General features: G+C 48.9%; 1 protein-coding gene, 5 pseudogenes and 10 gene segments (V, D, J or C); 14 read left to right on the top strand and 2 right to left on the bottom strand.

The window, feature by feature from the left end:
• Positions 1-241: 241 nt before the first annotated feature.
• Positions 242-3,000, top strand: LOC113888762 (the record flags this gene model as incomplete). The annotated part of the segment is given in 2 exon segments: positions 242-322; positions 2,672-3,000. Coding segments are annotated over 2 exon segments (410 nt in total), but the record flags the coding sequence as incomplete, so codon positions are not given.
• Positions 3,001-10,765: 7,765 nt separating this feature from the next.
• Positions 10,766-12,299, top strand: LOC113888761. The segment is given in 3 exon segments: positions 10,766-10,798; positions 11,757-11,838; positions 11,926-12,299. Coding segments are annotated over 3 exon segments (489 nt in total).
• Positions 12,300-20,942: 8,643 nt separating this feature from the next.
• Positions 20,943-21,498, top strand: LOC113888760. The segment is given in 2 exon segments: positions 20,943-21,052; positions 21,140-21,498. Coding segments are annotated over 2 exon segments (408 nt in total).
• A 1,663-nt stretch (positions 21,499-23,161) lies between these two features.
• Positions 23,162-24,770, top strand: LOC113888759. The segment is given in 3 exon segments: positions 23,162-23,253; positions 23,360-23,454; positions 24,433-24,770. Coding segments are annotated over 3 exon segments (525 nt in total).
• A 2,047-nt stretch (positions 24,771-26,817) lies between these two features.
• On the bottom strand, positions 26,818-27,281 carry LOC113888771 (annotated as a pseudogene).
• A 736-nt stretch (positions 27,282-28,017) lies between these two features.
• Positions 28,018-51,327, top strand: LOC113888758. Its single transcript, XM_027535771.1, has 3 exons — positions 28,018-28,078; positions 46,554-46,913; positions 50,963-51,327. Exons 1-3 carry the CDS (start codon positions 28,030-28,032, stop codon positions 51,325-51,327), a joined length of 774 nt encoding a protein of 257 aa, XP_027391572.1. The 5' UTR covers positions 28,018-28,029.
• On the top strand, positions 31,898-32,442 carry LOC113888769. The segment is given in 2 exon segments: positions 31,898-32,007; positions 32,093-32,442. Coding segments are annotated over 2 exon segments (399 nt in total).
• On the top strand, positions 44,027-44,720 carry LOC113888767 (annotated as a pseudogene).
• Positions 51,328-55,005: 3,678 nt separating the features above from the next.
• LOC113888770 lies at positions 55,006-55,538 on the top strand. The segment is given in 2 exon segments: positions 55,006-55,054; positions 55,142-55,538. Coding segments are annotated over 2 exon segments (390 nt in total).
• Positions 55,539-57,235: 1,697 nt separating this feature from the next.
• LOC113888766 lies at positions 57,236-58,499 on the top strand. The segment is given in 2 exon segments: positions 57,236-57,442; positions 57,557-58,499. Coding segments are annotated over 2 exon segments (444 nt in total).
• A 26,576-nt stretch (positions 58,500-85,075) lies between these two features.
• LOC113888765 lies at positions 85,076-85,854 on the top strand. The segment is given in 2 exon segments: positions 85,076-85,140; positions 85,273-85,854. Coding segments are annotated over 2 exon segments (453 nt in total).
• Positions 85,855-95,437: 9,583 nt separating this feature from the next.
• LOC113888755 lies at positions 95,438-96,009 on the top strand. The segment is given in 2 exon segments: positions 95,438-95,567; positions 95,654-96,009. Coding segments are annotated over 2 exon segments (405 nt in total).
• Positions 96,010-98,031: 2,022 nt separating this feature from the next.
• Positions 98,032-98,503, bottom strand: LOC113888763 (annotated as a pseudogene).
• A 4,686-nt stretch (positions 98,504-103,189) lies between these two features.
• On the top strand, positions 103,190-103,673 carry LOC113888754 (annotated as a pseudogene).
• A 7,824-nt stretch (positions 103,674-111,497) lies between these two features.
• On the top strand, positions 111,498-112,265 carry LOC113888764. The segment is given in 1 exon segment: positions 111,498-112,265. A coding segment is annotated over 1 exon segment (534 nt).
• A 4,588-nt stretch (positions 112,266-116,853) lies between these two features.
• Positions 116,854-117,417, top strand: LOC113888772 (annotated as a pseudogene).
• Positions 117,418-121,024: the final 3,607 nt, after the last annotated feature.

Here is a 121,024-nt window from a genome sequence, read left to right as displayed (position 1 = left end):
CATAAAACGTACAAACTACTCTAAGGAAAGGTTACAGCACTTTGTAAGACTTACGGCTGTTCAGACCATTTCCAAGCAATCTGTCCAAGCCATCTCCCTGTTCTAATCAACTTTGATTTGAGCCTCTAGGGGAAGGGGCTGGCTGCCATATGACAGGTTGTCTCTGGGCCTGGCAGGGACAGTGACATCTCAGAAGGACTGACTCCCTGGAGAGCCGCTCTCCCTTCTCATCCACACTCAGACCAGAGGGCCTCCACCTACCCCGCCCCAACCATGAGCCCCTGCTTCCTGGGCTGTGTGGTCTTCTGTCTCCTGCAGGCAGGTGAGTCCTGGGCAGGGGCCCCTTCGGGATGCCAGCACTAACCTGTCCTCTGTGACTGCAGCATCAGTCCTCCTTCTCCACAGGGCGGTCCATGCTGGTGTCACTCAGGACCCCAGATTCCAGGTCGTGAGAAGAGGACAGAGCATGACACTGACATGTACTCAGGATCTGGGTCATAACTATATGTACTGGTACCGACAAGACCTGGGACACGGGCTGAGGCTGATCCATTATTCAGCTGGGCCTCCCACCACAGAGAAAGGAGACGTGCCCAACGGGTACAGAGTCTCCAGATCAAGCACAGAGAACTCCCTCTCACGCTGGAGTCTGCCAACCGCTCCCAGACATCTGTGTACTTGTGTGCTAGCAGTTACTCCACGGTGCTGCATGGCCACTCCTCTCTGTGCAAAAAGACAGGGGGTCCAAGTGAAAGCTCCTAGCACTGGGAGCCTCAGGGCTTGGTTAGCCATGTGCCTGCAGTGTGACCTAGGTGTGTGGACTAGGCTGACCCAAACTTCACTCAGGGACTCCGAGACATGTGTCCACCATCCATCTCTGTCTTTTCCCTGCATCCTCCCTGTGAACCAAGAAGATGCTTCTCCAGCTCTGACTGCTAGTCATCACCTGAGCCTGAGACCTCCAGGAGGGAAGGTTGCTGGTAAATTAGATAAAAACAGATCACCTTGTCTCACTTCAATGCTGTCTCTCTGGAAGTCTCTGCCGGATTGGCTCTCATGTGGTCTCCGCTCTTGCCCACCTTTTTTGGGTGGGCAGGACATTCCTCTCCTCACCTCCCTGGCCCCCTCTTCCACACCCATGCTGCTCCTCCCTCATCCGGGTCATATCCCTTCCCAAGACATACGGAAGCCTTTAAAGTGCCCTCTCCACATGGTCTGCTTTGAGCAAGTTGTCTGGAGTCATCAAAGAGAAATCAGCTTCAGTTAATTATCAGTTATCCAAATCTCATGTGAGTCCATCTGAAGGAGAGACTGGCTTTCTATGTACATCCTCCCGCCCCGACTACCTCAGCATCTCACCAACCTCGGCCAGCTTGGCACCACCTCCCTCATCAAAATCTTCTCAAAGTCAAAATATATCTTCCATTGCCCCATTATATCAAGATTTCATAAGTGCAGAAATATATGAGCTCGTATATATAAAACCTCTTTAAAAAATGTATCAACTAGAATTTGGAAATGCTTAATTTATACAAGACATCTGGAAATACATGTATCCGATTAATCAGAGGTAGGTATGGAATACAGATTTCCAGGCAGATTCACGTGAGATCTTCAGAGTGTTTATTTTATGGCGATTATTTCCATCTTGGCTAAGTACCATCATTGCAGTGGTGCAGCGATTCTTTCCTTCTTAGCAACAATGTCGGATCATTGAGTCTTCAACTTCCAGAGGTAAGAGTAGATTTGAAGATGACCCTAATTCAGCCAGGATGGAAGGCAGTAGAACACTAGAATGTGAGTATGTGTGTGTGTGTGTGTGTGTGTGTGTGTGTATGTGAGTGTGTATTAAGCTTGTGGGGTTTCTGTACCCTTTAGACAGAGAACGCAAATCCATGAGACTGTGAACCACTGGCAAGTAGGAGGCACTGTGGGCCCATGTAACCAGGTGAGCTGGAGGGGTTGAGGGTCACCCAGCAGAGGGAGCTTTAGGGAACCTTAACTACACGCCTGTGTCAGGGAACAGGCTTGAGTTCCCTGAGTGATCCTGAGACACATGGAGCCAGCACAGGCTCCTCGGTGCCAGGGAAGTGGGGATGTGCCTGGAGCTTCGGGATGTACTCAGGGGGGCCTGCATGGGAAGTGGAGGGTGAGGGGTTTGGGCGGCTGCTGAGGGCTTGGTGACGAGTATCAGGAAGGAGCAGAGAGGGGAGGACAAGCCATATTGCGGACACAAGGAGACATGGGGAGAGTGCACACTTCAAACCCACCTTTGCTGAGGGGCTGTGCAGCACAGGGAAGGGCACAGAGGAGCTGGCCCTGCATATTGGTAAGGGGTCCAGATTGGACAAGGGCAGCCTGCAGAGACACAGGGCAGTGACGTCATAGGCAAATGCTCCAATCAAGGAAGCAGGAGGGTCAGCACTTTACACCACACACCCAAGGAGCCCCGCCCCAGCCAGCAGCAGTCTTGGGTTCCTGATGCGGCCATGTGCTCCAGGCTCCTCTGCTTTGTGACTCTCTGCCTCCTGGGAGCAGGTGAGTCCCGGACACAGTGTGGTAGCTTCTGAGATGTCTTTGCCTCCCTGAGATAGAAGCCTGGCGATGAGGGCTGCAACAGGAGGCTTCCCTGTGCTCTGCTCTCAGCTTCCTTCTGTCTCCTTCCCAACAGGCCTGGTGGATTCTGGGGTCACCCAGACCCCCAAATACCTGATCAAATCAAGAAAGCAGCAAGTGATTCTGAGATGTTCCCCTGAATCTGGACACCGCTCTGTGTACTGGTACCAACATGTCCTGGGCCAGGGCCCCCAATTCCTCATTCAGTATTTCAACACGCAAGAGAATGAGAAAGGAAAGATATCAGATCGATTCTCAGGAAAACAGTTCAGTGACTTTAGCTCTGAGCTGAACTTGACTTCCTTGGAGCTGACGGACTCAGCCGTGTATCTCTGTGCCAGCAGCCAAGACACAGCCCTGCATGATCAGGTGCCTCTGGGATAAAAACTCTCCTGCCCCAGCTCAGGAAGTGGTGGTGAGCGTGTTCCTGCCAGTGTACCAAGCCCAGTCTCTGCTAGAGCAATAGATTTTCCCAGACATTCATTTCTTGATATGTTTTAATGCTCACTAAGATCATGCAAGATAAGTATTATTTTAACTGCTTATACATCTGAGGGGATGTGAACTGCCCAGATCTCATACTTCATAGCTGTTACAGCTAGGATTGCAGCTCCAATTTCTTCTCAACACTTGTGGTTCCTTTCCTAATGGAAAGGTCTCCATACAGAAAAAGTTACATATATGTATTGGGTTATGTGTAAGAAGATACATTTTGGGGCTCTATGATATGAATTGTTATTCAGTGAATGGCAGCCAAGCATCACAAGAAGGTATTCCCGTGAAAAGAATGTCTCAGATAAAAAAGAGCGTTTTTCCCTTATGCTTGTGTGTGCCCCATCTAGCCATTTCGCTCCTAAGTCTGCATCCCTTTTTGCCAATACGTCACCTTGTGCTGGGCAACCAACTTCTCTCCACCCAGAAAGCTGGGTCACGGGCCTGAGGGTGCTCTGCTTGCTCGCTGTCCTGACATGGGAAGCAGGGGCTCCTGTGAACATGAAGGAGCTGTACCTACGTTTGGCTGGTGGACTGTCTGTCAGTGAGAGGATAAGAACAGATCCAAACAATTCCACATATGTTGATGAACCTGTGATGTGGTTGGGAGCAGAAACCTAGAGAAACATGGTAGGTGGAGGGCCATTCTCAGGACTGTGATCAATTAAAGCAGAAATCGGCCTTGAAGTCCTACTGGGACACATATCATAAAGGAAAGCAGGAAGCTAGAGGGAATTTCCCAAGATGCAGAGCTATAGAAATATGTAGACAAATTAAAGTAATCTACACATTTATAAAGAATTTTTTCTGGAATAAAGTATAGATAAAATCGCAAACTGTTTATAGAAAGGTTACAACAACTTGTAAGGCTCAAGTCCATTGATCTGGACGGGTTTTCCTGTTGCGAACTCTTTACTCAGTTTCATTTCTGATTTGAGCCTCCGGGGGAAGGGGCGTGGCCCCCTGAGTGACAGATTGGCTCTGGGCCCTGGCAGGGATAGTGACATCTCAGAAGGACTCCCTGGAGAGCCCCTTTCCCCTCTCATCCACACACACTCCTGATGGCCCTCTGCCTGCCCCGCCCCCGCCATGAGCCCCTGCCTCCTGGGCTGTGTGGTCTTCTGTCTCCTGCAGGCAGGTGAGTCCTGGGGGGCAGGGTTCCCTTCGGGGTGCCAGCACTAAGCCTGTCCACTGCGAGTGCAGCATGGGTCCTCCTTCTCCACAAGGGTGGTCCATGCTGGTGTCTCTCAGGACCCCAGATTCCAGGTCGTGAGGAGAGGACAGAGCACGACACTGAGATGTACTCAGGATCTGAGCCACGATTATATGTAATGGTACCGACATACCTGGGCTAAGACTGATCCATTAATCAGATGACCCTCCTACCATGGAACAAGGAGACGTGCCCGAAGGCTACAGCATCTCCAGATCAAGCACAGAGAACTTCCTTCTCACGCTGAAGTCTGACAAAGCTCCCAGACATCTGTGTACTTCTGCGCCAGCAGTTACTCCACGGCGCTGCATGGCCACCTCCTCTCTGTGCAAAAAGACAGGGGGTCCAAGTGAAAGCTCCTAGCACCGGGAGCCTCAGGGCTTGGTTAGCCATGTGCCTGCAGTGTGACCCTAGGTGTGTGGACTAGGCTGACCCAAACCTCACTCAGGGACTCCGAGACACGTGTCCACCATCCATCTCTGTCTTTTCCCTGCATCCTCCCTGTGAACCAAGAAGATGCTTCTCCAGCTCTGACTGCTAGTCATCACCTGAGCCTGAGACCTCCAGGAGGGAAGGTTGCTGGTAAATTAGATAAAAACAGATCACCTTGTCTCACTTCAATGCTTCTCTCTGGAAGGTTCTCCCCGACTGGCTCTCATGTAGTCTCCGCTCTTGCCCACCTTTCTTGGGTGGGCAGGACATTCCTCTCCTCACCTCCCTGGCCCCCTCTACCACTCCCATGCTGCTCGTCCCTCATCCGGGTCATGTCCCTTCCCAAGTCACAGGGAAGCCTTTAAAGTGCCCTCTCCACATGGTCTGCTTTGAGCAGGTTGTCTGGAGTCATCAAAGAGAAATCAGCTTCAGTTAATTATCAATTATCCAAATCTCATGTGAGTCCATCTGAAGGAGAGACTGGCTTTCTATGTACATCCTCCCGCCCCCGACTTCCTCAGCATCTCACCTAACCTCGGCCAGCTTGGCACCACCTCCCTCATCAAAATCTTCTCAAAGTCAAAATATATCTTCCATTGCCCCAGTTATATCAAGATTTTATAAATAAGTGCAGAAATATATGAGTTCGTATATATAAAACCTCTTTACAAAATGTATCAACTAGAATTTGGAAATGCTTAATTTATACAAGACATCTGGAAATACATGTATCCGATTAATCAGAGGTAGGTATGGAATTCAGGTTTCCAGGAGATTCACGTGAGATCCTCAGAGTGTTCATTTTATGGTGATTATTTCCATCTTAGCTAAGTACCATCATTGCAGTGGTGCAGCGATTCTTTCCTTCTTAGTAACAATGTCGGACCATTGGTCTGCAACTTCCAGAGGCTAAGAGTAGATTTGAAGATGAACCCTAATTCAGCCAGGATGGGAAGGCAGTAGAACACAAGAATGTGTGTGTATGAGTGTGCGTGTGTGTGAGTGAGTGTGTGAGTGTGTATTAAGGCTGTGGGGTTTCTGTATCCTTGCTTTAGACAGAGGACGCAAATCCATGAGACCGTAAACCACTCTGGCATCTAGGAGGCACTGTGGGCCCATGTAACCAGGTGAGCTGGAGGGGTTGAGGGTCACCCAGCAGAGGGCAGCTTTAGGGAACCTTAACTACACGCCTGTGTCAGGGAACAGGCTTGAGTTCCCTGAGTCATCCTGAGACACATGGAACCAGCACAGACTCCTCAGTGTCAGGGAAGTGGGGACGTGCCTGGAGCTTCGGGATGTACTCAGGGGGGCCTGCATGGGAAGTGGAGGGTGAGGGGTTTGGGCGGCTGCTGAGGGCTTGGTGACGAGTATCAGGAAGGAGTAGAGAGGGGAGGACAAGCCATATTGTGGACATATGGAGACATGGAGAGAGTGCATACTTCAAACCCACCCTTTGCTGAGGGGCTGTGCAGCACAGGGAAGGGCACAGAGGAAACAGCCCTGGGTCCTGCCAAGGGGTCAGTGGACAAAGGCAGCCTGCAGAGATGCAGAGCAGTGAGGTCATAGGAAAATGCTCCAATCAGGGAAGCAGGAGGGTCAGTGCCTTACATCACTCACCCCAGGAGACCCTCCCCCAGCTAGTGGTAGTCCTGGGTTCCTGATGCTGCCATGGGCTCCAGGCTCCTCTGCTGTGTGACCCTCTGCCACCTGGGAGCAGGTGAGTCCTAGATACAGTGTGGGAGCTTCTGAGATGTCTTTGCCTCCCTGAGATAGAAGCCTGGTGACGAGGGCTGCAGCAGGAGGCTTCCCCTGTGCTCTGCCCTCAGCTTCCTAGTCTGCACCCTAACTGGCCTGGTGGATTCTGGAGTCACCCAGACCTCCAAGTTCCGGGTCAAATCAAGAAAACAGCAAGTGATACTGACATGTTCCCCTGAATCTGGACACCACTCTGTGTACTGGTACCAACAGGCCCTGGGCCAGGGCCCCCAATTACTCGTTAGTATTACAACAGGGAAATGATACAAAAAGGAAAGATATCAGATCGATTCTCAAGAAAACAGTTCAATGACTTTCGCTCTGAGCTGAACTTGACTTCCTTGGAGCTAACAGACTCAGCCGTGTATCTCTGTGCCAGCAGCCAAGACACAGCCCTGCATGATCAGGGGCCTCTGGGACAAAAACATTCCTGCCTCAGCTCAGGAAGCGGTGGTGAGCATGTCGACTGCCTGCCTTCCTGGCCCAGGCCAGGCAGAGTGGACAGTCTTCCCCAGATATTCATTTCTTGATATGTTTTAATGCTCCCAAAGATCATGCAAGGTAGGTATTATTTTAACTGTTTATATATCTGAGTGAACATGAATAGCCCAGATCTCATACTTCATATTGTTATAGCAAGGACTCTGACTCAAGTCTGTTTTCAACACTTGTGGTCTCTTTTCCCCAATGAAACTGTCTCCCTACAGAACAAATTAGATATGCATATGGGTTACATGAAACAAGATAGAATTTGGGGCTCTATGATATGAATTGTTATTCCTGAATGGCAGCCACGGATCACAAGGAGGTATTCCCATGGGTGGAATGTCTCAAATAAAAACAGCATTTTTCATTACCCTGGCGTCTGCACCTCCCTCCATGTTCCTCCTAAGTCTGCATTCCTTTGTGTCAATACACCATCCTGTGTTGGGGAACCAGCTTCTCTCCACCCAGAAAGGTGGGTCACAGGCCCGAGGGGGCTCTGCTTATCCCTCCCCTGAGATGGGAGGCCCTGGATCCTGTGAACACGAAGGACTGTACCTGCTTTGGCTGGTGGACTGTCTTGTCAGTGAATTGACAAGAAATAGAGCAAACAAGTCCTCAAATGTTGATGAGCTTGTGATGAGGTTGGGAACAGATCCCTGGATAAACATGGTGGGTGGAGGGACATTCTCAGGTCTGTGGTCAATTAAAGCAGAAATGGGCCTTGAAGTCCTCTTGGGACACATGAGTCGTAAGGGCAACAGGAAGCCAGAAGGATTCCGCAAGATTGAAAACTACAGAAATATGCACATATATAAACGTAATAAATATATTAATGAAAAATTATGTCTGGACTAGAACATAGAAAAAATTTAACCAGTTTTACGAAAAGGTTACATCAAATTGTAAGGCTTACGTCGGTTGAGCTAGATAGGTCTCCCTGTTATGAACTGTTCACGCAGGTTTGATAGCTTACGCTGAAAGGTGTCGGATTCATGATCTCGGAAGAAGACTTACCTTTGGGACCAGGGACCAGTCTTCACCACCCAAGAGCTTTAGTGTAGCTGAGTTTTATTAAAGTATAAAAAGGGACAAGGAAAGCTTCTCTCATAGACATCAGAAGGGGAGGGAGAGCACCCCCACTTGCTAGTCTAATCAAGGTCTTATATATTTTATCAGCCCCACTCACAACATACATCTTAAATTAACAAGATTAGAACTGACAATAGAAAGGTCTCACCAAACCCACTTCCACAATATACATCTTAAGATAGCAAGATTAGTCAGAAGGTTCTTGTTAAGGAGAAACAAGCAATGTCCTCGAGCAAGATACCTTGCTATATTGACCAAACAAAGCAATGTAGAAAAAATGTTTGTTCTTTTCTCCTTGAGAGGCCTGGACTCCTTTTGCCTTCTCGAGGACTCTGAACCCGTTTCTCTTCCTGGGGGACCCTGGACTTCTTATCAACTTGCCTAGGAATTGACTCTCTGAAGTTCATCTTTGATTTGAGTCTCTGATGGAAGGGGCCTGGTACCCAAGTGACAGGTTGGATCTGGGGTCGGGCAGAGACAGTGGCATCTCAGAAGGACTCCCTGGAGAGCCCCTCTTCCCTCTCATCCACACACACACCAGAGGGCCCTCCGCCTGCCCTGCCCCCGCCATGAGCCTTGGCCTCCTGGGCTGTGTGGTCTTTTGTTTCCTGCAGGCAGGTGAGTCCTGGGGGGCAGATTCCCTTCGGGGGTGCCAGCACTGAGCCTATCTGCTATGACTGCAGTATCAGTCCTCCTTCTCCACAAGGGCGGTCCATGCTGGTGTCTCTCAGACCCCAGATTCCAGGTCGTGAGGAGAGGACAGAGCGTGACCCTGAAATGTACTCAGGATCTGGGTCATGACCGCATGTACTGGTACCGACAAGACCTGGGGCACGGGCTGAGGCCGATCCATTACTCAGCTGGTGTGTCCACTAGCGAGCCAAGAGATGTGCCCGATGGCTACAGCGTCTCCAGATCAAGCACAGAGAACTTCCCTCTAATGCTGGAGTCTGCCAACCGCTCCCAGACATCTGTGTACTTCTGCGCTAGCAGTTACTCCACGGCACTGCAGGGTCACCTGCTCTCTGTGCAAAAGACAGGGGTCCATGTGCAGGCTCCTAGCACTGGGAGCCTCAGGGCTTTGTTAGCCAGGTGCCTGCAGTGTGACCCTGGGTATGCGGGGGAGACTGGCTCGAACCTCACTGCCCGGCCTTGGGGACCTTGTGGGACCATCCATCTCTGTCTTTCCTCTGCAGCCTCCATGTGAACCAGGAAGATGCTTCCCCAGCTGTGACTCCTAGTCATCACATGAGCCTGAGACCTAGGAGGGAAGGTTGTTGGATAAATTAGATACGTCTAGACACTTGTCTCACCTCAGGCAGCTCATTTCTGGCTTTCTGGAGGTTCTCCCACAGTCTGGTTCTCACCTGGTCTAGGCTGGCTCTTGTCCACCTTTCCCAGGCGGGCAGGACATTCCTCTCCACACCTCCCTGCATCAGCTCCCTGGCCCTCTCCACCACAGCTACACTGCACCTCCTTCGTCTGGGTCAGGTCCCTTCCCAAGTCACAGGGAGGCTTTTAAAGTGGCCACTCCATGTGGTCTGTTTTCAGCAAGATGTATGGAGTCATCAAAGAGAAACATCACCTATCATCCCAAAACTCACGTGAGCCCATCTGAAGGAGGACAGATTGCCTTTGTGTGTTCTCGACATGCACCCCCACCTCCCGACATCCTTAGCAGCTCACCTAATCTAGGCCAGGTTGGGACTACCTGGAACGCTCATCAAAAACTTCTCAAAGTCAAAAATATCCTGCATCACCCCCATTATATCATGATTTTATAAGTGCAGAAATAATTGAGTTCATATTTCTAAAACTTCTTTATGAAAAGTATTATCTAGAATTTGATCATTCTTAATTTAAATACAAAATCTGGAAATATATGCATCTGATTAATCAGAAGTAGTTATGGAATACATGCTTGTAGGCAGATTCACTTGAGATCCTCAGAGTATTTATTTTATGATCATATATTTCCATCTTAGCTAACGACCGTCATTGTCGTGGTGCCGCACTTATATCTTTCTTAGTAAAAAGTTCGGATCATACAGTCTTCTGCCTCCAGAGGCTGAGTGGATTTGAAGATCAACCCGTCAGCCAGGCGAGGAAGGCAGTAGAACAGGCGTGTGTGTATGTGTGTGTGTGTGTGTTCGGGGTGCCGGAATTCTTGTCCCCTTGCTTTAACAGATAGGACTTCCCTCGTGGCTCAGGTGGTGAAGCATCTGCCTCCAATGAGGGAGACCTGGGTTCGATCCCTGGGTCGGGAAGATCCTCTGGTGAAGGAAATGGCAACTCACTCCAGTACACTTGCCTGGAGAATCCCATGGACAGCGGAGCCAGGGAGGTTACAGTCCATGCGGTTGCAAAGAGTAGGACAAGACTGAGTGACTAAACTTTCTTTCTTTCTTTTAAACAAACGCTGCAAATCCATGAGACCCTTGACTTTGGCCACTTGGAGGCACTGTTCCATGATAAGCAGTGTGTGCTGGGAGGGTGTGAGTCACCCTGGGGAGGGCAGCTTAAGAGACCCTTGTCTATATCATGCCTGCATCTGGGAGCAGGTCTGAGTTCCCTGAGTGGTCTGGGGACACATGGAGCCAGCACAGACTCCTCACTGCCCAGGGAACTGGGAACATTCTTGAAACCTCAAGATGAACATAGGGGGTTGTATCCTGCCTCAGCATGGGAGTAGAGGTGAAGGCGTTGGGGTGGCTGGTGAGGGCCTGGTGGCTGGTGATGAGATTCAGGCAGGGTCAGGCAGAAGAGAACAAGGCATGTTGTGTGCGTATGGGACCAGGAGACGAGTCACCTCACACCCAGGCTTGCTGAGGGGCTGTCAGGGCAGGGAAGGGCACAGAGGAGCCAGCCCTGCGTATTGGTAAGGGGTCCAGTGGACAAGGGCAGCCTGATAGACACAGCAGTGACATCATAGGCAAATGCTCCAATCAGGGAAGCAGGAGGGTCAGCACTTTACACCACTCACCCCAGGAGCCCCGCCCCCAGCCAGCAGCACTGCCAATCCGTCATCCTGTGCTGGGCAACCAGCTTCTCTCCACCCAGAAAGGAGGGTCACAGGCCTGAGGCCTCTCCCGACATGGGAAGCGGGGGCTCCTGTGAACGTGAAGGAGCTGTACCTGCCTTTGGCAGGTGGACTGTCTGTCAGTGAGTTGATAAGAACAGATCCAAACAATTCCTCAAATGTTGATGAGCCTTCAATGGGGTTGGGAGCAGAAACTTAGAGAAACATGGTAGGTGGAGGGACAGTCTCAGGGCTGTGATCAATTAAAGCAGAAATGGGCCTTGAAGTCCTATTGGGACACATATCATAAAGGAGAGCAGGAAGCTAGAGGGAATTTCCAAAGATGCAGAGCTATAGAAATATGTAGATAAATTAAAGTAATATACACATTTATGAAGATTAACTTCGGAATAAAGTATAGATAAAATTGCACACTGTTTATAGAAAGGTTACAACAACTTGTGAGGCTGATGCCCATTAAGCCGGATGGGTCTCCATGTTGTGAACTCTTCACTCAGGTTCATTTCTGATTTGAGCCTCTGGTGGAAGGGGCATGGCCCCTGAGTGACAGATGGCTCTGGGGTCTGACAGGGACAGTGACATCTCAGAAGGACTCCATGGAAAGCCCCTCTCCCCTCTCTTCCACATACTCAGACCAGAGGGCCCTCCGCCTGCCCCTCCCCTGCCATAAGCCCCTGCCTCCTGTGCTGTGTGGTCTTCTGTCTCCTGCAGGCAGGTGAGTCCTGGGGGGCAGGGTCCCCTTCGGGGTGCCAGCACTAAGCCTGTCCACTGTGACTGCAACATCGATCTTCCTTCTCCACAGGGGCAGTCCATCCTGGTGTCACTCAGGACCCCAGATTCCAGGTCGTGAGGAGAGGACAGAGCGGGACACTGAAATGTACTCAGGATCTGGGTCATGACCGCATGTACTGGTACCGACAAGACCTGGGACACGGGCTGAGGCTGATCCATTACTCAGCTGGTGTGCACACTAGCGAGCCAGGAGACATGCCGGACGGGTACAACGTCTCTAGATCAAACACAGAGAACTTTCCTCTCACGCTGGTGTGTGCCAACCGCTCCCAGACATCTGTGTACTTCTGTGCCAGCAGTTACTCCACAGCGCTGCAGGGTCACCTGCTCTCTGTTGAAAAAGACAAGGGGCCCCCATGCAGGATCCTAGCACTGGTAACCTAATGCTCTGGGGACCACGTGCCAGCACTGTGACCCTGGATGTGTGACCTGGACAGGCCTGGATCTGACCCCAGGGACTCAGAGACTCATGTCCACCATCAGTCTCTGTCTTTCCTTTGCATCCTCCCTGGATGCAGTTCGGACTGCATCCAGTTCTGACTAGTTCTGACTCTTCCTCATCAGCTTAACACCTCCCGAAGGGAAGAATATTAGTAAATCAGGTATATCTAGACCCTCTTGTCTCTCCCAGCACCTGATTGCTGTCTCTCTGAAAGTTTCTCCTGCAGCCTAGCTCTCAAGTGCTCCCTGCTCTTGCCCACCAGAGGGGCGGGTCTTTCCTCCTTTACTGCCTTGGGCTCAGCTCCCCTGCCCTCTCTGTCCAGACACACTGCTCTGCCCTCATCTGGGTCAGTCCCTTCCCATGACACAGGGAACTTTGTAACCAAACGTAAGCGGTCGTGTTTCAGCAAGTTCTTGGGGTCATCAAAGACAAAACAACCTCAGTTAATTGGAAACCAGCCGAAGTCCCTTGGGAGTCCATTCCCAGGAGGAGAGATAGGCGGGCTGTGTGTGTTCTCCTTCCTGCCCCTCTTTCTTAGCATCTCAATTAACCTGGACCAGGTTTCCACCATTTACTTCAGAGAAATATTCTCAAAGTCAAAATATTTCCTCCACGGTATCTTATTGTATCAAGATTTACAAGTTCATAGGAAATAAATAGGTTAATACACATTTAAATAGGAAATCTGAAAATATATGCCTCTGATTAATCAGAAGTAGTTATGAAGACATGTTTGCAGGCAGATTCACTTGAGATCCTCTGAGCGTTTATTTTATGACATATATTTCCATTTTAGCTAACTACCATCATTGTAGTGGTGAAGCAACGATTTCCTTGTTAGGAAAACGGTCAGATCATACAGTCTTCTACCTCCAGAGGCTAAGAGTGGATGTGAAGATCAACCCTAATCAGCCAGGCTAGGAAGGCAGTAGAACAGATATGTGTGTGTGTATTCAGGGTGTGGGACATTTGAAACCTTGTTCAAACAGAGGCTGCAAATCCATGAGACCATGGACCTTCGGCCACTAGGAGGCACTGTGTTTCCATGGTAAGCAGGGTGCCCTGGGAGGGGTTGAGAGTCTCTCTGGAGAAGGAAGCTTAAGGGAACCTTGGCTACATGCCTGCACCTGGGAGCAGATTTGCGTTCCCTGAGTGGTCCTGGGACACATGGAGCCAGCACAGACTCCTCTCTGCTCAGGGAAGAGGGGTCGTCCCTGGAGCCGCAGGATGTGCCCAGGGGGCCATCTGTGGAGCAGCATGGGAAGGGGAGGGTGAGAAGTTGGGGTATCTGGTGAGGGCTGGGTGTCAGGCAGGGTCAGACAGAGCAGAACAAGAGTGTGTGGGCACATGGGACCAGGGGACAAAGCTCCCCTCACACCTATCCTTCCTGGCGGCTGTCAGGACAGGGAATGGCATAGAGGAGCCAGCCCTGGGTCCTGCCAAGGGGTCTAGTGGACAAGGGCAGCCTGCAGAGGCACAGAGCAGTGACGTCATAGGCAAATGCTCCAATCAGGGAACAGGAGGGTCAGCACTTTACACCACTCACCCCAGGAGCCCCGCCCCCAGCCAGCAGTAGTCCTGGGTTCCTGATGCTGCCATGGGCTCCAGGCTCCTCTGCTGTGTGACTCTCTGCCTCCTGGGAGCAGGTGAGTCCTGGACACAGTGTGGGAGTTTCTGAGATGTCTTTGCTTCTCTGAGATAGAAGCCTGGCGATGAGGGCTGCAGCAGGAGGCTTCCCTGTGCTCTGTCCTCAGCTTCCTTGTCTTCTCCCCAACAGGCCTGGTGGATTCTGAAGTCACCCAGACCCCCAAATACCTGATCAAATCAAGAAAACAGCAAGTGATACTGAGATGTTCCCCTGAGTCTGGACACGCATCTGTGTACTGGTACCAACAGGCCCTGGGACAAGGCCTCCAATTCCTCATTCAGTATTACAATAGGGCAGAGTATGATAAAGGAAACATATCAGATCGATTCTCAGGAAAACAGTTCAGTGACTCTAGCTCTGAGCTGAACTTGACTTCCTTGGAGCTGAAGGACTCAGCCGTGTATCTCTGTGCCAGCAGCCAAGACAGAGCCCTGCATGATCAGGTGCCTCTGGGACAAAAACACTCCTGCCCCAGCTCAGGACGTGGTGCCTGAGTGTCAGCTGCCAACCTGCCAAGCCCAGTCTCTGGTAGAGCGAGAGACTTTCCCAGACATTCACTTCTTGATATGTTTTAATGCTCACTAAAGTCATCAAGGTAAGTACCATTTTAACTGTTTGTACATCTAAAGGTCATGAGTTGCCCAGACCTCATACTTCATAAGTGTTACAGCGAGCATCCCAGCGCAAGCGTGTTCTCTACACCCGTGGTCCCTTTGCTCATGGAACTGTGTACACAGCAAGTTACATATACGCGTTGTGTTGTGTGGAACAAGATACAGTTCGGGGCTCTGTGATATGAACTGTTACTCAATGAATGGCAGCCACACTTCACAAGGAGGTATTCCCATGGGAGGAACGTCTCAGATAAAAACTGAGCATTTTTCATCACCCTGGCGTCTGCACCTCCCTCCACATCCCTCCTGCATCAGTATTCCTTTGTGCCAAAACGTCATCCTGTGCCGGGCACCCAGCTTATCTCCACCCAGAAAGGTGGGTCACCGGCCTGAGGGGGCTCTGCTTGCTCCCTCCCCGCTACACGGGAATCACCGGCTGCTGTGAACATGTAGGAGCTGTACCTGCGGTGGACAGACGGTGGACCGTCTGTCACTGAATTGATTAGAAGCAGACCAAAGAATTCCTCAAATGTTGATGAGCCTGCAATAAGGTTGGTAGCAGAAAGCTGGAGAAACACGGTAGGTGGAGGGACTGTCTCAGGACTGTGGGCAATGTTGGGGAAAGGGAGCCTTGAAGTGCTGCTGCTAAGTCGCTTCTTCGTGTCCAACTCTGTGCGACCCCATAGACGGCAGCCCACCAGGTTCCCCCATCCCTGGGATTTTCCAGGCAAGAACACTGGAGTGGGGTGCCATTGCCTTCTCCGCTTGAAGTGCTTTTGGGACACATATCATAAAGGGCAGTAGGACGCCAGAAGGATTTCCCCAGGATTCAACACTTCAGAAATATATAAATAAATACAAGTAATATACATGTTAATGAATACTAATGTCTGGACTAAAACATACAAAACATTTAATCAGTTTAACATCTACAGAAAAACCTTTAACATTTACAGAAAGGTTACAGCAACTTGTGAGATTACGTCTGTTGTTCTGGATGGGTCTCCGTGTTGTGAACTCTTCACTCAGGTTCATTCTGATTTGAGCCTCTGGGGGAAGGGGCGTGGCCCCCTGAGTGACAGCTTGGCTCTGGGGCCTGGCAGGGACAGTGACATCTCAGAAGGACTCCCTGGAGAGCCCCTCTCCCTCTCATCCACACTCAGACCAGAGGGCCCTCCACCTGCCCCACCCCCGCCATGAGCCCCTGCCTCCTGGGCTGTGTGGTCTTCTGTCTCCTGCAGGCAGGTGAGTCCTGGGGGGCAGGGTCCCCTTCAGGGTGCTAGCACTAAGCATGTTCGCTGTGACTGCAGCATGGGTCATCCTTCTCCACAGGGGCGGTCCATGCTGGTGTCTCTCAGGACCCCAGATTCCAGGTCGTGAGGAGAGGACTGAACACGACACTGACATGTACTCAGGATCTGAGCTTTAGCTATATGTACTGGTACCGACAAGACCCAGGACATGGGCTGAGGCTGATCCATTACTCAGTTATCCCTCCCTCCACGGAGAGAGGAGCCGTGCCCGAGGGCTACAGCGTCTCCAGACCAAGCACAGAGAACTTCCCTCTCACACTGGAGTCGGCCAACCGCTCCCAGACATCTGTGTACTTCTGCACCTGCGGTTATCCACAGCGCTGCATGGCCACCTCCTCTCTGTGCAAAAAGATAAGGGAAGCCCTGCAGCCTGGAAGGAGGAGAGCCCCTTGCAGGCGTCTCACACGGGGAGCCTTGGAACCCAGGGCCACATGCCTGCAGTGTGACACTGATTGTGCAGTCTCATACCACGCCCAGCTACATCGAGGTCAAATATAGTGGACGGCTGGTTTTTTTATTTCAAAGTTTTATAACTTTAAAAATAATTGGGTTTATATATATATAATCTCTGTATGTAAATCCATTACCTAGAATTGGTAATACTAAATTTATATAGAAAATCTAGAAATATGTGGATCTGATTAATCAGAGGGATCTACGGAATGCAGTGCTCCAGGCTGTATTCACCTGAGCTCATCAGAGTGTCTGTATTGAAGGTCTGTGTGATACTTAGCATACTACTGTGACACTGCTGCTAAGTCACTTCAGTCATGTCTAACTCTGTGCGACCCCATAGACGGCAGCCCACGAGGCTCCCCCGTCCCTGGGATTCTCCAGGCAAGAACACTGGAGTGGGTTGCCATTTAGTATGTGCAATTATTTTCTTCTTAATGGAAATGTTGGTTTCTACAGTCTTTTATCTCCAGAGGCTAAGAGGGAATTTGCAGATCAATCTTAAGTCAGCCAGCTTGGGAAGGCAGTAGAACAAGTGTGTGTGTGTGTGTGTGTGTGTGTGTGTGTGTGAGTGAGTGTGTTCAGGCTGTGGGGTATTTACATTCTTGCTTTGGCAGAAGGCACAGATCCATGAGACTGTGGACCATTGGCCACAGGGAGGCGCTGTGGGCCCACAGTAAGCAGGGGGTCCTGGGAGGGGTGGAGAGTCACCCTGGGGAGGGCAGCTTTAAGGAACCTTGGCTACATGCCTGAATGAGAAAGCAGGTTTCAGTTCCTTGAGGTCCTGAGGTTCCAGAACCCATGGAACCAGTACAGACTCCTCGCTGCCCAGGAAAGTGGGGATGTGCCTGGATCATCAGGATGTGCCCAGGAGAAGGTCTCCAGGAACTGCAAGGGAGGTGAGGGGTTGGGGTGGCTGGTGAGGGCTGGGTGATTGTCAGCTGATTGCCTGGTGATTGCCGGCCAGGTGAGTGCCCGGCTGCGTGTCAGGCAGGGGCTGGCAGGGGACAACAAGGTATGCTGTGGGCACTGGGGACATGGGGATGGGGCACCCTTCACACCCACCCCTTGCTCAGGGGCTGGGAAGGGCAGGGAAGGGCATAGAGGAGCCCACCAATGGGTCCTGAGAAGGGATCCAGTGGATTTGGAAACAGCCTGCAGAGACACAGAGCAGTGATGTCATAGCCAAATGCTCCAATCAGGGAGCAGGAGGGTCAGCACTTTACACCACTCACCCAGGAGTCCCGCCCCCAGTCAGCAGCTGTCTTGGGTTCCTGATGCTGCCATGGGCTCCAGGCTCCTCTGCTGTGTGACCTCTTCCTTCTGTGAGCAGGTGAGGCCTGAACACCGTGTGGGAGTTTCTGAGATGTCTTTACCTCCCTGAGATAGAAGCCTGGCGATGAGGGCTGCAGCAGGAGGCTTCCCTGTGCTCTTCCCTCAGCTTCCTTGTGTCCTCCCAACAGGCCTAGTGGATTCTGAATCACCCAGATCTCCAAATATCTGATCAAATCAAGAAAGCAGCAAGCGACGCTGAGATGTTCCCCTGTCTCTGGACACCTCTCTGTGTACTGGTACTAACAGGCCCTGGGCCAGGGCCCCCAGTTCCTTGTTCAGTATTTCAACAGAATGTGAGAGAAGAAGCAAACCTATCAGGGCGATTCTCAGGTCAACAGTTCAGTGACTCTAGCTCTGAACTAAGCTTGACTCCTTGGAGCTGAAAGACTCAGCCGTGCATCTCTGTGCCAGCAGCCAAGACACAGCCCTGCATGATCAGGTGCCTCTGGTACAGAAACACTCCTTCCCCAGCTCAGGAAGTTGGTGTGAGGTTATAGACTGCCAGCCAGCCAGGCCCAAGTCCTGGAAGAGTAGACAAGCTTTCCCAGACATTCATGTCTTGATATGTTTTAACGCTCCCAAAGATCATACAAGATAAGTATTATTTTAACTCTTTACACATCTGAGGGGGAGGGCTTGCCCAGGTCTCATACTTCATAAATATCAGAACAAGGAATCAGACTCATATCTGTCCTTGTCACTGTGGTCCTCGCCCCCATTGAATAATTCTCCCATAGAACAAATATATATCGTGTTATATATATATATATATATATATATATATTTCTTTTATGGGATATATATCATTTAAAGTACTTGACTCACATAGTTGTTAATAGTGATAAGTCTAAGATCTAGAAGCTGGGCTCATGTTATTAGAGACCTAAGAAGAGCTGATGTTTAAGTTCAAAGGCTGTTAGGCAGGAAGAAGTGATAGTCTAGTGAAGGCCATCAGCTGGATAATTCTCTCCTACCCAGGAGAGGTTTAGGGTTTTTGTTCTGTTCATTTCTTCATCTCTTTGCATGAGACCAACTACATTATGGAAGTTCATCTGCCTTACCAATAAAGATGTTCATCTAATCTGATTTTAAAATCTATTAATAACTTTTCACATATTTATCACTCACCAAGACATCCTCACAGGGACATTCAGAACAATGTTGAACTAAACATTTGTGGCCTAGTCAAGGTGACACATTAAATTATTCATCCCAACAACTTCCACGCTTGCCTAGGAATTTAGTAAGCATGAAGTCCCTGGCACATAACAGGACTCTGGATTTCCTGAGTCCCTTTGCTAATCTCTGACAGCCTCTTCCACCATTTCTTAGGTGCAAATATAGAGATGGACACATTTTGCCTCCAGCTGAGGCCTTTAGAAATCACAGGGGTGAAAATATTTCTGCCTTTTGATTTAGTGCAGGAAATTAGCCAGAGCATGTAACATACAACCCTCCTCAGGCATCTTAAAATCAACTTTACTGATGTATGGATTGTAGTTGACTCTTGAACAATGTGCTGTTTAGGAGCACTGAGAACCCCCAACCCTGCAGTTCGAAATCTGCATATAACTTCACATCTTAGGAATGAAGAATTATCTCTGGAATACAACACACTTAAAGTTGTAAACTGTTTATAGAAAGGATACAACAACTCATAAGGCTCAAGTCCATTGATCTGGATGGGTCTCTGTGTTGTGAACTCTTCACTCAGGTTCCTTTCTGATTTGAGCCTCTGGGGGAAGGGGCGTGGCCCCTGAGTGACAGGTTGGCTCTGGGGCCTGGCAGGGACAGTGACATCTCAGAAGGACTCTCTGGAGAACCCATCTCCCTTCTCATCCACACGCAGATCAGAGGGCCCTCCGCCTGCCCTGCCTCCACCATGAGCCCCTGCCACCTGGGCTGTGTGGTCTTTTGTCTCCTGCAGGCAGGTGAGTCCTGGGGGCAGGGTCCCCTTCGGGGTGCCAGCACTAAGCCTGTCCGCTGTGACTGCAGCATCGGTCCTCCTTCTCCACAGGGGCGGTCTATGCTGGTGTCACTCAGGACCCCAGTTTCCAGGTCGTGAGGAAGGGACTGAACGTGACACTGACATGTACTCAGGATCTGGGTCATGACTCTATGTACTGGTACCGACAAGACTTGGGACACGGGCTGAGGCTGATCCATTACTCAGATGGCCCTCCCACCACGGTGAAAGGAGATGTGCCCGAGGGCTACAGTGTCTCCAGACCAAGCAAAAAGGACTTCCCTCTCACGCTGAAGTCTGCCAACCACTCCCAGACATCTGTGTACTTCTGTGTCAGCAGTTACTCCACAGTGCTGCATGGCCACCTCCTTTCTGTGCAAAAAAGCAGATGAGGGCCCTGCAGCCTGGAACTCGGGGAGCCCCTTGCAGATTCCTAGCACCTGGAGACTCCGAGCCCACAGACACATACTGGCAGCATAGCTGGTTTTATGAAGTCCACCGACATTATGGAGAGTCATCTGCTTAAGAAATAAAATGTTAATCTAATCTATTATTAAAATATACCTATTCAGATGTTAACTTTTCCAAAAACACCCTCTTAGGAGCATCCAGAAAAATAAAGCTAAATACCCATGGCAGAGTCAAGTTGACAGTCAGTCGGGTCTGACTCTGTGCGACCCCTTGGACCCAGCACTCCAGCCTCCCTGTCCATCACCAACTCCCCCGGTTTACCCAAACTCATATCCATTGAGATGGTGATGCCATCCAAACATCTCATCCTCTGTCATCCCCTTCTCCTCCTGCCTTCAATCCAGCCCAGCATCAGGGTCTTTTCAAATGCGTCAGTTCTTCGCATCAGGTGGCCAAATGTTGGAGTTTGAGCTTCAGTATCAGCCTTTCCAATGAATATTCAGGAGTGATTTCCTTTAGGATGGACTGCATGGATCTCTTTACAGTCCAAGTGACTCTCAGGAGTCTTCTCAAACACCACAATTCAAAAGCATCAATTCTTTGTATAGTCCAACTCTCACATCCATACATGACTACTGGAGAAACCATAGCTTTGACTAGACGGACCTTTGTTGGTAAAGTAATGTCTCTGCGTTTTCATACACTGCCTAGGTCGGTCATATGTGAACTGTTCACTTAGGTTCATTTCTGATTTGAGCCTCTGGGGGAAGAGGCGTGGCCCCCTGAGTGACAGGTTGGCTCCGGGGCCTGGCAGGGACAGTGACATCTCAGAAAGACACCCTGGAGAGCCCCTCTCCATCTCGTCCACACTCAGCCCAGAGGGCCCTCTGCCTGCCCCACCCCGCCATGAGCCCCTGCCTCCTGGGCTGTGTGGTCTTCTGTCTCCTGCAGGCAGGTGAGTCCTGGGGGGCAGGGTCCCCTTCAGGGTGCCAGCACTAAGCCTGTCCCCTGTGACTGCAGCATCGGTCCTCCTTCTCCACAGGGACGGTCCATGCTGGTGTCACTCAGGACCCCAGATTCCAGGTCGTGAGGACAGGACAGAACGCGACACTGACATGTACTCAGGATCTGGGTCATGACTCTGTGTACTGGTACCGACAAGACCTGGGACACGGGCTGAGGCTGATCTATTACTCAGCTGGGCCTCCCACCATGGTGAAAGGAGACGTGCCTGACGGGTACAGTGTCTCCAGATCAAGCAAAAACCACTTTCCTCTCACTCTGGAGTCCGCCAACCACTCCCAAACATCCGTGTACTTCTGTGCCAGCAGTTACTCCACGGCGCTGCATGGCCACCTGCTCTCTGTGCAAAAAGACAGGGTCCCACACGCAGGCTCCTAGCACAGGGAGCCTCAGAGCCCTGGGGACCACGTGCCAGCTCTGTGACCCTGGATGTGTGACCTGGACAGGCCTGGATCTGACCCCAGGGACTCGCAGACACATGTCCACCATCAGTCTCTGTCTTTGCTTTGCATCCTCCCTGGATGCAGTTCAGAATGCAATCAATTCTGACTAGTTCTGACTCTTCCTCATCAGCTTAAGACCTGTAGAAGGGAAGAATATTAGTAAATCAGATATATCTAGACCCTCTTGTATCTCTGCCGCACCTGATTGCTGTCTGTCTGGAAGTTTCTCCCACAGCCTAGCTCTCAAGTGCTCCCTGCTCTTGCCCACCAGAGGGGCGGGTCTTTCCTCCTTTACTGCCTTGGCCTCAGCTCCCCTGCCCTCTCTGTCCAGACACACTGCTCTGCCCTCATCTGGGTCATGTCCCTTCCTGACACAGGGAGCTTTGTAACCACGTGTAAGCGGGCATGTTTGAGCAAGCTCTTGGGGTCACCAAACAGAAAACAACCTCAGTTAATTGGAAACCAGCCGAAGTCCCTTGGGAGTCCATTCCCAGGAGGAGAGACAGGCTGTGTGTGTGTGTTCTCCCTTCCTGCCCCTCTTTTTTAGCATCTCAATTACCCTGGACCAGGTTTCTACCATTTCCCTCAGAGATATCTTCTCAAAGTCAAAGTATTTCCTTCATGGTGTCTTATTATATCAAGATTTTACAAGTTCATAGGAAATAAATATGTTAATACACCGAAAACCTCTTCATAAAATGCACCTGCTAGAATTGGGTCATGCTAAATTTAAATATGAAATCTGGAAATGTATGGATCTGCTTAATCAAAAGGAGGTCTGGAATACAGGTGTCCAGGCTGGCTTCCTTTGAGATCATGGAGCGCTTACTTTTATTGCCCTTATTACTCCATTTTCGGAGAAGGCACTGGCAACCCACTCCAGTACTCTTGCCTGGAGAATCCCAGGGACGGAGGAGCCTGATGGCTGCCGTCTATGGGGTCGCACAGAGTCGGACACGACTGAAGCGACTCAGCAGCAGCAGCAGCAGCAGCATTACTCCATTTTAGCTGACTATTGTCACTGGAGTGGTGCAGGAATTCCTGCCTTCTTAGAAATGTCTGATCATACAGTGTTTTACCTCCACAGGCTAAGACTAGATTTGAAGATCTACCCTAATTCAGTCATGCTGGGAAGGCAGCATATGAAGGGTGTGTGTGTGTGTGTGTGTGTGTGTGTGTGTGTAGGGGTTGAAAGTGTGGAGTGTGGGGAATTTGTATTCTTGTTGTAGATGGAAGGCTCAGAGCCGTGAGACCATGGGCCACTAGGAGGCACTGTGGGCCTATGGTGAGCAGGGTGTGCTGGAGGGGTTGAGAGTCACCCTGGAGAGGGCAGCTTAGGGGAACCTTGGCTACATGCCTGCATCAGGGAGCAGGCTTGAGTTCCCTGAGTGGTCCAGACACATGGACCCAGCACAGACTCCTCACTGCCCAGCGGAGTGGGGACGTTCCTCGAGCCTCAGGATGTTTCCAGAGCGCTGTCTCCTGGAAGAGCAGGGGAAGGGGAGGGTGAGGGATCAGTGTGGCTGGTGAGGGCTGGGTCATGAGTGTCAGGCAGGGACAGGAAGAGAAGAAAAAGCCATGTTCTGGGCATATGGGACATGGGGACAGTGCTCACCTCACACCCACCCTTGGCTGAGGGGCTGTGCAGGACAGGGAAGGGCATAGAGGAGCCAGCCCGGGTCCTGTCAAGGTGTCCAGGGGACAAGGGCAGCCTGCAGAGACACAGAGCAGTGACATCATAGGCAAATGCTCCAATCAGGGAACAGGAGGGTCAGCACTTACCCCCCTCACCCCAGGAGCCCCGCCCCCAGCCAGCAGTGGTCCTGGGTTCCTGATGCTGCCATGGGCTCCAGGCTCCTCTGCTATGTGACTCTCTACCTCCTGGGAGCAGGTGAGGCCTGGACACCGTGGGAGCTTCTGAGATATTCCCATGGGAGGAATGTCTCAAATAAAAACAGAACATTTTTCATTTGCCCTGATGTCTGCACCTCCCTCCAAGTCCCTCCTACATCTGAATTCCTTTGTGACAATACATCACCCTGTGCTGGGCACCCAGCTTCTCTCCACCAAGAGAGGTGGGTCACAGTCTTGAGGGGGCTCTGCTTGCTCCCTGCCCTGCACCGACATGGGAGTCAGGGCCTCCTGAGAACATGAAGAAGCTGTACCCACATTTGGCTGGCGGACCGTCTGTCAGTGACTCGATTAGAAATAGACCAAACAGATTTCTCAAATGTTGATGAGCCTGCAGTGAGTTTGGGAGCAGAGACCTGGAGAAACATGGTAGGTGGAGGGACAATCTCAGCACTGCGGTCAGTTATGCAGAAATGGAACCTGGAAGTCCTACTGGGACACATGAGTTAAACAGGGCGACAGAAAGTCAGAAGGATTTCCACAAGATTTAAACTACAGATATGCAGATAAATAGAAGTAATACATGTATCAATGTGAATTATCTCTGGATTAGAACACACACAAAATTTAATCAGTTTTACAGAAGAGTTTCATCAACTTGTACAGCTTATGTCCATTGATCTGGATGGGGCTCCGGGCTGTGAACTTAGCTCTCAGGTTCACTTATGATTTGAGCCTCTGGGGAAGGGGCGTGGCCCCTGAGTGACAGGTTGGCTCCGGGGCCTGGCAGGGACAGTGACATCTCAGAAAGACACCCTGGAGAGCCCCTCTCCATCTCGTCCACACTCAGCCCAGAGGGCCCTCTGCCTGCCCCACCCCGCCATGAGCCCCTGCCTCCTGGGCTGTGTGGTCTTCTGTCTCCTGCAGGCAGGTGAGTCCTGGGGGGCAGGGTCCCCTTCGGGGTGCCAGCTGTAAGCCTGTCCACTGTGACTGCAGTATCGGTCCTCCTTCTCCACAGGGGCAGTCCATGCTGGTGTCTCTCAGGACCCCAGATTCCAGGTCGTAAGGTCAGGACAGAAACCGACACTGAGATGCACTCAGGATCTGAACCACGATTATATGTACTGGTACCGACAAGACCTGGGACGCGGGCTGAGGCTGATCTATTACTCAAATGGCCCTCCCTACACAGAGAACGGAGATGTGCCCGAGGGCTACAGCGTCTCCAGACCAAGCACAGAGGACTTCCCTCTCACACTGGAGTCTGCCAACCCCTCCCAGACATCTGTGTACTTCTGCGCCAGCAGTTACTCCACAGCGCTGCAGGGTCACCTCCTCTCTGTGCAAAAAGGCTAGGCAGCCCCTTGCTTGTAGGCTCCTAACACCAGCAGCCTCAGGGCTTTGCTGCCACGTGCCTGCAGTGTGACCCTGAGTGTGTGGTCTGTGCTGGCCCAGACCTCACTCCAGGCCTTGCGGACTTGTGTCCACCATCCATTGCTGTCTTTTCTCTGTATCCTCCCTGTGAACCAGGAGTTTCCCCAGCTCTGACTGCTAGTCATCACCTGAGCCTGAGACCTCCAGGAGGGAAGGTTGTTGGTAAATTAGATAAAAACAGGCCCACGTGTCCCACCTCAGGCAGCTCATCACTGTCTCTCTGGAAGGTTCTCCCCCAACCTGGCTCTCGCATGCGCTCTCTTCTCTTGCCCGCCTTTCCTGGGTGGGTAAGTCACTCCTCTCCCACCTCCCTGGCCCTTTCTACTCCAGCCATGTTGTTCCTCCTTCATCTGAGTCACGAAAGTGAAAGTCGCTCAGTCGTGTCCGACTCTTTTGCGACCCCATGGACTGTGTAGTCCCTGGGATTCTCCAGGCCAGAATACTGGAGTGGGCAGCCTTTCCCTTCTCCAGAGGATCTTCCCAACCCAGGAATCGAACCAGGGTCTCCTGCGTTGCAGGTGGATTCTTTACCAACTGAGCTATGGTCACGTCCCTTCCCAAATCACAAGGTAGTTTTTAAAGTGGTCTGTCCATGAGGTCTGCTTTGAGGAAGCTGTCTGGAGTCATCAAAGAAAAACCGACTTCAGTTAATCACCAATTATCCAAAACTTCATGTGAGTCCACTGAACGAGGACGGACTGTCTTTGTGTGTCTGCCCCAGCCCCCCATCTCCTTAGCATCTCACCTAACCTAGGCCAGGTTGGCCCACCTCCCTCATCAAAATCTTCTCAAAGTCAAAATATATCCTCCATTGCCTCATGATTTCAAGATTTTATAAGTGCAGAGATAAATGAATCCATATATATAAAACCTCTTTATAAAATGCATTACCTAGAATTTGGTAATAAGCTTAATTTCAATAGGAAATCTAGAAATATATGCATCTGATTAATCAGAAGTAGTTATGGAATACATGTTTCCTGGTGGATTCACTTGAGATCTTGAGAGTATTTATTTTATGGTCATGTATTTTCATCTTAGCTAACTACTGTCATTGTAGTGGTGTAATAATTACTTCCTTCTTAGTAAAAATGTCAGATCATTCAGTCTTTTACCTCCAGAGGATAAGAGTGGATTTGAGGATCAACCCTAACTCTGTCAGGCTGGGAAGGCAGTAGATCAGGGGTGTGTATTTGTGTGTCTATGTGTAGAGGGGTTGCAGGTGGGGTTGTGGGGAATATCTATTCTTTTTTTGTTTTAATTGTGTCTTTTAATGAAAGCTCCAACTCATATGTGAACACAGCTAGTTAAAGCACAGCACAGCAGGCTTGTAAGTTTAAATTCCTGCAGACTTTATTAGAATCACAAGGAGGGCCGCTGCTTAAAAGCTTTTTCCCTTTAAGACCACCTTTGATCTTTAGAGTATACTTTAGACAGGCAGGGGAGGGGAAATGTCTAGAGCCCAACAGATTTCTCATTAGCCCAACTTTCTTAACCAGCTTATTTCCATTTTACAGCCCTAGAAAGCTTAAAGGTGTTCCATGACACATTCATCACCTCTTGAGGCCTAAGGCCCAGAGCACTCGATAGCAGTTATCACAAAAGGAGCGCTTAAGGAACGTACTTATCAGATTAGGAGTAAGAGTTAGTCCAGTAGTTGCTCTGCCGAGCCTCTCTCAACACGCACTTCTGAGTAGTATTCTCCCATGCACGACAGGAGCAGGATGGGCAAGAATGAAACGAAAGAGTGCTGAATAGGCTAGTCTGTTACATCCCGCAGAAACTTCAAGAAATCACCCGTACCAGCCTACCCAAGATCAACTAAAGAGGCCATCTTCAACTCTAGATTATTTGAACAAACGGTAATTAATGCACCCTTCTCCAAAAGACTTCTTTCTTTAAAGGAATGGATTTTGAAGAGAAAAAAAACATGGGCAGAGAGGTATGGAGTAGAAAATAAATACAAATGTAAGCCGTCTTGCTAATTGCTTTATAACCACAACAAACTAGTACAGAGAATGCCCCGTACAAAACCCAATAAGGGTTCAAAGACGGAGGTGTTCCCTTAGGCAGGGCTGAAGACTTCAGTCTCTGGTATTTGCACTTTAGGCTGCAGTCCTGGTTTTTGGATGGATCACTGGGTGTGTGGCACAGTCCATGCTTTTAACCAGATTTGAATAGGAGATTGGCCACTTGGCCCAGGTAGAAGCAGATGAAGTCTTTGGTTTCATATGTCACATAACTACAGAAGTTCCTCCCCACGATGCAGTGCCAGACGGGGTTGTACTTCTTGTCAGACTCCTTCTTTATGTGGGCCGTGATGTCCTTCTCTGTAGTATACTTCTCCAGTGCCTGAGTAGCACACTCCACTGAGTCCCGTTGCATCTCCTCTGTCATATCAGCATTCTTGATCACAGCCTTTCAGTTACACATGGTCACCAAGGATCAGGGGCTGGCCTTGGTCTCCTGGGGAAGGCGCTGGCTAGGCCCACACCTGCATAGAGAGGCGGTCACTACCAAGGCCACAAAGCATCTAAATTTCTATTCTTGATTTAGACAGAAGGCACAGATCCGTGAGACTGTGGACCATGGGCCACTAGGAGGCACTGTGGGCCCATGGAGAGCAGGGTGTGCTGGAGGGGTTGAGAGTCACCCTGGAGAGGGCAGCTTAGGGGAATCTTGGCTACATGCCTGCAACAGGAGCAGGTTTGAGTTCCCTGAGTGGTCCAGACACATGGACCCAGCACAGACTCCTCACTGCCCAGGGGAGTGGGGACTTGCCTGGAACCTCAGGATGTGCCCAAGGGGCCATCTCCTGGAGTAGCATGGGGAGTGGAGGGTGAGGGATTAGTGTGGCTGGTGAGGGCTGGGTGATGAGTGTCAGGCAGGGACAGAAAGAGAAGAAAAAGGCATGTTGTGGGCATATGGGGACATGGGCACAGTGATCACCTCACACCCACCCTTTGCTGAGGGGCTGTGCAGGACAGGGAAGGGCATAGAGGAGTCCACCATGGATCCTGCCAAGGGGTCCAGTGGATCAGGAAACAGCCTGCAGAGACACAGGGCAGTGACGTCATAGGCAAACGCTCCAATCAGGGAAGCAGGAGGGTCAGCACTGTAGACCACTCACCCCAGGAGTCCCACCTCCTGCCAGCAGTGGTCTTGGGTTCCTGATGCTGCCATGGGCTCCACGCTCCTCTGCTGTGTGACTCTCTGCCTCCTGGGAGCAGGTGAGTCCTGGACACAGTATGGGAGCTTCTGAGATGTCTTTGCCTCCTTGAGATAGAAGCCTGGCGATGAGGGCTGCAGCAGGAGGCTTCCCCTGTGCTCTGCCCTCAGCTTCCTTGTCTCTTCCCAACAGGCCTGGTGGATTCTGGAGTCACCCAGACGCCCAAATACCTGATCAAATCAAGAAAGCAGCAAGCGATTCTGAGATGTTCCCCTGTCTCTGGACACCTCTCCGTGTACTGGTACCAACAGGCCCTGGGCCAAGGCCCCCAGTTCCTCGTTCAGTATTACAACCAGAAAGTGAGGGGAGAAGCTCACCTCCTGGATCGATTCTCAGGAAAACAGTTCAGTGACTCTCGCTCTGAGCTGAACTTGAGCTCCTTGGAGCTGACAGACTCAGCCGTGTATCTCTGTGCCAGCAGCGAAGACACAGCCCTGCATGATCAGATGCCTCTGGAACAAAAACACTCCTACCCCAGCTCATGAAGTGGTTGCCAGGGTGTCAATTGCCAGCCAGGGAGACCCAGACCCAGGTAGAACTGGTAGACTTTCCCAGACATTCTTTCCTTTGTATGTTTTAATGCTCACAAAGATCATGCAAGATAAAGACTATTTTAACTGTTTATACATCTGATGGGAAGTGACTTGCCCAGGTCTCATATTTCCTAACTGCCAGACAAGGAATCAGAATCAAGGCTGTCCTCAACACCTGTGTTCCCTGCTCCCCATCTCTTAAAGTTCACTCCACATAGCTGTTACAGCTGACAAGTCCAAATCTGCAGGTTGGACTGGTGATACTAGAGGTTCAGGGAGAGCTGATGTTTAAATTCAAAGGCCCAAGAATTGATGGTCCAGTCTGAAGGCCATCAGCTGAACAGTTCTCTCTTACCTGGGGGAGGATCAGACTTTTCCTTCTATACATATCTTCACTGGTTGGATGAGGCCCACTAAGACTGTGGAATGGAAGATCATCTGTTTAAAATGTTTATCTAATCTAATGTTAAAATCTAACTATTTATATGTTAACCTCTTCCAAAAACACCCTCACTTAACATCCAGAATAAAGTTTAAGTAAATGTCTCTGGCACAGTCAAGGTGACACGTTCAGTTAGCCATCACACCATCTTCCTGGGTTTCATAAGTATTTAATAAGCATGAAGTCCCTGGCACATAACAGGACTCTGGATTTCTTGATTCCCTTTGCTAACCTCTGACAGCCTCTTCTACCATTTCCTAGGTGCAAAGGTAGAGATGGACATGTTTTGCCTTGAATGCCTTTAAAGAGGACATCAGAAGTCCCAGTGAAAGGAATATTATGCCTAATGATTCATTACATGAAATAAAAAAGTGCATGTAACATCTCACCTCAGATATTTTTAAATCACTTTTATTGATATTTGAACTGTAGTTTACCAGTAAACAATGTAGGTTTTAGGGCCCCTGAACCTCCTACAACCTTATAGTCTGGGGGCTTCCCTGACAGCTCAGTTGGGAAAGAATCCACCTGCAATGCAGAAGACCCCGGTTCGATTCCTGGGTCGGGAAGATCCAATGCAGAAGGAACAGGCTACCCACTCCAGTGTTCTTGGGCTTCCCTTGGGGCTCAGCTGGTAAACAATCCGCCTGCAATGCAGGAGACCAGAACTGGGAAGATCCCCTGGAGAAGGGAAAGGCTACCCTACCCACTCCAGTATTCTGGCCTGAAGAATTCCACGGACTGCTTAGTCCATGGGATTGCAAGGAGTCGGACACAGCTGAGCGACTTTCACTTGCACATTCAAGGGTGTATCTGAGATTCCACATCCGTGGATTCAACCAATCACAGCTGTTCAGTATCTTAGTGCATATTTATTAAAATATCCACCCACAAGTGGATCCACTCCATTCCAACTTGTGTTGTTCAAGGGTCAGGTGTATATTCACACTGTATAATGAAGAGATATATGGTTTGATCAATAAATATGTATATGCTGATGAAACATCTGTCCCTTTAAGACAGAGAGCATTTTATCACCAGATATTCCCTCAGGCCCCGTTCCCGGGACTCTCTCCTTCCCTGACAACCAACAGCGTGATTTCTGTTGCAGTAGATTTGTTTTGTTCATGCATCTTTTTAGTGAAAACTTAATGTCTATACCCATCAGAACAATTCCGTTTTAGCCTGAAGCTAAATATGTAAGACAGTTAAGTGCTCCCGGAAAGTGTTATAATTACAAAGTGCTTAAAACCACATGAGATACCATTTCCGTGTGACGGACAATCCTAACTGGGGATTGATTGTTTGATTAAATGACCATCAAAGGTCTTACCAGCTGGTACAGGCTGTTTTTGTAAAATTTATTGACTCAATTTCATAGATTTTTTTTTCTCATGAATCCTTTTTCTGAAATCATTTTATAATGATTTTTGTTAATATTCTATGGGAAACAACTTAGCAAGGCTTCAGATTCACGCACTGGGTCCTGGGCTGGCCTGACCACCAGCAGCAGTTGTATCCGTGAGTGATAATTCCATGTGGGAGAAGGGTTCCTATGACTCGATCCCAAGGATTCAGGCCACAGGCCTTGATCTGGAAATAGCCCTTTCTTCTGGCCTGGCCTGGATATGACCCCCTTTACTGTGTGCTTCTGTCTCCTGGACCAGAGAAGTCCTGAGCACATGCATGGAACCAGTCGAGGGCTTGCCAGGCCCAGATTCAAGGCTGGTTGTTGTGGTTATGACATGAGGGTCCTTCTTTGTTTCTCGCTTTAGTTTCAGTGTCTTTCTGTCCCAGGCCCAGGAGTACTTAGTCACCCAGACATTAGACGTGTGGTCAGGCTAAAGGGAAACCCGCCATCAGGAGGGCACAGCAGGTCTAAAATCATGTAACCAGGATCTGGCACATACTTTGCAGAGTCCATGGTTCAAAGACTATTGAGAATTTGAAGATCCCGACAGCAGAGCGTCGTTCTAAGTACATGGTCCTTTTGAGTGTGGGGTTTGTGCAACAGGGTACACTCTAGGGCTCGAGGATATCAATTTATTACTGGCAGTCATGCTCCACAAGGAAGTATTCCCATGGGGTGGATGTCTCACATTAAAGTCAGAGCACTTTTCATTTATCCTGGCGTCTGGCACTTCGCCCCAAATCCCTCTCATATATATCTTTCTTTGTTCCAAAATGCCATCTGTGTTGAGCAACCAGCTTCTGGCCACAAAGAAAGTTCTGTCTTAGGGCTGCGGTGGTTCTACTTGCTGTGTCCCCTCCCTGCACCCTCAGACTCGGGAAGCACATACTTTGGCGAGCGAGAAGGCGCTGTACCTGCATTTGGCAGGTGTCCTGTCTGTCAGCGAACTGAGAAGAAATAGAGCCAAGTGATTTCTCAAATAGTGATGAGTCTGCCCTGCAGTTAAGGAACCAGACACCAAAGAATCACTGTAGGTGAGACGACAGGAGCAGGACTGGGTCAATGGAGCAAAGCAGAAACAACACTTGAGGGAGTATTCGGGATGCATGGGGCATAAAGGACAGCAAGAAGCCCGAAGGATTTCTTCTAAGATTCAAAGCTACAGAAATATGTAGACAAATAAGCTAATATACAAATTAAGGAATTATCTCTGGAGTAAAATATACATAAAACGTACAAACTACTCTAAGGAAAGGTTACAACACTTTGTAAGACTTACGGTTGTTCAGACCATGTCCAAGCAATCTGTCCAAGCCATCTCCCTGTTCTAATCAACTTTGATTTGAGCCTCTAGGGGAAGGGGTGTGGCCGCCATGTGACAGGTTGTCTCTGGGACCTGGCAGGGACAGTGACATCTCAGAAGAACTCCCTGGAGAGCCCCTCTCCATCTCGTCCACACTCAGCCCAGAGGGCCCTCTGCCTGCCCCACCCCGCCATGAGCCCCTGCCTCCTGGGCTGTGTGGTCTTCTGTCTCCTGCAGGCAGGTGAGTCCTGGGGCAGGGTCCCCTTCGGGGTGCCATCACTAAGCCTGTCCTCTGTGACTGTAGCATCAGTCCTCCTTCTCCACAGGGGCGGTCCATGCTGGTGTCACTCAGGACCCCAGATTCCAGGTCGTGAGGAGAGGACAGAGCATGACACTGACATGTACTCAGGATCTGGGTCATAACTATATGTACTGGTACCGACAAGACCTGGGACACGGGCTGAGGCTGATCTATTATTCAGCTGGGCCTCCCACCACAGAGAAAGGAGACGTGCTCAACGGGTACAGAGTCTCCAGATCAAGCAAAGAGAACTTCCCTCTCACGCTGGAGTCTGCCAACCACTCCCAGCTATCTGTGTACTTCTGTGCCAGCAGTTACTTCATGGTGCTGCATGGCCACCTCTTCTCTGTGCAAAAATACAGGGGTTCCAAGTGAAAGCTCCTAGCACCGGGAGCCTCAGGACTTGGTTAGCCATGTGCCTGCAGTGTGACCCTAGGTGTGTGGACTAGGCTGACCCAAACTTCACTCAGGGACTCCGAGACATATGTCCACCATCCATCTCTGTCTTTCCCCTGCATCCTCCCTGTGAACCAAGAAGATGTTTCTCCAGCTCTGACTGCTAGTCATCACCTGAGCCTGAGACCTCCAGGAGGGAAGGTTGCTGGTAAATTAGATAAAAACAGATCACCATGTCTCACTTCAATGCTGTCTCTCTGGAAGTCTCTGCCGGACTGGCTCTCACGTGGTCTCCGCTCTTGCCCACCTTTCTTGGGTGGGCAGGACATTCCTCTCCTCACCTCCCAGGCCCCCTCTACCACACCCATGCTGCTCCTCCCTCATCCAGGTCATGTCCCTTCCCAAGTCACATGGAAGCTTTTAAAGTGCCCTCTCCACATGGTCTGCTTTGAGCAAGTTGTCTGGAGTCATCAAAGAGAAATCAGCTTCAGTTAATTATCAGTTATCCAAATCTCATGTGAGTCCATCTGAAGGAGAGACTGGCTTTCTATGTACATTCTCCCGCCCTCGACTTCCTCAGCATCTCACCTAACCGCAGCCAGCTTGGCATCACCTCCCTCATCAAAATCTTCTCAAAGTCAAAATACATCTTCCATTGCTCCATTATATCAAGATTTCATAAGTGCAGAAATATATGAGCTCGTATATATAAAACCTCCTTACAAAATGTACCAACTAGAATTTGGAAATGCTTAATTTATACAAGACATCTGGAAATACATGTATCCGATTAATCAGAGGTAGGTATGGAATACAGGTTTCCAGGCAGATTCACGTGAAATCCTCAGAGTGTTTATTTTATGGCCATTATTTCCATCTTAGCTAAGTACCATCATTGCAGTGGTGCAGCGATTCTTTCCTTCTTAGTAACAATATCAGATCATTGAGTCTTCAACTTCCAGAGGCTAAGAGTAGATTTGAAGATGAACCCTAATTCAGCCAGGATGGGAAGGCAGTAAACACTAGAATGTGAGTGTGTGAGTGTGTGTGTGTGTGAGTGTGTGTGTTTGAGAGTGTGTGAGTGTGTATTAAGCTTGTGGGTTTCTGTACCCTTTAGACAGAGGACGCAAATCCATGAGACTGTGAACCACTGGCAAGTAGGAGGCACTGTGGCCCATGTAACCAGGTGAGCTGGAGGGGTTGAGGGTCACCCAGCAGAGGGAGCTTTAGGGAACCTTAACTACACGCCTGAGTCAGGGAACAGGCTTGAGTTCCCTGAGTGATCCTGAGACACATGGAGTCAGCACAGGCTCCTCGGTGCCAGGGAAGTGGGGACGTGCCTGGAGCTTCGGGATGTACTCAGGGGGGCCTGCGTGGGAAGTGGAGGGTGAGGGGTTCAGGCGGCTGCCGAGGGCTTGGTGACGAGTGTCAGGAAGGAGCAGAGAGGGGAGGACAAGCCATATTGTGGACATATGGAGACATGGGGAGAGTGCACACTTCAAACCCACCTTTGCTGAGGGGCTGTGCAGCACAGGGAAGGGCACAGAGGAGCTGGCCCTGCATATTGGTAAGGGGTCCAGATTGGACAAGGGCAGCCTGCAGAGACACAGGGCAGTGACGTCATAGGCAAATGCTCCAATCAGGGAAGCAGGAGGGTCAGCACTTTACACCACACACCCAAGGAGCCCCGCCCCAGCCAGCAGCAGTCTTGGGTTCCTGATGCTGCCATGGGCTCCAGGCTCCTCTGCTGTGTGACTCTCTGCCTCCTGGGAGCAGGTGAGTCCTGGACACAGTGTGGGAGCTTCTGAGATGTCTTTGCCTCCCTGAGATAGAAGCCTGGCGATGAGGGCTGCAGCAGGAGGCTTCCCATTGCTCTGCCCTCAGCTTCCTTCTTTCTCCTTCCCAACAGGGCTGGTGGATTCTGGGGTCAACCAGACCCCCAAATACCTGATCAAATCAAGAAAGCAGCAAGTGACTCTGAGATGTTCCCCCGAATCTGGACACCGCTATGTATCCTGGTACCAACAGACCCTGGTCCAGGGTCCCCAATTCCTCATTCAGTATTTCAACAGGCAACAGAATGAGAAAGGAAACATATCAGATCGATTCTCAGGAAAACAGTTCAGTGACTCTAGCTCTGAGCTGAACTTGACTTCCTTGGAGCTGACGGACTCAGCCGTGTATCTCTGTGCCAGCAGCCAAGACACAGCCCTGCATGATCAGGTGCCTCTGGGGCAAAAACTCTCCTGCCCCAGTCAGGAAGTGGTGGTGAGCGTGTTGGCTGCCAGTGTGCCAAGCCCAGTCTCTGCTAGAGCAATAGATTTTCCCAGACATTCATTTCTTGATATGTTTTAATGCTCACTAAGATCATGCAAGAAAAGTATTATTTTAACTGCTTATACATGGAGGGGATGTGAACTGCCCAGATCTCATACTTCATAGCTGTTACAGCTAGGATTGCAGCTCCAGTTTCTTCGCAACACCTGTGGTTCCTTTCCTCATGGAAAGGTCTCCATACAGAAAAAGTTACATATATGTATTGGGTTGTGTGTAAGACGATACATTTTGGGGCTCTATGATATGAATTGTTATTCAGTGAATGGCAGCCACGCATCACAAGGAGGTATTCCTGTGAAAAGAATGTCTCAAATAAAAAAGAGCATTTTTCCCTTATGCTCGTGTGTGCCCCATCTTGCCATTTCGCTCCTAAGTCTGCATCCCTTTTTGCCAATACGTCATCCTGTGCTGGGCAACCAACTTCTCTCTACCCAGAAAGGTGGGTCACAGGCCTGAGGGCACTCTGCTTGCTCACTCTCCTGACATGGGAAGCAGGGGCTCCTGTGAACATGAAGGAGCTGTACCTACGTTTGCTTGGTGGACTTGTCTGTCAGTGAGTTGATAAGAACAGATTCAAACAATTCCACAAATGTTGATGAACCTGTGATGAGGTTGGGAGCAGAAACCTAGAGAAACATGGAAGGTGGAGGGCCATTCTCAGGACTGTGATCAATTAAAGCAGAAATCGGCCTTGAAGTCCTACTGGGACACATATCATAAAGGAAAGCAGGAAGCTAGAGGGAATTTCCCAAGATGCAGAGCTATAGAAATATGTAGACAAATTAAAGTAATATACACATTTTTGAAGAATTATCTCTGGAATAAAGTATTGATAAAATCTCAAACTGTTTACAGAAAGGTTACAACAACTTGTAAGGCTCAAGTCCATTGATCTGGACGGGTTTACCTGTTATGAACTCTTCACTCAGGTTCATTTCTGATTTGAGCCTCCGGGGGAAGGGGCATGGCCCCCTGAGTGACAGGTTTTCTCTGGGGCCTGGCAGGGACAGTGACGTCTCAGAAGGACTCCCTGGAGAGCCCTTCTCCCCTCTCATCCACACACACTCCAGAGGGCCCTCCACCTGCCCCGCCCCCGTCATGAGCCCCTGCCTCCTGGGCTGTATGTTCTTCTGTCTCCTGCAGGCAGGTGAGTCCTGGGGGGCAGGGTTCCCTTCGGGGTGCCAGCACTAAGCCTGTCCACTGCGAGTGCAGCATGGGTCGTCCTTCTCCACAAGGGCGGTCCATGCTGGTGTCACTCAGGACCCCAGATTCCAGGTCGTGAGGAGAGGACAGAGCACGACACTGACATGTACTCAGGATCTGAGCCACGATTATATGTAACGGTACCGACAAGACCTGGGACATGGGCTTAGGCTGATCCATTACTCAGATGGCCCTCTCACCACGGAACAAGGAGTTGTGCCCAAGGGCTGCACGTCTCCAGATAAGCACAGAGAACTTCCCTCTCACGCTGGAGAGTCTGCCAACCTCTCTCAGACATCAGTGTACTTCTGCGCCAGCAGTTATTCCACGGCACTGCACGGCCACCTCCTCTCTGTGCAGAAAGACAGGGGATCCAAGTGAAAAGCTCCTAGCACTGGGAGCCTCAGGGCTTGGTTAGCCACATGCCTGCAGTGTGACCCTAGGTGTATGGACCAGGTTGACCCAAACCTCACTCAGGGACTCTGAGAAATGTGTCCACCATCCATCTCTGTCTTTTCCCTGCATCCTCCCTGTGAACCAAGAAGATGCTTCTCCAGCTCTGACTCCTAGTCATCACCTGAGCCTGAGACCTCCAGGAGGGAAGGTTGCTGGTAGATTAGATGAAAACATCACCTTGTCTCACTTCAATGTTTCTCTCTGGAAGGTTCTCCCTGACTGGCTCTCACGTAGTCTCCGCTCTTGCCCACCTTTCTTGATTGGGCAGGACATTCCTCTCCCCATCTCCCTGCATCAGCTCCCTGGCCCTCTCTACCACAGCCACACTGCTCCTCCTTCGTCTGGGTCAGGTCCCTTCCCAAGTCACAGGGAGGCTTTTAAAGTGGCCACTCCATGTGGTCTGTTTTCAGCAAGATGTATGGAGTCATCAAAGAGAAACATCACCTATCATCCCAAAACTCGCGTGAGCCCATCTGAAGGAGGACAGATTGCCTTTGTGTGTTCTCGACATGCACGCCCACCTCCCAACATCCTTAGCACCTCACCTAACCTAGGCCAGGTTGGGACTACCTGGAATGCTCATCAAAATCTTCTCAAAGTCAAAAAATATCCTGTATCACCCCCATTATATCATGATTTTATAAGTGCAGAAATAATTGAGTTCATATTTCTAAAACTTCTTTATGAAAAGTATTATCTAGAATTTGATCATTCTTAATTTAAATACAAAATCTGGAAATATATGCATCTAATTAATCAGAAGTAGTTATGGAAAACATGCTTGTAGGCAGATTCACTTGAGATCCTCAGAGTATTTATTTTATGATCATATATTTCCATCTTAGCTAACGACCGTCATTGTCGTGGTGCCGCACTTATATCTTTCTTAGTAAAAAGTTCGGATCATACAGTCTTCTGCCTCCAGAGGCTGAGTGGATTTGAAGATCAACCCGTCAGCCAGGCGAGGAAGGCAGTAGAACAGGCGTGTGTGTGTGTGTGTGTGTGTGTGTGTGTGTTCGGGGTGCCGGAATTCTTGTCCCCTTGCTTTAACAGATAGGACTTCCCTCGTGGCTCAAGTGGTGAAGCATCTGCCTCCAATGAGGGAGACCTGGGTTCGATCCCTGGGTCGGGAAGATCCTCTGGTGAAGGAAATGGCAACTCACTCCAGTACACTTGCCTGGAGAATCCCATGGACAGCGGAGCCAGGGAGGTTACAGTCCATGCGGTTGCAAAGAGTAGGACAAGACTGAGTGACTAAACTTTCTTTCTTTCTTTTAAACAAATGCTGCAAATCCATGAGACCCTTGACTTTGGCCACTTGGAGGCACTGTTCCATGATAAGCAGTGTGTGCTGGGAGGGTGTGAGTCACCCTGGGGAGGGCAGCTTAAGAGACCCTTGTCTAATATCATGCCTGCATCTGGGAGCAGGTCTGAGTTCCCTGAGTGGTCTGGGGACGCATGGAGCCAGTACAGACTCCTCACTGCCCAGGGAACTGGGGACGTGCCTGAAACCTCAAGATGAACATAGGGGGTTGTATCCTGCCTCAGCATGGGAGTAGAGGTGAAGGGGTTGGGGTGGCTGGTGAGGGCCTGGTGGCTGGTGATGAGATTCAGGCAGGGTCAGGCAGAAGAGAACAAGGCATGTTGTGTGCGTATGGGACCAGGAGACGAGTCACCTCACACCCAGGCTTGCTGAGGGGCTGTCAGGGCAGGGAAGGGCACAGCGGAGCCAGCCCTGCGTATTGGTAAGGGGTCCAGTGGACAAGGGCAGCCTGATAGACACAGCAGTGACGTCATAGGCAAATGCTTCAATCAGGGAAGCAGGAGGGTCAGCACTCTACACCACTCACCCCAGGAGCCCCGCCCCCAGCCAGCAGCAGTGCTGGGTTCCTGATGCTGCCATGGGCTCCAGGCTCCTCTGCTGTGTGACTCTCTGCCTCCTGGGAGCAGGTGAGTCCTGGACACAGTGTGGGAGCTTCTGAGATGACTTTGCTTTTGCCATCCCCAAACGCAAGACTACTGGAAAGGGCTGCAGCAGGAGGCTTCCCCGTTCTCTCCTCTCTACTTCCTTGTCTTTCCCAACAGGCCTGGTGGATTCTGAAGTCACCCAGATCCCAAAATTCCTGACCAAATCAAGAAAACAGCAAGTGACACTGAGATGTTCCCCTGAATCTGGACACCGCTCTGTGTACTGGTTCCAACAAGCCCTGGGCCAGGGCCCCCAGTTCCTCGTTCAGTATTTTGATGGAGAAGTGTATCAAAGAGGAAACATGTCAGATCGATTCTCAGGTCAACAGTTAGGTGACTCTCGCTCGGAGTTGAACTTGACCTCCTTGGAGCTGATGGACTCCGCTCTTTATCTCTGTGCCAGCAGCCCAGACACAGCCCTGCATGATCAGGTGCCTCTGGGACAAAAACTCTCCTGCCCCAGCTCAGGAAGTGGTGGTGAGCGTGTCGGTTGCCAGTGTGCCAAGCTCAGACTCTGGTAGAGCAATAGATTTTCCCAGACATTCATTTCCTGAAATGTTGTAATGCTCACTGAGATCATGCAAGATAAGTATTATTTTAACTGTTTATATGTCTGAGGGGATGTGAATTGCCCAGATCTCACACTTCATGACTGTTACAGCTAGGATTGCAGCTCAAGTTTTTCTCAACACCTGTGGTCCCTTTCCTCATGGAACCGTCTCCATACAGAGCAAGTTACATATACGCGTTGTGTTATGTGTAACAAGATACTGTTTGGGGCTCTGTGATATGAACTGTTACTCAATGAATGGCAGCCACGCATCACAAGGAGGTGTTCCCATGAAAAGAATGTCTCAAATAAAAAAGAGCGTTTTTCACTTACCCTGGTGTGTGCCGCGTCTCACCATGGTGCTCCTAAGTCTGCATTTCTTTCTGCCAATCCATCATCCTGTGCTGGGCAACCAGCTTCTCTCCACCCAGAAAGGTGGGTCACAGGCCTGAGGCCTCTCCCGACATGGGAAGCGGGGGCTCCTGTGAACATGAAGGAGCTGTACCTGCCTTTGGAAGGTGGACTGTCTGTCAGTGAGTTGATAAGAACAGATCCAAACAATTCCTCAAATGTTGATGAGCCTTCAATGAGGTTGGGAGCAGACACCTGGAGAAACGTGGTAGGTGGAGGGACAGTCTCAGGGCTGTGATCAATTAAAGCAGAAATGGGCCTTGAAGTCCTATTGGGACACATATCATAAAGGAGAGCAGGAAGCTAGAGGGAATTTCCAAAGATGCAGAGCTATAGAAATATGTAGATAAATTAAAGTAATATACACATTTATGAAGGTTAACTTTTCAATGAAGTATAGATAAAATTGCACACTGTTTACAGAAAGGTTACAACAACTTGTGAGGCTGATGCCCATTAACCCGGATGGGTGTCCCTGTTGTGAACTGTTCACTTAGGTTCATTTTTGATTTGATCCTCTGGGGGAAGAGGCATGGCCCCTGAGTGACAGGTTTTCCCTGGGGCCTGGCAGGGACAGTGACATCTCAGAAGGACTCCCTGGATAGCCCCTCTCCCCTCTCATCCACACACACACCAGAGGGCCCTCCGCCTGCCCCGCCCCCGCCATGAGCCCCTGCCTCCTGGGCTGTGTGGTCTTCTGTCTCCTGCAGGCAGGTGAGTCCTGGGGGGCAGGGGTCTCTTCGGGGTGCCAGCACTAAGCCTGTCTGCTGTGACTGCAGCATCAGTCCTCCTTCTCCACAGGGGCGGTCCATGCTGGTGTCACTCAGGACCCCAGATTCCAGGTCATGAGGACAGGACAGAGCGTGACACTGAAATGTAGTCAGGATCTGGGTCATGACCGCATGTACTGGTACCGACAAGACCTGGGACATGGGCTTAGGCTGATCCATTACTCAGATGGCCCTCTCACCACGGAACAAGGAGTTGTGCCCAAGGGCTGCACGTCTCCAGATAAGCACAGAGAACTTCCCTCTCACGCTGGAGAGTCTGCCAACCTCTCTCAGACATCAGTGTACTTCTGCGCCAGCAGTTATTCCACGGCACTGCACGGCCACCTCCTCTCTGTGCAGAAAGACAGGGGATCCAAGTGAAAAGCTCCTAGCACTGGGAGCCTCAGGGCTTGGTTAGCCACATGCCTGCAGTGTGACCCTAGGTGTATGGACCAGGTTGACCCAAACCTCACTCAGGGACTCTGAGAAATGTGTCCACCATCCATCTCTGTCTTTTCCCTGCATCCTCCCTGTGAACCAAGAAGATGCTTCTCCAGCTCTGACTCCTAGTCATCACCTGAGCCTGAGACCTCCAGGAGGGAAGGTTGCTGGTAGATTAGATGAAAACATCACCTTGTCTCACTTCAATGTTTCTCTCTGGAAGGTTCTCCCTGACTGGCTCTCACGTAGTCTCCGCTCTTGCCCACCTTTCTTGATTGGGCAGGACATTCCTCTCCCCATCTCCCTGCATCAGCTCCCTGGCCCTCTCTACCACAGCCACACTGCTCCTCCTTCGTCTGGGTCAGGTCCCTTCCCAAGTCACAGGGAGGCTTTTAAAGTGGCCACTCCATGTGGTCTGTTTTCAGCAAGATGTATGGAGTCATCAAAGAGAAACATCACCTATCATCCCAAAACTCGCGTGAGCCCATCTGAAGGAGGACAGATTGCCTTTGTGTGTTCTCGACATGCACGCCCACCTCCCAACATCCTTAGCACCTCACCTAACCTAGGCCAGGTTGGGACTACCTGGAATGCTCATCAAAATCTTCTCAAAGTCAAAAAATATCCTGTATCACCCCCATTATATCATGATTTTATAAGTGCAGAAATAATTGAGTTCATATTTCTAAAACTTCTTTATGAAAAGTATTATCTAGAATTTGATCATTCTTAATTTAAATACAAAATCTGGAAATATATGCATCTAATTAATCAGAAGTAGTTATGGAAAACATGCTTGTAGGCAGATTCACTTGAGATCCTCAGAGTATTTATTTTATGATCATATATTTCCATCTTAGCTAACGACCGTCATTGTCGTGGTGCCGCACTTATATCTTTCTTAGTAAAAAGTTCGGATCATACAGTCTTCTGCCTCCAGAGGCTGAGTGGATTTGAAGATCAACCCGTCAGCCAGGCGAGGAAGGCAGTAGAACAGGCGTGTGTGTGTGTGTGTGTGTGTGTGTGTGTGTGTTCGGGGTGCCGGAATTCTTGTCCCCTTGCTTTAACAGATAGGACTTCCCTCGTGGCTCAAGTGGTGAAGCATCTGCCTCCAATGAGGGAGACCTGGGTTCGATCCCTGGGTCGGGAAGATCCTCTGGTGAAGGAAATGGCAACTCACTCCAGTACACTTGCCTGGAGAATCCCATGGACAGCGGAGCCAGGGAGGTTACAGTCCATGCGGTTGCAAAGAGTAGGACAAGACTGAGTGACTAAACTTTCTTTCTTTCTTTTAAACAAATGCTGCAAATCCATGAGACCCTTGACTTTGGCCACTTGGAGGCACTGTTCCATGATAAGCAGTGTGTGCTGGGAGGGTGTGAGTCACCCTGGGGAGGGCAGCTTAAGAGACCCTTGTCTAATATCATGCCTGCATCTGGGAGCAGGTCTGAGTTCCCTGAGTGGTCTGGGGACGCATGGAGCCAGTACAGACTCCTCACTGCCCAGGGAACTGGGGACGTGCCTGAAACCTCAAGATGAACATAGGGGGTTGTATCCTGCCTCAGCATGGGAGTAGAGGTGAAGGCGTTGGGGTGGCTGGTGAGGGCCTGGTGGCTGGTGATGAGATTCAGGCAGGGTCAGGCAGAAGAGAACAAGGCATGTTGTGTGCGTATGGGACCAGGAGACGAGTCACCTCACACCCAGGCTTGCTGAGGGGCTGTCAGGGCAGGGAAGGGCACAGCGGAGCCAGCCCTGCGTATTGGTAAGGGGTCCAGTGGACAAGGGCAGCCTGATAGACACAGCAGTGACGTCATAGGCAAATGCTTCAATCAGGGAAGCAGGAGGGTCAGCACTCTACACCACTCACCCCAGGAGCCCCGCCCCCAGCCAGCAGCAGTGCTGGGTTCCTGATGCTGCCATGGGCTCCAGGCTCCTCTGCTGTGTGACTCTCTGCCTCCTGGGAGCAGGTGAGTCCTGGACACAGTGTGGGAGCTTCTGAGATGACTTTGCTTTTGCCATCCCCAAACGCAAGACTACTGGAAAGGGCTGCAGCAGGAGGCTTCCCCGTTCTCTCCTCTCTACTTCCTTGTCTTTCCCAACAGGCCTGGTGGATTCTGAAGTCACCTAGATCCCAAAATTCCTGACCAAATCAAGAAAACAGCAAGTGACACTGAGATGTTCCCCTGAATCTGGACACCGCTCTGTGTACTGGTTCCAACAAGCCCTGGGCCAGGGCCCCCAGTTCCTCGTTCAGTATTTTGATGGAGAAGTGTATCAAAGAGGAAACATGTCAGATCGATTCTCAGGTCAACAGTTAGGTGACTCTCGCTCGGAGTTGAACTTGACCTCCTTGGAGCTGATGGACTCCGCTCTTTATCTCTGTGCCAGCAGCCCAGACACAGCCCTGCATGATCAGGTGCCTCTGGGACAAAAACTCTCCTGCCCCAGCTCAGGAAGTGGTGGTGAGCGTGTCGGTTGCCAGTGTGCCAAGCTCAGACTCTGGTAGAGCAATAGATTTTCCCAGACATTCATTTCCTGAAATGTTGTAATGCTCACTGAGATCATGCAAGATAAGTATTATTTTAACTGTTTATATGTCTGAGGGGATGTGAATTGCCCAGATCTCACACTTCATGACTGTTACAGCTAGGATTGCAGCTCAAGTTTTTCTCAACACCTGTGGTCCCTTTCCTCATGGAACCGTCTCCATACAGAGCAAGTTACATATACGCGTTGTGTTATGTGTAACAAGATACTGTTTGGGGCTCTGTGATATGAACTGTTACTCAATGAATGGCAGCCACGCATCACAAGGAGGTGTTCCCATGAAAAGAATGTCTCAAATAAAAAAGAGCGTTTTTCACTTACCCTGGTGTGTGCCGCGTCTCACCATGGTGCTCCTAAGTCTGCATTTCTTTCTGCCAATCCATCATCCTGTGCTGGGCAACCAGCTTCTCTCCACCCAGAAAGGTGGGTCACAGGCCTGAGGCCTCTCCCGACATGGGAAGCGGGGGCTCCTGTGAACATGAAGGAGCTGTACCTGCCTTTGGAAGGTGGACTGTCTGTCAGTGAGTTGATAAGAACAGATCCAAACAATTCCTCAAATGTTGATGAGCCTTCAATGAGGTTGGGAGCAGACACCTGGAGAAACGTGGTAGGTGGAGGGACAGTCTCAGGGCTGTGATCAATTAAAGCAGAAATGGGCCTTGAAGTCCTATTGGGACACATATCATAAAGGAGAGCAGGAAGCTAGAGGGAATTTCCAAAGATGCAGAGCTATAGAAATATGTAGATAAATTAAAGTAATATACACATTTATGAAGGTTAACTTTTCAATGAAGTATAGATAAAATTGCACACTGTTTACAGAAAGGTTACAACAACTTGTGAGGCTGATGCCCATTAACCCGGATGGGTGTCCCTGTTGTGAACTGTTCACTTAGGTTCATTTTTGATTTGATCCTCTGGGGGAAGAGGCATGGCCCCTGAGTGACAGGTTTTCCCTGGGGCCTGGCAGGGACAGTGACATCTCAGAAGGACTCCCTGGATAGCCCCTCTCCCCTCTCATCCACACACACACCAGAGGGCCCTCCGCCTGCCCCGCCCCCGCCATGAGCCCCTGCCTCCTGGGCTGTGTGGTCTTCTGTCTCCTGCAGGCAGGTGAGTCCTGGGGGGCAGGGGTCTCTTCGGGGTGCCAGCACTAAGCCTGTCTGCTGTGACTGCAGCATCAGTCCTCCTTCTCCACAGGGGCGGTCCATGCTGGTGTCACTCAGGACCCCAGATTCCAGGTCATGAGGACAGGACAGAGCGTGACACTGAAATGTAGTCAGGATCTGGGTCATGACCGCATGTACTGGTACCGACAAGACCTGGGACATGGACTGAGGCTGATCCATTACTCAGCTGGTGTGCACACTAGCGAGCCAGGAGATGTGCCCGACAGGTACAGCGTCTCTTGATCAAACACAGAGAACTTTCCTCTCACGCTGGAGTCTGCCAACCGCTCCCAGACAGTTGTGTACTTCTGTGCCAGCAGTTACTCCACGGCGCTGCAGGGTCACCTGCTCTCTGTTGAAAAAGACAAAGGGCCCACATGCAGGATCCTAGCACTGGTAACCTAATGCCCTGGGGACCATGTGCCAGCACTGTGACCCTGATGTGTGACCTGGACAGGCTTGGATCTGACCCCAGGGACTCGGAGACTCATGTCTACCATCGGTCTCTGTCTTTCCTTTGCATCCTCCCTGGATGCAGTTCAGACTGCATCCAGTTCTGACTAGTTCTGACTCTTCCTCATCAGCTTAAGACCTCCCGAAGGGCAGAATATTAGTAAATCAGATATATCTAGACCCTCTTGTCTCTCCCAGCACCTGATTGCTCGGTCTCTGAAAGTTTCTCCTGCAGCCTAGCTTTCAAGTGCTCCCTGCTCTTGCCCACCAGAGGGGCGGGTCTTTCCTCCTTTACTGCCTTGGGCTCAGCTCCCCTGCCCTCTCTGCTCCAGACACACTGCTCTGCCCTCATCTGGGTCAGTCCCTTCCCATGACACAGGGAACTTTGTAACCAAACGTAAGCGGTCGTGTTTGAGCAAGTTCTTGGGGTCATCAAAGAGAAAACAACCTCAGTTAACTAGAAACCATACAAAATCCTGTGAGTCCATTCCCAGGAGGAGAAACAGGCTGGGTGTGTGTTCTCCCTTCCTGCCCCTCCGTCTTAGCATCTCAATTAACCTGGACCACGTTTCCACCATTTACTTCAGAGAAATATTCTCAAGGTCAAAATATTTCCTCCTCGGTATCTTATTATATCAAGATTTACAAGTTCATAGGAAATAAATAGGTTAATACACATTTAAATAGGAAATCTGAAAATATATGCCTCTGATTAATCAGAAGTAGTTATGAAGACATGTTTGCAGGCAGATTCACTTGAGATCCTCTGAGCGTTTATTTTATGACATATATTTCCATTTTAGCTAACTACCATCATTGTAGTGGTGAAGCAACGATTTCCTTGTTAGGAAAACGGTCAGATCATACAGTCTTCTACCTCCAGAGGCTAAGAGTGGATTTGAAGATCAACCCTAATCAGCCAGGCTAGGAAGGCAGTAGAACAGATATGTGTGTGTGTATTCAGGGTGTGGGATATTTGAAACCTTGCTTCAAACAGAGGCTGCAAATCCATGAGACCATGGACCTTCGGCCACTAGGAGGCACTGTGTTTCCATGGTAAGCAGGGTGCCCTGGGAGGGGTTGAGAGTCACCTGGGGAGGGCAGCTTAAGGGAACCTTGGCTACATGCCTGCACCTGGGAGCAGGTTTGGGTTCCCTGAGTGGTCCTGGGACACATGGAGTCAGCACAGACTCCTCTCTGCTCAGGGAAGAGGGGTCCTGCCTGGAGCCTCAGGATGTGCCCAGGGGCCCATCTTTGGAGCAGCATGGGCAGGGGAGGGTGAGAAGTTGGGGTATCTGGTGAGGGCTGGGTGTCAGGCAGGGTCAGAAAGAGCAGAACAAGAGTGTGTGGACACATGGGACCAGGGGACGAAGCTCCCCTCACACCTATCCTTCCTGGCGGCTGTCAGGACAGGGAAGGGCACAGAGGAGCCAGCCCTGGGTCCTGCCAAGGGGTCCTGGGGATAAGGGCAGCCTGCAGAGACACAGAGCAGTGACGTCTTAGGCAAATGCTCCAATCAGGGAACAGGAGGCTCAGCACTTTACACCACTCACCCCAGGAGCCTTGCCTCCAGCCAGCAGCAGTCCTGGGTCCTGATGCTGCCATGGGCTCCAGGCTCCTCTGCTGTGTGACTCTCTGCCTCCTGGGAGCAGGTGAGTCCTGGACACAGTGTGGGAGCTTCTGAGATGTCTTTGCCTCCCTGAGATAGAAGCCTGGCTATGAGGGCTGCAGCAGGAGTCTCCCCTGTGCTCTGTCCTCAGCTTCCTTCTGTCTCCTTCCCAACAGGTCTGGTGGATTCTGGGGTCACCCAGACCCCCAAATACCTGATCAAATCAAGAAAGCAGCAAGTGATACTGAGATGTTCCCCTGAGTCTGGACACCTCTCTGTGTACTGGTACCAACAGGCCCTGGGCCAGGGCCCCCAGTTCCTCGTTCAGTATTATAATGGGAAAGAGAATGAGAAAGGAAACATGCCAGATCGATTCTCAGGAAAACAGTTTAGTGACTTTCACTCTGAGCTGAACTTGAGCTCCTTGGAGCTGACGGACTCAGCCGTGTATCTCTGTGCCAGCAGCCAAGACACAGCCCTGCATGATCAGGTGCCTCTGGGACAAAAACACTTCTGCCCTAGCTCAGGAAGTGGTTGTGAGGGTGACTGCCTCCCTTCCAGGCTTAGATAGATCTGATAGACTCTCCCAGAAATTCTTCCTCTGCTCTGTTTTAATGCTCCCAAACATCATGCTAGGTAAGTATTATTTTACCTGTTTATACATCTGAGGGGAACTGACTTGTCCACATCTTATATGTCATTGCTTTCAGAGCAAGGAATTTGATTCAAGCCTGTCCTCATCACTTTTGGTCTTCGCCCCCATAAAACTGTCCCCCACATAGAATAAATAATACACAGAAACACACACACACACGCACACATACACACACATACTCACATACATGTTTTAAAGCAATCGGCTCACATAGTTGTGAAGGCTGGTAAGTCCAAAAGCTGCAAGTGGGTCTGGTGCTACTGGAGACTGAGGGGAGCTGATGTTTAAGTTCAAAAGCAGAAGGACTAACGGTCCAGTGTGAAGGCCATCGGCTGACAATTATCTCTTACTTGGGGGAGGATCAGCGTTTTCCTCTATTCATCTCTTCAGCTGGTTCCATGAAGGCCACTGACATTATGGAGGGTCATCTGCTTTACGAATTAAAATGTTAATCTAATCTATTATTAAAACATACATATTCACGTGTTGAAAGTGAAGTCGCTCAGTCGTGTCTGACTCTTTGCGACTCCATGGACCGTAGCCCACGAGGCTCCTCCATCCATGGAATTTTCTAGGTAAGAATATTGGAGTGGGTTGCCATTTCCTTCTCCAGGGCATCTTCCCGACCCAGGGATTGAACCCTGGTCTCCCACATTGTGGGCAGACACTTTATTGTTTGAGCCAAAAAATATCCCTCTTTGGAGCACCCAAAAAATAAAGCTAAATATCCAAGACAGAGTCAAGTTGACATGTTATATTAGTCAGGACACCACCTTCCAGGGCTGCACAAGAATTTAATAAGCATGATCTCCCTGGCAGGTAACAGGAGTTTGGATTTCTTGACTCCCTTTGCTAATCTCTGACAGCCTCCTCTAGTGCTTCCTAGGTGCAAAAGTAGATATGGACACATTTTGACTTCAAACCCTATACTTGAGGACTTCAGATGTCATAGGAAAGAAAGTAATTATGCTTGCCGGTTCCATATATGAGATATACAGAACATGTAACTTACCCTCAGGGGTTTTTTCATTAACTTTATTTCCATATGAATTATAGTTAACATTTGAATAATGTGAAGTTTGGGGGCCCTGAACCAGCCTTAACCCTGATGTAAAATTTGTTTAAAATTCAGTCAACCCTGTTTGTGATTTCACATCCACAGATTCAACCAGCCACGGTTGTGTGGTACTGTGAAAAGTGAAAGTGAAAGTCACTCAATCGTGTCTGACTCTTTGTAACCCCATGGACTATACAGTCCATGAAATATAAATTCTCTCCAGGCCAGAGTACTGGAGTGGGTAGTCTTTCCCTTCTCCAGTGGATCTTCCCAACCCAGGGATCCAACTCAGGTCTCTCACACTGCAGGCAGATTCTTTACCAGATGAACAACAAGGTCTATAGTTAGTATCTATTAAAAATTCCACACAAAAGTGGACCCATGAAGTTCAAAATAGTGTGGTCCAAGGGGTCCGCTGTACATACAGTAACGTTACACACAGTACAGTGAACAGATGAATGGTTTTGATCAATCCATGTGTGTGTGCCCACGGAACGTTCACCTATAAAGGCTGAGAACCTTTCATCACCAAAAATCCTCTGAGGCCCCATTCCCAGGCCTGTCTCCTTCCCTGATAACCAGCAGTATGATTTCTGTTGCCGTCATTTTTTTTTTGAAGTCCTCTTTAGCCCAGAGCTAAATGTTTAAGCGATTACTCCTGGAAAGTATTATGGTTGAAGAAGTTCTTGAAAGCATGTGAGCACCATATCCATGTCAGGGACTATCCTATCTGGAGATGGATGGTTTGGAAAATGACCATCCAAAGGTCTTTCCTGTTGGTACAAGGTTGTTTTTTTTTTTTTTATGCACTTTCATAAATTGCTTTTCTCATGTACACATTATCTTAAATGTTTTTATGATGCTATTTTGAGAGGAAGTCCTCATCTCCTAGGAAATTCCTTTGAGGTCCCATGTGATATGCACACAGCAAGGCCTCCTGCTCACAACTGGTGCTGGGACTGAGCAGACAACCAGCAGCAGCAATTTGATGAGAGATCATTTCATGTCAGGAGAAGGCTTGCCTTTGATTTGACCCCAGTGTTCGAGTCACGGGAGTTGAACTGAAAAGTCCCCCTTTCTGTAGTGGCCTGGCCTGGTCACTAGTCTCCTGCGCTGTGGGTCTCACTGTCTCTTGGACCAGAGACATTCTGAGCACAGGTATGGATCCTGTGGACTTGCCAGGCCCCGATTCAAGGCTTTTTTGTGGCTACAACATCGAGCTCACTCATTGCTTCTGACTTCAGTTTCTGTGTTTTTTGTCTCTGAGGCCCAGGGAATGTTTAGTCACCCAGACCCCAGACGTGCGATCAGGTTCCGTGGAAACCAGCTCATCAGGAGGTCACCACCGTCACCCACTCATGACCAGTGCATGATATTCAGGTTCAGAAATTATTGAGAATTTGAAAATCACAGCAGCAGAGCATGGCAGCCAGTGCAGGGTCCTTCCAAATGTGAGGTTTGTGCACGTGATACAGTCTGGGCCTCTAGGATATCAGTTACTGAATGGCTGCCCGCTTCACAAGGAAGTACCCCCATGCAATGGATGTCTCACATAAAATCAGAGCATTTTTCCTTTACCCTGGGGTCAGCCATCTCTCCCGACATCCCTCCCACGTCTGTACTCCTTTGTGCCCACATGTCATCCGTGGTGCTGGGCAACCAGCTTCTCTCCTCAAAGCAAGCTGGGTCACAGGCCTGAGGCGGTTCAGCTTGCTGCTCCCCCAACCCTCAGACACGACGAGAAGCATGTGCTCAGGTGGACATGAAGGCGCTGAGCCTGCGTGTGACAGGCACCCTGTCAGTCGGTGAATTAATAAGAAAGAGCCCAAGGATTCCTCAGGTGTCGATGAGCCTGCCCTAAGGTTAGGGAACCAGATTCTGGAATCTAGTGCTGCACTTATTTCCTTCTTAGTAGAAATGTCTGATCATACAGTGTTTTACCTCCACAAGCTAAGACTAGACTTGAAGATCAGCCCTAATTCATCCAGGCTGGGAAGGCAGCAGATGAGGGGTGTGTGTGTGTGTGACTAGGGGTTGAAAGTGTGGAGTGCGGGCAATTTGTATTCTTGTTTTAGATGGAAGGCACAGATCCATGAAACCATTGGCCTCTAGGAGGCACTGTGGGCCCATGGTAAGCAGGGTGTGATGGAGGGGGTTGAGAGTCACCCTGGAGAGGGCAGCTTAGGGGAACCTTGGCTACATGCCTGCATCAGAAAGTAGGTTTGAGTTCCCTGAGTGGTCCAGACACATGGACCCAGCACAGACTCCTCACTGCCCAGGGGAATGGGGACATGCCTGGAGCCTCAGGATATGCCCAGGGAATCTTCTCCTGGAGCAGCATGGGGAGTGGAGGGTGAAGGGATTAGTGTGGCTGGTGAGGGCTGGGTGATGAGTGTCAGGCAGGGACAGGAAGAGAAGAAAAAGGCATGTTATGGGCGTATGGGGACATGGGGACAGTGCTCACTTTACACCCACCCTTGGCTGAGGGGCTGTGCAGAACAAGGAATGGCTTAGAGGAACCAGCCCTGGGTCCTGCCAAGGTGTCCAGTGTCAAGGGCAGCCTGCAGAGGCACAGAGCAGTGACGTCATAGGCAAATGCTCCAATCAGGGAAGCAGGAGGGTCAGCACTTTACACCACTCACCTCAGGAGCCCTGCCCCCAACCAGCAGTGGTCCTGGGTTCCTGATGCTGCCATGGGCTCCAGGCTCCTCTGCTGTGTGACTCTCTGCCTCCTGGGAGCAGGTGAGTCCTGGACACAGTGTGGGAGTTTCTGAGATGTCTTTGCCTCCCTGAGATAGAAGTCTGGCAATGAAGGCTGCATCAGGAGGCTTCCCTGTGCTCTGTCCTCAGCTTCCTTGTATCCTCCTCAACAGGCCTCGTGGATTCTGAAGTCACCCAGACCCCCAAGTACCTGATCAAATCAAGAAAACAGCAAGTGATACTGAGATGTTCCCCTGAGTCTGGACACAGATCTGTGTACTGGTACCAACAGGCCCTGGGACAAGGCCTCCAATTCCTCATTCAGTATTACAATAGGGCGGAGTATGAGAAAGGAAACATATCAGATCGATTCTCAGGAAAACAGTTCAGTGACTCTAGCTCTGAGCTGAACTTGACTTCCTTGGAGCTGAAGGACTCAGCTGTGTATCTCTGTGCCAGCAGCCAAGACACAGCCCTGCATGATCAGGTGCCTCTGGGACAAAAACACTCCTGCCCCAGCTCAGGAAGTGGTGCCTGAGTGTCAGCTGCCAGCCTGCCAAGCCCAGTCTCTGGTAGAGCGAGAGACTTTCCCAGACATTCACTTCTTGATATGTTTTAATGCTCACTAACGTCATCAAGGTAAGTACCATTTTAACTGTTTGTACATCTCAGGGGACGTGAGTTGCCCAGACCTCATACTTCATAAGTGTTACAGCGAGCATCCCCCGGTGCAAGTGTGTTCTCAGTACCCGTGGTCCCTTCGCTCATGGAACTGTGTACAGAGCAAGTTACATGTACGCGTTGTGTTGTGTGGAACAAGATACAGTTCGGGGCTCTGTGATATGAACTGTTACTCAAGGAATGGCAGCCACACTTCACAAGGAGGTATTCCCATGGGAGGAACGTCTCAGATAAAACTGAGCATTTCTCATTACCCTGGCGTCTGCACCTCCCTCCACGTCCTTCCTGCATCAATATTCCTTGGTGCCAAAATGTCATCCTTTGCCGGGCACCCAGCTTATCTCCACCCAGAAAGGTGGGTCACCGGCCTGAGGGGGCTCTGCTTGCTCCCTCCCCCCAACACGGGAATCACCGGCTGCTGTGAACATGTAGGAGCTGTACCTGTGTCTGACCAGTAGACCGTCTGTCACTGAATTGATTAGAAGCAGACCAAAGAATTCCTCAAATGTTGTTGAGCCTGAGATGAGGTTGGGAGCAGAAAGCTGGAGAAACACGGTAGGTGGAGGGACTGTCTCAGGACTGTGGGCAATGTTGCGGAAAGGGAGCCTTGAAGTGCTGCTGCTAAGTCGCTTCATCATGTCCAACTCTGTGCGACCCCATAGACGGCAGCCCACCAGGTTCCCCCGTCCCTGGGATTTTCCAGGCAAGAACACTGGGCTGGGGTGCCATTGCCTTCTCGCTTGAAGTGCTCTTGGGACACATATCATAAAGGGCAGCAGGATGCCAGAAGCATTTCCCCAGGATTCAAAACTTCAGAAATAGGTAGATAAATACAAGTATATACATGTTAATGAAGACTTATGTCTGGACTAGAACATACAAAACATTTAATCAGTTTAACATCTACAGAAAAACATTTAACATTTACAGGGAGTTTACAGTAACCTGTGAGATTACATCTGTTCTGGATGGGTCTCCATGTTGTGAACTGTTCACTCAGGTTCATTTCTGATTTGAGCCTCTGTGGGAAGGGGCGTGGCCCCTGAGTGACAGATTGGCTGTGGGGCCTGGCAGGGACAGTGACATCTCAGAAGGACTCCTTGGAGAGCCCCTCTCCCCTCTCATCCACACTCAGACCAGAGGGCCCTCCGCCTGCCCCACCCCCGCCATGAACCCCTGCCTCCTGGGCTGTGTGGTCTTCTGTCTCCTGCAGGCAGGTGAGTCCTGGGGGGCAGGGTCCCCTTCAGGGTCCCAGCACTAAGCTTATCCGCTGTGACTGCAGCATCGGTCCTCCTTCTCCACAGGGGCGGTCCATGCTGGTGTCTCTCAGGACCCCAGATTCCAGGTCGTGAGGAGAGGACTGAACACGACACTGACATGTACTCAGGATCTGAGCTTTAGCTATATGTACTGGTACCGACAAGACCCAGGACATGGGCTGAGGCTGATCCATTACTCAGTTATCCCTCCCTCCACGGAGAGAGGAGCCGTGCCCGAGGGCTACAGCGTCTCCAGACCAAGCACAGAGAACTTCCCTCTCACTCTGGAGTCTGCCAACCGCTCCCAGACATCTGTGTACTTCTGCACCTGCGGTTATCCACGGCGCTGCACGGCCACCTCCTCTCTGTGCAAAAAGATATGGGAAGCCCTGCAGCCTGGAAGGAGGAGAGCCCCTTGCAGGCTTCTCACATGCAGAACCTTGGAACCCAGGACCACATGCTTGCAGTGTGACACTGAGTGTGCAGTCTCATATCACGCCCAGGTACATCGATGTTAAATGTAGTGGACGGCTGGTTTTTCTATTTCAAAGTTTTATAACTATAAAACTAAATGGGTTAATATATATAATCTCTGTATATAAATCCATTACCTAGAATTGGTAATACTAAATTTATGTAGAAAATCTAGAAATATGTGGATCTGATTAATCAGAGGGATCTACGGAATGCAGTGCTCCAGGCTGTATTGATCTGAGCTCAGCAGAATGTCTGTATTGAAGGTCTTTGTGATTCCACCTTAGCATACTACTGTGACATTGCTGCTAAGTCACTTCAGTCATGTCTAACTCTGTGCGACCTCATGGATGGCAGCCCACGAGGCTCTCCCGTCCCTGGGATTCTCCAGGCAAGAACACTGGAGTGGTTGCCATTTAGTATGTGCAATTATTTTCTTCTTAATGGAAATGTTGGTTTCTACAGTCTTTTATCTCCAGAGGCTAAGAGGGAATTTGCAGATCAATCTTAAGTCAGCCAGGTGGGGAAGACAGTAGAACAAATGTGTGTTGTGTGTGTGTGTGTGTGTGTGTGTATGTGTGTGTTCAGGCTTTCGGGTATTTACATTCTTGCTTTGGCAGAAGGCACAGATCCATGAGACTGTGGACCATTGGCCACTAGGAAGCGCTGTGGGCCCACGGTAAGCAGGGGGTCCTGGGAGGGGTGGAGAGTCACCCTGGGGAGGGCAGCTTTAAGGAACCTTGGCTACATGCCTGAATGAGAAAGCAGGTTTCAGTTCCCTGAGGTCCTGAGGTTCCAGGAAACATGGAACCAGTACAGACTCCTCACTGCCCAGGAAATCAGGAATGTGTCTGGATCCTCAGGACGTGCCCAGGAGATGGTCTCTAGGAGCTGCAAGGGAAGTGGAGGGGAAGGGGTTGGGGTGGCTGGTGAGGGCTGGGTGATTGTCAGCTGATTGCCTGGTGATTGCCAGCCAGGTGAGTGCCTGGCTGTCAGGCAGGGGCAGGCAGAGGACAACAAGGTATGCTGTGGGCACTGGGGACATGGGGATGGGGCACCCTTCACACCCACCCCTTGCTCAGGGGCTGTGAAGGGCAGGGAAGGGCATAGAGGAGCCCACCATGGGTCCTGGCAAGGGGTCCAGTGGATTTGGAAACAGCCTGCAGAGATACAGAGCAGTGACGTCATAGGCAAATGCTCCAATCAGGGAGCAGGAGGGTCAGCACTTTACACCACTCACCCCAGGAGACCCGCCCCCAGCCAGCAGCTGTCTTGGGTTCCTGATGCTGCCGTGGGCTCCAGGCTCCTCTGCTGTGTGATCTCTTCCTTCTTGGAGTAGGTGAGGCCTGGACACAGTGTGGGAGATTCTGAGATGTCTTTGAGTCCCTGAGATAGAAGCCTGGCGATGAGGGCTGCAGCAGGAGCCCTCAACAATGTGCTGTTTAGGAGCATGGAGTAACCCCAGCCCTGCAGTTCGAAATCTGCATGTAACTTCACATACTTAGGAATGAAGAATTATCTCTGGAATACAACACACTTACAGTTGTAAACTGTTTATAGAAAGGACACAACAACTCATAAGGCTCAAGTCCATTGATCTGGATGGGTCTCCGTGTTATGAACTCTTCACTCAGGTTCATTTCTGATTTGAGCCTCTGGGGGAAGGGGCGTGGCCCCTGAGTGACAGGTTTTCTCTGGGGCCTGGCAGGGACAGTGACATCTCAGAAGGACTCCCTGGAGAGCCCCTCTCCCCTCTCATCCACCCTCAGACCAGAGGGCCCTCCGCCTGCCCCGCCCCCACCATGAGCCCCTGCCTCCTGGGCTGTGTGGTCTTCTGCATCCTGCAGGCAGGTGAGTCCTGTGGGGCAGGGTCCCCTTCAGGGTCCCAGCACTAAGCTTATCTGCTGTGACTGCAGCATCGGTCCTCCTTCTCCACAGGGGCGGTCCATGCTGGTGGCTCTCAGGACCCCAGATTCCAGGTCGTGAGGACAGGACAGAGTGCAACACTGAGATGCACTCAGGATCTGAACCTCGATTATATGTACTGGTACCGACAAGACCCAGGACACGGGCTGAGGCTGATCCATTACTCAGATGGCCCTCCCACCACGGAGAAAGGAGATGTGCCCGAGGGCTACAGGGTCTCCAGATCAAGCACAAATGACTTCCTTCTCACGCTGAAGTCTGCCAACCACTCCCAGACATCTGTGTACTTCTGTGCCAGCAGTTACTCCATGGTGCTGCACGGCCACCTCTTTTCTGTGCAAAAAAGCAGATGAGGGCCCTGCAGTTTGGAACTTGGAGAGCCTCTTGCAGGCTCCTAGCACCTGGAGACTCGGAGCCCACAGACACATACTGGCAGCATAGCCAGTGATGTTTGATCTTCCTGGCACGGACCTGACAACATGGCCTCGTGGACATGTGTCCACCCTTCACTCTCTGTCTTTTCACTCTAGCTGCCGTGGGAGCCTAAAGATGCTACCCAGCTCTGACTGCTAGTCATCAGTCTGAATATGAGGCCTCCAGGAGGGAAGGTTGTTGGGAAATCAGATACATCTAGACCCTCTTGTCTCTCCCTGGGCATCACATGCCTGTCGCTATGGAAGGTTCTCCTCCAGGCTGGCCCTTGAGTGGTCTCTGCTCTTGTCCAACTTCCCCAGATATGGGCCTTTCTCTCCCACCTTCCTGGCCCTCATTCTCACCCTTCTCTACTTCAGTCTTGCTGCTCCTCCCTCAACTGGGTCATGTCCTTGCCCATCACCCAGGGAACCTTGTAATGATCCCTAACTAGGCGTGTTTGAGTAGGTTCTCTAGGGTTCTCAAAGAGAATGTAACCTCAGTTAATTATTAATCATCCAAAATTCCTTGGTTGTCCCTGAGGAGGAGAGACAAGCTGTGTTTGTATGTATTCTCCACTATTGCCTGTCTTTAACATCTAAATAGCCTAGCCCCTGATGCTGGGAAAGACTGAAAGCAAGAGGAGAAGGGGGTGGTAGAGCGAGAGGTGGTTAGATAGCATCACCGACTCAACAGACGTGAATTTGAACAAACTGTGGAACCCTGCTCTGTCCTGCAAAGTCTCTTAGATGATGTGTGAGCTGGACTGCTGGTCTAGGCGAGGCTGGGTTTATGCCCGACGCCCTTCCCCATGGCTCCTTCGATTTTCTCTTCAGGCAGGTGTTGCTCTTTTCTGTTTTTCTTTCCTACCACCTCCCAGCTCCACACCCTTCACTTTTGCTGATGAACAGGGGAGCCTGGTACGCTGCAAGGCATGGGGTTTCAATGAGTTGGACTCGAGTTAGCAACTGAACAACACTACCACCAACAAAAGCTAACCAAAGTTTGTAGCATCTCCTTCATCACAGTCTTCTAAAAGTCAAAGTATTAAATACTTCCTGCATGAACTCATTTCTTTTCTCTTGAAATGCAAAATCATGAATCAGCTATGGTAGGCTGGTGTGTGTGTTTGTGTTTCTAATTGTGTGTGTGTTCTTTAGAAAAACAAAGCAAGCAAAAACACTGTTCAATCGGCAAACAGTGAAATATTTTCTAATATGAACACATCCATGACTATTAAATCTGGGCAGACAATTTTGGTTTCCACGCATAGACCACAGCGGGACACTGTGCAGCTGAGAAACTCCACAAGTTTCTAGGGCAGAGCAAGCAGACAGAACTATCCCTGGGACCAGGAGGCTTAAAAGAAAGCTTTATTTGGTGTTTTTATCTCTAGAAGCCTTACTAGCATAGGCACTAATTTGCAGGCTTGCTGTCCCAGCTGGGAGCTATGAACTTCAACTATGCAGTGCTGAGGGAGCCTCTGAGGTTGCAGCAAAAGTGAAGGGTATGGAGCTGGGAGGTGGTAGGAAAGAAAAACAGAAAAGAGCAACACCTGCCTGAAGAGAAAAGCGAAGGAGCTGTGGGGAAGGGCATTGAGCATAAACTCAGCCTCGCGTAGACCAGCAGTCCAGCTCACACGTCATCTAAGAGACTTTGCAGGACAGAGCAGGGTTCCTGGATCAGCAACCTGGAATGAGAGGTCAGATTCCTGGGAACTAGCAGAGGCAGTGACATCAGAGCAGTGACATCACTGGCTCACCTCCAGTCAGAGGAAGGAGGCCCAGAACCCCAGCTCTCAGAGAAGCAGAGCTCTGAGCAAGGAGACGCCTCTCAGCTCTGGCTCTCCTGCCATGGGCTGCAGCCCCGTCTGCTGTGTGGCTCTGTGTCTCCTGGCAGCAGGTGGGTCCTTGGCACAGGGGGGATTCCGTGTTCCTGGTCTGACCTGCCTGAATCCAAGGCACCATCGGGTTCTCTCCCGCGTTCTTTCTCAGCCCCAGTCTTCTTCCCCCACAGGCCTTGTGGATTCTGGAGTCACCCAAACCCCGAGATACCTGATTAAAGCAAGAGGACAGCGAGGGACCCTGGGATGCTCCCCTGTCTCTGGACACCTCTCCGTGTACTGGTACCAACAGGCCTTGGGCCAGGGCCCCGAGTTCCTCGTTCAGTATTACAGCCAGGAAGTGAGGGGAGAAGCACAGCTCCCGGATCGATTCTCAGGAAAACAGTTTAGTGACTTTCACTCTGAGCTGAACTTGAGCTCCTTGGAGCTGACAGACTCAGCCGTGTATCTCTGTGCCAGCAGCCAAGACACAGCCCTGCATGATCAGGTGCCTCTGGGACAAAAACACTCCTGCCCCAGCTCAGGAAGTGGCTGTGAGGGTGACTGCCTGCCTGTCAGGCCTAGATAGATCCGATAGACTCTCCCAGATGTCTTTCTCTGCTGTGTTTTAATGCTTCCAAAGATCATGCTAGATAAGAATTATTTTACCTGTTTATACATCTGAGGGGAACTGAGTTGTCCACATCTTATGTCATTACTTTCAGATCAAGGAATTTGATTCAAGCCTGTCCTTATTACTTCTGGTCTTTGCCCCCATAAAACTGTCCCCCACATAGAATAAATAATACACAGAAACACATACACACACACGCACATATACACACACATACTCACATACATGTTTTAAAGCAATCGGCTGACATAGTTGTGAAGGCTGGTAAGTCCAAAAGCTGCAAGCGGGTCTGGTGCTACTAGAGACTGAGGGGAGCTGATGTTTAAGTTCAAAAGCAGAAGAACTAACGGTCCAGTGTGAAGGCCATTGGCTGACAATTATCTCTTACTTGGGGGAGGATCAGTGTTTTCGTCTGTTCATCCCTTTACTTGGTTTCATGAAGCCCACTGACATTATGGAGGGTCATCTGCTTTATGAACTAAAAGGTTAATCTAATCTATTATTAAAATATACCTATTCACATTTTGAAAGTGAAGTTGCTCAGTCGTGTCTGGCTCTTTGTGACCCAATGACTGTACCCCACCAGGCTCCTCCATCCATGGAATTTTCTAGGCAAGAGTACTGGAGTGGGTTGCCATTTCCTTGTTCAGCGGAAAGTATTATGGGTAAAGAAGTTCTTGAAAGCATGTGAGCACCATATCCATGTCAGGGACTATCCTATCTGGACATGGATGGTTTGGAAAATGACCATCCAAAGGTCTTCCCTGCTGCTACAGGCTTTTTTTTTTTTAATTATTTATTCACGTTCATAAATTTCTTTTCTCGTACACACATTCTCTGAAATGATTCTATGATGCTATTTTGAGAGGAAGTCCTCATTTCCTAGGGAATTCCTTTGAGGTCCCATGTGATATGCACACAGCAAGGCCTCCTGTTCTCACACTGGTGCTGGGACTGAGCAGACAACCAGCAGCAGCAATTTGGTGAGAGATCATTTCATGTCAGGAGAAGGCTTGCCTTTGATTTGACCCCAGCGTCCAAGTCACAGGAGTTGAACTGAAAAGTCCCTCTTTCTATAGTGGCCTGGCCTGGGCACTAGTCTCCTGCACTGTGGGTCCCACTGTCTCTTGGACCAGAGACATTCTGAGCACAGGTATGGATCCCGTGGACTTGCCAGGCTCCAATTGAAGGCTTGTTTTTGTGGCTACAACATTGAGCTCATTTGTTGCTTCTGACCTTAGCTTCTGGGTTTTTTCCTCTGAGGCCCCAGGAATGGTTAGTCATCCAGACCCCAGACGGTGCGATCAGGTTCCATGGAAACCAGCTCATCAGGAGGTCACCACGGTCACCCACTCAGGACCAGGTGCATGATATTCAGGTTCAGAAATGATTGAGAATTTGAAAATCACAGCAGCAGAGCATGGCAGCCAGTGCAGGGTCCTTCCAAGTGTGAGGTTTGTGCATGAGATACAGTCTGGGGCTCTAGAATATCGGTTACTGAATGGCTGCCCCGCTTCACAAGGAAGTACCCCCATGCAATGGATGTCTCACGTAAAATCCGAGCATTTTTCCTTTACCCTGGGGTCAGCCATCTCTCCCGACATCCCTCCCACATCTGCACTCCTTTGTGCCCACATGTCATCCGTGGTGCTGGGCAACCAGCTTCTCTCCTCAAAGAAAGCTGGGTCACAGGCCTGAGGTGGTTCAGCTTGCTGCTCCCTGACTCCTCAACTCGAGAAGCATGTGCTCAGGTGGACATGAAGGAACTGAGCCTGTGTGTGACAGGCACCGGGCCTGGTGAGCTGCAGTCCATGGGGTGGAGAAGATTCAGACACAACTGAGCTACTTCACTTTCACTTTTTACTTTTGTGCATTGGAGAAGGAAATGGCAACCCTCTCCAGTGTTCTTGCCTGGGAATCCCAGGGACGGGGGAACCTGGTGGGCTGCCGTCTCTGGGGTTGCACAGAGTCGAACACAATTGAAGTGACTTAGCAGTAGCAGCAGCAGCTATCAGTCAGTGAATTAATAAGAAAGAGAGCCCAAGGATTCCTCAAGTGTTGATGAGCCTGCCCTAAGGTTAGGGAACCAGATCCAGAGTCATTGTGGGTGGAAGGACATGAACTGGACTGTTGTCAATTAAACACAATAGAAACATGAGGGATTATTTGGGACATGTGAGTCATAAAGGGCAGCAGGAAGCCCTGAGGATTTTCCCTGAGATTCAAAACTACAGAAATAATAAACTACAGATCACTAAACTGAATATATGTAATAATGAACAGCTAGTTCTGGAATAAAGTATATATAAGGTTGTGAAGAGTTTTATGGAAAGTTTACAACAAATATAAGGCTTATGTTCATTGAGCAGGATGGGTCTCCCTGTTGTGAGCTGTTCAGTTCAGTTCAGTCGCACAGTCGTGTCCGATGCTTTGTGACGCCATGGACTGCAGCGCGTCAGGCTTTCCTGTCCATCACCAACTCCTGGAGTTTATTCAAACACATGTCCATCAAGTAGGAGATGCCATCCACCATCTCATTCTCTGTTGTCCCCTTCTCCTCCCATCTACAATCTTGCCCAGCATCTGGGTCTTTTCAGTGGGTCAGTTCTTCGCATCAGGTGGCCAAAGTTTCAGCTTCAGCATCAGTCCTTCCAATGAATATTCAGGACTGATTTTTTTAGGATGCACTCCTTGTATCTCCTTGCAGTTCAAGGGACTTTCCAGAGTCTTCTCCAACACCACAGTTCAAAAGCATCAATTCTTCGGTGCTCAGCTTTCTTTATAGTCCAACTCTCAAGTCATACCTGACTAGAGGAAAAACCATAGCTTTGACAAGACAGACCATTGTGGGCAAAGTCTAGGTCAGTCCCATGTGAACAATTCACTCAGGTTTATTTCTGATTTGAGCCTCTGGGGGAAGGGGCGTGGCTCTCCTGAGTGACAGATTGGCTCTGGTGACTGGCAGGGACAGTGACATTTCAGAAGGACTCCCTGGAGAGCCCCTCTCCCCTCTCATCCACACTCAGACCAGAGGGCCCTCTGCCTGCCCTGCCCCCGCCATGAGCCCCTGCCTCCTGGGCTGTGTGGTCTTCTGTCTCCTGCAGGCAGGTGAGTCCTGGGGGGCAGGGTCCCCTTCGGGGTGCCAGCACTAAGCCTGTCTGCTGTGACTGCAGCATCGGTCCTCCTTCTCCACAGGGGAGGTCCCTGTGGAGCTTGAATTTTACAAGTTCATAGGAAATAAATAGGTTAAACACATAAAGCCTCTTAATAAAATGCACCTGCTAGAATTTGGTAATACTTAATTTAAATATGAAATCTGGATATATATAGATCTGATTAATCAGAAAGAGGGCTGGAATACAGTGTCCAGGCTGGCTTCATTTGAGATATTGAGAGGACTTAATTTCTATTGGCTGTATTACTCCATTTTAGCTAACTCTTGTCACTGGAGTGGTGCAGGAATTATTTCCTTCTTAGTAGAAATGTCTGATCATACAGTGTTTTACCTCCACAGACTAAGACTAGACTTGAAGATCAGCCCTAATTCATCCAGGCTGGGAAGGCAGCAGATAAGCGGTGTGTGTGTGTGTGTGTGTGTGTGTAGGGGTTGAAAGTGTGGAGTGTGGGGAATTCGTATTCTTGTTTTAGACAGAAGGCACAGATCCATGAGACCATGGGCCACTAGGAGGCACTGTGGGCCCATGGTAAGCAGGGTGTGCTGGAGGGGTTGAGAGTCACCCTGGAGAGGGCAGCTTAGGGGAACCTTGACTACATGTCTGCATCAGGGAGCAGGCTTGAGTTCCCTGAGTGGTCCAGACACATGGACCCAGCACAGACTCCTCACTGCGCAGCGGAGTGGGGATGTTCCTCGAGCCTCAGGTTGTGCCCAGGGGATCCTCTCCTGGAGCAACATGGGAAGTGGAGGGTGAGGGATCAGTGTGGCTGGTGAGGGCTGGGTGATGAGTGTCAGGCAGGGACAGGAAGAGAAGAAAAAGCCATGTTATGGGCATATGGGGACATGGGGACAGTGCTCACCTCACACCCACCCTTTGCTGAGTGGCTGTGCGGGACAGGGAAGGGCATAGAGGAGTCCACCATGGGTCCTGGCAAGGGGTTCAGTGGACAAGGGCAGCCTGCAGAGACACAGAGCTGTGAGGTCACAGGCAAATGCTCCAGTCAGGGAAGCAGGAGGGTCAGCACTTACCCCCTCAACCCAGGAGCCCCGCCCCCAGCAAGCAGTAGTCCTGGGTTCCTGATGCTGCCATGGGCTCCAGGCTCCTCTGCTGTGTGACTCTCTGCTTCCTGGGAGCAGGTGAGTTCTGGACACAGTGTGGGAGCTTCTGAGATGTCTTTGCCTCCCTGAGATAGATGCCTGGAGATGAGGCTGCAGCAGGAGGCTTCCCCTGTGCTCTGCCCTCAGCTTCCTTGTCTCCTCCCAACAGGCCTGGTGGATTCTGAAGTCACCCAGACTCCCAAGTACCTGATCAAATCAAGAAAGCAGCAAGTGACTCTGAGATGTTCCCCTGAGTCTGGACACCTCTCTGTGTCCTGGTACCAACAGGCCCTGGGCCAGAGCCCCCAGTTCCTTGTTCAGTATTATGATGGGGAAATATATCAAAAAGGAAACATATCAGATCGGGTCTCAGGAAAACAGTTCAGTGATGCTGCCTCTGAACTGAGCCTGACCCCCTTGGAGCTGACAGACTCAGCCGTGTATCTCTGTGCCAGCAGCCAAGACACAGCCCTGCATGATCAGGTGCCTCTGGGACAAAAACACTCCTGCCCCAGCTCAGGAAGTGGTGCCCGTGTGTCAGCTGCCAGCCTGCCAAGCCCAGTCTCTGGTGGAGCGATAGACTTTCCCAGACATTCACTTCTTGGTGTGTTTTAATGCTCACTGAAGTCATCAAGGTAAGTATTATTTTAACTGTTTGTACATCTGAGGGTCGTGAGTTGCCCAGTTCTCATACTTCGTAAGTGTTACAGCTAGCATCCCGGCGCAAGTTTCTTCTCAACAGCTGTGGTCCCCTCACTCATGGAACTATCTCTGTACAAGCAAATTATATACACCTGTTGTGTTGTGTGTAACAAGATACAGTTTGGGGCTCTGTGATGTGAACTGTTACTCAATGAATGGCAGCCGCACTTCACAAGGAGGTATTCCCCTGGGACGAATGTCTCAACTGAAAACAGAACATTTTTTGTTTACCCTGGAGTCTGCACCTCCCTCCACGTCCCTCCTACATCTGTATTCCTTTGTGGCTAAACGTCATCCTGTGCTGGGCACCCAATTCTCTCCACCCAGAAAGGTGGGTCACAGGCCTGAGGGGGCTCTGCTTGCTCCCTTTCCCCAACATGGGAATCACGGGCTGCTGTGAACATGAAGGAGCTGTACCTGCATTTGACTGGTGGACTGTCAGTGAATTGATTAGAAACAGACCAAACAATTCATCAAATATTGATAAGCCTGGGATGAGGTTGAGTGCAGAAACCTGGAGAAACATGGTAGGTGGAAGGACAGTCTCAGGACTGTGGTCAATGTTGTGGGAATGGAGCCTTGAAGTGCTGCTGCTGCTGCTAAGTCGCTTCATCGTGTCCAACTCTGTGTGACCCCATAGACGGCAGCCCACTCGGTTCCCCCGTCCCTGGGATTTTCCAGGCAAGAACACTGGAGTGGGGTGCCATTGCCCTCTCCGTTTGAAGTGCTCTTGGGACACATATCATAAAGGGTAGCAGGCCTCCAGAAGGATTTCCCCAGGATTCAAAACTCCAGAAATATGTAGATAAATACAAGTAATATACACGTTGATGAAGACTTATCTCTGGACTAGAACATACAAGTCGTTTAATCACTTTGACATTTACGGAAAAAATCTTGAACACATACAGAAAGGTTACAGCAACGTGTGAGGCTTGTGTCCATTGATCTGGATGGGTGTCCGTGTTGTGAACTTATCTCTCAGGTTCATTTCTGATTTGAGCCTCTGGGGGAAGGGGCGTGGCCTCTGAGTGACAGGTTGGCTCTGGGGCCTGGCAGGGACAGTGACATCTCAGAAGGACTCCCTGGAGAGCCCCTCTCCCCTCTCATCCACACTCAGACCAGAGAGCCCTCTGCCTGCCCCGCCCCCACCATGAGCCCCTGCCTCCTGGGCTGTGTGGTCTTCTGTCTCCTGCAGGCAGGCGAGTCCTGGGGGGCAGGGTCCCCTTGGGGGTGCCAGCACTAAACCTGTCCACTGTGACTGCAGCATCGGTCCTCCTTCACAGGCACGGTCCATGCTGGAGTCACTCAGGACCCCAGATTCCAGGTTGTGAGGAGAAGACAGAAGGTGACACTGAAATGTACTCAGGATCTGGGTCATGACTGCATGTACTGGTACTGACAAGACCTGGGAGATGGGCTGAGGCTGATCCATTACTCACATGGGCCTCCCACCATGGAGAAAGGAGATGTGCCAACGGGTACAGCGTCTCCAGATCAAGCACAGAGAAGTTCCCATCTACCAACTTCTCCCAGAAATCTGTGTACCTCTGCGCCAGAGTTACTCTGCGGCGTTGCTTGGCCACCTCCTCTCTGTGCAATAAGACAGATGAGGGCCCCATGCAGGCTCCCAGCACCAGATGCCTCAGGGCTTTGCAGACCACATGCCTGCAGTGTGACCATGGGTGTGTGGACTAGGTTGGCCTGAGCCCCACTCCTGGGCCTCGAGGCCATGGTCCACCATTGATCTCTGTCTTTCTTCTGCATCCTCCCTGTGAACCAGGAAGATGCTATTCCAGGTCAGACTCCTAGTCATCATCTGAGCCTGAGACTTAGGAGGGAAGGTTGTTGGTAAATAGATACATCTAGATACTCTTGTCTCACCTCAGGCAGCTCATTTCTGTCTTTCTGGAAGGTTCTGCTGCAGGCTAGCTCTCACATGGTGTCTGCTCTTGCCCACCTTTCCCGGCAGGCAGGACATTCCTCTCCCCACCTCCCTGCATCAGCTTCCTGGCCCTCTCTACTGCAGCCACAAGCTCCTCCCTCATCTGGGTCAGGTCCTCTCCCAAGTCATAGGGAGGATTTTAAAAAGGCCTCTCCATGTGGCCTGTTTTACGCAAGATGTATGGAGTCATCTAAGAGAAGCAAACTTTAGTTAATTAAAGTGAAGTGAAGTCGCTCAGTCGTGTCCGACTCTTTGCGACCCCATGGACTGTAGCTTATCAGCTAAGACTGCTGCCATGTCCTGCCTGTGCACGATGGGGTGTTGCTCCAGCGCCCTTTGTGTATGATCTCCTGTCCAGTAAACCACTGACGTCTCTGTCACTGTTTCTGGACTCATTCTTTACTGTCCTGGACAACCACAGGGCTTGCAGGCCTGCAGGGTGCAGCCCATCAACAGGTGACCTAGAAAGGGTGAGCCAGAAGCACCGGCCGAGGCAGACTTGTCCACTGCAAACGTCCTTCTTCCAAGAAGGAACACAGGGCCATTCATCCCAATTCTGATTGAGTGTCATATTTGAAGCTTCCTGGAGATCAGGCAGTTCCCAGATGATGCAGGATATTAGGGACATGGAAACGACTTTCACCACTAATCTCTTGGCAGGAGCTAGACAGTGGTCCTACCTTAAGTGAGATAACACGATCAACATATTTTGGTATAGGAATGCTGGTAGCAGTATGCATCAGAAGGGAGATAGAGTCCGGGTGGGATGTACCATTAGAAGACTACTAAAATATTCTGCTTTAAAGATTATGAAGGGGATGCTGAGGGTCTTGTGGATGATATAGAGGAGAGGCTCTGATTTTATCCTGGCAGATCTGATTGCAGCATTTGCTAGGAGCAAATACTCTTAGGTGGTGTTAGTGGTAAAGAATCCACCTGCCAATGCAGGAGACATCAGAGTCGTTCGATCACTGGGTTGGGAAGATCCCCTGGAGGAGGGCATGGCAACCAACTCCAGTACTATTGCCTGGAGAATCCCATGGACAGAGGAGCCTGGTAGGCTACAGTCCATGGGGTGGCAAAGAGTCAAACACGACTGAAGTGACTTAGCACACACACACACAATCCTCTTAGGGAGACCTAGAATGCGGGCTCATTATTACCAGTGCTTGGTCCTCCTGGGGTCTCCGTGGGACTCACAGCTCATTCACCAATGTCTCTCTCTCTCTTTCTAACTGGGACAGGCCACTGTCTTCCAACCGAGTGTCTTCAAACAGCAACAACATAGAGTGACTCACCTTGGGTCATCTAAGCTAGTCCCGGTTGGAAAGCTGTCTGGACAGCGTATGGGCCTGGTTTGCTGTCTAACATGCTAGCCATGCACAGGGCTTTGGAGATCATTTCGGCTCAGTTCCTGTGTTGTAGCAGCTGTAGCAACTGTAAATATGCTGTCACATGCATGAAGTGATTAAATACTGAAACACTGGCGCATTTCTCAAACTTCATATAAGATACATTTGAGTCCCTAGTGGTTGTCCGTGACTAAGCGGAAGTGTGCGTGTGTGACAGTCGCTCAGTCCTGTCCCACTCTCTGCGACCCCACAGACTGAAGCCCACCAGGCTCCTCTGTCCACGAATTCTCCAGGCCAGAATACTGGAGTGGTCACCATGCCCTTCTCCGGGGGATCTTCCCGATGCAGAGATTGAGCCCGGGTCTCCTGCACTGAAGGCAGATTCTTTACCGTCTGAGCCACCGGCATAATTACCCCATCATGATACAATTCCAGGGGTGAACGTGTTGATGTTCTGTGCTTGCTCCTAGATGTTGCTCAGTGAGTATTCATTGAACAAATCAAGATGGCCTGTAAGCTCTACAGGGACCTGGGTAGTAGCTGCAGGTCTGCGTTTTGTTCACACCTAGGGATACAGACATAACCAATGTCTGTTGGGTAAAAACTGGAATGCCCTAGTTACGTGGACGGATGGTACTGTTGCCGACTGTTTGGTTGTTTCAGGTGCTTCTTTCTTCTTCGTGATTCCCCGAGCCTCGTTCTATCACGGAAGCTCCTGGTCTGTGGAACAGATGATAGATCTGGGCTGCTGGCGCTGTGGGGGTCAGAGGCCTGCGATCTGGAGAATGTGCCGCTTTGGCCACAGGGAGGCGCTCTGGCTCCGCTGAAACGCCCAGGCTGGTGGGGGAGGGGCCGAGGCGCCGAGGGCGGGGGCGCGGTGGTGAGGAAGGGAGCAGGGCTTTTGCCTTCCATCGTTGTTATCAGTAGGGTGCATCATTTGTAGACTTCTCAAAGACATCGAAGTCATTTTCAAACTGAGATCCGTTTGCCTTGTGCTGTTTTCTTGTGGCAACCTGCTTGCTTTAAGCCCAGCCAAGCCCTGTACCCTCAATACAGGCACAAGCGAAGTGAAAGTTGCTCAGTCGTGTCCGACTCATTGCCGCCCCGTGGACTATACAGTCCGTGGAATTCTCCAGGCCAGAATCCTGGAGTGGGGAGCCTTTCCCTTCTCCAGGGGATCTTCCCACCCAGGGATTGAACCCAGGTCTCCCGCATTGCAGTCGGATTCTTCATCAGCTGAGCCACAAGGGCAGCCCCTTAACAGGAACAAAGACTGGCTTATCTCTTGTATGGCCCTCTCAGCACTCTTCCCAGGGTCTGGCTCCTGGCTGGCATCATGGCATCATGCCTTTTAATGATGGGCACAGGTCCAGAACAGGACTATGGCCTTTCGGTTCTCCTCCCTCCACACAGCTGGGCAAAGGCGCTCCAGGGAGTTAGTTGTTCAGTCGCTCAGTCGTATGGGAGTCTTTGCGACCCATGGACTGCAGCACGCCAGACTTCCCTGTCCTTCACTATCTCCCGGAGTTCCAACTCACGTTCCGAGTCGGTGATGCCATCCTTGCATCTCATCCTCTGTTGTCCCCTTCTCCTCCCACCTTCAATCTCTCCCAGCATCAGGGTCTCCCAGCATCAATGAGCCAGCTCTTCGCATCAGGTGGCCAAAATATTGGAGCTGAGAGAAATGGTGTTTTGAATGCTGTCCTGCCTGACTGAGCAGGGAAGAAGGAGATGTCTTGAAGGGGATATAGTTTGTCTGAGAGCAGCTCATGGAAGGGAGCGGGACAGGGGGAGAATCTATATAATGAGGAGAGCAGCTAATAGCCAAAGAGCTGACTGTCAGAGGACTATCCCAGCCCAGTGGATTCAAATCTACCTTCTATCACAATCTACATAAGGCATGAAAAGGGGAAGAAGAAACGTCCCTCAGCACTAGGGAGACTGACAGGATACTGACGTCACAGACAAAACCGCCAACCAAGGCCGAGGAGGCCAGAGCCCACCCACCCCCACCCCCACCCCCACCCCACACACGCACCCAGAGCACCCACCTTGACCCTGATCCACCATGGGCTTCAGGCAGCTCTGCTGTGTGGTCCTCTGTCTCCTGGGCATAGGTGAGTCTGGAGTTCACACGGGCTGTCCCTGGACCCCATACCATTTCCCTGTGGCTGCAGCAACACCTTCCCCTCTGGCCTTTGTCTGAATTCTGTCCTTTTCTCCCAGCCATCTGTGCGGACCCTGGGATCACTCAGATACCAAAATACCTAGTCATGGGAATGACGGACAAGAAATCTTTGACATGTGAACAACGTCTGGGACATGATGCTATGTACTGGTATAAACAGAGCGCCCAGAAGCCGCCAGAGCTCATGTTCATCCACAGCTACCAGGAACTCACTGGAAATGAGAGTGTTCCGAGTCGCTTCTGGTCTGAATGCCCAGACAGCTCTCAGTGCCGCCTGGACCTGAACGCCCTGAAACCACAGGACTCCGCCGTCTATCTCTGCGCCAGCAGTAGAGACACAGCCCTGCAGAGGCAATTCCTTCCTGTGCACAAACCTCCAGGGTCCAGACAGGAAGCCGTGGGGGCCATCCGAGTCTTGGTTTGGCATTTCCCATCAGACCATAGCCGTGCCTGTGGGGTCACGTGGCATGGCAGTGGAGAGTTTCTTCCCAGACATCAACAGTGTATGCCGGGCTCATCCTGAGAAAGACTGTGCCAAGCCATTCAAGTTTGGGCAGTTTCTTCATCTGCTTTTCCCAATCACTTTGATCCTCTGGGAACCCTTTCGTGAGACCCTTGACCCTCTGGCCACAGCAGTCCTAGCTACCCTCCTTCTAAAAGGTGCTTTTTCTCCGACTTCGCCTTCCATCCAAGCTAGACCCCGGATCTCAGCCCAGATCCCAGCTCCAGATATGCTCAGACCTTCTTCAAAGCACCTCGTTCTCTTTCCAGGGTCTCTGTCCGTTCCTGCCCTCGAGGACCATGGACCCCCGATCCTGTTGGGATCGCTGTTCTCCAGTTCACCCTCCTGGCTGATTGTTCAAGGGCTCAGCTCCTCACTGGCTTCTCTTCCACGCCAGCCTTAACCCTTCAGGCTTGATTCCTTTCTTCTCCTGTCTCTTCAGGTCTTTACACCCTGCCATATCAGCCATAGAGTCCCATGTCCTTGGATCATTGGTCACAACAGGCAGTGAGAACAGGCAGCGGCCTCCTGACGTTTCGGAGCAGGACTTTGTGTTTGGGGTTGTCTTTGCTGAACCCTGTATCTTCCAGCCTCGGGGTTGCACATACCCACAGCCCAGGGCTGGCAGAGAGCCCTGCATCCTGGAGGGTGAGCTGTCTGCCATCTACACAAAGGTTCCATTCTCTTTCCTACAGAGGGCCCTCCACGGATGAGGGCCCCTGATAGAGCCTCAAACCATAACACCTCTGGCCAAGTCAATCCACACGGTGACTCTATTCTATGTCTTTAGAGTGTGGGGATTTTTTTTTTTTTTTAAAGCTGAGTGTCACAATGCCCTGGAAAATAGTTAAAAGATAAACACATCCCGATCTAGTATTCTAATGCCTTGCTTATTGTGAAATAAACAAGCCTGCTGTTAAGTGGATGCTTTGGCTTAAGGTTTCACAGGGATCCTCCAAACAAACACCAGCACCCCCAGGATCCTCTAAACAAATGCCAGCATCCCAGGATTCATGCCCTACACGGGGCCAGAGGATAAGGATTCTGCTGCCCTGTGGGGGGGTGCATTGCTGGGAGCTCAGCAGGTGCCTGGCTTCTGTGCCTCTCCTTTTCAGGAACCCCTGCACCCAAGGCTGTGGTCGCCCATGGCCGAGCAGCACGGAGCTTTGGGAATCAGAGAAGGACTCCCAGGCAAGGGTCCACGGGTGGAGTCCCCACAAAGGATAGTGAGAGACCCAGCTTTGGGAAGCAGGTGTGAGAAATGTGTCCTCTGTCTTCACCTGTTCTCTTATCCTGTAATCCAGCTCATCTGTTCTCTGATTTGTCCTGTTTCCACTCAAGGCTAGAACCTGAGCCCTACCCTGATCAAAGTCCCACATCTGCCCAGGCCTTTGCTTTCAACCCCTCAGGCAGCCGCCAGGCCCCTGCACCCCTCGCTGAGGGCTGGCTTGCTGGGCTGGGTGCTTACTTTCCCTTCTGCTCTCCCTCCCTCGCACTGAGATGTCCTTCCGGTTTCCGGTCTCAACTCCTCACTGCATTTCCTCTCCACAGTGACACTTGGAGGGCTACTCTTTTTGTTTTGTTTCCTTTGGTCTCTTCATCCCCGTGTTTTCATCGTTAGGCTCAGAACTATGACACCAGAGTCCATGCCCCCAGATTGTGGCTCTGAATTGGCTGTCGGGGAGGGGAGTGGGTCCCACCCGTCTGTTGGGATCTTCACACCGGGCCTAGGTGTCCTCAAGCCTGTATTCTCCCAGGGTCCCTCTGCAGCTTGGGGGCTGGGAGTCTGCCCCTCTCAGGACACACAAGGGCCAGTCCTAAGAGCATCACATGTCCATGGGCACTAAGGCTCCCTCCTGTGGGGCACTCCTGAGTCTGTGGGTGCTGCCCAGGACTGTGACGTCATCACAGGATCTCCTCCCTGGGGCTGCTAAGGACCAGATGCCCGACTGGGAGAGGCGTCGGCCCTGCCAGACACCCCCATGGACAGCAGGCTCTTCTGCTGGGCGATCCTTTGTCTCTTGGGAGTAAGTGCGTCCTGGAGGTGTATGGGAAACTCCCATCCCGTTCCCTTCACCTAAAGCCAGTTCCACACCTTTGCCTCATTCTCTTCCTGGCCTTGTGCCCTCCCACAGGACGCTTGGTACCTGGTGTCAGCCAGAACCCTCACCACTGCATCACAGAGATGCGATGGGATGGGACATGAGGTGTGACCTTATGCCTGGTCATTTGTGCCTCTACTGGTACTGACAGACCCCGGGAAAGGGCATGGAGTTTCTGATGTCCATCTACAACAAAGAGCCTTCAAAAAAGGCACAGTTTATGGAGGATAGCTTCTCAGCTGAGATGCCCGATGGCACGTACCTCATTCTGAAGATGCAGCCCGCACAGCTAGGGGACTAGGCCATGTTCCTCTTTGCCAGCAGCTCGCCCACAGCCTCACAGAGATGTTTCCTGCCCTTTCACAAACTCCACAGCGTCTCTATGCCCCGCTCAAGGCTGCGGTGGGTCGGGGTGGGGGTTTGGGAGGCTGAAGCTACTTTCCATTTGCACAGGTCAAAATCAGCTTTAATTTGCAGAAGAAGACATGTTGCACAGGACATCTGGGGCTGTGGTATTCAGGAAAGGCTCCCAGGCACCCCAGAATATGGCCATGGCTTCCAGCAATGGGACTGACCTGGCCAATGAGTGACCTGAAAAGCCTACAGGGAAACCTCTGTATTCTCTTCTGCTCTCTGTTTGTGTTATTTCCTATTTTTCAAAACATGCCTTCCTTCTATCTTTGAGTAGAGACAGGCTTACTGGAGAGGAGAGAAGAGAATTGCAAGGGAATATCCAGGAACCTCCAACTGGGAACTTTCCAGAAGACAAAGGATCTCAACAGAAGAGCTGAGTACTGGTGGGAGAAGGATGTTCTGGGACACAAGGTCAACAAGGCAGAAGCACCGTGGGACCCTGCTGGCCAGCACAGGGAGTTTCTTTGGCCCTGTGTATGTGACCTCAGGCTCTTGGGCTTGCAGGGATCCGGTCCAACAAGAATGTCACCACAGAGGACAGACTCGGCAAGAGCAAACATGCACAGGGCATCCTGTGCCCAGAGCTGCTTGCTCTGAACCTGATGGGTGAAGACAGGACTGACTTCTCAGAGGCTGAGACCTGAGGGTTCCTGAACAATGGCCTGGAGAGACTGAAAGTTTGCAGCTGTGCACCATGACCTATGTTGGGATTCATGACCTCCGGAGGAGAGGATTTTGATCCGGGGCCAGAGACGAGCTTGATTACTCAAGGTTTTTGTGTAATAAAGTTTTAATAAAGTATAAAAGGGATAGAGAAAGCTTCTGACATAGACATTAGAAGGGGACAGAAAGAGTTCCCCCCAGGCTAGTTTTTAGCAAGGAGTTATATATCTGCCAGGGCTTCCCTTGTGGCTCAGCTGGTAAAGAATCTGTCTGCAAAGCAAGAGACTCGGGTTCAATCCCTGAGTCAGGAAGATCTCCTCGAGAAGGGAATAGCCACCCACTGAAGAATTCTTGCTGTAGAATTCCATGGACAGAGGAGCCTGGTGGACAACAGTCTGTGGAGTTACAAAGAGCCGGACGTGACTGAACAATGAGCACTTTCACTTTTCACTCAATTAAATAGATTTGAGAGACCAGAAGGGGGAGCTCTTGTCCCTTGTGATGGTGGCAGATCCCAATAGGAGGAAGAAAGGTTCCTCTTCTTTCTTGTCAAGGACTCAGTCACTGAAAAACCAGACCTTCCTTTCTAGCTCTCCCACCTTCCTTTTCCTCTCTACAAAAGCATGGTGCAGGAACTTGCACATGACTTAACATAGCTACAGAAAGCTGTGAGTCAAGTTTACTCAATGTCTTACTCAGGACTATAGCCAGGGAGACAGCCTCTGAGACAGCTCTGAGAAACTGCTCTGAAAGGTATGGGGGTGGTGGGGGCTGGGGGGAGGTAACCGTATCTGTGATTTGGGCAAAGGGGTTATGTGCAACCATTATGTGTATCTCTGTAGAAGGCTGCTGCTGGTCACAGTGCTTTTCAAAGTACGGGAATACACAGGACCCATGTTTTTAAACATTTCTTATGAATTTATCTATCAAAAGCCTGTCTGTCAGCTTTCCCAGAGCACAGAGTGCCTCACTTCTGATCTCTTCCTTGAACTCCTTTCAGGGTGTGTTGAAGGTCAACAGCTGTGGTGGCTCAAAACTTAATCCATATAGAGGCAGATGGACAGTGATATTCTTTAGCCAGCCATGCCCGTCTTTGCTGGAGAAATATCTAGCAGTCTATTTATTTCAAGTCAACAGTAGCTACAGTGTAGGGAGCTCTGAATATCTGATAAAGTGTCTAAAGTAACTTTAGAAAGAACACTGTTCAAAAGGATAATACAAAAATATTAATGGTTGTTGACTCTGGGTAGTGGGACACACTTGTATTACAGGCAGTGATAAATGAGTAATATTAAATGCTAATTGTATGCATTTTGTGAAATAGATATACTCGAGCAGCATCACTTCAATCAAGATACAGATGTGTTATCACCTCTTGTGTGTTTTGTCTCCATCCAATTAATACCCCCTTGCCCACTGGTGGCTCTGATGGTAAAACATCTGCCTACAATGCGGGAGACCCAGGTTCAATCCCTGGGTCAGGAAGATCTCCTGGAGAAGGAAATGGCAACCCACCCCAGTATTCTTGCCTGGAGAATCCCATGGAGGGAGGATCCTGGTGGGCTACAGTCCATGGGGTCGCAAAGAGTCAGACAGGACTGAGCGACTTCACTCACTCCGCACTGGTAACTGCTGTTCTGACATCCACCACGCTTTTTTGTGACTAGCATCACTCATGTAACATAGTTCTTGTGTTATTCATCCTTACTGTTCTGTTACTGGTAGTTTATTCTTTAATATTGTGTATATTTGGCTTAGATGGTAAAGCGTCTGCCTGAAATGTGGGAGACCCAGGTTTGATCCCCGGGTCGGGAAGATCCTCTGGAGAAGGAAATGGCAACCCACTCCAGTACTCTTGCCTGGAAAATTCCGTGGATGGAAGAATCTGGTGGGATAGCAAAGAGTAGGACATGACTGAGTGACTTCACTTTCACCACAATTTCTATATTCATTTACATGCTGAAAACACTTATATTGTTCTAGATTTGTCTGTTGTGTATAAAGGTGCGATAAGCAGTGTTCTGATTATAATGCTTTTGTGTGGACATACACTTTCATTTTTCTTGGGTAAATACCTAGGAGTGGGCATGCTGGGTGGTATGATAAGTACTTATTTCACTTTATAAAAGTGAGTACACTATTTTCCCAAGTGGTGATACCATTTAGCTTCTCACCAGGAAGATGAGTTCTAGTTGCTTCAGTTTGTGCTGGAAAAAAAGTAGAATGGTGGGGAAGTGAAGTAAATATGGTGATTTAAAGGAATTGTGACCAGCACTACAACCAGCTGGGAAGTACCACACAGGAAACCTGGAGGGCTCCAGAGAAGATGGAGGTGAAAAAAAAAAAATCCAGGAAATTACTGGAAAGCTTCCTGCCCCAGATGACAATGTAAACACTTCCAATTTACTAGGAGCAGGCACTGTGGAGGCTCTCCTCGGTCATTTGACATTGTTGTTGTGCTAAATCCATGGCTTAAGCCCAGCTGTGTTCACTGATAACTGTGTGCTTAGCAAGACCTCACGTGGCCCTGTCCCGTCCACTTCACAGCCACCCGATGGTCAGGTCCTTGCTCTTTTCAGGTTAGGAGGAGGAAGAGGTCTTCGGTTGAACAGGGTGCAAGGGCACTTCAGGTGAATAGACAGACCTGTTGGAAGCAAACTGAAAAGCAAGGTTGGTATAGTGGCTATAATTTTGACATAATTAGCAGCGTGGTGGTGGTTTAGTCACTAAGTCACGTCCGACTCTTGCGACCCCATAAACTGTAGCCTGCCAGGCTCCTCTGTCCATGGGATTTCTCAGGCAAGAATACTGGAGTGGGTTGCCCTTTCCTTCTCCAGGGGATCTTCCCAACCCAGGGGATCGAATCCACGTCTCCTGCATTACAGGCAGATTGTTTACTTCTGAGTCACCGGTCGATCCTTTAAAGCAGCTGTCCTCAACCTTGCTGGCATCAAGGATCAGTTTCACGGAAGACAATTTTTCACAGATGGAGGGTGGGGGGATGGTTTCAGGATGATTCAAGTGCACTTCATTTATTGTGCACTTTATTCCTATTATTATTACATCAGGTCCACATCAGATCATCAGGCACTAGATCCCAGAGGTGGGGGACCCCTGCCATACAGCACCACCCACATCTCCAGTAGAATCTATGAAACTCATTGGGTTTTCATAATTTTCTTGAGGAAATCAAAGGCAGTCTTAGCTTTTTGGCCAGGTAATGTGACAGGGTTAGGGAAGACCAGGGGAATGCAGGTCCCCAGGGCATGGTCAGAAACCCCTGGAAGGGCTTTGAATTTTCATAGTTTCTAGAATTTATAAGCTCTGGGAAATTTCACTTAGTTTTCAAAGGAGAGCTTCACAGATCTTATCTGGATTATTAGCTGACATGTTGTTTCGGGGGAAAATAAGGGAAAATGTTCCTTGATGATAGGAGTCATTATTTCAGGAAAAGATGGATATATACTAGTTCCTACTGGAACAAAAACTTAGTGTTTACATGAAACATTGGCTTCTCTTAGAGTATTTGATAACTTGAACCTCCTTCTCCATAATACAACATTTTGAAATGCTGATATAAAATACGCTAGGTGGGCTGCAGGTTAAGAATTCCTATTAATTGGCCTTACATTTTCTTATGTGGTAACATCTTCTATATTCTTATTTATATCGCAGATCTTCATGTAGTATATTTGTTATGCTTGTTTTAAATTGTTAATTCATTGAATTCAATAACTCGCTTTCTCGGGCTACATATTGTACAGTTAATTTTATTTTTTCTGGTCCTTTAGTGGTATCTCATATCCAGCTATTGATTTCTGTGATAAAAATGCAGGTAAGACTGTCTCAAAGTAAAGAAGGGGTCAGGCAAGAGCAAAATGAAAGTTATTTTCACCAATTGTTTTCTCACTGCTGACCTGGACTCACCCCCCATCTTACTCATATTCCAGCCCCAAAGAGCTTCAGTCTTTCCAGAATATTCTCTTGATTTTTGATGAATCTCTAGTGCTCACATTTACCTCTTGCCTCATCAGGTTCCCCTAATGAAGGAGCCAGGTGATGCAACCTAGGTGATGCTAGGTTGCAATTTTAGAAGGATCCAGAAGCCAGTGGCTCCACATTTTGTCCATTGTTACAATATCAGTCAGGCTTCTCTTGTCTGAAATATAATGACTGTTTATTGTGGGGCCTCAGGCATCTCTTAAACAATCTTCTGAGGTTTTTTCCTTCAAATACTTAAGTTTTGACTGGCAATCTTGCAATTTTTTCTAATTGATGCCAAAAGATGCCAAGTGTTCCATAAAGCAGAGAAATACACCTTCCTTAGTGTAATTTATAGTGATTGCTCATATTTCTATGATTTCGTGTAGAACCTTCTCCTTATCTACTATCAGAAACTCCATAAGACACATATGATGCTATTGTGAAAGGTTTTAATGAGTTACGTGTACACAAAATTGATAAAAAGTATTCAGTTACAGGACATTGCCATCTGGGCTTGAATTAATTTGTTCTGACTTATATCCATGAAGATTCACTCAGGGTGGAATTTCCCTCCACTGGGTGGATCTTATAAGAGGTCTGGTCACTCTTAGCTTGCTGGCACATCAGCTGGTCATCGATGACATTGATGTACTGCCCAACAGTGTCACATGCAGCTGAATCAGGGATCTCTTCTCAATGGTTCTTGGAGGGCTTGTTGCCTTCAGACTTGGAAAGTCAAGAAATAGATTCCATTAGAATATCTATATTCAATCTAGGAGAAGGCAATGGCAACCCACTCCAGTACTCTTGCCTGGAAAATCCCATGGGCGGAGGAGCCTGGTAGGTTGCAGTCCATGGGGTCGCTAAGGGTCGGACAAGACTGAGCGACTTCACTTTCACTTTTCACTTTCATGCCTTGGAGAAGGAAATGGCAACCCACTCCAGTGTAAGACCAAGTAACAGGTAATTCAATGTAAACATATAAAGAAACATGGATTGGAAGTAAATTATCTCCAGTGGGAGATACTGGCTCTGGAAATGAGTCCTTCTTAGATTCTATTTTCCCAAACCCCTCTATTAATTTTGTTATTCTGCATTAATCCATTAGTATCCTTTCTGGCATAATAGTTACAGAAGGTTAGGATATTTGATTTCCTACTTTAGCATCAAAGAAAAGTCTAGAGAAATATGACCATTTATCTATACACATTTACTCATATATGGGCAAATGGGCATTGTATGAATATTATTATCAATGAACAGAGGCAAAAAGAGGATTTCTAAAAGAAACAGGATAGAAGAGATTTTCCAGAAACAAGGGGCATTATTTTCTTATTCTGGGCTAAGCTGATTAGTGGGAACATTGCAAAAAGGCCTATGTGGTGTGCTTTGAGTCAGTTGTCTGCAGTCATGAAAAGAAAACCAAGTTTAGTGTCTAATCTGACCTAAGCCAGGTTTGTACCATCGCCTCATCAAAAACTGCTTAAAGTCAGAACAGTTCTTTCATGGCCACATTTCTTTTTTGCTTAAAACACAAAATCACAAATCATCTAGGGCTGGCTTGTATATGATTTGTATGTGTGTGTGTGACTTTAGGAGAAACAAAGCAAAAGCACCCCCCCCCCAACAAAGACCGTACTGCAATAGACAACCAGTGAAATAGTTTCTAATTTAAACACATCCCATGATGATTATCTCAGGGCAAAGTCAATGTCTTGGTTATCACCCATAGGTCTCGTGGGGGCACTGTGGATTGCCAAACTCCAGAAGTTTCTGGGGCAGAGCAAGCAGATAGAGCTAGTGCCTGGGACCAGGAGGGTTAAAAAACAGCATTATGTGGTGCTGTTTTCCTCTAGAAGACTTAATAGCACAGACACTAATTTGCAGGTTTGCTGTCCCAGCTGGGAGCCATGAGCTTCAACTATGCAGTGCTGAGGGAGCCTCTGAGGTTGCAGGAAAAGTGAAGGGTATGGAGTTGGGAGGGGGCAGGGACACTGAAGAGGCAGGGTAGAGAAACACCTGCCTCAAAGGAAAAGCAAAGGAGCCATGGGGAAGGGCATGTGGCCTAAATCCAGCCTCGCCTTAACTAGCACATTCAGCTCACATGTCATCTAAGAGACTTTGCGGGACAGAGCAGGGTTCCTGGATCGGCTGACCTGGAAAGGTTGGGGTGGGGGGCAGGCTCATGAGAACCTGCAGAAGCAATGACATCAGAGCAGTGACATCACTGCCTCTCCTCCAATCAGAGGAAGGAGGCCCAAAACCCCAGCTCTCAGAGAATCAGAGCTCTGAGCAAGGAGATGCCTGTCCAGCTCTGCCCCTCCTGCCATGGGCTGCAGCCCCGTCTGCTATGTGGCTCTGTGTCTCCTGGTAGCAGGTGGGTCCTTGGCACAGGATAGGCTTCTCTAAACCTGCCTTTGCCTGAATGCAAGACAGCATTGGGCTGTCTCCCACGTTCTTTCTCAGCCCCAATCTTCTACCCCACAGGCCTTGTGGATTATGGAGTCACCCAAAACCTGAGATACCTGATTAAAGCAAGAGGACTGCGAGGGACCCTGGGATGCTCCCCTGTCTCTTGCCAACCCCCCACCACCCAGGGTATCTTGGTACCAACAGGCCCTGAGTCAGGGGCCCTCCATTCTTTTTTGAGTTTTATGAAACTGCAAAGAACTAAGGGCAACTTCCCAGATCAATTCTCAGCAAAACGGTTTAGTGACTCCCGCTCTGAGCTGAACATGAGCTCCTTGGAGCTGACTGACTTGGCCCTGTACCTTGGTGCCAGCAGCTTGGCACAGCCCTGCTGAGTCACCTGCTTTGTGTGTACAAAACTTTCTGCCCCAGTGTGGAGCAACCTCAGAGCTGCCAGATCCATGAAAGCCTGGGGACTTCAGAGGGAGAGAAAAATGACTGGGTGCCCTGGAAAGCAGTCCTGGGCTCTCAAGCCATGCAGGGAAGGACAAGAGAGGTCAAGAAGATGTGTTCAGAGAATGTGGTTACATCACCAGGTTTGCTCCAAAATGACCTTCCTGTCTGACACTGGATGCTACCAGGGGAGAGGAAGGGTTTGTCATTTACTAACTGGAGGTTTTCTTTTTTGAGGAAGAAAGAGTTCACCTGGGGAACAAAATGACGTGATAAGTGTGGGATTCTAATAGCATCACAAGCGTTTGATTTGTATAATTTAGGGAGAAGACACTGACATATGGGGAAGGTCCAGGGCAGAAACTATGCATGAAGTGGTTGAGAATAGATCTAGAGCTGCAAAATGAGTAAAAAAAGTAGAAGAAAACAACTGTGTTATTCAAAACATCTCTTTCCTCCTCCTCCCACAGTCTTGAGTCACCAGTGTTTCTAACAACCTGCACCCCCTGGGGCAGGTCCGGGTGAGGTCCTCACCACGTAGATGATGTGATGATGGTGTGTGAAACCCAGAGTTGACCTCACTTATTCCTTCTAGGCCTCTCTCCCTCGCCTGCATCCTCTGGGCATTGTTCAGTGTCTCCCACACAGAGAAGAGGGCATGGCTCCCCTGGTTATAAACAGGCAGAGGTTCTCCAGATCAATTCTGCTTCCCTGGAATCCCTTCAACACCCAGATTCTATTTGCTTCAGATCACTGCTTTGGGGCCATCTCAGGAGGTGACGCGCTCTGTGACCAAACTTTGCTAAATTCCCTGAAACGCAGATGCATCTTAAATCCTCTGCATCCACTCTCTCTCTCTTCCCACGGCCCCACAGGCCCTCTCTCCTCCCCACACACGACCAGGTACTGCTCATTTTTCAGGGCCTGGCTCAGACCTGCCTTCCTCTTTGCTTCTTATCCTGACTTCCTGCGGGGCTATACTATTGACTAGTTTGCTCCTGCTGTGCTGTGCTTAGTTGCTCAGTCGTGTCCGACCCTTACAACTCCGTGGACTGTAGCCTGACAGGCTCCTCTGTCCATGGGATTCTCCAGGCAAGGATACTGGAGTGGGTGGCCATGCCCTCCTCCTGGGAATCTTCTCAGGCTGCCGTAATAAACACCAGGCTGTGTGGCTTAGACCACACACACTGATTTTCTCACAGTTCTGGGGCCTGAAACCCAAGATGCAGGAGCTAGGGTTGGTTTCCGGTGAGAACTCTGCCCCTGGCTGGGAGGCAGCTGCCTTCTCCCTGTGGCCTCACAGGGCCTCTCCTCTGGGTTTTCACAGAGAAAGGGCTCTGGTGTCTCTTCCTCTCACATGAGGACGCTAGTTACGCTATGTCCGAGTCCCACCCGCGTAATGTTATTCGTCTTTAACCACCTCCCTCAAGGTCCTAAGTTCAGATACAGTCTCATGGGGATTTAGGACTTCAACAATTGAATTTAGGGGAGACATAAGTCCTTCTATAAAAACTGTCTTACAACCTTTACTTTCACAGAAAAAGCCAAGTATGTAACATATAATTGATACTCTGATATTTGTGAAAGGGGTTAATTAATGCCCGTTTACATAGAGTGGCTCAGTGGTAAAAGGTCTGCTTTCAAAGCAGGAGATGCAGGAGAGGTATGGAAGACGTGGTTCCATCCCTGGGTGGGGAAGATCCCCAGGAGTAGAAAATGGCAACTCAGTCCAGTATTTTTACCTGGAAAATTCCATGGATAGAGGGGCCTGGTGGGCTACAGTCCATGGGGTTGCAAAGAGTTGGACATGACTGAGCATGCATGGATATATTGTATACAGAGCTGCATGGAGTTTTGTTTGTTTGTTTGTTTTTTTCCCCAGCACAATTTAGACATTTATCCTAGTGTGTGAACAACTGGATTTTAGTCCGGACTTCCAGTTTGTGTGAACATTTCAACATTTTCTTTTTTGGCTATGTCTATGTCAGTGTTAAGTCTTATCAGAATATTCCACACTGAGCACTCTTCTAATCAAAGTATACTTGTTAGTACAGCTCCCGGTGAGTATGCTTTAAAGTGATTAGAGTAACATAGTATGGTTTCCTTAAAAAACTGTGGCTTATAATTAAATGTGGGTGTGAATCCAAGTTGCCACTCTCTTGCAGTTTCTCTAAGTCTCCTGAGTCTGACAATCTCAGAAGCTGGAGTTGGGATTCTTTCTATTTCCTCTTTGTATCATGTGTATAGTTGGTTTATACTGTTGTCTTAGTTTCAGGTGTACAGCTCAGTGATTTGGTGATGCACATATACACATACACATATAGAAGCGGAAAACGTGGAAGCAGTAACAGATTTCATTTTCTTGGGCTCCAAAATCACTGCAGATGGTGACTGCAATCACAAAATTAAAAGACACTTGCTCCTTGGAAGAAAAGCAATGACCAACCTGCTGCTGCTAAGTCGCTTCAGTCATGTCCGACTCTGCGATCCCATAGACAGCAGCCCACTAGGCTCCTCTGTCCCTGGGATTCTCCAGGCAAGAACACTGGAGTGGGTTGCCATTTCCTTCTCCAATGCATGAAAGTGAAAAGTGAAAGTGAAGTCGCTCCATCGTGCCCGACTCTTAGCGACCCCATGGACTGCAGCCCACCAGGCTCATGGCAGTTTCCAGGCAAGAGTACTGGAGTGGGGTGCCATTTCCTTCTCTGAATGACCAACCTAGACAGCATATTAAAAAGCAGAAACATCACTTTGCCAATAGAGGTCTGTCTAGTCAAAGCTATGGTTTCTTCAGTAGTCATGCATGGATGTGAGAGTTGAACCATAAAGAAGGCTTACCACTGAAGAACTGATGCTTTCAAACTGTGGTGTTGGAGAAGACTCTTGAGAGTTCCTTGGACTGCAAGGAGATCAAGCCAGTCCATCCTAAAGGAAATCACCCTGAACATTCACTGGAAGGACTGATGCTGCAGCTAAAGCTCCAATACTTTGGCCACCTGATGGGAAGAGCTGACTCACTGGAAAAATCCTGGATGCTGGGAAAGATTGAAGGCAGGAGGAGGAGGGGATGGCGGAGGATGAGATGGTTGGATGGCATCACTGATTAAATGAACATGAGTTTGAGCTAACTCTGGGAGATAGTGGAAGACAGAGGAACCTGGGATGCTACAGTCCATGGGGTTGCAAAGAGTAAGACACAATTTAGTGACTGAAAAGCAAAAACAAAAATACATATGTGTGTATGTATATGTTTTCAGGATCTTTTTCCTTATAAGCTGTTAGAATATATCAGTATAATTCCCTGTGCTGTGTAGTAGGTCCTTGTTGATTATCTATTATCTATTTTATATATTGTAATGCATACATGTTAATCCCAAACTCCTAACTGATCCTTCCCTCTTAAGAGTCAGACACGACTGAGCGACTCACTTTCACTTTTCACTTTCATGCATTGGAGAAGGAAATGGCAACCCACTCCAGTGTTCTTGCCTGGAGAATCCCAGGGACGGGGGAGCCTGGTGGGCTGCCGTCTATGCGGTTGCACAGAGGCAGACACGACTGCCATGACTCAGCAGCAGCAGCGGCACCTTTCTCCTGTGGCTCAGGCGGTAAGGAGTCTGCTGCAATGCAGGAGACCCAGGTTCCATCCCTGGGTTGGGAAGATACCCCGGAGAAGGAAATGGCGACGGACTCCCGTGTGCTTGCCTGGGAAATCGCATGGACAGAGAAGCCTGCTGGGCTACAGTCTATGAGTCAGACACGACTGAGCGACTAGCAATTTCCACTTTCACTTTTCCCCATTGGTAACCATGAGTTTCTTTTCTGTGTCTGTGCATCTATTTCTGTTTTGTAAATGAGTTCGTTTTTACATACTTTTGTTTAGATTGCACTTGTAAGCTGTATCATATAATATTTGTCTTTCTCTGCCTTATTCCATTAGTATGATAATCTCCAGGTTCAAACATTTTATTGAAAATAACATTATTTCATTCTTTTTGTGGCTGAGTAATACTCCACTGTGTGTGTGTGTGTGTGTGTGTGTGTATACACATACTATCTCTACTATTCACCTGTTGATGAATATTTAGGATGCTTCCATACCTTGAGTATTGTAAATAGTGCCATGAAGAACATGGAGATCCATGTATCTTTTAGAATTATAGTTTTGTCTAATTTTATGCCTACAAGTGGGATTACAAGATCATACAGTCACTCTATTTTTAGTTTCTTAAACAGCCTCCATACTCTTCTAAGACTCATTTGAAAAGACCCTGATGCTGGGAGAGATTGAGGGCAGAAGGAGAAGGGGATGACAGAGGATGAGATGGTTGGATGGCATCACCGACTCAATGGACATGGGTTTGGGTGGACTCTGGGAGTTGGTGGTAGACAGGGGGCCTGGCATGCTGCAGTTCATGGGGTTGCAAGAAGTCGGACATGACTGAGTGATTGAACTGAACTGAACTGAACTCTTCTAATAGCTGTGCCAGATTTCATTCCCACCAACAGTGTAGGAGGGTTCCTTTTTCTCCACACTGTCTCCAGCATTTATTACTTGTAGACTTTTTAATGATGCTTATTCTGACCAGTGTGAGGTGATGCCTCACTATAGGTTTGACTTCCATTCCGCTGATAATTAGTGTTGTTGCCAAACTTTTCTTGTGCTTGTTGGCCATCTGCCTGTCTTCTTTGGAGAAAAGTCCTCCTAGGTCTTCTACTGACTGGATAGTTATTTCAAGATTTCATAAGTACAGAAATAAATAGGTTCATATATATATAACCTCTTTATAAAGTACACTACTTAGAATTTGGCAATACTTAATTTAAACATAAAATCTGGAAATATACAATTTCTGATTAATCAGAAGAAGCTATGGAATACATATTTCCAGGATGGTTTCACTTGAGACCACCAGAGTGTTTATTTTATGGCCTGTACTATTTCATCTTAGCAAACTACCATGATAACAATGGTGGAGCAATTTTTTTTTTTCTTAGTCGAAGTGTCTCTTCATACAATCTTTTACCTCCAGAGGCTGAGTGGATGTCAAGATCAACCCTAATTCAGCCAGGCTGGGGAGGCATAAGAACAGGAGTGTGAGTGTGTGTGTGAGCACATGCACACGCGCGTGTGTGTGTGGAGGGGTTGTCCTGAGGGCTCTTGGGAATTTCTATTCCTGCTTTAGACCTAAAGTACAAATCTTTAGGAGACTGTGGACCACTGGCCACTAGGAGCCACTGTGGGCCCATGGTAAGCAGGCTGCCTGGGAGGGGTTGAAGAGGCACCCAAGAGAGCGGAGCTTAAGGGAACCTTGACTACATGCCTGCATCAGGGAGCAGGTTTGAGTTCCCCTAGTGCTTCCAGCCGGAGAAGGCAATGGCACCCCACTCCAGCACTCTTGCCTGGAGAATCCCATGGATGAAGGAGCCTGGTAGGCTGCAGTCCATGGGGTCTCGAAGAGTCAGACCTGACTGAGCGACTTCACTTTCACTTTTCACTTTCATGCAATGGAGAAGGAAATGGCAACCCACTCCAGTGTTCTTGCCTGGTGAATCCCAGGGACGGGGGAGCCTGGTGGGCTGCGGTCTATGGGGTCGCCCAGAGTCAGACACGACTGAAGTGACTTAGCAGCAGCAGCAGCAGCAGCAGCAGCAGCAGTGCTTCCAGGACACAAGGAACCGGTGCAGACTCCTCACTGCCCAGGGGAGTGGGGACGTCCCTGAAACCTCAGGATGTACTCAGGGGGACCGTGCAAAGGAAGTGGAGGGTGAGGGGTTCGGGTGGCTGGTGAGGGCTCGGTGACGAGTGTCAGGAAGGAGCAGAGAGAGGAGAAGAAGTCATATTGTGGACATATGGAGACACGGGGAGAATGCACACTTCACACCCACCCTTTGCTGAGGGGCTGTGCAGGACAGGGAAGGGCATAGAGGAGCCAGCCCTGGGTCCTGCCAAGGGATCTAGTGGACAAGGGCAGCCTGCAGAGACAGACAGCTGTGACGTCATAGGCAAATACTCCAATCAGGGAAGCAGGAGGGTCAGCACTTTACACCACTCACCCCAGGAGCCCTGCCCCCAGCCAGCAGCAGTCTTGGGTTACTGATGCTGCCATGGGCTCCAGGCTCCTCTGCTGTGTGACTCTCTGCCTCCTGGGAGCAGGTGAGTCCTGGACACAGTGTGGGAGCTTCTGAGATGTCTTTGCCTCCCTGAGATAGAAGCCTGGCAATGAGGGCTGCAGCAGGAGGATTCCCCTGTGCTCTGCCCTCAGCTTCCTTGTCTCCTCCCTAACAGGCCTGGTGGATTCTGAAGTCACCCAGACCCCCAAATACCTGATCAAATCAAGAAAGCAGCAAGCGACTCTGAGATGTTCCCCTGACTCTGGACACCGCTCTGTGTATTGGTACCAACAGGCCCTGGGCCAGGGCCCCCAGTTCCTCATTCAGTATTACCGCGGACAAGTTAGTGGAGGAAAAAACATGCCAGATCGATTCTCAGCAAAACAATTTAGTGACTTTCGCTCTGAGCTGAATTTGAGCTCCTTGGAGCTGACAGACTCAGCCATGTATCTCTGTGCCAGCAGCCAAGACACAGCCCTGCATGATCAGGTGCCTCTGGGACAAAAACACTCCTACCCCAGCTCAGGAAGTGGCCTTGAGGGTGTTGGCTGCCAGCCAGCCAGACCCAGGCTCTGGTAGAATGGACAGATTTTCCCATTCTTTCTTTGCTGTGTTTTAATGCTCACAAAGATCATGCAAGGTAAGTATTATTTTAATTGTTTATACACCCGAGGGGAACTGACTTGCCCAGGTCTCATACTTCATCACTGTCAGACAAGGAATCAGACTCATGTCTGTCCTCAACACCTGTGGTCCTTGCCCCCCTTAGAACTGTCCCCCATAGAACAAATATGTATACATGTTTTAAAGGGGTAGGTTCACATAGTTGTTAAAGGCTGCTGCTGCTGCTGCTAAGTCACTTCAGTTGTGTCCGACTCTGTGCGACCCCATAGACGGCAGCCCACCAGGCTCCCCCATCGCTGGTAAGTCCCAAAACTGTATACTGGGCTGGTGGTAGAGACCCAGGGAAAGCTGTGTTTTAGTTCAAAAGCTGAAGAACTAATGGCCCAGTTTGAAGGCCATCACCTGGACAATTATCTCTTACTTGGGGAGGATCAGTCTCTCTGTTCTATTCCTGTCTTCACTGGTTAAATGATGCCCACCAACACTATGAAAGGTCATCTGTTTACAATGTTAATCTAACTTCATATTAAAGTCTACCTGTTTCCATGTTAATCTCTTCCAACAACACCCTCATGTAACACCCAGAATAATGTTTAATTAAATATCTGTGGCATAGTCAAGGTGATACATTATAATAGCATCACACCATGTTCCACTGTTGTATAAGTACTTAATAAGCAGGAAGTTCCTGGCACATAACAACACTCTGGACTTCTTGATTCCCTTTGCTAAACTCTGACAGCCTCTTTTACCATTTTCTAGGTGCAAAGGTAGAAATGGACATATGTTACCTTGAAATCCTATAGTTGAGGGTATCAGAAGTGACAGGAAAAAAGCATTTATGCCTGATGAGTCGTCACATGAAATTAACAAGAGTGTGCAATATATATGCCTCCTCAGATATTTTAAAGTGTGAATTATATGTGTGTGCTCAGTTGTGTCTGACTCTTTGCGACCCTATGCACTGTAGCCTGCCGAGCGCCTCGTCTATGGGATTCCCCAGGCAAAATTCTGCAGTGGGTTTCCATTTCCCTCTCCAGGAGATCTTCCTGACCCAGGGATCAAATCCACATCTCCTCAATGGCAGCTGGATTCTTTACCACTGTGCCACCTGGGAAGCCCTGTAGTTAACCTTTAGCTCATGTATGCTTTAGGGTCTGAGACATCCACAACACCGTCATCAAAACCTTGTATATAACCTCACCTTCATCCATCTGTGTGTGGGATTCCAGGTCTACAGATTCAGCCAAACTGGGCAGTGCCTTCAGTTCAGTACAGTCACTCAGTCGTGTCCAACTTCTGAGACCCCATGGACTGTAGCATGCCAGGCTTCCCTGTCCATCACCAATTCCCGGAGCTTGCTCAAACTCAAGTCCGTGGAGTCAGTGATGCCATCTAACCATCTCATCCTCTGTTGCCCCCTTCTCCTCCCACCTTCAATCTCTCCCAGAATCAGGGTCTTTTCCAAGGAGTCAGCTCTTCACATCCGGTGACCAAAGTATTGGCATTTCAGCTTCAGTCCTTCCAGTGAATATTTAGGACTGATTTCCTTTAGGATTGACTGGTTTGCTCCTTGCTGTCCAAGACCTCTCAAGAGTCTTCTCCAACACCACAGTTCTAAAGCATCAATTGTTCGGCACTCAGCTTTCTTTATGGTCCAGCTCTCACATCCATTCATGAGTAATGGGAAAACCATAGCTTTGACTAGACAGACCTTGGTTGGCAAAGTGATGTCTCTGCTTTTTAATATGCTGTCTAGGTTTGTCATTGCTTTTCTTCCAAGGAGGAAGAGTCTTTTAGTTTCCCTTAGTAAGTATTTATTCAAACATCCACACATAAATGGACCCACTCAGTTCAAACCTGTGTTGTTCAAAGTTCAGCTGTAAATACCATAAACATTATACACTGTATAATGGACAGAGTATATGCATGTGCCATGCAACATCCACCCTATTACAATAAAGAACATTTCCATCACCAGAAAGTTTCTTCAGGTCCCTTTCCCATGTCTCTGTCCTTCCCTGACTACCAACAATATGATATCTGTTGCTAGAGATGTGTTTTACTCAGGCATCTTTTTACTGAAAATATAAGCTCTATACCGATTAAAACAATTCCCTTTTAGGCAAGTGTAAAATATTGAAGAAAGTTAGGAGCTCCTGGAAAGTCTTATGGTTAGAGAAATACTTGAAACCATGTGAGCACCACATCCATGTCAGGGACTATCCTACCTGGAGATGGACAGTTTGATAAAATGACCATTAAAAGGTCATGCCAGCTGCTACAAGCTATCTTTGTAAAATTTATTTACTCACTTTCATAAATTCGTCCTCATGAACCCATTCCCTGAAATCACTTGATAATGATATTTTGACAAGAAGTCATCACTTCCCAGGAAATGATGTTGAGATTCCATGAGATGCACACATAGCTGGGTTTCATGCTCACTCAGTGTTCTCCCCTGGCAAGACTGTGGGCACTAGGAATTTTGGTGAGAGAGCATTCCATGTTGAGACACAGGTCCCCTTTGCTTAGACCATAAGTATCCAAGACACAGGCCTTGAGTTGGAAAGCCGCTCTTTCTCTTCTGGCATGGCCTGGGCATGAGTCTCCTGTGCTGGGTGCCCTGCTGTCTTCTGGAAGAAAGAAGTTCTGAGCGTGGATGTGGAACCACTCGTGGGCTTGCCAGACCCAGGTCAAGTCTTGCTGCTGTGGTCATAAACTCAGACTCCTTTGCTGCTTCTGACTTTCGTTTCTAAGCCTTTCTCTCCCAGGTGCCAGGAATGCAGCATTACCCAGACCCCAGACATGTGGTTGGGATCAAGGAAAACCAGAACATCAGAAGGTCATCACAGGTCCAAAACCATGTAACCAGGACCAGCTGCATAATTTGCAGGGTCCATGTTTCAACTGTTGTTGAGTGTTTGAAGATCACAACAGCAGAGCATTGCATCAAGTACGGGTCCTTCAAAGTGGAAGCTTCTGTGTAACAAGATAGTTCGGGGCTCTGTGATATCTGTTAATTAAGATCAGGCATGCTACATAAGGGCTTCCCTGGTGGTTCAGATGGTAAAGAGTCTGCCTGCAATGCAGGAGACCCAGGTTCGATTCCTGGGTCAGGAAGATCCCTTGGAGAAGGAAATGACAATCCACTCCAGTATTCTTTTTTTTTTTTTTTTAAACTTTACATAATTGTATTAGTTTTGCCCAATATCAAAATGAATCCATCACAGGTATACATGTGCTCCCCATCCTGAACCCTCCTCCCTCCCCATACCATCCCTCTGGGTCATCCCAGTGCACTAGCTCCAAGCATCCAGTATCGTGCATTGAACCTGGACTGGCATCTTGTTTCATACATGATATTTTACATGTTTCAATGCCATCATCCCAAATCTTCCCACCCTCTCCCATAAGACTGTTCCATACATCAGTGTCTCTTTTGCTATCTCGTACACAGGGTTACTGTTGTCATCTTTCTAAATTCCATATATATGCGTTAGTATACTGTATTGGTGTTTTTCCTTCTGGCTTACTTCACTCTGTATAATAGGCTCCAGTTTCATCCACCTCATTAGAACTGATTCAAATGAATTCTTTTTAATGGCTGAGTAATACTCCATTGTGTATATGTACCACTGCTTTCTTATCCATTCATCTGCTGATGGGCATCTAGGTTGCTTCCATGTCCTGGCTATTATAAACAGTGCTGCGATGAACACTGGGGTACACGTGTCTCTTTCCCTTCTGGTTTCCTCAGTGTGTATGCCCAGCAGTGGGATTGCTGGATCATAAGGCAGTTCTATTTCCAGTTTTTTAAGGAATCTCCACACTGTTCTCCATAGTGGCTGTACTAGTTTGCATTCCCACCAACAGTGTAAGAGGGTTCCCTTTTCTCCACACCCTCTCCAACATTTATTATTTGTAGACTTTTGGATCTCAGCCATTCTGACTGGTGTGAAATGGTACCTCATAGTGGTCTTGATTTGCATTTCTCTGATAATGAGTGATGTTGAGCATCTTTTCATGTGTTTGTTAGCCATCTGTATGTCTTCTTTGGAGAAATGTCTGTTTAGTTCTTTGGCCCATTTTTTGATCGGGTCATTTATTTTTCTGGAGTTGAGCTGTAGGAGTTGCTTGTATATTTTTGAGATTAGTTGTTTGTCGGTTGCTTCATTTGCTATTATTTTCTCCCATTCTGAAGGCTGTCTTTTCACCTTGCTGATAGTTTCCTTTGATGTGCAGAAGCTTTTAAGGTTAATTAGGTCCCATTTGTTTATTTTTGCTTTTATTTCCGATATTCTGGGAGGTGGGTCATAGAGGATCCTGCTGTGATGTATGTCAGAGAGTGTTTTGCCTATGTTCTCCTCTAGGAGTTTTATAGTTTCTGGTCTTATGTTTAGATCTTTAATCCATTTTGAGTTTATTTTTGTGTATGGTGTTAGAAAGTGTTCTAGTTTCATTCTTTTACAAGTGGTTGACCAGTTTTCCCAGCACCACTTGTTAAAGAGATTGTCTTTAATCCATTGTATATTCTTGCCTCCTCTGTCAAAGATAAGGTGTCCATATGTGCATGGATTTATCTCTGGGCTTTCTATTTTGTTCCATTGATCTATATTTCTGTCTTTGTGCCAGTACTATACTGTCTTGATAACTGTGGCTTTGTAGTAGAGCCTGAAGTCAGGTAGGTTGATTCCTCCAGTTCCATTCTTCTTTCTCAGGATCACTTTGGCTATTCGAGGTTTTTTGTATTTCCATACAAATTGTGAAATTATTTGTTCTAGCTCTGTGAAGAATACTGTTGGTAGCTTGATAGGGATTGCGTTGAATCTATAAATTGTTTTGGGTAGTATACTCATTTTCACTATATTGATTCTTCCAATCCATGAACATGGTATATTTCTCCATCTATTAGTGTCCTCTTTGATTTCTTTCACCAGTGTTTTATAGTTTTCTATATATAGGTCTTTAGTTTCTTTAGGTAGATATATTCCTAAGTATTTTATTCTTTCTGTTGCAATGGTGAATGGAATTGTTTCCTTAATTTCTCTTTCTGTTTTCTCATTATTAGTGTATAGGAATGCAAGGGATTTCTGTGTGTTGATTTTATACCCTGCAACTTTACTATAGTCATTGATTAGTTCTAGTAATTTTCTGGTGGAGTCTTTAGGGTTTTCTATGTAGAGGATCATGTCATCTGCAAATAGTGAGAGTTTTACTTCTTCTTTTCCAATTTGGATTCCTTTTATTTCTTTTTCTGCTCTGATTGCTGTGGCCAAAACTTCCAAAACGATGTTGAATAGTAATGGTGAAAGTGGGCACCCTTGTCTTGTTCCTGACTTTAGAGGAAATGCTTTCAATTTTTCACCATTGAGGATAATGTTTGCTGTGGGTTTGTCATATATAGCTTTTATTATGTTGAGGTATGTTCCTTCTATTCCTGCTTTCTGGAGAGTTTTTATCATAAATGGGTGTTGAATTTTGTCAAAGGCTTTCTCTGCATCTATTGAGATAATCATATGGTTTTTATTTTTCAATTTGTTAATGTGGTGTATTACATTGATTGATTTGTGGATATTGAAGAATCCTTGCATCCCTGGGATAAAGCCTACTTGGTCATGGTGCATGATCTTTTTAATGTGTTGTTGGATTCTGATTGCTAGAATTTTGTTAAGGATTTTTGCATCTATGTTCATCAGTGATATTGGCCTGTAGTTTTCTTTTTTTGTGGGATCTTTGTCAGGTTTTGGTATTAGGGTGATGGTGGCCTCATAGAATGAGTTTGGAAGTTTACCTTCCTCTGCAATTTTCTGGAAGAGTTTGAGCAGGATAGGTGTTAGCTCTTCTCTAAATTTTTGGTAGAATTCAGCTGTGAAGCCATCTGGACCTGGGCTTTTGTTTGCTGGAAGATTTTTGATTACAGTTTCAATTTCCGTGCTTGTGATGGGTCTGTTAAGATTTTCTATTTCTTCCTGGTCGAGTTTTGGAAAGTTGTACTTTTCTAAGAATTTGTCCATTTCTTCCACGTTGTCCATTTTATTGGCATATAATTGTTGATATTAGTCTCTTATGATCCTTTGTATTTCTGTGTTGTCTGTTGTGATCTCTCCATTTTCATTTCTAATTTTATTGATTTGATTTTTCTCCCTTTGTTTCTTGATGAGTCTGGCTAATGGTTTGTCAATTTTATTTATCCTTTCAAAGAACCAGCTTTTGGTTTTGTTGATTTTTGCTATGGTCTCTTTTGTTTCTTTTGCATTTATTTCTGCTCTAATTTTTAAGATTTCTTTCCTTCTACTAACCCTGGGGTTCTTCATTTCTTCCTTTTCTAGTTGCTTTAGGTGTAGAGTTAGGTTTTTTATTTGACTTTTTTCTTTTTTCTTGAGGTGTGCCTGTATTGCTATGAACTTTCCCCTTAGGACTGCTTTTACCATGTCCCACAGGTTTTGGGTTGTTGTGTTTTCATTTTCATTCGTTTCTATGCAAATTTTGATTTCTTTTTTGATTTCTTCTGTGATTTGTTGGTTATTCAGCAGTGTGTTGTTCAGCCTCCATATGTTGGAATTTTTCATCGTTTTTCTCCTGTAATTGAGATCTAATCTTACTGCATTTTGGTCAGAAAAGATGCTTGGAATGATTTCTATTTTTTTGAATTTACCAGGGCTAGCTTTATGGCCCAGGATGTGATCTATCCTGGAGAAGGATCCATGTGCGCTTGAGAAAAAGGTGAAATTCATTGTTTTGGGATGAAATGTCCTATAGATATCAATTAGGTCTAACTGGTCTATTGTATCATTTAAAGTTTGTGTTTCCTTGTTAATTTTCTGTTTAGTTGATCTATCCATAGGTGTGAGTGGGGTATTAAAGTCTCCCACTGTTATTGTGTTATTGTTAATTTCTCCTTTCATACTTGTTAGTATTTGTCTTACATACTGCAGTGCTCCCGTGTTGGGTGCATATATATTTATAATTGTTATATCTTCTTCTTGGATTGATCCTTTGATCATTATGTAGTGACCTTCTTTGTCTCTTTTCACAGCCTTTGTTTTAAAGTCTATTTTATCTGATATGAGTATTGCTACTCCTGCTTTCTTTTGGTCCCTATTTGCATGGAAAATCTTTTTCCAGCCCTTCACTTTCAGTCTGTATGTGTCCCCTGTTTTGAGGTGGGTCTCTTGCAGACAACATATGTAGGGGTCTTGTTTTTGTATCCATTCAGCCAGTCTTTGTCTTTTGGTTGGGGCATTCAACCCATTTACGTTTAAGGTAATTACTGATAAGTATGATCCTATTGCCATTTACTTTATTGTTTTGGGTTCGAACTTATACACCGTTTTTGTGTTTCCTGTCTAGAGAATATCCTTTAGTATTTGTTGGAGAGCTGGTTTGGTGGTGCAGAATTCTCTCAGCTTTTGCTTGTCTGAAAAGCTTTTGATTTCTCCTTCATACTTGAATGAGATCCTTGCTGGGTACAATAATCTGGGCTGTAGGTTATTTTCTTTCATCATTTTAAGTATGTCTTGCCATTCCCTCCTGGCTTGAAGAGTTTCTATTGAAAGATCAGCTGTTATCCTTATGGGGATTCCCTTGTGTGTTATTTGTTGTTTTTCCCTTGCTGCTTTTAATATTTGTTCTTTGTGTTTGATCTTTGTTAATTTGATTGATATGTGTCTTGGGGTGTTTTGCCTTGGGTTTATCCTGTTTGGGACTCTCTGGGTTTCTTGGACTTGGGTGATTATTTCCTTCCCCATTTTAGGGAAGTTTTCCACTATTATCTCCTCAAGTATTTTCTCATGGCCTTTCTTTTTGTCTTCTTCTTCTGGAACCCCTATGATTCGAATGTTGTAGCGTTTAATATTGTCCTGGAGGTCTCTGAGATTGTCCTCATTTCTTTTAATTCGTTTTTCTTTTATCCTCTCTGATTCATTTATTTCTACCATTCTATCTTCTAATTCACTAATCCTATCTTCTGCCTCTGTTATTCTACTATTTGTTGCCTCTAGAGTGCTTTTAATTTCATTTATTGCATTATTCATTATATATTGACTCTTTTTTATTTCTTCTAGGTCCTTGTTAAACCGTTCTTGCATCTTCTCAATCCTTGTCTCCAGGCTATTTATCTGTGATTCCATTTTAATTTCAAGATTTTGGATCAATTTCACTATCATTATTCGGAATTCTTTATCAGGTAGATTCCCTATCTCTTCCTCTTTTGTTTGGTTTCGTGGGCATTTATCCTGTTCCTTTATCTGCTGGGTATTCCTCTGTCTCTTCATCTTGTTTAAATTGCTGATTTTGGGGTGTCCTTTCTATATTCTGGCAGTTTGTGGAGTTCTCTTTATTGTGGCTTTTCCTCGCTGTGTGTGGGTTTGTACAGGTGGCTTGTCAAGGTTTCCTGGTTAGGGAAGCTTGTGTCGGTGTTCTGGTAGGTGGAGCTGTATTTCTTCTCTCTGGAGTGCAATGAAATGTCCAGTAATGAGTTATGAGATGTCTGTGGTTTTGGGGTGACTTTGGGCAGCTTGTATCTTGATGCTAAGGGCTGTGCTCCTTTGTTACTGGAGAATTTGCTTGGTATGTCTTGCCCCGGAACTTGTTGGCCCTTGTGTGGTGCTTGGTTTCAGTGTCGGTATGCACTCCAGTATTCTTGTTTGGAAAATCCCATGGACAGAGGAGCCTGTTGGGCTAGATCTAGTCCATGGGGCTGCACAGTTGGACACGACTGAGCGACTAACACTTTCACTTTCGTCTATGCCACTTAGGGACGTGGAATGGCTGTCTCAAATAAAAAGGGAGTAGTTTTCATCTGCGCCGAGTCTGCCACCTCCCCCCGGTCCCTTCCACATCTGTATTCCTTTGTGCTCCCACGTCACCCACGGTGCTGAGCAAGTATCTACTTTCCTCGAATAAAGGTGGGTTACAGCTGTGCTGCTCCCCCCTTTCAGACACAGGAAGCATGTGCTCTGGTGAACATGAAGGAGCTGTAGCCGCATTCAGCAGGTGCCCAGTCTATCAGCGAATTGGTAAGAAATAGACTCAAAGGATTCCTCAAATGTCCATGAGCCTGCCCCAAGGTTGGGGAACCAGATACTAGAAGAATCAGGTGGGAGAAAAAAAAAATACAATGCGACCAACTAAACAAAGTGGAAACGGACACTTGAAGGCACAGGTGGGACGCAAGAGTCATAAAGGGCAGCAGAAGGCTCTGAGGACTTTTCCCCAAGAATCCAAACTAAGAAATCCCATTACATATGTAAAGTAGAGAGCTAGTGGGAAGCTGCTATACTGCACAGGGAGTTCAGCTCTTTGCTCTCCAAGGACCTAGAGGGGTCAAGTGCAGGGCTCAGAGGGAGGAAAGTTCAAGAGGGAGGGGATATATGCATACTAATGGCTGAGTCACGTGGTATACAGCAGAAACCAACACACTTTGCAAGGCAATTAGACTCCAGTTAAAAATAACTTTGAAAAGGCTACATAAATATGTGGATAAATAAGACGAATATAAGTTTAATGAAGAATTATCTCTGGAACAAAGTATACATAAAGTTGCAAACAGTTTACATATTACAACAACTTGTAAGGCTGATGCCTATTGAGCTGAATGGGTCTTCCTGTTGTGAACAGTTCTCTCAGGTTCATTTCTGATTTGAGCCTCTAGGGGCAGGGGCGTGGCCCCTGAGTGACAGGTTGGCTCTGGGGCCTGGCAGGGACAGTGACATCTCAGAAGGACTCCCTGGAGAGCCCCTCTCCCTCTCATCCACACTCAGACCAGAGGGCCCTCCGCCTGCCCCACCCCCGCCATGAGCCCCTGCCTCCTGGGCTGTGTGGTCTTCTGTCTCCTGCAGGCAGGTGAGTCCTGGGGGCAGGGTCCCCTTCGGGGTGCCAGCACTAAAACTGTCCTCTGTGACTGCAGCATCAGTCCTCCTTCTCCACAGGGGCGGTCCATGCTGGTGTCACTCAGGACCCCAGATTCCAGGTCGTAAGGTCAGGACAGAAAGCGACACTGAGATGCACTCAGGATCTGAACCACAATTATATGTACTGGTACCGACAAGACCCGGGACGCGGGCTGAGGCTGATCCATTACTCAAATGGCCATCCCAACACAGAGAACGGAGATGTGCCCGACGGCTACAGCGTCTCCAGACCAAGCACAGAGGACTTCCCTCTCACACTGGAGTCTGCCAACCGCTCCCAGACATCTGTGTACTTCTGCGCCAGCAGTTACTCCACAGCGCTGCAGGGTCACCTCCTCTCTGTGCAAAAAGGCAAGGCAGCCCCTTGCTTGTAGGCTCCTAGCACCAGCAGCCTCAGGGCTTTGCTGCCACGTGCCTGCAGTGTGACCCTGAGTGTGTGGTCTGTGCTGGCCCAGACCTCACTCCAGGCCTTGCGGACTTATGTCCACCATCCATTGCTGTCTTTTCTCTGTATCCTCCCTGTGAACCAGGAGTTTCCCCAGCTCTGACTCTTAGTCATCACTTGAGCCTGAGACCTCCAGGAGGGAAGGTTGTTGGTAAATTAGATAAAAACAGGCCCACGTGTCCCACCTCAGGCAGCTCATCACTGTCTCTCTGGAAGGTTCTCCCCCAACCTGGCTCTCGCATGCGCTGTCTTCTCTTGCCCGCCTTTCCTGGGTGGGTAAGTCACTCCTCTCCCACCTCCCTGGCCCTTTCTACTCCAGCCACATTGTTCCTCCTTCATCTGGGTCACGAAAGTGAAAGTCGCTCAGTCGTGTCCGACTCTTTTGCGACCCCATGGACTGTGTAGTCCCTGGGATTCTCCAGGCCAGAATACTGGAGTGGGCAGCCTTTCCCTTCTCCAGTGGATCTTCCCACCCAGGAATCGAACCAGGGTCTCCTGCATTGCAGGTGGATTCTTTACCAACTGAGCTATGGTCACGTCCCTTCCCAAACCACAAGGTAGTTTTTAAAGTGGCCTGTCCATGTGGTCTGCTTTGAGCAAGCTGTCTGGAGTCATCAAAGAGAAACCAACTTCAGTTGATTACCACTTGTCCAAAACTTCATATGAGTCCACTGAACAAGGACGGACTGTCTTTGTGTGTTCTCCCCCCAGCCCCCCGATCTCCTTAGCATCTCACCTAACCTAGGCCAGGTTGGCCCACCTCCCTCATCAAAATCTTCTCAAAGTCAAAATATATCCTCCATTGCCTCATGATTTCAAGATTTTATAAGTGCAGAGATAAATGAATCCATATATATAAAACCTCTTTATAAAATGCATTACCTAGAATTTGGTAATAAGCTTAATTTCAATAGGAAATCTAGAAATATATGCATCTGATTAATCAGAAGAAGTTATGGAATACAAGTTTCCTGGTGGATTCACTTGAGATCTTGAGGGTATTTATTTTATGGTCATGTATTTTCATCTTAGCTAACTACTGTCATTGTAGTGGTGCAATAATTACTTCCTTCTTAGTAAAAATGTCAGATCATTCAGTCTTTTACCTCCAGAGGATAAGAGTGGATTTGAGGATCAACCCTAACTCTGTCAGGCTGGGAAGGCAGTAGATCAGGGGTGTGTATTTGTGTGTCTATGTGTAGAGGGGTTGCAGGTGGGGTTGTGGGGAATATCTATTCTTTTTTTGTTTTAATTGTGTCTTTTAATGAAAGCTCCAACTCATATGTGAACACAGCTAGTTAAAGCACAGCACAGCAGGCTTGTAAGTTTAAATTCCTGCAGACTTTATTAAAATCAAAAGGAAGGTCGATACTTAAAAGCTTTTTCCCTTTAAGACCACCTTTGATCTTTAGAGTATACTTTGGTCAGGCAGGGGAGCTGAAATGTCTAGAGCCCAACGGATTTCTCATTAGCCCAACTTTCTTACCAGCTTATTTCCATTTTACAGCCCTAGAAAGCTTAAAGGTGTTCCATGACACATTCATCACCTCTTGAGGCCTAAGGCCCAGAGCACTCGGTAGCAGTTATCACAAAAGGAGCGCTTAAGGAACATACTTATCAGATTAGGGGTAAGAGTTAGTCCAGCAGTTGCTCTGCCGTGCCTCTCTCAACACGCACTTCTGAGTAGTATTCTCCCATGCACGACAGGAGCAGGATGGGCAAGAATGAAACAGAAGAGTGCTGAATAGGCTAGTCTGTTACATCCCGCAGAAACTTCAAGGAATCACCCCCACCAGCCCACCCAAGATCAACTAAAGAGGCCATCTTCAACTCTAGATTATTTGAACAAACGGTAATTAATGCACCCTTCTCCAAAAGACTTCTTTCTTTGAAGGAATGGATTTCGAAGAGAAAAAAAACATGGGCAGAGAGGTATGGAGTAGAAAATAAATACAAATGTAAGCCGTTTTGCTAATTGCTTTATAACCACAACAAACCAGTACAGAGAATGCCCCGTACAAAACCCAATAAAGGTTCAAAGACGGAGGTGTTCCCTTAGGCAGGGCTGAAGACTTCAGTCTCTGGTATTTGGACTTCAGGCTACAGTCCTGGTTTTTGGATGGATCACCGGGTGTGTGGTACAGTCCATACTTTTAACCAGATTTGAATAGGAGATTGGCCACTTGGCCCAGGTGGAAGCAGATGAAGTCTTTGGTTTCATATGTCACATAACTACAGAAGTTCCTCCCCACGATGCAGTGCCAGACGGGGTTGTACTTCTTGTCAGACTCCTTCTTTATGTGGGCCGTGATGTCCTTCTCTGTAGTATACTTCTCCAGTGCCTGAGTAGCACACTCCACTGAGTCCCGTTGCATCTCCTCTGTCATATCAGCATTCTTGATCACAGCCTTTCAGTTACACATGGTCACCAAGGATCAGGGGCTGGCCTTGGTCTCCTGGGGAAGGCGCTGGCTAGGCTCACACCTGCATAGAGAGGCGGTCACTACCAAGGCCACGAAGTATCTAAATTTCTATTCTTGATTTAGACAGAAGGCACAGATCCGTGAGACGGTGGACCATGGGCCACTAGGAGGCACTGTGGGCCCATGGTAAGCAGGGTGTGCTGGAGGGGTTGAGAGTCACCCTGGAGAGGGCAGCTTAGGGGAACCTTGGCTACATGCCTGCATCAGGGAGCAGGTTTGAGTTCCCTGAGTGATCCAGACACACGGACCCAGCACAGACTCCTCACTGCCCAGGGGAGTGGGGACTTGCCTGGAACCTCAGGATGTGCCCAGGGGGCCGTCTCCTGGAGCAGCATGGGGAGTGGAGGGTGAGGGATTAGTGTGGCTGGTGAGGGCTGGGTGATGAGCATCAGGCAGGGACAGAAAGAGAAGGAAAAGGCATGTTATGGGCATATGGGGACATGGGGACAGTGATCACCTCACACCTACCCTTTGCTGAGGGGCTATGCAGGACAGGGAAGGGCATAGAGGAGTCCACCATGGATCCTGCCAAGGGGTCCAGTGGATCAGGAAACAGCCTGCAGAGACACAGGGCAGTGACGTCATAGGCAAACGCTCCAATCAGGGAAGCAGGAGGGTCAGCACTGTAGACCACTCACCCCAGGAGTTCCACCTCCTGCCAGCAGTGGTCTTGGGTTCCTGATGCTGCCATGGGCTCCAGGCTCCTCTGCTGTGTGACTCTCTGCCTTCCGGGAGCAGGTGAGTCCTGCACACAGTGAGGGAGCTTCTGAGATGTCTTTGCCTCCGTGAGATAGAAGCCTGGCGATGAGGGCTGCAGCAGGAGGCTTCCCCTGTGCTCTGCCCTCAGCTTCCTTGTGTCTTCCCAACAGGCCTGGTGGATTCTGGAGTCACCCAGACCCCCAAATACCTGATCAAATCAAGAAAGCAGCAAGCGACTCTGAGATGTTCCCCTCACTCTGGACACTTCTCTGTGTACTGGTACCAACAGGCCCTGGGCCAGGGCCCACAGTTCCTCGTTCAGTATTACAACCAGAATGTGAGGGGAGAAGCTCACCTCCTGGATCGATTCTCAGGAAAACAGTTCACTGACTCTCGCTCTGAGCTGAACTTGAGCTCCTTCGAGTTGACAGACTCAGCCATGTATCTCTGTGCCAGCAGCGAAGACACAGCCCTGCATGATCAGATGCCTCTGGGACAAAAACACTCCTACCCCAGCTCAGGAAGTGGTTGCCAGGGGGTCAGTTGCCAGCCAGGGAAACCCAGACCCAGGTAGAACTGATCGACTTTCCTAGACATTCTTTCCTTTGTATGTTTTAATGCTCACAAAGATCATGCAAGATAAAGACTATTTTAACTGTTTATACATCTGATGGGAAGTGACTTGCCCAGGTCTCATATTTCCTAACTGCCAGACAAGGAATCAGAATCAAGGCTGTCCTCAATACCTGTGTTTCCTGCTCCCCATCTTTTAAAGTTCACTCCACATAGCTGTTACAGCTGACAAGTCCAAATCTGCAGGTTGGACTGGTGATACTAGAGGTTCAGGGAGAGCTGATGTTTAAATTCAAAGGCCCAAGAACTGATGGTCCAGTCTGAAGGCCATCAGCTGAACAGTTCTCTCTTACCTGTGGGAGGATCAGACTTTTCCTTCTATACATATCTTCACTGGTTGGATGAGGCCCACTAAGACTGTGGAATGGAAGATCATCTGTTTAAAATGTTAATCTAATCTAATGTTAAAATCTAACTATTTATATGTTAACCTCTTCCAAAAACACCCTCACTTAACATCCAGAATAAAGTTTAATTAAATGTCTCTGGCACAGTCGAGGTGACACGTTCAGTTAGCCATCACACCATCTTCCTGGGTTTCATAAGTATTTAATAAGCATGAAGTCCCTGGCACATAACAGGACTCTGGATTTCTTGATTCCCTTTGCTAACCTCTGACAGCCTCTTCTACCATTTCCTAGGTGCAAAGGTAGAGATGGTCATGTTTTGCCTTGACAGCCTTTAATTGAGGACATCAGAAGTCCCAGTGAAAGGAATATTATGCCTAATGATTCATTACATGAAATAAAAAAGTACATGTAACATCTCACCTCAGATATTTTTAAATCACTTTTATTGATATTTGAACTGTAGTTTACCAGTAAACAATGTAGGTTTTAGGGTCTCTGAACCTCCTACAACCTTATTGTCTGGGGGCTTCCCTGACAGCTCAGTTGGTAAAGAATCCACCTGCAATGCAGAAGACCCCGGTTTGATTCCTGGGTTGCGAAGATCCACTGCAGAAGGAACAGGCTACCCACTCTAGTGTTCTTGGGCTTCCCTTGGGGCTCAGCTGGTAAACAATCTGCCTGCAATGCAGGAGACCAGAGCTGGGAAGATCCCCTGGAGAAGGGAAAGGCTACCCTACCCAGTCCAGTATTCTGGCCTGGAGAATTCCACGGACTGCTTAGTCCATGGGATTGCAAGGCGTCGGACACAACTGAGCGACTTTCACTTGCACATTCAAGGGTGTATCTGAGATTCCACATCCATGGATTCAACAAATCTCAGCTGTTCAGTATCTTAGTGCATATTTATTAAAATATCCACCCACAAGTGGATCCACTCCATTCCAACTTGTGTTGTTCAAGGGTCAGGTGTATATTCACACTGTATAATGAAGAGATCTACAGTTTGATCAATAAATATGTATATGCTGATGAAACATCTGTTCCTTTAAGACAGATAGCATTTTATCACCAGATATTCCCTCAGGCCCCGTTTCCGGGACTCTCTCCTTCCCTGACAACCAACAGTGTGATTTCTGTTGCGGTAGATTTGTTTTGTTCATGCATCTTTTTAGTGAAAACTTTATGTCTATACCCATCAGAACAATTTCATTTTAGCCTGAAGCTAAATATGTAAGACAGTTAAGTGCTCCTGGAAAGTGTTATAATTACAAAGTGCTTAAAACCATGTGAGATACCATTTCCGTGTGACGGACAATCCTAACTGGGGATTGATTGTTTGATTAAATGACCATCAAAGGTCTTACCAGCTGGTACAGGCTGTTTTTGTAAAATTTATTGACTCAATTTCATAGATTTTTTTTTTCTCGTGAATCCTTTTTCTGAAATCATTTTATAATGATTTTTTGTTAATATTCTATGAGAAACAACTTAGCAAGGCTTCAGATTCACGCACTGGGTCCTGGGCTGGCCTGACCACCAGCAGCAGTTGTATCCGTGAGTGATAATTCCATGTGGGAGAAGGGTTCCTATGACTCGATCCCAAGGATTCAGGCCACAGGCCTTGATCTGGAAATAGCCCTTTCTTCTGGCCTGGCCTGGATATGACCCCCTTTACTGTGTGCTTCTGTCTCCTGGACCAGAGAAGTCCTGAGCACATGCATGGAACCAGTCGAGGGCTTGCCAGGCCCAGATTCAAGGCTGGTCGTTGTGGTTATGACATGAGGGTCCTTCTTTGTTTCTCGCTTTAGTTTCAGTGTCTTTCTGTCCCAGGACCAGGAGTACTTAGTCACCCAGACATTAGACGTGTGGTCAGGCTAAAGGGAATCCGGCCATCAGGAGGGCACAGCAGGTCTAAAATCATGTAACCAGGATCTGGCACATACTTTGCAGAGTCCATGGTTCAAAGACTATTGAAAATTTGAAGATCCCGACAGCAGAGCATCGCTCTAAGTACAGGGTCCTTTTGAGTGTGGGGTTTGTGCAACAAGGTACACTCTAGGGCTCCAGGATATCAATTTATTACTGGCAGTCATGCTCCACAAGGAAGTATTCCCATGGGGTGGATGTCTCACATAAAGTCAGAGCACTTTTCATTTATCCTGGCGTCCGGCACTTCGCCCCAAATCCCTCTCATATATATCTTTCTTTGTTCCAAAATGCCATCCGCATTGAGCAACCAGCTTCTGGCCACAAAGAAAGTTCTGTCTTTGGGCTGCGGTGGTTCTACTTACTGTGTCCCCTCCCTGCGCCCTCAGACTCGGGAAGCACATACTTTGGCGAGCGAGAAGGCGCTGTACCTGCATTTGGCAGGTGTCCTGTCTGTTACTGAACTGAGAAGAAATAGAGCCAAGTGATTTCTCAAATAGTGATGAGTCTGCCCTGCAGTTAAGGAACCAGACACCAAAGAATCACTGTAGGTGAGACAACAGGAGCAGGACTGGGTCAGTTGAGCAAAGCAGAAACAACACTTTAGGGAGTATTCGGGATGCATGGGGCATAAAGGACAGCAGGAAGCCCTAAGGATTTCCTCTGAGATTCAAAACTACAGAAATATGTAGACAAATAAGCTAATATACAAATTAAGGAATTATCTCTGGAGTAAAATATACATAAAACGTACAAACTACTCTAAGGAAAGGTTACAGCACTTTGTAAGACTTACGGCTGTTCAGACCATTTCCAAGCAATCTGTCCAAGCCATCTCCCTGTTCTAATCAACTTTGATTTGAGCCTCTAGGGGAAGGGGCCTGGCTGCCATATGACAGGTTGTCTCTGGGGCCTGGCAGGGACAGTGACATCTCAGAAGGACTGACTCCCTGGAGAGCCGCTCTCCCTTCTCATCCACACTCAGACCAGAGGGCCCTCCACCTACCCCGCCCCAACCATGAGCCCCTGCTTCCTGGGCTGTGTGGTCTTCTGTCTCCTGCAGGCAGGTGAGTCCTGGGGGCAGGGGCCCCTTCGGGATGCCAGCACTAAGCCTGTCCTCTGTGACTGCAGCATCAGTCCTCCTTCTCCACAGGGGCGGTCCATGCTGGTGTCACTCAGGACCCCAGATTCCAGGTCGTGAGAAGAGGACAGAGCATGACACTGACATGTACTCAGGATCTGGGTCATAACTATATGTACTGGTACCGACAAGACCTGGGACACGGGCTGAGGCTGATCCATTATTCAGCTGGGCCTCCCACCACAGAGAAAGGAGACGTGCCCAACGGGTACAGAGTCTCCAGATCAAGCACAGAGAACTCCCTCTCACGCTGGAGTCTGCCAACCGCTCCCAGACATCTGTGTACTTGTGTGCTAGCAGTTACTCCACGGTGCTGCATGGCCACCTCCTCTCTGTGCAAAAAGACAGGGGGTCCAAGTGAAAGCTCCTAGCACTGGGAGCCTCAGGGCTTGGTTAGCCATGTGCCTGCAGTGTGACCCTAGGTGTGTGGACTAGGCTGACCCAAACTTCACTCAGGGACTCCGAGACATGTGTCCACCATCCATCTCTGTCTTTTCCCTGCATCCTCCCTGTGAACCAAGAAGATGCTTCTCCAGCTCTGACTGCTAGTCATCACCTGAGCCTGAGACCTCCAGGAGGGAAGGTTGCTGGTAAATTAGATAAAAACAGATCACCTTGTCTCACTTCAATGCTGTCTCTCTGGAAGTCTCTGCCGGATTGGCTCTCATGTGGTCTCCGCTCTTGCCCACCTTTTTTGGGTGGGCAGGACATTCCTCTCCTCACCTCCCTGGCCCCCTCTTCCACACCCATGCTGCTCCTCCCTCATCCGGGTCATATCCCTTCCCAAGACATACGGAAGCCTTTAAAGTGCCCTCTCCACATGGTCTGCTTTGAGCAAGTTGTCTGGAGTCATCAAAGAGAAATCAGCTTCAGTTAATTATCAGTTATCCAAATCTCATGTGAGTCCATCTGAAGGAGAGACTGGCTTTCTATGTACATCCTCCCGCCCCCGACTACCTCAGCATCTCACCAAACCTCGGCCAGCTTGGCACCACCTCCCTCATCAAAATCTTCTCAAAGTCAAAATATATCTTCCATTGCCCCATTATATCAAGATTTCATAAGTGCAGAAATATATGAGCTCGTATATATAAAACCTCTTTAAAAAATGTATCAACTAGAATTTGGAAATGCTTAATTTATACAAGACATCTGGAAATACATGTATCCGATTAATCAGAGGTAGGTATGGAATACAGATTTCCAGGCAGATTCACGTGAGATCTTCAGAGTGTTTATTTTATGGCGATTATTTCCATCTTGGCTAAGTACCATCATTGCAGTGGTGCAGCGATTCTTTCCTTCTTAGCAACAATGTCGGATCATTGAGTCTTCAACTTCCAGAGGTAAGAGTAGATTTGAAGATGAACCCTAATTCAGCCAGGATGGGAAGGCAGTAGAACACTAGAATGTGAGTATGTGTGTGTGTGTGTGTGTGTGTGTGTGTGTATGTGAGTGTGTATTAAGCTTGTGGGGTTTCTGTACCCTTTAGACAGAGAACGCAAATCCATGAGACTGTGAACCACTGGCAAGTAGGAGGCACTGTGGGCCCATGTAACCAGGTGAGCTGGAGGGGTTGAGGGTCACCCAGCAGAGGGAGCTTTAGGGAACCTTAACTACACGCCTGTGTCAGGGAACAGGCTTGAGTTCCCTGAGTGATCCTGAGACACATGGAGCCAGCACAGGCTCCTCGGTGCCAGGGAAGTGGGGATGTGCCTGGAGCTTCGGGATGTACTCAGGGGGGCCTGCATGGGAAGTGGAGGGTGAGGGGTTTGGGCGGCTGCTGAGGGCTTGGTGACGAGTATCAGGAAGGAGCAGAGAGGGGAGGACAAGCCATATTGCGGACACAAGGAGACATGGGGAGAGTGCACACTTCAAACCCACCTTTGCTGAGGGGCTGTGCAGCACAGGGAAGGGCACAGAGGAGCTGGCCCTGCATATTGGTAAGGGGTCCAGATTGGACAAGGGCAGCCTGCAGAGACACAGGGCAGTGACGTCATAGGCAAATGCTCCAATCAAGGAAGCAGGAGGGTCAGCACTTTACACCACACACCCAAGGAGCCCCGCCCCAGCCAGCAGCAGTCTTGGGTTCCTGATGCGGCCATGTGCTCCAGGCTCCTCTGCTTTGTGACTCTCTGCCTCCTGGGAGCAGGTGAGTCCCGGACACAGTGTGGTAGCTTCTGAGATGTCTTTGCCTCCCTGAGATAGAAGCCTGGCGATGAGGGCTGCAACAGGAGGCTTCCCTGTGCTCTGCTCTCAGCTTCCTTCTGTCTCCTTCCCAACAGGCCTGGTGGATTCTGGGGTCACCCAGACCCCCAAATACCTGATCAAATCAAGAAAGCAGCAAGTGATTCTGAGATGTTCCCCTGAATCTGGACACCGCTCTGTGTACTGGTACCAACATGTCCTGGGCCAGGGCCCCCAATTCCTCATTCAGTATTTCAACACGCAAGAGAATGAGAAAGGAAAGATATCAGATCGATTCTCAGGAAAACAGTTCAGTGACTTTAGCTCTGAGCTGAACTTGACTTCCTTGGAGCTGACGGACTCAGCCGTGTATCTCTGTGCCAGCAGCCAAGACACAGCCCTGCATGATCAGGTGCCTCTGGGATAAAAACTCTCCTGCCCCAGCTCAGGAAGTGGTGGTGAGCGTGTTCCTGCCAGTGTACCAAGCCCAGTCTCTGCTAGAGCAATAGATTTTCCCAGACATTCATTTCTTGATATGTTTTAATGCTCACTAAGATCATGCAAGATAAGTATTATTTTAACTGCTTATACATCTGAGGGGATGTGAACTGCCCAGATCTCATACTTCATAGCTGTTACAGCTAGGATTGCAGCTCCAATTTCTTCTCAACACTTGTGGTTCCTTTCCTAATGGAAAGGTCTCCATACAGAAAAAGTTACATATATGTATTGGGTTATGTGTAAGAAGATACATTTTGGGGCTCTATGATATGAATTGTTATTCAGTGAATGGCAGCCAAGCATCACAAGAAGGTATTCCCGTGAAAAGAATGTCTCAGATAAAAAAGAGCGTTTTTCCCTTATGCTTGTGTGTGCCCCATCTAGCCATTTCGCTCCTAAGTCTGCATCCCTTTTTGCCAATACGTCACCTTGTGCTGGGCAACCAACTTCTCTCCACCCAGAAAGCTGGGTCACGGGCCTGAGGGTGCTCTGCTTGCTCGCTGTCCTGACATGGGAAGCAGGGGCTCCTGTGAACATGAAGGAGCTGTACCTACGTTTGGCTGGTGGACTGTCTGTCAGTGAGAGGATAAGAACAGATCCAAACAATTCCACATATGTTGATGAACCTGTGATGTGGTTGGGAGCAGAAACCTAGAGAAACATGGTAGGTGGAGGGCCATTCTCAGGACTGTGATCAATTAAAGCAGAAATCGGCCTTGAAGTCCTACTGGGACACATATCATAAAGGAAAGCAGGAAGCTAGAGGGAATTTCCCAAGATGCAGAGCTATAGAAATATGTAGACAAATTAAAGTAATCTACACATTTATAAAGAATTTTTTCTGGAATAAAGTATAGATAAAATCGCAAACTGTTTATAGAAAGGTTACAACAACTTGTAAGGCTCAAGTCCATTGATCTGGACGGGTTTTCCTGTTGCGAACTCTTTACTCAGTTTCATTTCTGATTTGAGCCTCCGGGGGAAGGGGCGTGGCCCCCTGAGTGACAGATTGGCTCTGGGCCCTGGCAGGGATAGTGACATCTCAGAAGGACTCCCTGGAGAGCCCCTTTCCCCTCTCATCCACACACACTCCTGATGGCCCTCTGCCTGCCCCGCCCCCGCCATGAGCCCCTGCCTCCTGGGCTGTGTGGTCTTCTGTCTCCTGCAGGCAGGTGAGTCCTGGGGGGCAGGGTTCCCTTCGGGGTGCCAGCACTAAGCCTGTCCACTGCGAGTGCAGCATGGGTCCTCCTTCTCCACAAGGGTGGTCCATGCTGGTGTCTCTCAGGACCCCAGATTCCAGGTCGTGAGGAGAGGACAGAGCACGACACTGAGATGTACTCAGGATCTGAGCCACGATTATATGTAATGGTACCGACATACCTGGGCTAAGACTGATCCATTAATCAGATGACCCTCCTACCATGGAACAAGGAGACGTGCCCGAAGGCTACAGCATCTCCAGATCAAGCACAGAGAACTTCCTTCTCACGCTGAAGTCTGACAAAGCTCCCAGACATCTGTGTACTTCTGCGCCAGCAGTTACTCCACGGCGCTGCATGGCCACCTCCTCTCTGTGCAAAAAGACAGGGGGTCCAAGTGAAAGCTCCTAGCACCGGGAGCCTCAGGGCTTGGTTAGCCATGTGCCTGCAGTGTGACCCTAGGTGTGTGGACTAGGCTGACCCAAACCTCACTCAGGGACTCCGAGACACGTGTCCACCATCCATCTCTGTCTTTTCCCTGCATCCTCCCTGTGAACCAAGAAGATGCTTCTCCAGCTCTGACTGCTAGTCATCACCTGAGCCTGAGACCTCCAGGAGGGAAGGTTGCTGGTAAATTAGATAAAAACAGATCACCTTGTCTCACTTCAATGCTTCTCTCTGGAAGGTTCTCCCCGACTGGCTCTCATGTAGTCTCTGCTCTTGCCCACCTTTCTTGGGTGGGCAGGACATTCCTCTCCTCACCTCCCTGGCCCCCTCTACCACTCCCATGCTGCTCGTCCCTCATCCGGGTCATGTCCCTTCCCAAGTCACAGGGAAGCCTTTAAAGTGCCCTCTCCACATGGTCTGCTTTGAGCAGGTTGTCTGGAGTCATCAAAGAGAAATCAGCTTCAGTTAATTATCAATTATCCAAATCTCATGTGAGTCCATCTGAAGGAGAGACTGGCTTTCTATGTACATCCTCCCGCCCCCGACTTCCTCAGCATCTCACCTAACCTCGGCCAGCTTGGCACCACCTCCCTCATCAAAATCTTCTCAAAGTCAAAATATATCTTCCATTGCCCCAGTTATATCAAGATTTTATAAATAAGTGCAGAAATATATGAGTTCGTATATATAAAACCTCTTTACAAAATGTATCAACTAGAATTTGGAAATGCTTAATTTATACAAGACATCTGGAAATACATGTATCCGATTAATCAGAGGTAGGTATGGAATTCAGGTTTCCAGGAGATTCACGTGAGATCCTCAGAGTGTTCATTTTATGGTGATTATTTCCATCTTAGCTAAGTACCATCATTGCAGTGGTGCAGCGATTCTTTCCTTCTTAGTAACAATGTCGGACCATTGGTCTGCAACTTCCAGAGGCTAAGAGTAGATTTGAAGATGAACCCTAATTCAGCCAGGATGGGAAGGCAGTAGAACACAAGAATGTGTGTGTATGAGTGTGCGTGTGTGTGAGTGAGTGTGTGAGTGTGTATTAAGGCTGTGGGGTTTCTGTATCCTTGCTTTAGACAGAGGACGCAAATCCATGAGACCGTAAACCACTCTGGCATCTAGGAGGCACTGTGGGCCCATGTAACCAGGTGAGCTGGAGGGGTTGAGGGTCACCCAGCAGAGGGCAGCTTTAGGGAACCTTAACTACACGCCTGTGTCAGGGAACAGGCTTGAGTTCCCTGAGTCATCCTGAGACACATGGAACCAGCACAGACTCCTCAGTGTCAGGGAAGTGGGGACGTGCCTGGAGCTTCGGGATGTACTCAGGGGGGCCTGCATGGGAAGTGGAGGGTGAGGGGTTTGGGCGGCTGCTGAGGGCTTGGTGACGAGTATCAGGAAGGAGTAGAGAGGGGAGGACAAGCCATATTGTGGACATATGGAGACATGGAGAGAGTGCATACTTCAAACCCACCCTTTGCTGAGGGGCTGTGCAGCACAGGGAAGGGCACAGAGGAAACAGCCCTGGGTCCTGCCAAGGGGTCAGTGGACAAAGGCAGCCTGCAGAGATGCAGAGCAGTGAGGTCATAGGAAAATGCTCCAATCAGGGAAGCAGGAGGGTCAGTGCCTTACATCACTCACCCCAGGAGACCCTCCCCCAGCTAGTGGTAGTCCTGGGTTCCTGATGCTGCCATGGGCTCCAGGCTCCTCTGCTGTGTGACCCTCTGCCACCTGGGAGCAGGTGAGTCCTAGATACAGTGTGGGAGCTTCTGAGATGTCTTTGCCTCCCTGAGATAGAAGCCTGGTGACGAGGGCTGCAGCAGGAGGCTTCCCCTGTGCTCTGCCCTCAGCTTCCTAGTCTGCACCCTAACTGGCCTGGTGGATTCTGGAGTCACCCAGACCTCCAAGTTCCGGGTCAAATCAAGAAAACAGCAAGTGATACTGACATGTTCCCCTGAATCTGGACACCACTCTGTGTACTGGTACCAACAGGCCCTGGGCCAGGGCCCCCAATTACTCGTTAGTATTACAACAGGGAAATGATACAAAAAGGAAAGATATCAGATCGATTCTCAAGAAAACAGTTCAATGACTTTCGCTCTGAGCTGAACTTGACTTCCTTGGAGCTAACAGACTCAGCCGTGTATCTCTGTGCCAGCAGCCAAGACACAGCCCTGCATGATCAGGGGCCTCTGGGACAAAAACATTCCTGCCTCAGCTCAGGAAGCGGTGGTGAGCATGTCGACTGCCTGCCTTACTGGCCCAGGCCAGGCAGAGTGGACAGTCTTCCCCAGATATTCATTTCTTGATATGTTTTAATGCTCCCAAAGATCATGCAAGGTAGGTATTATTTTAACTGTTTATATATCTGAGTGAACATGAATAGCCCAGATCTCATACTTCATATTGTTATAGCAAGGACTCTGACTCAAGTCTGTTTTCAACACTTGTGGTCTCTTTTCCCCAATGAAACTGTCTCCCTACAGAACAAATTAGATATGCATATGGGTTACATGAAACAAGATAGAATTTGGGGCTCTATGATATGAATTGTTATTCCTGAATGGCAGCCACGGATCACAAGGAGGTATTCCCATGGGTGGAATGTCTCAAATAAAAACAGCATTTTTCATTACCCTGGCGTCTGCACCTCCCTCCATGTTCCTCCTAAGTCTGCATTCCTTTGTGTCAATACACCATCCTGTGTTGGGGAACCAGCTTCTCTCCACCCAGAAAGGTGGGTCACAGGCCCGAGGGGGCTCTGCTTATCCCTCCCCTGAGATGGGAGGCCCTGGATCCTGTGAACACGAAGGACTGTACCTGCTTTGGCTGGTGGACTGTCTTGTCAGTGAATTGACAAGAAATAGAGCAAACAAGTCCTCAAATGTTGATGAGCTTGTGATGAGGTTGGGAACAGATCCCTGGATAAACATGGTGGGTGGAGGGACATTCTCAGGTCTGTGGTCAATTAAAGCAGAAATGGGCCTTGAAGTCCTCTTGGGACACATGAGTCGTAAGGGCAACAGGAAGCCAGAAGGATTCCGCAAGATTGAAAACTACAGAAATATGCACATATATAAACGTAATAAATATATTAATGAAAAATTATGTCTGGACTAGAACATAGGAAAAATTTAACCAGTTTTACGAAAAGGTTACATCAAATTGTAAGGCTTACGTCGGTTGAGCTAGATAGGTCTCCCTGTTATGAACTGTTCACGCAGGTTTGATAGCTTACGCTGAAAGGTGTCGGATTCATGATCTCGGAAGAAGACTTACCTTTGGGACCAGGGACCAGTCTTCACCACCCAAGAGCTTTAGTGTAGCTGAGTTTTATTAAAGTATAAAAAGGGACAAGGAAAGCTTCTCTCATAGACATCAGAAGGGGAGGGAGAGCACCCCCACTTGCTAGTCTAATCAAGGTCTTATATATTTTATCAGCCCCACTCACAACATACATCTTAAATTAACAAGATTAGAACTGACAATAGAAAGGTCTCACCAAACCCACTTCCACAATATACATCTTAAGATAGCAAGATTAGTCAGAAGGTTCTTGTTAAGGAGAAACAAGCAATGTCCTCGAGCAAGATACCTTGCTATATTGACCAAACAAAGCAATGTAGAAAAAATGTTTGTTCTTTTCTCCTTGAGAGGCCTGGACTCCTTTTGCCTTCTCGAGGACTCTGAACCCGTTTCTCTTCCTGGGGGACCCTGGACTTCTTATCAACTTGCCTAGGAATTGACTCTCTGAAGTTCATCTTTGATTTGAGTCTCTGATGGAAGGGGCCTGGTACCCAAGTGACAGGTTGGATCTGGGGTCCAGGCAGAGACAGTGGCATCTCAGAAGGACTCCCTGGAGAGCCCCTCTTCCCTCTCATCCACACACACACCAGAGGGCCCTCCGCCTGCCCTGCCCCCGCCATGAGCCTTGGCCTCCTGGGCTGTGTGGTCTTTTGTTTCCTGCAGGCAGGTGAGTCCTGGGGGGCAGATTCCCTTCGGGGGTGCCAGCACTGAGCCTATCTGCTATGACTGCAGTATCAGTCCTCCTTCTCCACAAGGGCGGTCCATGCTGGTGTCTCTCAGACCCCAGATTCCAGGTCGTGAGGAGAGGACAGAGCGTGACCCTGAAATGTACTCAGGATCTGGGTCATGACCGCATGTACTGGTACCGACAAGACCTGGGGCACGGGCTGAGGCCGATCCATTACTCAGCTGGTGTGTCCACTAGCGAGCCAAGAGATGTGCCCGATGGCTACAGCGTCTCCAGATCAAGCACAGAGAACTTCCCTCTAATGCTGGAGTCTGCCAACCGCTCCCAGACATCTGTGTACTTCTGCGCTAGCAGTTACTCCACGGCACTGCAGGGTCACCTGCTCTCTGTGCAAAAGACAGGGGTCCATGTGCAGGCTCCTAGCACTGGGAGCCTCAGGGCTTTGTTAGCCAGGTGCCTGCAGTGTGACCCTGGGTATGCGGGGGAGACTGGCTCGAACCTCACTGCCCGGCCTTGGGGACCTTGTGGGACCATCCATCTCTGTCTTTCCTCTGCAGCCTCCATGTGAACCAGGAAGATGCTTCCCCAGCTGTGACTCCTAGTCATCACATGAGCCTGAGACCTAGGAGGGAAGGTTGTTGGATAAATTAGATACGTCTAGACACTTGTCTCACCTCAGGCAGCTCATTTCTGGCTTTCTGGAGGTTCTCCCACAGTCTGGTTCTCACCTGGTCTAGGCTGGCTCTTGTCCACCTTTCCCAGGCGGGCAGGACATTCCTCTCCACACCTCCCTGCATCAGCTCCCTGGCCCTCTCCACCACAGCTACACTGCACCTCCTTCGTCTGGGTCAGGTCCCTTCCCAAGTCACAGGGAGGCTTTTAAAGTGGCCACTCCATGTGGTCTGTTTTCAGCAAGATGTATGGAGTCATCAAAGAGAAACATCACCTATCATCCCAAAACTCACGTGAGCCCATCTGAAGGAGGACAGATTGCCTTTGTGTGTTCTCGACATGCACCCCCACCTCCCGACATCCTTAGCAGCTCACCTAATCTAGGCCAGGTTGGGACTACCTGGAACGCTCATCAAAAACTTCTCAAAGTCAAAAAATATCCTGCATCACCCCCATTATATCATGATTTTATAAGTGCAGAAATAATTGAGTTCATATTTCTAAAACTTCTTTATGAAAAGTATTATCTAGAATTTGATCATTCTTAATTTAAATACAAAATCTGGAAATATATGCATCTGATTAATCAGAAGTAGTTATGGAATACATGCTTGTAGGCAGATTCACTTGAGATCCTCAGAGTATTTATTTTATGATCATATATTTCCATCTTAGCTAACGACCGTCATTGTCGTGGTGCCGCACTTATATCTTTCTTAGTAAAAAGTTCGGATCATACAGTCTTCTGCCTCCAGAGGCTGAGTGGATTTGAAGATCAACCCGTCAGCCAGGCGAGGAAGGCAGTAGAACAGGCGTGTGTGTATGTGTGTGTGTGTGTGTTCGGGGTGCCGGAATTCTTGTCCCCTTGCTTTAACAGATAGGACTTCCCTCGTGGCTCAGGTGGTGAAGCATCTGCCTCCAATGAGGGAGACCTGGGTTCGATCCCTGGGTCGGGAAGATCCTCTGGTGAAGGAAATGGCAACTCACTCCAGTACACTTGCCTGGAGAATCCCATGGACAGCGGAGCCAGGGAGGTTACAGTCCATGCGGTTGCAAAGAGTAGGACAAGACTGAGTGACTAAACTTTCTTTCTTTCTTTTAAACAAACGCTGCAAATCCATGAGACCCTTGACTTTGGCCACTTGGAGGCACTGTTCCATGATAAGCAGTGTGTGCTGGGAGGGTGTGAGTCACCCTGGGGAGGGCAGCTTAAGAGACCCTTGTCTATATCATGCCTGCATCTGGGAGCAGGTCTGAGTTCCCTGAGTGGTCTGGGGACACATGGAGCCAGCACAGACTCCTCACTGCCCAGGGAACTGGGAACATTCTTGAAACCTCAAGATGAACATAGGGGGTTGTATCCTGCCTCAGCATGGGAGTAGAGGTGAAGGCGTTGGGGTGGCTGGTGAGGGCCTGGTGGCTGGTGATGAGATTCAGGCAGGGTCAGGCAGAAGAGAACAAGGCATGTTGTGTGCGTATGGGACCAGGAGACGAGTCACCTCACACCCAGGCTTGCTGAGGGGCTGTCAGGGCAGGGAAGGGCACAGAGGAGCCAGCCCTGCGTATTGGTAAGGGGTCCAGTGGACAAGGGCAGCCTGATAGACACAGCAGTGACATCATAGGCAAATGCTCCAATCAGGGAAGCAGGAGGGTCAGCACTTTACACCACTCACCCCAGGAGCCCCGCCCCCAGCCAGCAGCACTGCCAATCCGTCATCCTGTGCTGGGCAACCAGCTTCTCTCCACCCAGAAAGGAGGGTCACAGGCCTGAGGCCTCTCCCGACATGGGAAGCGGGGGCTCCTGTGAACGTGAAGGAGCTGTACCTGCCTTTGGCAGGTGGACTGTCTGTCAGTGAGTTGATAAGAACAGATCCAAACAATTCCTCAAATGTTGATGAGCCTTCAATGGGGTTGGGAGCAGAAACTTAGAGAAACATGGTAGGTGGAGGACAGTCTCAGGGCTGTGATCAATTAAAGCAGAAATGGGCCTTGAAGTCCTATTGGGACACATATCATAAAGGAGAGCAGGAAGCTAGAGGGAATTTCCAAAGATGCAGAGCTATAGAAATATGTAGATAAATTAAAGTAATATACACATTTATGAAGATTAACTTCGGAATAAAGTATAGATAAAATTGCACACTGTTTATAGAAAGGTTACAACAACTTGTGAGGCTGATGCCCATTAAGCCGGATGGGTCTCCATGTTGTGAACTCTTCACTCAGGTTCATTTCTGATTTGAGCCTCTGGTGGAAGGGGCATGGCCCCTGAGTGACAGATGGCTCTGGGGTCTGACAGGACAGTGACATCTCAGAAGGACTCCATGGAAAGCCCCTCTCCCCTCTCTTCCACATACTCAGACCAGAGGGCCCTCCGCCTGCCCCTCCCTGCCATAAGCCCCTGCCTCCTGTGCTGTGTGGTCTTCTGTCTCCTGCAGGCAGGTGAGTCCTGGGGGGCAGGGTCCCCTTCGGGGTGCCAGCACTAAGCCTGTCCACTGTGACTGCAACATCGATCTTCCTTCTCCACAGGGGCAGTCCATCTGGTGTCACTCAGGACCCCAGATTCCAGGTCGTGAGGAGAGGACAGAGCGGGACACTGAAATGTACTCAGGATCTGGGTCATGACCGCATGTACTGGTACCGACAAGACCTGGGACACGGGCTGAGGCTGATCCATTACTCAGCTGGTGTGCACACTAGCGAGCCAGGAGACATGCCGGACGGGTACAACGTCTCTAGATCAAACACAGAGAACTTTCCTCTCACGCTGGTGTGTGCCAACCGCTCCCAGACAATCTGTGTACTTCTGTGCCAGCAGTTACTCCACAGCGCTGCAGGGTCACCTGCTCTCTGTTGAAAAAGACAAGGGGCCCCCATGCAGGGATCCTAGCAACTGGTACCTAATGCTCTGGGGACCACGTGCCAGCACTGTGACCCTGGATGTGTGACCTGGACAGGCCTGGATCTGACCCCAGGGACTCAGAGACTCATGTCCACCATCAGTCTCTGTCTTCCTTTGCACCTCCCTGGATGCAGTTCGGACTGCATCCAGTTCTGACTAGTTCTGACTCTTCCTCATCAGCTTAACACCTCCCGAAGGGAAGAATATTAGTAAATCAGTTATATCTAGACCCTCTTGTCTCTCCCAGCACCTGATGTGCTGTCTCTCTGAAAGTTTCTCCTGCAGCCTAGCTCTCAAGTGCTCCCTGCTCTTGCCCACCAGAGGGGCGGGTCGTTCCTCCTTTACTGCCTGGGCTCAGCTCCCCTGCCCTCTCTGTCCAGACACACTTCTCTGCCCTCCTCTGGGTCAGTCCCTTCCCATGACACAGGGAACTTGTAACCAAACGTAAGCGGTCTTGTTTCAGCAAGTTCTTGGGGTCATCAAAGACAAAACAACCTCAGTTAATTGGAAACCAGCCGAAGTCCCTTGGGAAGTCATTCCCAGAGGAGAGATAGGCGGGGCTGTGTGTGTTCTCCTTCCTGCCCCTCTTTCTTAGCATCTCAATTAACTGGAACCAGGTTCCACCATTTACTTCAGAGAAAATTCTCAAAGTCAAAATATTTCCTCCACGTATCTTATTTTATCAAGATTTTACAAGTTCATAGGAAATAAATAGGTTAATACACATTTTAAATAGAAATCTGAAAATATATGCCTCTGATTAATCAGAAGTAGTTATGAAGACATGTTTGCAGGCAGATTCACTTGAGATCCTCTGAGCGTTTATTTTATGACATATATTTCCATTTTAGCTAACTACCATCATTGTAGTGGTGAAGCAATGATTTCCTTGTTAGGAAAACGGTCAGATCATACAGTCTTCTACCTCCAGAGGCTAAGAGTGGATTTGAAGATCAACCCTAATCAGCCAGGCTAGGAAGGCAGTAGAACAGATATGTGTGTGTGTATTCAGGGTGTGGGACATTTGAAACCTTGCTTCAAACAGAGGCTGCAAATCCATGAGACCATGGACCTTCGGCCACTAGGAGGCACTGTGTTTCCATGGTAAGCAGGGTGCCCTGGGAGGGGTTGAGAGTCACCTGGAGAAGGAAGCTTAAGGGAACCTTGGCTACATGCCTGCACCTGGGAGCAGATTTGGTTCCCTGAGTGGTCCTGGGACACATGGAGTCAGCACAGACTCCTCTCTGCTCAGGGAAGAGGGGTCGTCCCTGGAGCCTCAGGATGTGCCCAGGGGCCCATCTGTGGAGCAGCATGGGAAGGGGAGGGGAGAAGTTGGGGTATCTGGTGATCTGAGGGCTGGGTGTCAGGCAGGGTCAGAAAAGAGCAGAACAAGAGTGTGTGGCACATGGGACCAGGGGACGAAGCTCCCCTCACACCTATCCTTCCTGGCGGCTGTCAGGACAGGGAAGGCCAGAGGAGCCAGCCCTGGGTCCTGCCAAGGGGTCCTGGGGATAAGGGCAGCCTGCAGAGACACAGAGCAGTGACGTCATAGGCAAATGCTCCAATCAGGGAACAGGAGGGTCAGCACTTTACACCACTCACCCCAGGAGCCCTGCCTCCAGCCAGCAGCAGTCCTGGGTCCTGATGCTGCCATGGGCTCCAGGCTCCTCTGCTGTGTGACTCTCTGCCTCCTGGGAGCAGGTGAGTCCTGGACACAGTGTGGGAGCTTCTGAGATGTCTTTGCCTCCCTGAGATAGAAGCCTGGTGATGAGGGCTGCAGCAGGAGTCTCCCCTGTGCTCTGCCCTCAGCTTCCTTCTGTCTCCTTCCCAACAGGTCTGGTGGATTCTGGGGTCACCCAGACCCCCAAATATCTGATCAAATCAAGAAAGCAGCAAGTGATACTGAGATGTTCCCCTGAGTCTGGACACCTTCTGTATACTGGTACCAACAGGCCCTGGGCCAGGGCCCCCAGTTCCTTATTCAGTATTATAATGGGAAAGAGAATGAGAAAGGAAACATGCCAGATCGATTCTCAGGTGAACAGTTCAGTGACTCTTCACTCTGAGCTGAACTTGAGCTCCTTGGAGCTGACGGACTCAGCCGTGTATCTCTGTGCCAGCAGCCAAGACACAGCCCTGCATGATCAGGTGCCTCTGGGACAAAAACACTTCTGCCCTAGCTCAGGAAGTGGTTGTGAGGGTGACTGCCTCCCTTCCAGGCTTAGATAGATCTGATAGACTCTCCCAGAAATTCTTCCTCTGCTGTGTTTTAATGCTCCCAAAGATCATGCTAGGTAAGTATTATTTTACCTGTTTATACATCTGAGGGGAACTGACTTGTCCACATCTTATATGTCATTGCTTTCAGAGCAAGGAATTTGATTCAAGCCTGTCCTCATCACTTTTGGTCTTCGCCCCCATAAAACTGTCCCCCACATAGAATAAATAATACACAGAACACACACACACACACACACATACTCACATACAATGTTTTAAAGCAATCGGCTCACATAGTTGTGAAGGCTGGTAAGTCCAAAAGCTGCAAGCGGGTCTGGTGCTACTGGAGACTGAGGGGAGCTGATGTTTAAGTTCAAAAGCAGAAGGACTAACGGTCCAGTGTGAAGGCCATCGGCTGACAATTATCTCTTACTTGGGGGAGGATCAGTGTTTTCGTCTATTCATCTCTTCACCTGGTTCCATGAAGGCCACTGACATTATGGAGGGTCATCTGCTTTATGAATTAAAATGTTAATCTAATCTATTATTAAAACATACATATTCACATGTTGAAAGTGAAGTCGCTCAGTCGTGTCCGACTCTTTGCGACTCCATGGACTGTAGCCCACGAGGCTCCTCCATCCATGGAATTTTCTAGGTAAGAATATTGGAGTGGGTTGCCATTTCCTTCTCCAGGGCATCTTCCCGACCCAGGGATTGAACCCTGGTCTCCCACATGTGGGCAGACGCTTTATCGTTTGAGCCAAAAAATATCCCTCTTTGGAGCACCCAAAAAAATAAAGCTAAATATCCAAGACAGAGTCAAGTTGACATGTTATATTAGTCAGGACACCACCTTCCAGGGCTGCACAAGAATTTAATAAGCATGATCTCCCTGGCAGGTAACAGGAGTTTGGATTTCTTGACTCCCTTTGCTAATCTCTGACAGCCTCCTCTAGTGCTTCCTAGGTGCAAAAGTAGATATGGACACATTTTGACTTCAAACCCTATACTTGAGGACTTCAGATGTCATAGGAAAGAAAGTAATTATGCTTGCCGGTTCCATACATGAGATATACAGAGCATGTAACTTACCCTCAGGCGTTTTTACATTAACTTTATTTCCATATGAATTATAGTTAACACATTGATAATGTGCAGTTTGGGGGCCCTGAACCAGCCTTAACCCTGCTGTAAAATTTGTTTAAAATTCAGTCAACCCTGTTTATGATTTCACATCCACAGATTCAACCAGCCACAGTTGTGTGGTACTGTGAAAAGTGAAAGTGAAACTCACTCAATGTGCTCTGACTCTTTGCAACCCCATGGACTATACAGTTCACGAAATATAAATTCTCTCCAGGCCAGAATACTGGAGTGGGCAGTCTTTCCCTTCTCCAGCAGATCTTCCCAACCCAGGGATCCAACTCAGGTCTCTCACACTGCAGGCAGATTCTTTACCAGATGAACAACAAAGTCTGTTGTTAGTATCTATTAAAAATTCACACAAAAAACTGGACCCATGAAATTCAAAATCATGTGGTCCAAGGGGTCCGCTGTATATACAGTAACATTACACACTGTCCAGTGAACAGATGAATGGTTTTGATCAATCCATGTGTGTGTGCCCACGGAACGTTCACCTATAAAGGCTGAGAACGTTTCATCACCAAAAATCCTCTGAGGCCCCATTCCCAGGCCTGTCTCCTTCCCTGACAACCAGCAGTATGATTTCTGTTGCGTCATTTTTTTTTTTAAGTCCTCTTTAGCCCAGAGCTAAAATATTTAAGCGATTGCTCCTGGAAAGTATTATGGTTGAAGAAGTTCTTGAAAGCATGTGAGCACCATATCCATGTCAGGGACTATCCTATCTGGAGATGGATGGTTTGGAAAAATGACCATCCAAAGGCTTTTTCTGCTGGTACAAGGTTTTTTTTTTTTTTAATGCACTTTCATAAATTTCTTTTCTTGTGCACACATTATCTGAAATGATTTTATGATGCTATTTTGAGAGGAAGTCCTCATTTCCTAGGGAAATTCCTTTGAGGTCCCATGTGATATGCACACAGCAAGGCCTCCTGCTCACACACTGGTGCTGGGACTGAGCAGACAACCACCAGCAGCAATTTGGTGAGAGATCATTTCATGTCAGGAGAAGGCTTGCCTTTGATTTGACCCCAGCGTCAAGTCACAGGAGTTGAACTGAAAAGTCCCCCTTTCTGTAGTGGCCTGGCCTGGTCACTAGTCTCCTGCACTGTGGGTCTCACTGTCTCTTGGACCAGAGAGACATTCTGAGCACAGGTATGGATCCCGTGGACTTGCCAGGCCCCGATTCAAGGCTTTTTTTGGCTACAACATCGAGCTCATTCATTGCTTCTGACTTTGGTTTCTGCGTTTTTGTCTCTGAGGCCCAGGGAATGGTTAGTCACCCAGACCCCAGACGTGCGATCAGGTTCCATGGAAACCAGCTCATCAGGAGGTCACCACGGTCACCCCACTCATGACCAGTGCATGATATTCAGGTTCAGAAATGATTGAGAATTTGAAAATCACAGCAGCAGAGCATGGCAGCTAGTGCAGGGTCCTCCTAAATGTGAGGTTTGTGCATGTGAGATACAGTCTGGAGCTTCTAGATATCGGTTACTGAATGGCTGCCCGCTTCACAAGGAAGTACCGAGCCCCCAGCAATGGATGTCTCACGTAAAATCAGAGCATTTTTCCTTTACCGTGGGGTCAGCCATCTCTCCCGACATCCCTCCCACGTCTGCACTTCCTTTGTGCCCACATGTCATCCGTGGTGCTGGGCAACCAGCTTCTCTCCTCAAAGCAAGCTGGGTCACAGGCCTGAGGCGGTTCAGCTTGCTGCTCCCCCACCCCTCAGACACGACGAGAAGCATGTGCTCAGGTGGACATGAAGGCGCTGAGCCTGCATGTGACAGGCACCCTGTCAGTCGGTGAATTAATAAGAAAGGGAGCCCAAGGATTCCTCAAGTGTCGATGCGCCTGCCCTAAGGTTAGGGAACCAGATTCTGGAATCTAGTGCTGCACTTATTTCCTTCTTAGTAGAAATGTCTGATCATACAGTTTTACCTCCACAGGCTAAGACTAGACTTAAAGATCAGCCCTAATTCATCTAGGCTGGGAAGGCAGCACAGATGAGGGTGTGTTGTGTGTATGTTGTGTGTGTGTGTGTTGTTGTGAGTAGGGGTTGAAAGTGTGGAGTGCGGGAAAATGTATTCTGTTTTAGATGGAAGACACAGATCCATGAAACCATTGGCCTCTAGGAGGCACTGTGGGCCCATGGTAAGCAGGGTGTGTTGTGAGAGGGGGTTGAGAGTCACCCTGGAGAGGGCAGCTTAGGGGAACCTTGGCTACATGCCTGCATCAGAAAGTAGGTTTGAGTTCCCTGAGTGGTCCAGGGACGCATGGACTCAGTACAGACTCCTCACTGCCCAGGGGAATGGGAACATGCCTGGAGCCTTAGGATATGCCCAGGGGATCTTCTCCTGGTAGCAGCATGGGAGTGGAGGGTGAAGGGATTAGTGTGGCTGGTGAGGGCTGGGTGATGAGTGTCAGGCAGG

Source organism: Bos indicus x Bos taurus, unplaced genomic scaffold, assembly GCF_003369695.1.
Source record: "Bos indicus x Bos taurus breed Angus x Brahman F1 hybrid unplaced genomic scaffold, Bos_hybrid_MaternalHap_v2.0 tig00001691_arrow_arrow_obj, whole genome shotgun sequence".
Classification (NCBI taxonomy): Eukaryota; Metazoa; Chordata; class Mammalia; order Artiodactyla; family Bovidae; genus Bos; species Bos indicus x Bos taurus.
Note: the sequence above shows the minus strand (reverse complement) of the source record. Positions and strands in the feature narration are given on the sequence as shown.

Excerpts from the sequence above, each read along its gene's own strand:
- LOC113888758 (XM_027535771.1), top strand. The coding sequence starts at position 28,030 with ATGGGCTCCACGCTCCTCTGCTGTGTGACTCTCTGCCTCCTGGGAGCA. Across the intron at positions 28,079-46,553 it reads TCTCTGCCTCCTGGGAGCAG|GTCTGGTGGATTCTGGGGTC; the intron begins GTGAGTCCTGGA and ends CCTTCCCAACAG. Across the intron at positions 46,914-50,962 it reads CCCTAGCTCAGGAAGTGGTT|GCCTCGTGGATTCTGAAGTC; the intron begins GTGAGGGTGACT and ends CCTCCTCAACAG.